The sequence below is a fragment of the Eretmochelys imbricata genome, chromosome 27, assembly GCF_965152235.1.
Source record: "Eretmochelys imbricata isolate rEreImb1 chromosome 27, rEreImb1.hap1, whole genome shotgun sequence".
Classification (NCBI taxonomy): Eukaryota; Metazoa; Chordata; order Testudines; family Cheloniidae; genus Eretmochelys; species Eretmochelys imbricata.
In genome coordinates this window covers 15332809-15467693 of record NC_135598.1, presented here as the reverse complement: position 1 = coordinate 15467693, position 134885 = coordinate 15332809, and the positions used below count along the sequence as shown (strand labels likewise).

The following is a 134885-nucleotide window of genomic DNA, read 5'->3' as shown; positions in this document are numbered from 1 at the left end:
CCTAGCAGCCTGCATTGCAGTCACCTCTTCCCACCTTCCCAGGCAGGCAGCGCCATCCCCACCCGCCCTGCAGAGGACCTGCCGAGGCATGCACCCCTGAGCTGGCTGCAGCCTTTCAGCAAATGTTGCTGAACTTCTCCCTGCGGTTAGAGGGGCTGGCTGGGCCCTGGGGGCCCTGGCTCCATTTCCTGGCTCAGCCCCAGGCTCCCAGTGCTACCCTGGATAAGTAGCTCCGGCTTTCCAGAGAGCCCTGGGCCAGATTTCCACAGGCTCAGCCCCAGCAGATGGGGACGGGTTTACAGCGGGCTGCTGAGTTCTCCTGAAAATTGTGGCCGGTCTCTCTGGGCCTTGGTTCCCATTCCTGTGCCTGCCTTGTTCCCTCAGAGAGCTCTTTGGGGGCAGGGCCTGTGTCTCGCTGTGTCTGTGCAGAGCCTAAAAGGGGAGAAGCCCCAGGCCTGCTTCCTTTGGGGAGTGTCCTCGTCCGCTGTCCACTGGTGCGCCCTTGGCCGCGGGTGAGCCGACCCCCTCGGGGAATTCTCACCAACTGGGGAGGTAAAGGGGCTGTGGCATGGGTCAGACTGTGTGCAGGGAGGCTGTGACGCCCACCGAGGACCACGCTGCCCTCCCGTGGTGGTGTGTGCAGGAGGGGCGCGGGATGCTGTCTGACTTGCTGCCACTCTTGCGGTTGGTGCACAGGGTGTGTATCTTCCCCCCTCGCCCCCGGGACCTGGCCCTCGCCCAGGCCCAACCCAGCAAGGTGATCTCAGCGGAGGTGCGTGTGGTGCTGGCAATGGGGAGGGGAGCCCCGAGCTGCCACCGCGTGTCTGAGGCTCCCCAGAGCCCTGGCTCATCCTGGGCCTTAAATAGAGGGTTCTGGGCTGTCAAAAGGGGCCAGAATCCTTCACATAACCCCAGAGCAAACAGTGTCTCTCCCTGCTAGCTGCCAACTCCCCAGTCCACACCATCGCCCCCTCCCCTGACTGGGGGCAGCGCTGGAGGACAGAGAGGGCTGGTCTCTGTACCCTGAGCTCTGTGTTCCAGGCCCCCCGACTGCTGCTCACCGGCTAAGGAGGCTGGGGTCTGTCCCAGGTGCAGGGGGAGTGGGAGCTGCTTCTTTTCTCCTGGAAGGACCCAGGTGATCCTGCCCCTTTAATGCCACTTGGTGCTGTAATTCAGAGCATGTGAGAGCTGGTGTGGGGGCCCCAGTGCCAGGCCCCTGGGGGCCGAACGTGTGAGCTGGGAGCTAATCCTGCACCCGGCGGTGCTGGGGAGCGGGCGGCCTCCTCTCAGCCCCAGGACAGCACCAGCCCCACAGGCTCAGATCTCCGGAGTTCTAGCTGCCCGATGGCGGGCCGGGGGGAGGAGAGGGGAAGGAGGGGTGCCTCTGTTGCCCCAGGGCTGCTGGTGGATGGAGCCAAGTGCCCCTGCAAATTCCTGGCTAACCAGAATGACGGGGGGGGCTGTGCATGTGAGCAGGGCGGTGCAGTGCTGTGCATGTGAGTGGGCCCGGGGTGGAGGTGGGGGCTCGGGGGTGTGAGCTGGGCAGGGGTGCTGGGTGTGTGAGCGGGCCCTGGGGTGGGCGGGGCATGCGAGTGGGACAGGGAGGTTCGGGGTGCGTGAGCGGGCCCCGTGGGGAGGGGCTCGGGAGTGGAGGGGGCACTAGCCATGTGAGTGGGCCCTGTGGGGAAGGGTTCGGCGGTTTGAGCAGGACCCGGGGGGGGTGGGGGGGTGCTGGCCGTGGGAGCAGACCCAGGCCGCTTCTTACACTGCAGCCTCCAGGCAGCGTCCGTGGGTTTGGTGTCACGGCTGCAGGGGGCTGAGGTGTGGGGAGGGCCCTGTGTCGGGGCAGTGGTCAGGCGCAGCCCCCATCTGGAGCGATGTGGGGGCAGGGATTGGGTAGCTCTGTCCCTCTTGACCCAGACATGGAGTGCCCAGTGGCTCGAGGGTGCTGGGGGTCCTGGGTACTGAGCCAGGGTCCCCCCCATTCCTCAGCCTGTCCTGGGATCTGAGCCCTGGTGCTGACCTCGGACGCTGGTGCAGCAGCCCCTGGGCTGGCCTGTCTCTCCCAGTGGAGCCTGCTGGGGAGCGGAGCTGCCCACCCCTCTGCGGGGCAGGGAGCAGCAGGGCCGGGGTGCTGAATCCCAGGCAGAGGCCCATGGTTGTGGGGGGGCTGCCCCCAGTGCAGCAGAGAGACCGGCCAGGCCAGTGAAATGCCAGCAGCGACCAAATGGCCTCGCAGGGCCCCAGTGGCTTTACGGTGCTCCTGGCCCTTGGGCTGCCCCAGGGCCTTTCATGGACCTGCCAGCTCCGGATGGTGCCCAGACTACGGGGCTGTTGTTCCTCGTTGCCATCAGAGCACCGCAGGGCGAGGCTTGGTGCCAGTGTGGGAGTGGCGGGGCCGTCCCAGGGGTGCGTGGAGACAGGTCATATTGCAGTGCAGGGTCTGGCAGCGCCTGCGGCCGCTTCCTCCAAGCCTGGGGAAGCTGCTGGTTTGCCCTCGGGCTGCCCTGTGTGGAGGAGGCTGATAACGCTGGGGACTCCCTGCTGTTTGATAAGGAGACTTCGTGCTTCCCCTTCCCCAAGGCCTGTGCAAAGGGGGGCCGGCTCGGGGGCCCATGGGCGCTGGTGGCTGCTCTGCCTCCGCGTCCTGCTGGGCTGGGCTGAGCAGCGCGCTGGGCCCTGCCCCCGCCGTGCGGTCTGTGGGGAAGACGTTATCAAACCATGACGGGTCATGTGCTGTGTGGGGCGTGGCTGCCCTGCCGGGGCCCCCGTGAGCACCTGTCTGTGCAGGCCGAGTTCCCAGCCCCTGCCTAAGCCCCAGGGCTGATACGTGTGGGGCTGGGGAGCTGGGGTCCCCGGCTCCGTGCCGTGCAGCTGGAGCGGGTGCTAAGGAAACCGGTGCCCCTCAGTTATACACACCTGGGCACCTGTCACCTTTCCGCTCCGCAGGACTTGCCATCAGCATGGGCCATGACGCCCCTCGTCGCCCCGGGGGCAGAGCCCGCACTGCCTTCCCGGTGCCCCGGCGCTCCCAGTGGCCGCTGCCCAGATGTGGCTTGTGGGGAGCTCGTGGGGTGGTTTTAGAGGGGGCTGTCTCTTTAAGGGGGGGGTCCCTTTCTCTGGGGCTGATCAGTGTTTCCCTGCCAGGGAGGCAGGCAGCAGAGCCAAAGGAGTGATTCCTCCCTGACCTCGGTGCCGGGGACCTGCCTGGGTCCCGGCTGTTGCCTGCCCCTGGGGAGCTGGGCTGGGTGCTGCGGCTAGGTCTGGGCAGCCGCCTCGCCAAGCACCCCACCGACCAGCCCCAGCTGTGCTGGGAGCACCCCCACCCCCCATCGTGGGAGCAGCCGCCCCAGCCCTGCACGCTGGGGCCTGGCTCCTGCCTGTTATTTATATCGCTGGGAAAGAGCCCGCGGCTCCCCCGCAGCTGGGAGGCAGCCAAGGCCCCGCGGCTCGGCTGAAGATCTTCCGGGAAGCTGTTCGGGGAGTGGGGAAAATCCTCCCCTGCTCTGTGGCTGGGTGCAAGGGGGCCCCAGCCAGACCCCCCCCCCGCCCCCAGTGCTTCTGGGACTGAGAGGAGCCAGGCTGTCAGTGCAGGGGCTATGGTTATATTGGGAACAGGTGCTGCTAATGCCACAGGTCAGCCGAGCCCTCGTCCCCCAGGGCCGCGTCTCAGTACCTGCTGGAGTCGCTCCCCCGGCCCCCACCCCGCCTCTCCGTGGCTCTATTTTTAGCTGCAGCCTCCTTTCCTTTGCATCCAGTCGCTAGCGTGCGCCCCCCACCCCCAAACTGTGAATGGCCCGTCAACTCGGACAGGGCATGGGGCTTCCTTGAGGGGGTTTGTTCTTACTGTGCCTATATCTGCCAGTGCCCCTCATTCCCGACTTGCAGCCCCCTGCTAGCCCAGCCCTGGGCTCCCCCGCCCCCGGCTCTTACTGGACCAGTGCCCCTCATTCACAGCCCCCTGCTAGCCCAGTACTGGGCTTCCCCCCCACCAGCTCTGCCATTGCCCCTCACTCCTGACCCACAGGCCATTGGTATCCGAGCCCTGGCCTTCCTCCATTCCTCCAGCTCTCCCTGTGCCCCTCAGTCCTGACTTTCAGCCCCCTGCTTTCTCTGCCCTGCTCTCCCCCTCCACTCTGGAACAGTGGGACTTTCTAGTCTGGGGGGTGCCCCCCCACCCACGTTCTGCTGATGCCCCTTGGTGCTGCCTGCAGTGTCGCTCCCCCCCCCCCCCCCCCCGGGCCCCATCTCGGTTGTCACAGGCCCAGAGCAGGGAGGGATGGGGCATCAGTAAAGCCAAGCCCTGCAGCTGGGGAGGATCCAGCATCTGTCCAGCTGCTGGGCTGGGGTCTCTGCCGGTGGATGCAGGCGGGAAGTCGGCAGCCCCAGTGACAATGGGACTTTGTGCTGTGAGCGTGTTACCCAGCAGCAATCTTGTGCAACGCTGCACAGGACAGAGCCTGGCGGGGTTGGCTGAGGATCCAGGGCCTGCTCACCTGGCCACGGCCCCCGAACGCAGCCGGGGGGTGGGGGGGAGGGGCGGATGGGTCCCAGGCCCTGGCCAGCTTGGGGGATGGGCTGGCTTTGTGGGTCACTCACTTCCTTCTTTCATGGGGAAGTGGCTTGGGATGGGGACGTCACCCGCTCCCATGGCAGCAGCGGGCACAAGCCCCCCTCCTGAGAGGGGCTGGGCCCGGGGCTGAGACCTCTGGCAGGTCCTTACGTGAGGCCTGCTGTGGGGGTGAGTGGGGCCGGGGTAGGTGTGGGGTGTTGGCGCGCGTGGCTGGGGGTCTGGGACTCTAACGGCACCTCTGCCTTTCCTCCCCAGGGGCCACTGCCACTGAGCCTGACCCAGCCTGTCCGCTCCGGCAGCGGCCCCGAACGGTGAGTGACCTGGGCCTGGCCGCCCTCGGGCACCCAGCCTGGGCCCAGCGTGGCACCTGCTCCCCTGGAATGGCCCGGCAGTGGCAGGAAACCCGGCCTGGGGCCCAGGGACGGCCCCTGGTTTGGCTCCTCGGCTCACGGGCTGCTTGAGCACCGGGCCCTGCTCCCATTGCCGGGCCCTGCCGATAACCAGCTGCCATGTGGCTGGCCCCTGGAATGGTGCCCCCTTCCCCAGGGGCCTCGCAGCCGGGCCAGGGGGCTGGTGGCGCAGAGCCCCTGCTGGGCCCCCTGCCCTCTTTGCCAATAGGAGGCGGAGGCCCTGCTCCTTGCCCCCGGCCCTGCCCCCTAGTGATGACACCCCCAGCCCCTGTCTGCCATCCCCTCTGGGCCCCTCTCCCCGTGGTGTAGGCTCGCTGTGGTACCCAGCCCTGATCCCCAGGTGCCCCCATCCCGGGCCGAGCTCCTGGCCCCTGACCACTCCCAGATGGTCTGAGCTCCCCCCAGGCTCTGCCCCGGCTGAGCCGGAGTGGGGGTCACAGGGTGCCCGGCAGGTTTTGGCTTTGCCGGAAGGGGAGACTATTGTGGGGCAGTGCCTAGGTGCCAGCCCATCGGCACTTGGCTCTGCCGGCAGCCCCGGCTCTCGGCAGCGGGTCCCGAAGTGACTCACGGCTCATCTGTTGCCCACCTGGGCCTTGGTCGTGAGTGGGATGGGGTTGGGCAGCAGCTCCTTATCCAGGTGGCAGGCTGGGGGAGGGGGAGAGACAGGGTTGGGGGCATGGCCTCGCTGGCTCCCTGCATCTGGGTCACGGCCCCCAGCCTTGCTCCTTGCCTGGCCCTGGCCTTTCTCATCCCCTCAGACAGCAAGGGCAGGTCTCAGCCATGGTGCCCCCGACCCCACGTATGGGGAGAGGAGAGGCAACAAAGTTCAGTGGGTAGAGCAGTGGGCTGGGAGCCAGGACTCCTGGGTCCTGGGTTCACTCCCTGGCTCTGGGATGGGAGTGGGCTCCAGTGGGTTAGATCAGGGGAGGTGGGAGCCAGGACTCCTGGGTTCTATCCAGGGGGAGCAGGATTGAGTGGGTTGGGGTGTGTGTGTGTGTGTGTTCGGGGATGGGGGGCTGAGAGTCAGATCTGACTCTTGGGGCAACCTTGGGCATGTCACTGCCCTTCTCTGCCTCAGTTTCCCCCCTGCGGAGTGGAGATCCGAGTGGCTGCCCCAGGAGCTGTTGGGAAACGCGAAGCCTGTAACGATGCCTGGGCGCTGTGAGGGAGCTGCCCTGGGTCTGCACCCACAGGGGGTCACGGGCAGGGCTCTTGGAGCAGAGCCGGGAGCTGGGATGCTCCTGCTGGGGTCTGGAGGGCTGTGTCAGAGCCCCGCAGTGGGGGGTAGCATGGTGGGGGGGGTCTGGAGGGCTGTGTCAGTGCCCCGTGGGGGGGAGCGCGGGGGGGGGGTGTCCAGTGGGCTGGGTCAGGGCCCTGTGGTGGGGAGCGTGGTGGTGGGGGGGTCCAGAGGGCTGTGTCAGCACCCCGTGGGGGGGGGGAGCATGGTGGGGGGGTCCGGAGGGCTGGGTCAGGGCCTTGTGTGGGGAGCGTGGGGGGAGGGGTCTGGTTTGGGCAGCAGGATCAGGGCCCCGCGGTGGGGGGAGAGGGGTGGGGGGGTCCCGAGGGCTGGGTCAGGTGCCGGCGACGCTGCCCCCTCAGCCCCTGCCACCAGGGTTTTTCTTGGTGGTTCATTTTCCGAATTCCTTGGCAGGCGTGCGGGCAAGCGGGATATTTTTAGCCGGGGTTATCTGCATCTGAGGGCTCGGCTGCTTTCCCACCACGGGCAGCGGGGGACGGGGACGTTTCTGTCCTGCTGGCTGGGGGGCCATTCCCCTCTGGATTGGACTGGGTCACCCCCTGCCACCGCCCCACTGCGTGCGAGCCTTGCACGCTCACTGGGGGGGACCGTCGGGGGCTGAGATGACCCCTCTTCTCGTCTCGGCAGAGGCCAAGTGCATGGGGCTAGACCCCCCCCAGGGGTGGGGCTGGCTTTGCAGCGGTTTGTTGCGGGGGGCTGGGATGATGTGAGGCATGAATCCCCCTCCCCTGCCAGACTCCTTGGTGAGAACTTGGGCGTTGGCAGGGTCTCCGAGGGTGCCCGTTGGGCCACGCTGGGGGTGCCCCCTGTCTCCGCTCAGGCCAAGGCAGGCGGGCTGCTGCCCCCTCTGGGGCCACCGTTGCCTCCTGCCTCCAGCCCCAGCCTGGCTGCGAGCCCCGCGGGCCAGGGGCTGAGTGGAGCTGCTGCCACGTGGTCTGTGCCCGCCTGGTGCCCCGGGCGAGGGAGCTGAGCCCTGCCTGTGCCAAGCTGGGTGCGCAGGGGCCTGGCGGGTCCTGGGGCCCCTTGCTCACCCCCTGTCTTGGTCCCAGGTCGCTGCCGGTCTCGGAGGAGATGCGCAGCCTCATCACGGAGAAGGGGCCGGGGCCAGTGGAGGATGATCCTGATGCCATCGTGAAAGGTGGGTGAGGGGCTGGGGGGGACCCAAGGGGCAGACGGATGTCTGGGCAGTTCCCTCCTTCCCACGGCAGGTCCCTGGGGACGGGGAGGGCTCCACGCTGGCCCGGCCCCGCTGGGATTTGAACTTGGGGCTCCAAGGAGCCTGGGGTCTTGAACTTGCTCCTCAGACGCTGCCCCAGCCCAGCTGGCTCCCACTGCTCTGGGCTGAGGCTGCAGGCAGTGGCTGGGGGCGGGGGAGCCCTGAAGGCCCCATGTCATGACCCAGGACCAGCCAGCTTCCTGTGGTTGCATAAGGCGCTGGCCAGACGTGAGTGGCGGCTCCCCGGCTGGAACCCCCCCTCCCCGAGCTGTATTGTCGGGGAGCCACAGCCAGGCCAGCTCCGTCTGCAGCCCTGCCCCTGCCCCCCAGCTGCCAAGGAGGCTCTGGAGCCGTGCAGGGGTCCCTCAGGGGCTGGACTGCGCAGCGGGTACGTGGAGGGTGGGTCCTGGCTGCCCATTGCTCAGCAGCGGCTCGCCCACCCCCCCCCAGGCCAGCTCAATCCCTTCCCCCGCTCCCTCTCCCTGGGGGGCCACCTCCTGGGGGGACCCAAGGGGCTGCAAACCAGAACTGCCCAGGTGGGGGAGAACCGGCTGGCGGGGACCTGGGGGGAGGCCCTGGGGGAGCTCAGCCCGTCTCTCCGTCCCCCCAGACTGGCTGCCGAGGGAGGTGTGGGGAGCGCAAGTGTGGGCAGGGTGGTGCTGGGCCCTGAGGGAGCTCACCCCGTCTCTCCGTCCCCCCAGGCTGGCTGCCGAGGGAGGTGTGGGGAGCACAAGTGTGGGCAGGGTGGTGCTGGGCCCTGAGGGAGCTCACCCCATCTCTCCGTCCCCCCAGGCTGGCTGCCGAGGGAGGTGTGGGGAGCACAAGTGTGGGCAAGGTGGTGCTGGGCCCTGGGGGAGCTCACCCCGTCTCTCCGTCCCCCCAGGCTGGCTGCTGAGGGAGGTGTGGGGAGCACAAGTGTAGGCAGGGTGGTGCTGGGCCCTGGGGGAGCTCACCCCATCTCTCCGTCCCCCCAGGCTGGCTGCAGAGGGAGGCACGGGGGGGCGTGAAGGGCCCATGGATCCGGCCCCGGAAGTACTGGTTTGTGCTGACCCAGGACTCCCTGGATTACTACAGCGGCAGCGAGGTGGGGGCCAGGCGCCTTGGCACCCTGGTGCTCACCAGCCTCTGCTCCGTGCTGTGGCCCGACAAGCAGACCTACAAGGAGACCGGTAGGGTCCCTGCCCCAGGCCAGTGGTGCAGATGCTGGGGAGGGGTCGGGGGGAGGGTTCACCCTTAGCAGGGGCCCGGGAGGACGTCAGTCTGGAACACAGACCTCACCAGCGTCTGGCTCGACGTCCAGCGCATCCCCCCGGCCTGCATGTGGCTCCCTGGAGGGGCCTGCTCTGGACACTAGCCCCTGCCCCCTGGGCCCAGCTCGGGCTGGCAAGGCCTGGGCCCAGCCGCCGGTGCAGGGGGCCAGGCCCCTGCTTTCTGAAGCTGGCTTCTGCCTGGAGCGCGGGAGGGGGCTGGGGCTGGTGGGGCTGGCGGCCCGGGGCCCGGCGGCCGGTGTGAGCGCTCTGCCCTTCGCAGGCTACTGGAGCGTGACGGTGTTTGGCCGGAAGCACTGTTACCGCCTGTTCACAGAGCACCTGAACGAGGCCGTGCACTGGGTGTGCGCCGTGCAGAAGGTGATCCACAGCAAGGCCCCCGTGCAGACGCCCACGCAGCTGCTCATGCACGACATCGAGGTAAGGCCGGGATGGGGGTGCGTTTGGCCGGCCCATGGCTCTCCCTGGGACCCTCCTCTCCCCTTGGCCGGAGGCCTTGCCACAGCCCTGGCCGACTCCCAGCCCTCGGGTGGGGAAGCTGCTGGGACCATCACTGGCTCCCCGTGAACCCCCCCCCCCCCAAAACCATGGCCTGCAGCGCACGGTGCCTGGGGGCAGAGAAGAGGCCCCCGGGACTGGAACCCGGAGCCCCAGCACCTGCCTTCGCCGCGCCCGTCTGTGCCTCGCCCCCTGCTCTGCAGCCCCGGCTGCTCCTTTGTCTCCCCAGGAGAACCGCGGGAGCCCGGAGATCCTGGAGCAGATCTACCGCTGCAACCCGGTCCTGCGCTACACCAGCAGCCCGCTCTATGCGCCCCTGCTGCCCTTCCCGTACGGCAGCTCCGACCACCGCGGTGAGCGGGCGGGGGAGAGCCGAGCTCTGCGGCTCCCTGTGTGGGGGGGGCTGGATGTGCTGCACGGGGCTCCATGGACAGGGGGAATGCCACCCCATGAATGGGGAGCTCAGGGAGTGGGGGGCGCTGCCCCGGGGGGCTGAAGAGGAGCCTCCCCCTTGCAGGCCCTGCTGCCGTACGTTTCCGGGCTTTCGGCTGGGCTGCTGCCCGGGCCCCTGCCTGTCCGTGTCTCGTGATTCTCATGCCCAGCAGTGGGGCAGGGTCCCAGCCCATGCTGCGCTGGGCTCCCTCTGTCGCCCGGGGCTGGGCACAGCGCTCCTGTGGGGCACGAAGAGGCTGGGGTTGCTGCCAGGAGCCGAGCTGGGCTCTGACCCACCCACCAGCCCAGCTCTTTCCTGGCCATCCCCTGCTGGGGGGTGGGCACTGCCCCGCTCCAAGCTGCCAGGGGAGCAGGCCCAGCGCCTGTGCCTGGAGGGTGCAGGGTGTTCCCTTCTGGGTCGCCATGGTGACACTCGTGCCTGGTGGGGTCTGGGTGGGTGTTTGGTGATGGGGGGGATCCCCATTGTGCCAGGTGCTGCCCTGTGTCTGTCCCTCGAGCTCAGTCGGGGCTGAGCTGAGGCTGAGCGAGATCCAGGGCCCGGCCCTGGGAGCACTTGGCCAAGCCAGGACCCACACCTGACCTGCCTGGTTCCTGCCCCGTTAACCGAGCCATCCTCCCCCAGCCCCCGGCCCCCACGGCTACATGACCCTGCGTGACGAGGCCGTGAAGCTCTTCAACTCCCTGCAGCAGCTGGAGTCGGAGCGAGACCCAGTGCCCCTGATCCAGGGCATCCTGCAGACCTGCCTGGATCTGCAGCCCCTGGTTGACGAGATCTACTGCCAGCTGGTCAAGCAGACCACGGAGCCGCCAGCCCCTGGCGGGCTGGGCAACCTGCACTGCTGGCAGCTGCTCACTTGCATGAGCTGCACCTTCCTGCCCTCCCCGCCGGTTCTGCGCTACCTGAACTTCCACCTGGGCAGGCGAGTGCAGGGGGTGCGGAGAACGCTGCGGATGGGGCGCGTGCCGGGCCCGGGGGAGGGGGGGCGTGCTGGGTCCTGGGGGAGCGGGAGCAGGGTGTGCTGGGCCCTGGGGGCCTTGGGAGGGGGGTGAGGCAGTGCGGGTTTGCCCAGAGGAGGTGCCGTGTACTTGAGGGGTGAAGGGCCTTGCTCTGCAGACCCCTCGCCCCATGGGGAGCTTGGAAGAAGGCCTGGAGCAGGGGGGTACATACCCCCTCCGCTGGAGCTCTGGCCCCTCGTTCCCTACGTCTGTGTCAGCCCCTGTCGGATCTTCTGAGCCCTCAGGCTCAGTGTGATCTTGTGGCAGTGAGTTCCGTGGGCTGACGGCGCCAGGTGCCATGTTTCCCAGCCCCACTGCCTTCCCCAGTTCACGGGGAGCCAGTGATGGTCCCAGCAGCTTCCCCACCCAAGGGCTGGTGTGGGAAACCTGACTCCTGTCAGCAGACAGCAAATACCCTGTGAGCTCCCAGCCAGGCCGGGGGGCGAGGGGGACTGTAGTGCGGGTGGGATCTGGGCACCCTGGTCCTACAGCCCCCGGGGGAGCTGCTGGAGGACTCGCTCTGGCTTGGGGGATGGAGCGGCCGTGAGGGCTGAGGGCCAGGTGCCCTTGGTGCAGAGCAAGGGGCAAGGTCCTGGCTGCAGGCTGCCCATATTACATCCCCTGTGGCCTGGCTCTGGGGGTCGGGAGTGATGGCAGCTGGACCCCAGGGGCTGGGTTCTGGGCAGCGTGGCTGGTGCTGCTGGTTCCCTGATGCCCCCGCGGCTTCTTCTGCAGGACAGAGAGCGAGTTCCCTGGCTCGGAGATGGCGGAGTATGGGCGCTTCATCAGGGCGGCCCTGGGCAAGACCCGGGTGCGGGAGTGCGTGCCCTCGCTGGACGAGATCGTGGTGCTGATCCAGCGGCAGGACATGCTCTGCACCGTGCACTGCCCTGGAACCTCCGCTTGCACCGTGGCCATCAGCTCCCACACCACGGCTGAGGAGGTGAGCGGGGGATGGGAGGTGGCCCCTCGCCCCCTTGCCTGGGGCAGGTGTCCGGGCGTGATGGGCTGTTGGGGGCCCAGCATGGAGGGGAGGCTCCCGATAGGCGGCCGGCTGGAACCCCAGTGCCCAGGCTGGGGCACCAGGGTTAAGCCATGAGGGGGCACCAGGCCCTGTGTGGGGAGCAGTTGGGCTCAGGGCTGTGGTAAGCAGCCTGGGGGCTCCTGTGCAGACCCTGGCTCTGGTGCCCCGGAGCATGGGGCAGCCCCTCTTGCGGAAGACGGGTGGGAGCCACTGGGGGAGCGTCCGGGATTCCCCGCTGTGACCTGTCTGTGTCCCTTTGCAGCCCTGAGCGCCGTGGCCCGGGGCACGTAGTCACCCCTTGGTTGCCTTTGTCTCGCCCCAGGTGGCCCAGGAGCTGGTGGCTCGGCTGGGCTTGTCTCAGAGCCCCAACGTCTTTGCACTCTACGAGCAGAACCGGCACCACGAGCGGCCCGTGGGCAGGGCCACGCTGGTGGCCGACGTCCTCACCAGGTTTGAAAAGTAAATGTCCCCCCGTGCAGCCATCATAGTGGGGCCTGGGAAGAGGGGGCTGGGGGGAACCATGCGGAGGTGAGCGGGCTGGAGGGGAGAGGGGAGGCTGAAGCCCTGAGCTGCGGGGAGCCAGTGGGAGGGGAAGGCAGGCGTGCCCATGCGGGCGGGAGGAACCAGAGTATGTGTTGGGGGGAATGTCAATTGCCTGGGCCCCATGGCGATACAGCAGTTCTGTCTGGGCCTGGGTGGTTCGTTTGCCCCAGGAGGAGCCGGGGGGCGGGGGTTGCATGGGTCCAGGTGTCCTGGTGCTAACGGGCACCGTCTGTTCTTCGGCCTCGCCCAGCCTGGCAGGGGAGGAGACGACGCAGGACTCAACCTGGAGACTCTGCTTCAAGCACTACGGCTTCCTGGACACAGAGAACGTGCCCCGGGACAGCGTGGAGTTCACCCTCCTGTTTGAGCAGGTAGGAGCCGGACACTGGCCTGGGCTGAGCAGGGCTGCTGCTTGTGACGGGGCTCCCAGAACCCTGCCCCAGGGCGCCAGGCGCGTGGGGCAATGCTGCAGCTCTGAGCTCCTGCCACTGCATCACCATGGGGGTGTCAGCCCTGCATCCTGGGCCAGGACCCCCAGTGCTTCCAGCCCCAACAGCTGCTGCACCCTACTCCCAGAGGGGGCTGCATTATGATGGTGGGTGAGATGGCCCGTGTGAACCTCCAGGGGGCTGAACAGGTTCATGCATGTGGGGTGTGGAGGGCAGGCTACTCACCTGTCTCTTCCTACCCCCCCACCTGCCCCCTGGGGCTGCTCCACGGCTGAATCCCCTGCTCAAGCCCTTGTTCCCTGCTGGGGCTGCTTCCTGGCTAAGCCACCCCCTCCCTACCCCCTGGACCACATCCTGGCTGACCCCCCGACCGCTCCCTGGCTGAGCCCCGCCCCTCCGCTGCAGGCCCACGAGATGGTGATCCGGGGCTACGTGCCCACGTCGGAGGACACGCTGCAGTCCCTGGCCGCCTTGCGCCTGCAGACCCTCAACAGCGACTTCTCCACGCACGCCCCCGTGCCCCGCCCGGAGGAGCTCTTCCCCGTCCACGCGCTGCACTCCCGCCTCCGGGCCTCCTGCCAGGGCCCGCCCCGGTGCTCCGGCACCCGCCTCCGCGCGGGGCTGCTGGCCGGCGCCCTGCCCTGGGGCCACTCACTGGCCAAGCAGCAGGCGGAGCAGGACCAGAAGCTGCGTGGCCGTCTGCGCGAGGAGGGGGCCAGCGTGATGGCTGCCATTGTGGACAGGTGGAAGCTGCTGCAGGGCATGCACCGGGCCGAGGCCATGGCCGCCTACCTGGCGCTGGTGCGGGAGTGGCCAGGGTTTGGCTCTACCCTCTTCGATGTCGACTTCCACACGGTGAGCCCCTTCCCTGGGCTGGGGTCCCAGGAGCAGGGTTGTGCCCCCCAGGCCCTGTCCCCTTTGCAAAGCCGGCAGCGAAGCACAGTGCATGCTTTCTGTAGGACCTACAGAAACAGGAGCTGCTCTGCTGGGGGGGGCAGCCATTTTAAATTCGCTCCCCTGGGGTTTTGCATGGAGGTGGGTCACAGCTAGGAGATGAACATTTCCTAGGGGAGATTTCTGGGGGCCCACCCCCCAAGCAGGCCCCGGCAGCCACCCCACAGGAGACTGAGCCCCACCTGGGGGAAGCCACAGCGTCCCCCCATCATTACTCTGAACTTCTCAGGGGGCACTGAGCAGCCTGACTGGGGTTGGGAGGGCAGGGGATGGAGCTGGGGCTGGTGGGGCCTGGGGGACGCAGGACTGGAAACGGGTCTGGGGGGAAGGGAGGGTCTGTGGGGTTGCCCCTTACTCTCCATCTGTCTGCAGAGCGCGGAGGGCAGCTGCCCCCAGCGCCTATGGCTGGGCATCGGGGCCAAGGCTGTGTCTCTGTACAAGCCGGGGGAGGCTGAGCCCTTCGACAGCTTCTGCTACGGCCGCATCTCGTCCTTCGGGGTGTCTGAGAGCAGCACCTTCCGCCTCTCCGTGGGGGACAGGGACCTGCTCTTCGAGTGCTCCCAGGTAAGGCCCTTGCACTCCCTCCCCTCCCCACGCAGGCGGAGCGAGGCCTCCCTGCAGCACCGGCTGGGTCGCCCCCCGCAAGAGCCCAGCGCTGGTGGCGGGGGCTGTGCAGGGACAGCGGGGGGCCGGGGAGCCAGGGCTGAGCCCGGGGCGCCGGGCCGACCCCAGGCTCCAAGATACCTCAAGTGCCCCTGACTGGCCTTTGCTCCCCTCCAGGTGGATGAGATTGCCCAGCTCCTGCACACGTACCTCACCAGCCTGGCCAGCGGGCAGACGCCCCCACGGGAGGAGCTGGCCAACGGCTGCCGCCCTGGGAACTCACCGGACTCGGGCCTCCGTCCCCCACAGCAGAGACTGTGCCCAGCAACCGAGCCCTGGCGGCACCAGTCCAGTGCAGGCTCCTTCCCCATCTAGCTTGCTGGCCCCATGTGCCAGCCCAGGTCACGTGCCCTTTGGTGGGCCCCTCCTGCACTAGCCGTGGCCCTGGCGTGTGCAGGGGGCTGGGGCTGCCCCGGGGCGGCTTGCGCCCTGCCAGCACTGTGAGAATCCTGCCCACTGGGCTGGGGAGCTGGGACATCGGCTGCTGGGGTCTGGTTGGGGCCCCAGGGTCAGAGCCCTGGAACTACGTGGTCCTGAGGAGTTGGACGCTCTCTTCCCAGTGTGGCATCTATAGGCCCTGGCTCTGAGCAGGGGGTCGGGGGTGAGGGGCAGAGACTCGCTCCCCCCACTCAGCTGTTGGGTTGCTAGTTTATTTCCTTAATTTATTTGTAGAAACGCCAGCTCCCCGCACTCTCCCTGGCACCCCCGGCTGGGTGCTGCAGGTGCCCGGCCTGGCGGGGGTGCGCCAGACGCTGCTTGGCACCTTATTCCTGGCTCTGTCTTGGGGTGCTGGTGTTGGTGCCTTGCCAGCTCGGGGGGACGTTGGTGTGGCACGACTGGTTTGTCATGCCCGTCCCTGCCCGGGCTGGGGATTCCCCCTTGCAAGTCCTGCTCGGCCGGTGGGAAAGGTGGGGACCTCCCATGCCGCCCCTGAGTTCTGGCGATGACTGTGGGCACCAGCACGGGTGGGCCAAGCTGGGTAGCTGCTTGGGGGCCCTGAGGCTGGCCAGTTGCTGCGGGGGTGGGGTTGGCAGTCTGTTTGCTAGGACCATGGGTGGGAGGCGCAGGGGCTGCTGTCAGCGCCGGTGCTGGCGAGGGGTGTCATCTCCAGGCATCCTGGGCCGGCGCCACCTGATCCCGCGGATAGTCACTGCGGTGACTTCTCCCAGCGCTTGAAGGGTTAAGGGGCCTCTCTCCCGTCTGCCTGCCTGGGGCCGAGCTCCCCTTGGGGAGGTCCCGGGTGGCGTTCCCAGGTGCCTTTACGCTGCTCGGTGCCATGGCACCGGGCCCCCTGCGGAGCAGAGCCCTGCCCTGGGCCCATTGGTAACTTGCAGCATCCTCCTGCCTTCCACCCCCGTCCGTCTGTCTGTCCTGTGCACCAAGCACCTTCCCCCTCTCTGCCCCAGAAAGCTGCAGGCGGCCTCTGAGTGGCGGCTTGTTCCCGCGTGGGCCTGTCTCCGTGCTGTGCCGGTCAGGCCCTAGAGATGCAGTAGCTCCATGTGGGGGTGCTGTGGGCCAGGCCCAGGTTGGGGGGGCCCTTCATGGGAGGGGGGGCTCAGACCTCTCTCTGTGTTGCCTCTGTAAAGTTCCTGTTCTTGTTTTTGTAATAAATGCCCAAGGAAAGTGCAGAGCCTGCTCCGTTCTGACCCGCCACAGCCCCTGGGGAGGCTGGGGGTGGGGCTCCCTCGGAGCAAGGGAGGGATGGCAGCCTGGCATCTCTGCTGAGCTGCCACTTGTGTCCAGAATCGGGGCCTGCTTTAGTGCCCTCCCGTCTCTGTGCCTGTGATGAAAACGGGGCCCGAGCGTAACCAGCGCAGGAGCTCCTGCCTGCGTCTGCGGGGAGCCTGCGGGGGAATTGCCCTGGGCTTCCCAGGCAACTGGCGACCTCAGGAGCCGAAAGCTTTAAACGTCCCATGTAGCGCCCTGGGTGCTCTCCCCAGCCAGAGGGGACAAGGGGCAGGCTCCCAGCATGACAGCGGCAGGATCTGCTGGAAGCATCTCCCCATGGGGCCATACGTGGGTAGCCCAGCTGGGCTCAGTTGTTTGCCCCCCACCCCCCCCATTGGTGAAGGAGTCCTGCCCGTGGTGGGAGGGACAGGCCTGGGGCACTGGCAGGGAGTGTACTGAGGGGCAGGGTTGATGTGCAGGCCCAGTGGCAGGGGGCTGACAGGCAGGTGGGGGGCGGCATTGGTGTGTTGCCCTCTCTGCCACCCTGCTCAGTACTGGGGGCTGGGGCCCTGGGTCAGCCTGCACCAGAGTTAAGCTGCCCACTCATCCTGAGACTTGCTGAGGAAACTGGGGTCTTGTCTTGGGTCCTCCTGGGGGCAGCTTCTTGCAGGGGAGGAGATGCAATTCCCCCAGCCTGCATGCCCCAAGGGCTCGGGCTGGCAGAGCCTGGGTTAACAAAACGGGCAATGGCCATGTCCCTGGCAGATTGGCTGGTCCCTCCCCCCCAGCCAGAGAGCCCTGGCATGGAGGCAGAGCGCTCGCTTTGCTCTGACCTTTGGCATTTAATCAACGCTGCAGCCACCTCCCCCCGGCCTCGGTCCCAGCTTCACCAGGCGCCTGCCCAGGGAGCTGGGGGAGGGGGCAGCCCCCAGCTTCCGCCTGTGCCCAGCAGGGCGTGGGAGCCAGGCTGGGCACATGGCAGGGGAGTATTTTTAGCTCCCGTCTCTGTGCTGCTGGCCCAGAGGAAAAGGCTAATTCTCACCTGGGCTGGAGCCAGTGACCCCCAGCCCGGCTCAGCTGCTCGCTCCCATGGGGGAGCCGGGCCGTGGGGTGAACCAAGCCCCTCCCTTTAACTGCAGCTAAGTCCAGCCCCAGCTGGGGGCCTTGCTGGGGTGCCCTGGTACTCTCTTCCTTCGCCTGGCAGGGAGGGGGCTCGTGTCATGGGGCCCAGGCAACGTCCTACTCCAGGATGAGCTAGGAGTCAAGTCCCTGGGCAAGGAGGGTGGAGCCAGGCCCCCAGCAGGGGCTCTGGGGAGAAGGGGTGGCAGAATCAGCCCCAAACAGCAGCGTGCACTCAGCCGGCCCCTGCTCGGGGGAAGGGGAATGCTGGCTGCCTGAGCCTTGGCATTTGTGGCTCTGCTGTGTTCATCCTAGGAGCCCCCCAAGCAGCGGGGAAGGTCCAGTGCCTGTGGCCCCCAGTGCCCCCAACAGCTCTGAGCTGGCTCCTCCTGCCCCTGGGCCTACCCCCCTCTCCTTACTGCTGGGCTGCTCCGCCACCGGGAAGGTGCAGGGGGGACGAAGCCTGGGGGAGGTCACGGGGGACGTGTGGGGCCTTCACCCACCCGTGGCTTTCTGGTGCCAGGCTGCTGCCAACCCAAGCACATTAACCCGCTGCAGAGGCTGGGAGCAGCCAGGCTGGGACCTTCCCGCCCAGGTCTGGGGCCACAATTCAAGATAGATGTTGATAAACTGGAGCCAGGGCAGAGAAGAGCCACGAGAATGAGAAATGATTAGAAACCTGTCCGAGGGCCAGACGCCAGGAGCTTAGTCTATTCAGCGCGGGTTCGGGGGGAAGCCGATCACAGCCTGTAAGTACCTCTCTGGGCTGACACGGGCCCATGGCTGGAACGCAGGGGAGCCTTTTTACACGAGTAACTAACCCCTGGACCCCAGACCAAGGGGTGGGGGGATTCACTCTTTACATCAAGGCTGAAGGGTTTGGAAAACTCAGCTCCAGCTGGGGCAGGTCACGGGAGGGGTCCAATCAGGTGGTCACTTTGGTACCTTCTGGCCTTGGACTCTGCCAGCCCCAGGCCCGAGAACAGTCCTGTGCGCTACCTGCAGGGAACAGCAGGCCTGCTCCCCTGGAGCTACCGGAGCCCATCCCGTCCTTAGCAATGAGCAGGTGCTGGGGTGCCCAGGTTGCCCTTCACCACACCCAGCCAGCTCTGGCCCTATGCCAGCCTCAGGACTGGGTTACACGCAGCCCTGAGCCCTGCCCACACTCCAGCTCGGTGAGCTCCAAGGAGTGAAGCAGTGCTGGGCTCCCCACTCCCGGGGTACTTTGGGGCCTCTGGTTGCTGCTGAAGGAAAAGCCCAGGGCTGGTCTCTGCTAGGCAGGTAGGGGGCAGCTGGCTCTGCAGGGACCCCCAGCACTGCGGGCCCAGGCAGCACTGGCAGGGGGATGGGGCAGTTGTCACCTTCTCCGTGCCCTCGGTCCCGGCTCTGTCGTGCCCCAGCAGTGCAGGAAGGGCTCAGTGCAGCAACAGCCTTTATTCAAGCAAAATAAGCTACAAAAATAGATACAGCCTCCGGCCCCAGCCCCCGGCGGTGCCCGCTGCTCTCTGCGCCCGCTGCCCAGGCACAGAAAGAACCAGACCCAGGACTGAGGGTAGCCTAGGGCCCAGCTTAGCTCAGCCAGGTCCTACACCCTCCCCCCCTTGAATGAGGTCTTAGCCCTGGACCGTTCCAGGCTGGTGCATGTGGCTTTTGCCCTCCCCGCGAAGGGGAGCACTTAGGGCAAGGATTCCTGCTCCCACACAACACCCCGCTTGCGGCGAGCCGCTGCCCGCAAACCCTGGCAGGGGAAAGGCCTCTGTACTAGGGAAGCCACCAGTGGTAGGGCCCTGCCGGGAGGGGGGGCCTACAGGCTCTGCCTCACAATGGGGTGACTCCCAAGGGTACAGTGCTGCTGGGCCAGTGCACCCCACTCTGTCCCGGCCCAGGGGGTGAGCAGAAGCCATGAGGACATGTACACGGGTGGCTCGTGGCACCTGAAGTTACATGGGAAGGGGCCGTACCCCCTGCACGCTCCCCAGCAGAGCCTGCGGGGGCTCACTGCTCCTGCGTGCCCCAGGAGATGTAGTCGGGGCGCGTGGCCGCGTGGTACTCGTCAATCAGCTGCTGCACGATCTCCCGGGAGTTGTCCAACTCGTCAAAGTTGTCCTTGAAGATATCCTCCTTGCGGAACTGCTCCAGGAAGGCCTCCCTCTTACGCAGCTTGTCGTACTGCCGGCAAGTCCGCTCAAACAGCTGTGACGGCCCCAAGTCACAGTCAATATGGGGCCGTCCCATCCCTCACCCCACAACCAGGGGAAAGTGCTGGATGGTCCCTGCGGGCTGGGGCGTCCCCCTGGCCATGGCTACCCCGGGAAGAGGGCGTGAGGGGGCGTCCCTGTGGCCACCCTGGCTCACCACCTGCAGGTGATACAGAGCAAGCCCATGCAAAGGGCTCTCAGAAAACCTCTGCTTTTGGGACTCCTTCGCAGCCAGGCTGTGACCTGGGGAACACCCTGCGCTCCCCGAGCTGCTTTCAGCAGAGGGCTTTCCAAGGGGCTAGGTGACTCTGCCAAGATCCTAGAGGATCTTTACTCACACAAGAAGGCTGTCCCTCCAATGGCAGCATGGCCCCGCAGGGCAGGGCAGGACAAGGGGAATCCACTACTGGGTTAATGGACAAGCCCAGCGGACAGCGTCTGTTCCTGCCAGTGGACTCAGCAGGCCAAGTTTCAGGGGTCGGAGGCTGGGGGAGGGGCTGGGAGCTGCGCCCGGAATGATTTTCTACTGAAGGAAACGCTGCAGGGCAATCAACCGGCTCCATCCCCCACTTCCAGTCACTGCCTTCTCTGGCCTGGCTGGGGCGGGAGGCAGCACACCGCCTTCCGCGCTCCCCGGCAGATGCGGCAGCAGCCAAGCCAAAGGGTACATGAGAGCAACCAAAGGTGACAGCCCCTGCCCGAGCAGCCTCCCGGCGAAGGGCACTCGGCAGCAGAGAGTGCAGGGCAGGCGGATGGGAGAGCGAGGGGCCGAGCCCAGCGGCCTTGCCCGTACTCACCGAGGAGATGTTGGTGTGGTTTGCCATCATCAGGCCGCTGACACGGTGTGCAGACGGCAGGTACGGGGACTTCCTGGACAGTGCCACCTGGATGCTGGCAGGGCCCCAGGGGATGAAGTTGGCCAGTTTCCTCTCCCGGATCCTCTGCAGGCTCTTGTGAACCTAGGGAGACACGAGCAAGGGCTCTCCCCAGGCGCCTGCCCTGGCGAGACTCACAGCAGCAGAGGGGCCAGGGGGCTGAACTCCCCAGCGCTGTCTAGCTGCTCAGCCAGGCGCTTTGTGCAGACCAACGGGCAGGACCCAGCGCGCCAAGGGGCACAGTCCCAGTGCTGCTCGTGGGGCAGGGTCTCAGCAAGTGCCTCCTATGACTGGCAAATGACGACGGGCGGCCTTTCCCAGGGCCGCCGCCTGGCAGCGAGGCCCCTGCCAGACCTGCAACATTAGCCTTTTGGCTGGCTCTGCCAGCAGCTGTTTCCTGCATGGACCCTGCAAGCCTGGCTGAGGTGGGTGGGTGTCCGAGCCTACTCCCCACTGCAACGCCTGGCCTGCTCCCACGCCCAGCCCTAGCGGCATCTGCCTGCACGGTGCCCAGGGACGCATGACTCAGCCAGCCCCGGCTTGGGGCCGGGTTGCAGCTTGCTCACCTGCGTCGGGTCCACCTCGCCCTGGATGATGTTCAGGATGGCGATGTAGCAGTGATTGGTCTGTCTGTCCCGCCCAGTGGAGACCATGACGTTCTTCGGCTGCAACAACCTTCTCATCACGTCCAGGACCGTGGTTTTCCGCACGCTGGCCACCTGCAAACGCCAGCACGGGGCACTCAGGGGGAGACTGCCCCTGCGCCCTGTCCCCGGGGGGGTGGAGCCACACAAACTGCACGCGCATGGAGTCGGAGCTCTGCTGCCCTCGGCTGAAGTTAGTGAGCAGAGGCCAACCCCGGCCAGCCAGCGAAGAGAGACACACGCCTTGTGGGAAAGGCCAGTCACATGCACGGGCACAGAGCTGCATGCAGGAGGTCACAGGACAGCGGAGGCCAAGCCTGGGGGCTTGTAGCGATGCCCTTCCCAGGGGGCGCTAGGGAGCCAGCCCCGTCTCCCCTGCCCCTGCCCCGGCACTGGAGGAGTTGAGTTAATTTGAGCTCAGAGAGCCAGCAAAGACCTGGGAAGCAGGGAGGCTCAGTTGTGTCCCAGACAGCATTGGCAGGGCTTCGTGGGGGAGCAGAACAGTCAGGCTCCCCCGCGGAGCCAAGGCCCTGCTCAGCCGGCCCCCAGGGCGCGTCACTCGGGCCTGTACTGTCCCCTCGAGCACAAAGGGACGGAGCAGGGTGGGGGGCTCGCGTGCTGGGAACACTGCCAGCCAACCCTCCCCCACTCCCACCCTTCTCCAGAGGGTGCCCAATTAACCCCTGTGCACAGCAGGCTTGGCCGTAGCACTCCCTAAATTCCCATAATGACCTAGCCTGGCTGCAGCTCACTGCAGCTGGGAACATGCCCCACGAGGCAGCGACTGAAGGGTTAATCGTCTGCTGCACGGTGTGTGAAGGGAAGCTGCACGCCAGGCCCTAGGCTCAAGAGTCCTGAGCCAGGGCCCACTTGCTGGCCTGAGTCTGGGGCAGAGCTGCAGTGTGGCTGCTATGGGTGACTGTGGGGAGTGCTGGCTGGGCTGTTGTTAAATGCCACAGCACCTGGGCATGAGGAAAGGCTGGCCCCCATGGTGGCAGGCAGGGGGAGAAGAGCCAGCCCCACAGCTGCTGCAGCATTCTGGGAAAGTAAACCCCCCTTCTCATCCCAGGCCCATCCCCTCCGCCCCAGGCTGGGCACGTCATGCTCCGCTGGCCAGGCTTCCAGGGACTTGCAGAGAGGTGGCCCCAGGCTGGAAGTGGGGAGGTTAAGTCAGACACCTATTAACTACCGCAGAGTCCCCCCCTGCACAGGAGAGGACAGAGCACACTGGGTACCCGTTTCAGAGCCAGCAGCCTTTCAGATTTGCGTCTCTGAGCAACGTCCTGGGGAATGCAGGTCAACGGGAAGAGAAAGGGCAGGGTTAGCGCAGCAGAACGGTGACGCAGAGCCCAGCAGCGTCTCCTGCAGACCCAGAACACTGGCCCAGCCTCCCTTCGCTTCGGCCCAGTGGAGTCCTGGCTCCGGCTGGGAACTGTGACCAGGGACAGCACAAGCGTGCTGCTCACCTAGCCCCAATGTAAAGACCATGAGCCCCTGCAGAGGGGGCTGGTGCCTGCATTCGCCGTGGGGGGGATCTCTGGGGCTGGTATCCAGTACTCCCACCATGGCGTCCTGCCCCAGCAGGCTGGATCTGAGCACCTGTACCCTGGGAATAGCCCCACTGCACTCCCTGGGACAGATGGGGCTGCTGGCAGAGCATGAGGACAACTCGGAGCCCCCAGCCTTACCATGCCTGGGAGAGGGACATCCGCGCCCTGAGGCATTCACAGCAGCTCGGGGTGGTGCCAGGCAGGGCGGGGACAGGGGTCCTGCCATGCCTGGGGCTAAGCGAGGAGAGCGGGGGTGCATGGTAGTGCATGCGAGCTGAGAGGCAGAGAGCAGCTAAGCTGCAGGGAGCCTCAGGGCCACAACAGAGGAGCTTGGCTGGGGTGCGGGAGGTGGCCAGGAGCCGGTGTAGGGAGGCCACAGGGCTGCCCATGTGCCTGGGGCACTGCAGCACATACCGACTGGTCTGTGGTGAGCGGCGTGTACCCCGTCATCAGGAAGTGGAGTCGGGGGGTGGGGATGAGCGAGGCGATCAGCCCAATCAGGTCGTTGTTCATGTAGCCGGGATACCTGAGTGTGGTGGTGCTGGCAGACATGATGGTGGAGACCTGGTGCGGAGAGGGGAGAGACAGTCAGAGTGCTGGCTCTGGATGGATTCCCTGGAGCCAGAGCTCAGCTGTGACTCCCCTTCTCTAGGGAGTAAAAGCACAAGTGCAGCAAGGGAAACGTCCCAGCTCCTCGCCCTGAGCCCCCCAACGGAGCTGCTCATCAGCAAGCACTGAGAGGAGCCCTGGCCTAGACACGTGTTTAAATGGCCAGAGCGAGCACTTCCCAGTAGGGGTCCTCACCAGCTGGTTGATCTGGGAGAAGGACGGGTTCTGGATGTGCAGCCGGTCTGTGGCAATCCGATTCAGGGCTGTGTTGTCCAGAACCACCTAAAAAAGAAAGCCAGCCCCATCAGAGCAGCTCTCGGAGGCCGCAGACAGGGCCCAGAGCAGGCCAAGTGACTGACTGAGGCCAGCTCCCCGGGCAAGAGCACTGAGATCTATCAGCTCAGTGAGCCTGGATACCACAGCACAACTGGGCCAGCAGACACTCGAAAGCATGAGCTGACTCATTCCTGGGGCCAGCTAGCCCGGGGTGTAACTGACACTGTCAGTAGAAAGCTCTCCTCCTCCCGCAGCCCTCCCAAAACGGCACTGGCGCCATACGCTGGCCCCCAGGCCCAGCGCATCCATCCTCTAGGCCCAAGCAAGCTTGACGCAGTTTAAAAAAAGGAGGGGAGGGAGAGAAGGTGCCATCCAACAGGGGCTGCCCTGCCAGCACAGCTGTGCCTGTTCCCCCCAGTGCCAGAGACTAGGAACCCGAGAGCAGGCGTCCTGGTCAGTAGGTGCCCAAAGGCTAAGTGAGGAGAGCGGGGCCTGCTGCTGGATCCTTGGGTTCAAACCCTGGGGCAGGTTACAAATGATGCTGCGGGAGCCCCATCCTCACCCATGTGTGTACACCAGAGCAGAGAGGCAGCTGTGCTGTTGAGGGGGGAAGCTGACCCCCCACCTCCCCAGCCAACGTTCCCCCTCGCTGTCGCAAGGAGTGTAGCCCCTCAGGCCCTGCAGGCCTGGCTCAGCCACCAGCCTTTCCAGGGCGAGAAGTGGAGCTCTGGGCAGTCTGCTGGGGCTCACCAGGTCCCTCTGCTCTGCTAGGGTGCACAGGCCCTTCAGTGCTCCGTGGGCTGCTGGCTCTCGCCTCAGAAGTGGCTGCATTTCAGGGCTGCCGTGTCATGGAAATGCGGAGGGTGACCTACTGCCTTACGTTGGTCTGTGCAGGTTACGGCTTTCAGGGTCCCCGTACTGAGTGATGGGGAGTTGGGGCTGGCTCCGCGGGCCCCGCTCCGGCTTACAGCAGGACTCTTACCACACAGTCAGCATTCTGAGTCAGCCTCTTGAGCGTCAACAGGGAGTTGTATGGCTGGACCACAACATCGCTCATCTCATCCTGGTTGGGGAAGACCGAGTAGGTCTGCACCAGCTTCTTGGGATACCTGAGTGAGGAGAGCGCCCGGACACCTAACTGGTTAACGTCCCAGAGCCACTGCCTAAGTGCTCCCCTCCCACAAGCTCCCCGGCAGTCTCCAGCATGCAGGGCGGCAGTGAGTCACCGCGCGGCATGCCAAAGTCTGCTCCCAGGGAGGAGAGGAATTTGTCCCAGCAACGCTGCATCTTACAGCACAGGAGGAAGCTGCCAGACAAAGCCACAGGCGAGGCTGAGCCATCCACCGGCTGATTAAACAGCTGCTCACAAGGCTCGAGGCTGCATGCTGGGACAGGCAGGGGCGGCTGCGCAGGGACCTTGGCTGCAGCCTCCTGCCTTGCCCAGCATGGGCAGAGCTTCAGAAGGCAGCCATCTGATCAGAGCAGCTTGAGAGGAGACAGAGAGGCTGCAGAGCAGAGTCCAATTCCAGAGCCTCCCCTGAACACAGCAGGAGCCGGCCCTTCCTCGGGGCACCCTGCCAGGGATTGCACAAGACAGTGTTTGGGTGGGGGCGGGGACCCCGGCTCTGAATCAGCACTCTCCAGCTTCATGCTTTGGCAGGACGCCCAGGGAGGGCCAGCCTCCCCCAGCTGGGGACTCACCTGTCATTCAGTCGCTCCAGCAGATAGGAGCCCAGCCCCGAGCCTGTTCCACCAGCAATGGAGTGGCACAGCACAAAGCCCTGGAACCAAAGGGAAGGCAGCTTAGGGGGCTTTACCCTCCCAGGAAGAACGGGGCTAGCCAGGCCACTGGCTAATGCCAGAGCCTAAGCCAGGGCAGATGGTGGCTGCCTCCCTCTGGATCTGTGCCAAGAACTGCTGGTGCGATCAGGCAGCCACCGAACACCCCGGGCGTCGCCCCATGAGGCACAGAGAGCTGCGCTTCCCTCGGAACTGCAGGAGCTCACGTCTCTGTGCCTACCGAGAACAGCGCTTGCTGCTCAGGAGCCTTGCCCAGCCCCCCGGAGCCAGAGTTCACAGCTTCCCAGGAGACAGGCAGAGGCTGGAAGGGGCTACCGCCCCCCCGGGACTATGCAGTTAAACAAAACGAGCTCAGCGGTGTCCCCATCTACCCCTGCGCCCAAGCCCCTCCCCCTCCTGCCCCCGAGTCCTCTTGCCAACTGTTATTTCCCAATCCCTTTTCCCTTCCCCTGTTGCCATGCAACCGCCAGATGTAAACAGCGGGGGGGGCTCTGTCTGTTCAGGGGCAAAGGTGAAGCTGACGGCAGCCCAGGTGAGATCTGACGCCCGAGTAAACGGCTCCAAGACCGAGATTCCCTCCTTCTCCAGGAATCTCAAGTGTCACTGGGAGCAAGAGAAGTTTCAAAGAGTCAGGCCTGCACCTCGTGTCTGACTTGCTGAATCCCTTTGAAACCAGCTGCCTTGGGCTTCCACAAACGCAACTGGCCCAAGCCCCCTCGAAAACATCTGCATGCTGCCCCCCCGTGGCACCACACTGAATACCCTGCAGACTGCAAGGCCCAGACAGAGCAGGCAGATGCCAATTCAGCAGAGCTTCTCCTAACTGGAGCAGGAGAGTCATTGGAAGCCAACCGGGAAAGACAGTTGCCAAGAGGTGCACACAGCACAGGGACGGGGCTAGCATGTTCTCCTTTCGGAAGCAGAGAGAGGAATTGTTCAGGCTGATACTAGGGGAGACAAGCAGCGGGACTGGGATGAAATGACGAGAAGGTAAATGGAGGCCAAATATCACAAACCCTTCCTAGTAGTGAGCTCTGGTAAGTGCCAACCATCTTCCCTGGGAAGAGTCCAGCACTGGAGTTCTTTTTAACTGGATTTGGAAAACGCTCAGTGGGGCACACAGAAGGGGCGACTCCTGCTTGCCTCAGGAGGGTCTGGGGTCGAGGGGAAGGTCGAGAGGACGTGAGCTGGGAAAGGCCTCCTGTCTAGGATTAACCCTTTCCACGTGCCTGTTGCCTAGCACCCTCACCCCCAGAGACCGTCACACCTGCCAGGCTTCCCTCGAGACTTCAACTCCATGCAAACACAACACAGACCTTAGAGTAGAAAACAATGGGCAAGGGAAGCCAATCTGAGGCCTCTTCATTTCTTTACCTCTAAGCTGTCGCTCCCATCAGCCTCTCTGTCTATGATGTCAAAGATATCTTCGTGGATTTTTTCACCCTGCAAGATAAAACCACAGCAAGCTTCGGTCCATTTACTTTCCGCAGAGGGAACCGCTTCCCACGCAGAACGCAAAGCCACGTCAGCGGGGAGACCAGGCTTGCAGCCATACCAGCCGATCCAGCGGGTGGCGAGCTGTCACCCGTGAGCCCCTGCCGAAAGGGACGACGCTTGCTCCAGCAATCACACACCAGTGCCCGCTGGGAGGCTAGGCGTCCCTGACCAGATCTCAAGCCCAGGGATCGGAACTACGGTTACACATGCCAGCTCCAGCCCTGTTACCTGGGAGAAGCCGCTGGCCCAGTTGTTCCCAGCCCCGCCGCCATGCTCGGACAGGTAGATGTTTTCCGGGTTGTACAGGTTGGCGTAGGGGGAGTTCAGAATGGAATGGATCACTCGAGGCTCGAGGTCCAGCAGCACAGCTCGGGGGATGTAATGTTCATCATCTGCCTGTAACAGGGAAGGACAAGAGGGCCTAGGAACATGCCAGGGGCACAATGCCAGACTGCGTGACAGAGGGTGCCACCCACTGGTCGGAGAGAGGTACAACACACCGCTATTGGATCCTGCCACAATGGACGAGATAAAGAAATTATTATGTATTGCCTGTGTTGTGGGAGCATGCTGGGCGTCATACCTCACAGAGCAAAGAGATGGGCCCTGACCCAAACAGCTCCCAATCGGAGTAATTATGTAACAAATATGGACTGCTTCTTGAGTCCCCAGCATTCTGCACCCACCACGGCACATCAGGCTCCAGGCCATAACAACACGCTGTTAAGAGTAGATCTTGGCAGAGATGCCCTTGAAGGAGATGAGCTAGGGGCTGGATTGAGCTTGTCAGCCCCTTTCACAATCTGAATTTGGGTTGCTGGCTAGACAGAGAGGGGGTGGCCAGAAACTCCCTTGTGTGTCCTCAGCAAGAGGAGTCGCTAGAAAGGGGGGTTTGTTCTCAACAGAGAAAATAGGATCCATCAACACGGAAGGGTCCAGACTTAGGGATGGACTTTGTGAATTGAAATAACAACGGCTGACCCCACAAGCCAGCCTGGGCTCCAGCCACAGAGAACAGAGCGGCACTGTGAACCAGAAACTCTCGACTCAGGTCCCACCTTGGCTCTGGGAGGCTTTTGGCGATGCCAGCGCCGAGGCTGGCAGTGCCAGGCCTCCAGGGCTTCATCCCCGTGGAGGAGGGATGCCTTCGGTTTGTTCGGGGCAGCCCTAGGGAAAGGAGCTGAGCGATGGGCTCCGGCTGCGGGACGGCACGGAGCGGTCACCCGCCGTACCTGGTAGAAGAAGACGTCTTTGCGGTCGGTGCCCTCGGTGGCGAACTCCTCGACGATGCCCTCGGGGCTGATGCCGTGCTCCGCACACAGCTGCTTCCAGAACTCGAACCCGACTGCAAGAGAGACCAGCCGGGGCTCAGCCACACTGGAGGGGAGAGACCCGCCCCCAGCCCCAGCCGGGCCAGGACGCCTGGGTTCCGCGGCCAGGCTGCGTGACAGGAAGGAGCCGGCCCCGCCCTGTGCCTCAGTTTCCCCACGAGAAGCTCCTCCCCCACTAGAAGCCCCTCCCCTCCCACGCCTCGCCCCAGCCGGGCCAGGACGCCTGGGTTCCGCGACCAGGCTGCGTGACAGCGGAAGGGGAGGGAGGAGCCGGCCCCGCCCTGTGCCTCAGTTTCCCCACTAGAAGCCCCTCCCCCACTAGAAGCCCCGCCCCCGGCCTCACTCTGGTTGCCGCACTGGCCCAGCTGCAGGGTGATGATCTCTCGCGGCATCGCGGCCGCTGCGCCCCGGCCCGGCTCCTCGCCGCGCCCGCCGCCCGCGCGCCCTCCCGCCCGCGTCCAGCGGCACTGAGCATGCGCGGGGTGCACTTCCGGGGAACCGCCGCGGCCCCCGCCGCCGAGCTTCGTCCTGGCAACGCGCACGCGAGAGACAAAAGAGGGCGCGCGCGCGCACGCGCGGCGCCTGCGCAGTAGGAAACCGCCGCCGCCGCCTTTCCGTATAGCAAGATGGCTGCGCTCTGCATTTCCCCAGTGGGGTCCGCCATGCCGCCGCGGCGGCTGCGCGCGGCGGGGGCGACGGGGCCGGGCTGACCCGGGCCGCCTGTGACGTGCCGGCGCGGGGCGGCGCCCGGCCCCCTGGCGGGGAAGCGATGGCGGCCGCGGCCGGAGGGAGCCGGGCGGGCGAGCGGGAGCGGCGCGTGCGGGCGCTGAGCGCCGCCCTGCGGGCCCGGCTCGGGCCCTACGAGCCGCTGCTGGGCGCGCTGCAGGCCGCGCTGGTCTGGGAGCGGCCGGGCCGCGGCGCGCTGGGCTGGGCGGGCGCGCACGGCGCCTTCTGGTGAGCGGGGCCCGCGGGAGCGCGGCCGGGGGGGCTCTCGGGGGGCGGGTCCCTCGCGCCCGGCGGGGAGCCAGCCGCCGGCTGGGCCCGCCGGGCGCCTGTTCCCGCGGGGGGGCCGGGGCCGGGGCTCTCGGCCGGGGGGGCTAGCGCCCGGGGGTGGCCCCCGCTCCCCGCCGGCCCGCGGCCCCGCCTCGCCCCCAGCGTTCGCCATGGTGTTAAACGTGCCCTCAGGGTCTTGCCGTGTGAGGGGGGAGGGGGGGTCACCGCGGCAAAAGTTTGCGGCCCCCCCCCCGGTCTGGGACACGAGTGCCCCGTACAGGCGGTTTTGTGACCCGGTTTCTGAGAAACAGGTGCCCGGATCCTTCTCCAGCAGGGGCCGGTCGCGGTGGAGCGGCCCTCGGGAAGGGGGGTGGGCGGCTGGTGTGGGTCGGGGGCCTATACGTAAAAGGTTTCCAGGACGGTGGAGTTTCAAGGTTACATTACTCACAACAGTGCAGTGGGTTTGGACCTCTGGTTTGAAGCCCAGGATGGGCTGGTAGGCTGGTTTTGACTTATCGGTCACAAGATATTTTCGTAGCTCTGGCTGTGGTCTTCCAATAGCCTCATGCAGCTGGGGGGGCTGACTTGGAACAAGAGAAAATCCTTTTGTGATGGTTGTAACACTGTTCTGTTCCTCCTTCCCCTCACCTCCCTGGGGATTTTCCACAGCCTACATCAGTCACCAACCTTCTGACTGCGAGAGAATGATGAGGTCCAAAGGGAGCCTGAGTCAATGCTATTAAGTTAACTAAAGAGGATTGCTGTCTGGGTAATTACAAGTGCAGATCCACCCTCCAGGGGCTGAGCATAAGAGCATAAGGAACCAGCCCTTCATAGTGAAATGGACTACACTTTAGGCCACTGGGTCTGGCCTTACAGCTTCTAAATAACAAAGAAATGAGAGCTAAAGTAACAGTTAATCTTAATAGGTGAAATCAAGCAAAGTCCATCTAGCTGTGTTCTCCTAGCAAAGCCTTGACCAGCTGGCAATTTCATGTAAGAAACAATTCTCAAGTTAGACTAAAAGCAGTAAAATTCAGCAGTGTAAGTGTGAGTATTGTTGATGGGGGTCCCACTCCTGAAGTGCCTGGAACCCAGGCTCCTACTGGCAAAAGTCACATGTTTAGGAAGAGGGAAGATTCAAAGTGGCTGACATTGGGAGCCCTTTCTAGCACATAATGTTCATGTTGAGGTCTCAACTGAGAAAAAGCATTCACAAAAAGTAGGAAATTTATAACAGGGTTTCCTGTTGATCAGCTTGGGCTTCCAGATGTTTAATTTGTTAATCAGAAGGCTGTCTCATCTGACAGTTTTCAGAGTCTGTTTAATCTCCAGGCAGTGTTACAAAAGCAATGCTGTTTGGACTTGTTTTCCACTCATGGCAGCAGGAGGAGGAGCACATAAAAACACGTTCAGAAGGCTTTACTATACAATCCTTTACCCAGTTATCACTCTGATAGTACTGGGTGGTGACTTGTTTCTGTCAGTGTGACTGTTCAAAATTGGGTACAGTTGCCCAAAGTAACTGTTGAAATCTGTTAACTTGCTTCTATGTTGACTAGTTATTGCAGAGGTCTCATAAGTTCAATCTCAATATCTGGGCCCCACAAAGGACTAACTGGGAGTCACAGGAATGGCAGGGAACAAAGTAGTGAGACAAAGTAATTATTCAAAGTTGCCACTGCCTGGAGGTACCGGTGTCATTCTCTGAACACTGACATTGACAAAGCAAGTAGTAGCTGTGGGTGGCTGTAATGGACAGACTGGTTGGGAGGGTAACAGGGAAGTAATTCCCAGTGCGTGTCTTGTGAAGAGGCTACTAAGCTTCATGTTTGTTTAAAGTTCTAATATAAAAATGCCTAAAAGAGAAGTTGTCTCCGTATGTAACCATAACTCTGCTGGAGTTCTTGGAACACGCTCTCGTTATGGTGTTTATACAGACAACGTGACTATGTTGAGGGCGCTTAAACGATCCCTGATATTTAAGCTGCAGGCAATTATCTTCATAGCTTCATGCACTGTGTCCCTCCGTGGTATCCAAATGCCTCATTAGTTTGGTTTTCCTCTTCCATCGTGATTTCCATCTGCATTTCCTCCAGGAGGAAATTGTGAAGTGCCCTGAGGGAGGGGAATCACTGTACAGCTGTGCCTCTCAGGAGGAACTGCTTTCATTGGACAATCCTTTATAACCATAAGTGGCTGGTCACATGCTCTTGTTTTGACAGCACTGAACTGTGGTGTTTGTCTAATACCCGGCCATGGTAGGAAGGCTTATGTGAAATTACCTCTTCTGTGCAGTATGTGTTTCTCTGGGTTTTCAACAAATAATCTCCAGATTTATACCACCATTTGGAAAGGGGATAAACTGTTAGCATGCGCTCCCAATCAAATGACTGCGTAGACCCACTTAGCTGTAGTTAATGATTGCTAGGCTATAATTGACCTCTGTGTGTTTTCTTACAAAAGCAAAAATACCCTACATGCATATCTATGTCTTGTGGCTGTATTTTTCCTCCTGTCCCAGTCTGATTCTTCTAGGCATGTAGCCAGTCTTCAGAATTCAACCATTTCTGTTGCTTTCCTTTGTGCATGTACTTCTTGCACTGTGTATTTGTCTGGATGGATTTCAATGCAGCTTATTCATGTTGCCTTATTGACTGCTGAATATTTGAACCTTGGGCTGGAGACTTTAAATGATCTGCTTTTCTTCCGAAACTGGATTCACATCTTACAAAATATCACACAGGGTGGGGAGAAATCTAGTGCAGAACTGAGCCAGAACACAACATAAGAATGGTCATACTGGTCAGATCAATGGTCTATCTAGCCCAGTATCCTGTCTTCCACCAGTGGTCAGTGTCAGATACTTCAGAGGGAATGACCAGAATGAGGGCAGTTATTGAGTGATCTATCTCATGTCCTGCAGTCCCAGCTGCTGGCAGTCAGAGGTTTAGGGGGACACAGGGCATCTGGTTGCATCCCTGACTTGGAGGACAATCCTCCACAAACGTATCTAATTTTTTGTTCAACCCAGTTATAGTTCTGGCCTTCACAACATCCCCTGGCAATGAGATACAAAGACTTATTGTGGGTTTTGTGAAGAAGTACTTTGTTATGTGTGTGGGTTTTTTTGTTTTGTTTTTTTAAACCTGCTGCCTATTCATTTCATTGGGTGACCCCCTGGTCCTTGAATCATGGGAAGGAGTAAATAAGACTTCCTGATTCCCGGTCTTCATCCTAGACATGATTTTATAGACCTCTGTCATATCCCTCTCCTTAGTTGTCACTTTTCTAACCTGAACAGTCCCAGTCTTTTTAACTTCTTTTGAATTTGTAGACGGTTTAATTCTTCAGTCTCTTAAGCTACTGGAATGTCTGCTTGTTTTGGTATGGATTATGGATTTTAAACTCTAACTGGCATTGTGCCATGGTGTGACCATGCTATTGGAGCACAAGTGGTGAAATAGCCGTATTGAGATGAGCTACACAGCATTTCTTCTGATTCCATAAGTTTTCTGTCCTTAATCAATCCACAGCAAGCTTTTTTTAATGCTAAATGCGACTTGTCTTTTTGCCTGATCTTTGCCCTGTGAATTCCCTCCATGGGACCTGTCACTTGCTTGGCCCTACCAGCTGGTGCTTTATGAGAGACAAACACATGTCCTGAACAGTCTGTATGATTAAAAATAGATAAGAGCTTTGGTACTGAACCTTACTATTGTCATAATTAAGCAATAATCGCTACAAAATCCGTTAGTTTTACCATTTGACTGATTTAGTTAATAGCTTGAGGGGAAGCTGAAAAGACTGGACAGACATTGAGCTTGTGAGCTATTTCAGGAGCTGAAGAAGATGGGAACTAGGGGTATTGGTATCAAACTGTTAATTACTCTTTTAGAGTCTCTTTAGCAGCGGATAATTCCAGATGAGCACCATTAAGTTCAGGATTCTGTGTAGGGAGTAGGAAACTCATAGGGAGGGACCTATCTGCAAGCAGAAAACCTCAATACTCAAAACTAACTACCTTTTAAACGAGAAAGTGGGGACGAAGGTGACAGTTTGTGCCTTGGGACCACTGATGGCCTCCACCAAACTAGCTGTAAACTGAGGCTGTGGGGCACAGAAACCCTGAACAAACATGAAACATGTCTTTAAGGTTCTAGAGGCAACTTGGTGTAAAAACAGCCACTCCTTCTACCCCGGCTAGGTGAGTGGAGGACTGGTTGACCTCCCTTTCTCCATCATACAACACTTTCCAGGGTGGCTGGTTAGTCTGAGGTATAATAGATACAAGACGAAGAACACTCATGAATAAAATGTTTTTGCATCTCCCAATTCCTGATTAATTCAAAAACCACTTTGACTCGGAATTGGAGGCATCTGCCAGATCCTGACTAGTGCACAAAGCCAAGCATCTTTAATGTCAGTGTGGCTTGTGGAAATGCTGATAGACTAACTAGAGTGATGCAAACATCACTCGTCTCATACTGCCTTGCTGCGATGGTTAGTTGCTGTGCTCCCTGCTCATTCAAGAGAGTAAGATAAAACTGGTGTCTTCAACGTAAATATAAAATTATTTTAGAAATAAATCAGGGTGAGCTCCAAACACCTGAGTAACAAGAATATCCAGTTCCATTAGATCGGATACCAGTCTTGATTTGAGATGTCTGCTGCCCCCGAAGATCAAACAAGCTATTTTCTTACTTCACCCAACCCAGTTGGTCAGTGCATTTAACTAGAGGTGCTAATTTGAGAGGCCTGGTACAACAGTAGAAACAGACCCATGTGCTCACTGCGGACTCTTTCTCTGCTTCTTTTTTTTTTTTTTTTTGCAGTTTTTTGGCACTGACTTCCCTTCGGCTGGTGTTCTTGGTTGCATTTGGCCTGATAATAATAGTTTGTTTAGATCAATGGAAGAATAAAATCTGGCCTGAAATTAAAGGTAAGATGCTGCCGTTAGAGCTGGCCCCTGAAAATGACACCTGTTTCTCAACTTCCCACCACACACTCTTGCTCTGCACCATTTGGCTTTAAATATGCCTCAGACAGAGTCACGAAGGGCTAGATTCACAATGGGACTTATGCGGGTGAATTCCAGAACCAGACCCCACGGGGATTCACAAAACCTCTGCAGAGCTGCTGCCAAACCTGCATGCGCCTAAACTCGCTCGGCACCTAAGCTTTTGCCGTAAAAGTTCACTAGATGCCTATGTTTTTGTCCCTGAGCACGTGCACTGCAGCCCCATGTGGACATGTGACCGCCTCAGCCCCAGTGCAATGCCCGAACTGGGGAAAGGTGGTCTGCTCCCTGCCTAGCTTGCCTATGGAGCCCGATCCGTTAAACTGCCTCAGAGTGGGCCACAGATGTGAACAGCTGGTAGGGGGGCTTCCCTCATAACTTTTAGCCCAGTGGTTAGGCTACTCACCTATCATGTGGGAGAGCCCCTGGTTCAAGTCCCCCCCCTTCCACCTGTGCGGGAGAGAATTTGAACAGGGATCTACTACCTTTCAGGTGAGTGCTCTTATATCTGGGCTATGTGATCCTGATGGGAGATGTGCGCGCTCTCTCTCTCCCCCTAATGAAGCTGTCCACAGTGAATAAATGTAAAAAGTTGTTGGAACAGGAGAACTGGATCCTGGGTCTTCCACGTCCTGGGTGAGTGCTCGACCCCCTAGGCTGCAAGTCATTCTCATGCCTGTGCGCTTGTGCGGGCAGTTGTGTTGCTTTCTGGCTCAATGACTTTTAAAAATTATTTTTGCATGGTGAGGTAGCCCCACATCAGAGTATCCTGTAGCCCAGTATTTATGGCCCTTACCTGAGAGGCTGCAGATCCCAGTTCAAATCCCTCCCTTCCCCCCTGAGGTGTACTGGGGGGCGGGGTTAACTGGGGTGTGGAAACCCCCCAGTTTGAGGGCCCTAACCACTTGGCTAAAAGTTCCGAGGGGGGTCTTCCTCCTTCTCCTCTTCCCTCCTTGCACAAGGTGCCTAGTGCCAAGAGCAGGTTTTCAGCTGAGAATCCCAAACAGAAGGAGGTGCCTATCTCAGGGGGGTGCGGCTTAGCACAGACACACAGACCCCACTTGGCTCCTCCCAGTAGTTAGCTTAGGTGAGGAGCCAGTCAGTGACATAATTTGATATTCTAGTAGTGCCCACGATAGATTGACTGCACAGAAGACACAAGTCTGCCCCAATGGGCTTCCAGTTTAAGAAATCAGAGCTTGCAGGATAGGACTGGATGGGTTTTCTCACTTGAACACACTGGAAATTGTTTCAGAGTGTTTGTAAGGTAATAAATGGTGGTTGTCAGAGACCCAGCCTCATTATGGAGATTCTGAGAGGGGCGGAATTGTCAAGAACTGTCAGTTACTTGAATACCAAAGTGTTCAGTAGATCACCAGCTCTAGTGTAGAACTCAGCCATCCTTGCCTTGAACACATGATAAGATTTGATGCACAGCGCACTCACTACCTACAAACAAATCGGTGTATGATCTGCAGGCTCCCCAGGGGTAACTCCCTGGCTAGCTAGTTGAGGTTAGGTAATAAGCATTAATATGGTCTTCCAAGAGCAACACAAGCTGAGGCATAGAAGCTGGCAGGGATTCCTGGCATCAACTTTCTTTGAAAGGTAGGCAGGCTTATGGTGGCTGTGTGCTGCTAATTGTTTCTACTTATCTTGAGGAATGTATATTCAAGTCCCTCAATAGTCCCAAGCTGTGTCAGTTCTCTAAGCTAGCCTGTCTCTGAGTCACTTATCAACCCCAGTCCAGGAAGTAAGGCTCTCCTGGATGTCTCTGAATTATGAGCAAATCGTCCATCCCTCAGCACACCCAGTATAGTAACAGGTATGTAGGCTGCATTTTGAAACAGGACTGGTAGTTCTTGCTTGTGGTTAAGACTAAAATGAGCTATTAGTGATTTGCAGAACAGAATAGCCATCCAGTCACTCTCTCTAATGGTACCTGTTGTGACATAGAGGGGGAGGGCTGTCTCAGGCTGTCCTATGAGAATATGATGCAGAACAACGGATTTTTGGTTAATTACCTTTATCAGTCACACTGGTTGTTTCCCAACCTCATACAAGTTTTAGTCAAATTCCCGTTAGCTAAGCATTCTTATTGAAAAATTCCTTGTAACTAATTCCGTGTCTGTTCTTAATATTTTAGTGGCAAGATCTGATGAATTGGACAATGAGAGGTATGGAACACTAATTAAATCCCTCTTTTTTTCCCTTCTGGTTTGCTGCTGTGTTGGTACTTTGTGTTATGATGACAGAACTTGCTCATTTTTTGCGCATGCTTGTCATACCTGCTCAGCTTCAGAAGAAGCATTGAAGGGGGGTTCTGTTCTGCCTCTGCCACAAGCTTTTGTTCTGACCTTGGGCCAGTCACTGAACCTCTCCCTGCCCACACAACCTCTTGTGTAAAATGGGGATAATGTTCACGTCGGCTTTGTAAAGACCCCACTACGTTAAAGTTTTCTGTGGTGCCTTTAAAGTTCATTGAGAGCTTCCTTGCAAGTGTGACAGAATAACCTTTTTTGAAACAAGAGAACTTGTCAAACTTCTCTGACCAGAGCTGGATTTACTGCAGGCTTCCCTGGTGGTTAGTGTGCCCCTGAGTGCAGCATTAACAACAAAACTAGAACTCTTGGGGTTTTGTCCTCCATAACAGTACTTTCCTCTCTCCAGGCACAGCTTACATAGAAATGGCCAGACTGGGTCAGACCAATGGTCCATCTAGCCCGGTATCCTGTCTTCCGACAGTGGCCAGTGCCTCAGGTCTCAGAGGGGATGAACAGAACAGGGCAATTTCTGTCCACCCCTGCAGTCCAGTCCCAGCTTCTGGCAGTCAGAGGTTTAGGGACACCCACAGCATAGATTGTGTCTCTGGCCATCTTGGCTAACAGCCATTGAGGAATCTATCCTTCATGAACATATCTAGTTCTTTTTTTAACCCAGTTACACTTTTGGCCTTCACAACATCACCTGGCAATGAATTCCACAGGTTGACTGTGCGAAGAAATACTTTGTTTTGTTCATTTTAAACCTGCTGCCTATTAATTTCATTGGATGATCCCTGGTTCTGGTGTTATATGAAGGGGTAAATAACACTTCCTTATTCACTTTCTCCACACAGTTCATGATTTTATAGACCTGTCGTATCTTCCCTTATTTGCCTGTTTTCTAAGCTAAACTATCCCACTCTTTTAAATCGCTCCTTGTATGGAGCTGTTCTACACCCCTAATAATTTTGGTGCCCTTTTCTGTACCGTTTCCAGTTCTAATGCCCTTTGTTTTAGATGGTGTGACCAAAACTGCACACAGTATTCAAGATGTGGGTGTACGATGGGTTTATACAGTGATATTATATTTTCTCTCTCCTTATTTATCCCTTTGCTAATGGTTCCTCACAGACTAGCTTTTTCTTGTCTGCTCTGTTGTTCACTTGCACTAAATAGCCAAACCAATCTTTCGAAAGTTTACATTGTAAAACCCCTTAAATGTTAGAAAACCACCTAATCAGGTGGTCACAAAAGCTCTTGTGAGTGACCTGGCACAGGAGGAAGCAGTCTTCCGAAGGCACAGATACCATGTGACCTAAGGTTAATGAGCATGAGCAGACGCTACCAAAAGTAGCCTTTCAGAAGTGACAACGAATTTCCACTAACTAGGTCACAGGGCTCCTTGGAAACTTGGCACTGAATTCTTGCAGGGGGTGGGGAGGTGTAAACACCAAGAAATAACTTGAATGTACTGGCTAAATCCCCCTGCCTCAGCCTTAGCTGAACTAAAAGATGAAGCTTCAAGCAGGGCTTTCCTCCATTTCACTGTAACTCAGTCTAAACTGTGTTAGTGATCGCCAAAATCCTTGTGTGCTTTAATCGGATGCACGTGATTGTTATGGGAGTTTGCACAACATGGGGCCTGCCAGCTGCTTTTAACATCCAACAACTCGCAAGTTCTTGCATTCTAATTGCCGTACTCAGCTAATTATTAGCTGTCTAATTTAAAGAAAACTGGGGTGTATATCAAATGGCAGATGGGTCTAGCTATTTGATTTTTTTCCAAGTGATAGGTCTGGTGTTCCAGACTTAGGGCAGCTGGTGGAGGGGGGAGAAAGTGCTTTTGAAACAATGCTTCTGTAATGAAGAGTGCCCTATATTAAGGTCAGTTTAGTAACACCATGTGGCTCAGTAGACACCTGCGCACTAATTATTCTGCCTTCTCTGTAGCTGGGGCTATGTTCACCCTCAGTTGCTGAGTGTGCCGGAGCTGTGTCACCATTTAGCTGATGGATGGGTTACTGGGGTCACCTTCTTAAGGAACCTCTTCGTTTTCAAAAAGCAAAATCCCGGCAAGGTAAGAGTACACGTACTTGGGCAAACTAAACCCCTGGCATCTAATCTTTGATGCAGACAGCCACTCTGTGTATTGCAGGAGCATCCAGAATGGGTACATGTGTTCCAAACATAAGATGTTCCCTGCCCCCGAAGAGCTCCCACTCTGAAAAAGGGAGGTGGAAAGGGATAGAACATACAAGCGAGCGGGGCGGGGAGGTGGCAACTTTGCTTGTTTTCATTTTGTTTTATTTAGCTGTAAATGTAGCTGTTCCTTCTGTGGGTATTGGTCTGAAGTGTCTGTTATTAACCTCACAGTTCTTTCCCTGAGTCTGGCTTTTAATAACTTAAAATCCAAACCAGGAAGTGGTTTGAGAATCTTTTTTTTTTCCCCCCCTCACTTCCTATAGAAAAGAGAACCAGTGTTAGCCTAGTGACAACTGTGATTGTATGATTAGTATGAAGAGGCTGAATAATTAGACGCTTATTACTGTGATGGCAGCCTCATGAAACATGCCCCTACTCCCTCCTTCGGAAGGGACCGTCTCCCATAACTTTACATTTGCTTGTCAGCACAGACACTGTAGAATCTTATCCTACCTACAGCAGCGAGCAGTAACTTAAGTTCCCTTTAAATTGCCACGGTGTCTTGGGATGATAGACAAAAACTCTTAAAATGAGACGTTTTGGTACCTATTCTAATGAAATACGATTGCCTAAGACGACCGGAGTATCCAAACAGTGTTGCTGATATTTGATCTGTTGCTTCTTGGCCTGGAACTGTCAAGAAAACAACCCAATTACACCAGCTGAAGTCACCTGATTTGGTTATTTTAATGCTATGGAAACTCATGCTTTCTACTATGCCTCCAGTTTTGCCTTTTAGTGTGTGGAGTCTTTACTTTCTTGGCTGTTCTGGGCCGGTACATTCCTGGACTCTTGCTCTCATACCTTATGCGTAAGTACAACATTCCTCAGTCAAACAAGGTATTGTAAACAGAGAGCTGGGGCAGTATCTCGAACGTAGACTCAGAGGTGCAGCGGATATGAGCGGCTAAAATTCTGACACATACAATATAAAATGCGGTTGCTCTTGTGCTAGGATGTTAGTGTTAGGAGAGATTGGCCAGCTAGTCCCCAATATGCTCTGTGTGCATGTCTGTGTAGGCAGTTATGTGCAGTAAATGCTCTAGTATGTTGCTATCTTAGTTCTAGTAAGTCAGCACAGATCTGTACTGCTCTCTACCTAGCTTCTGACGCATTGGATTGTGTGCATACAGGACAGCAAAACTGAGTTTTGTATCTGTATACTGCATCCCAAAACACTCGATTGACAGATCTGCCAAGTAGCACAGGCAAGTTTCTAACCAGCTTCCCCATTTACCTCAGTGCTCTTCATCCTGCTATGGCCTCTCGCGGTGTACCACAGACTGGGGCAACGCATGTACATGAAGCTGGAGCCAGCTCTGCAGCGGCTGGATTTCAGCGTTCGAGGCTACATGATGTCAAAGCAACGAGTGAAGCAATGTAAGATTCCAAGAGTTTCTGAAACTAACCAGACAAACAGCCAGCCCTTGAATTCTACAAACAGTTGCTGACATGAACCCCCAGTCATGGGGCGTGAAGGCAACTGATGTGTTGTACAGCATTCATTTTGAGTTCTGTTGTCAAATATTCGCAGCTCCTCCACGGAGATGAAGTTGTGCAACTACACAGGGTCCCTGCTTTCTACAAATTCCCAATGGCTCCTTTCCCCTTTCTCAGCTGTGGGAGCGCAAAAGCACTAAGTGTTGCTTGGTGAAAGCTGATTTTTGTTTGTAGCCTCTCTCTTCAGTGTGAGGTTGCTGCTGAGCTTTGTTCTATTTGGCACTAGATCTGCAGCAGCCCAAACCAGTAATTACAGAGCCCACGTTTAACACAACAGCTTTTCGATCTGTGATAGACTGACACCCTTTGGTCTACATTTGAAGTGACTTTCTGCCCAGCCTAACGTTATGCTTAAATGTTGCCTTGTCTGCCCTGACAATAATGGGAGATTTCTGCTCTGACTCATGGCAGTGCGCCAGCGAGCGCTGAACCAGGAGCCTGCTGATGCTGGGAGTGACAGTGAAGAAGAACTCGCTGCATTCTGTCCCAAGGTAACCAGGCATCTCTGCAAATTTCAAAGTCAAGCAAGAAAGCCTCCAGTGCATTGAAGGCTTTTGTGTGTCTGAATCAGATTTGTGATAAAACGGCAGCCTTGGAATGCTCTCTGGTCCCGAGCCTAGGGTATCAGGTGGAGAGGAACATCTGGGCAGAGTCTGGCTGCAGGCTTTCATACACTGTCAAGCCTTCCTGTGCTCCGAGATTAGTCTGGCTGCAGTGCTCTCAACCCACTCAGTTAAACCCACATCTTATCTGTGTATCTTTAAAAGCTTGAGCTTTCCAGTCCTTCAGTCTGAAGGACCTAACTCTCAAAGGTATCTCTGTTCCCTTTTCCACACCCCTGCTACCAATCCTGTCCCAAGCCAGAGGTTGCACCTGAATTGGCCATCAGGGTATTGGGGAGCAGTGTGGAGCCAGCACACCACACCCCTCCTCTTCCAACACCTTAGGGACTAATGCCCCTCCTTCACAGTGCTCCCCGCCCAGGGGTAGCAATGCAGCAAGCAAGTCTCATGTGGGAGCCTGTCATGCTGGGTCATGGGAATCTTTCTACCTTGGAGCACAGAAACAATCTTAGCCAGTAGGGCTGATGTTCTTCTAATTATATTTTCTTCTCTGCTTCAAAGCTGGATGATTCTGTAGTTGCTAAGGAACTGACTATCTCCGACTCTGAGCATTCAGATGCTGAAGTTTCCTACACTGAGAATGGGACGTTTAACCTGTCAAGGGGACAGACTCCACTGACTGAGGGATCTGAAGGTGAGAGAGAAGAAACAGTCTCCTAAAGGCAAAGGGACTCTACTCTTCAGGGTGGTGGATGCTGAGGAGGGAAATGAGGGAAATCGACCAGATGCATTTCCTGAGAATTGAGCTCTGGTGTATAATGTTCACCTGCTAGCTGCCACAGGATGAAGAGCTCCTTGTCCTGTCTGAATAGATCCTGTTTCCACATACGGTGCCTAGATAGTCTGTTTACAGCTACCAAAAGAGGGAATGTAAGCCTACGCCGTCAGGCCAGGCCTTCTGCAAAATGGTCTGACTAGAAAGTGTCTGCCAGGGCAGGCACACAGATGATCTAAGCCTTTTCAGTATGAAAATGTGGCACTGATATAACTGAAGGTGTCCTTTTAAACCAAGGCAGCTAAACTCATGCAAATTCCTGGGTAGATGCTTATTCTGGTTTACCTTAATCAGTTCCTAATTAACTTGAGAGAAACTGAAGTAAGCCTGGTTTAAACAGAGATGAGTGTCCACACAGCGGTTTGTACCAGTTTAGTTAAATCAGTTCAAAGTGTAACACCTATAGTAAAACCAGTCAATATACTCTCATAGCTGAGTCCTTAATCTCAGAGGGTTCAACATCTGAGTACCCTCTGCTGGCTGACTGAAAGAAGCCTGGGAGGACATGGTTTCTCTCCGCACTAGCTGTCCCCTGCAGTATCCTCACTCTCTTGGTTAAGAGAGCAACTTTTGTCAGTCATAGCTGCCAAAGGAAAGTGACACTAAGTATAGTTTGGTCAGAGGAGGCAAGTGGGTAGTTTATGTGGGGACCAGGATAATGGTTTCTTTCATCAAAGATGGCTGAACTCTGCAGAGGATCAGTATGACGCTGTCTGTCATGCTTGCCTGATGGATTTGGATAGCCCGTAAGCTTACAGCTGTTTCTTTTTCCCTTCTAGATCTTGATGGTCACAGTGACCCTGAAGAATCTTTTGCCAGGGATCTCCCTGACTTCCCTTCCATAAATCCAGAGGTGACTGGAATAGATGATGAAGATGACACCAGCATTGGGATTCCCAGCCTTGCTTACCGCTCGCAAGGCATGGAAGATCTGCGTCACCCATATGACCAAGAAGAAGCTGTCCCTGCGCTCCTACTAGGGGCACTGCCCTCTGCAAACAATCTTACAAATAACTTAGCTGGATTTGTCACCAGAGGCATGATACAATTAGCCTTGTCAGGAACCTCTCAGCCAGGCCCTTTATGCAGTGACAATCCCCAGAGAGGCACGAAAACCTATCTTAGAACCTCCAGCTCCGATTTGGACACCGATGCAGAAGGGGATGACTTTGAACTGTTGGATCAGTCAGAGCTGATCCAGCTGGATCCAGCTGGCTCCCGAGGCCAGTAAGCAATCATACTTCCTTCCCTTCTGATTTTTCTGTCCTGAGTAGCAGAGGGGAATCTTCAGCAGAAAAAGCGTTGTACAGTAATTGAAATTGTCTCCTGTGGGTACAAGTAGTAGGGCAACCAGTCGTGGCTGGATACATCACTGTGGTGTGAATTTGTAGGGCTAGCTTGGATTTCAAAATAAACCATGCTTTGGTAGTTCACAGGGCAGAGGCTTTTGCTGCAATAGCCCCAGTCGCACCCACACATCACTCTGCATTGTCTCCTGTGGCGCTCCTTGCCCTCGCCCAAACCTGCTCACTTGAAACGATAACTGCTGCGCGTGTCTGCCGCTGTAGTGCCCCTTGGCAGACCGACTTCGGTTTCAGTTAGGAATGTTCATGCACCAGCCCAGTCTCTCGCATGCAGACACTCAGCAGAAGGTGAACAGGACTGGTTTCCTCTTAAAAACCTGGATTATGCTATTTTAACTTAAAATTCCTTACTCCTAAGTCATTCACAAAAACAACTGACGTTTCTCCCTCCTCACTCAGTAGTATCCAGCTGTCTTGGGTAGAAAAAACAACCTTGGTATTGCTGACGTAATGGCAAAAGCAGTATCCTCACAAGTAATGACAGAATTCATATTGCTCCCATCAAAACTCAAGCTTTCCAGTGATACTAGTTTATAAAAGTCATAATGGCAATAACTCATGTACTGTGCTGGTTCCAGCCCTTCGGGGAGCGTCTCTGTGCAGCAGCTGCTATTGCATTGGATTGACACTCTGCAGAACTAAATTCTCCCACTTTACTCCAGAGCAGCTACTGCCTGGGCAATAGCAATACGACCTTCCACACCCTGCTCCGGCATGGAACTCCTTAGGTGCTGTGGTGGGACTTCCTGATGGGGGTGGAGGGGATTCGGTCTCCATGGCCCATTTCGTTCTTGGCCTCTGTGACATTGCCCTGTCTGAGGGAGTATTGTGCAGTGAGGACTCCTGTCCACTAGGCCACCAGCTCATGTCTCACACGCCACCAAACAACTGGGAGATGGTGGCTATTTTTGGTCACTTTTAGACTTGAGCCAGCAACCTGAAGGGGAGGCTCTGTAAAGTGACCGGCCTGAGCCATCCAGTCCCTAAATTTCCCAATGCTTTTCTAAGCCACAGAAATTGATACCGATTACACTTGTGCAGCAAGCAGCTTATCTCTTCAGGGAAATTTTCTTGTTCAGTTCGATTCTAGCTTTCATTTTATTTGTGCATTTTTAAGTCAAAGTTAGGCTGAATGCAGACTACTTGTCTGGAAATCGTGGCCATATAGAAATCTAAGCTATAAAATGGACATATGTTGGTATTGGATTTAAATTCAGGAATTAGGTGACCTTCCTAGGTTATGAATAAGAAAAAAACTATGGATGTTTTATCCATAATTAGTATCAAATCAACCTGGTAGGTTAAAAATCAACCTTAGCTATGGTGCAGCAAGGGCACCCCATAATAACCAAAATGGACATGGGCCTAAATTGGCATTGAAAACAAAATATAGAAATAGCTCCAACCCCAAATCCTTAATTGGGTTAATTTGGATACTGTATGTACTTGGCTTTTATACAGTCTTAAAATTACTCATTAAAAATACAAAGATCTTGTTCACTGAGCTTGGAAAGGAATCAGTGCCCTTTACCTACTGTCAGACCTTCTTCGAGCTGCCTCTGATGATACTCCTGCCTCAGTGCTGAGGTATCCAGTGTGGCTGGGATTATTCCAGTACCATGGATATGACTACAGAAAGTGCTCTTTGTAGGCTGCCTTCTCAGGAGTCTCTTGTCACTGCCTACAGCTTTCATGTCAGTAAATGGCGATTTCTCTTGGTTTGCAGGCTACATTAACACATGCAAAAGACTAGAATCTGCCTCATATCACTTGGGAGCAATAACTAAATGAGCCACTAACTAGCACTTTAAATTGAAACCATAAACCTGAGACTAGATGCTAAAATCTACTTAGTATAGTCATTCTGCTCACCTACAAGGCTCTGATGGGTGTCCTCCTCAGCTGATCTAGTGAAACTTTAATCCTTATTGGTAAGGGATTTTCTGGGAATAATTCTTGAACGTTAGAGGAGCATATTGCTGTAAACTACCACGTTGCTGGAACTGCCTTTCACCAAGGGCATGGAATGGGTTTGGAGAGCAGATCTCAACCTGTCACGCTTGACAGGTTGTCAGTCTCACTTTGGGAGTTGAGAGGTTCTCAAACTGGTGATGGGAGGCCTGTGTTATAGGGAAGAGTAGCTGCCTCTTACAGTGTCAGGCACTAGATTCTGGAACCAAGCACAGCAGCAGCCAAGGCATGCATACTCATGGTTTTGTTAAACAAAAGCCCTATGTGAGCACTTTGCAAACACTGAAATGAACCTTGTCATAAGACTTAATGTCTTGCAGGTCGTTTGAAGAAAATGGAATCTCACTGTGCCAAACTGTACTGCTATTGCATGAGTAACTTACAGCACCAGAGGCTCAAACTTCAGGTGCAACTTGACAAGTTGACTTTTTTTAAACCTGGAAAAAGTATTTAACTCTTATGTGATATCTTGCCTTTTTCCAACTGTTTCCTCTTCTCTGCTGTGAGGAAGAACAGACCATGTATGAAATCATCCTTTTACGCTCCATAGTGGTGTTAATACCATGCTGTAAAACTGTTCAGAAGTTCTGGTGACCCTAAGTACTTTAAAACAAGATTTGCAGCTCCCCAAGTCAATGGAAGCGCTCTAAACTCAGCTGGCTTTATTGGACAACTGGATAGATTAATTGTATCAGATCAGGATAAAACAAGTCAATATAAATCTGGTGTGGTGGTGTTCTCTGAAACATCCCTGTTTAAATGCATCTCTTTGTAAGCAATCAGCATAATCAAAACTAGAACTGAAAAAAACAATGCTAGGTGCTAATTTTAGCCTATTTTCAGATGCATCTACTAGGGATTTAAGAGTCTGTGAACACCCAGTTTATTCCCTGGAGTACTAACACTTCCTGTATCACAGACTCGTTTCTTCAGCCATCCCTTTGACCCCAACCCCCCCCCCCAAAAAAAAAAAAAAAAAGGCTGTGTCATGGGGGAGCAGAGCTAGGATGCTGGTGTTCTGAGCATGGATCTCCTACGGATTGCCTTCTCTGCCACCGGGCAAGTAACTTTGCTTCTCCATACTTCATTGTTGCTATTTAGAAGTTATTTGCCTCTTATGGGGGCTGTCAAGGAGGAGAAAACAAACCAATCCATGATGAGCAGTATAGGTTTCCCCCAGACTATTGCCACTGCTTTTGCTAGTGCAGGCTCCAAAACGAAGCTTCATACACACAGTTTTGTGAATTTTTGGCTCTATATTTTCATACTCATTACAGCCCTCCTTGTCCATTGTGTATTCACTACCATGCCTTTTAAAGCTGAAGAAGAATGCCGTACTCCACTTAAATCTCTGAAAATTCTTATGAGTTATGTCTTTACTAGTATACAGTGTTGTTGTAGCAGTGTTGATCCCAGGATATTTTGTCTTTACTAGTGGCAGTCGACCTGTCTTTTCTCTTGTAGGGCCAGATAGAAAACCAACACCTTCTGCTGACTAAGGGGGACGTTTTTTCTTTAATATTCTCTGCTGAAGAAAATGACTCTTGCAGCAGAACACCTCAAACGGTCTGTAACTATGGATGGGTGATGGGCACCTCTAGGTCAAAGTGCTTCCTTTGCTGGGGTGCAGGAGGGGAGAGCTAACACATTGTAACAAATGTTCTCGGCTGTGGCTCAAGTGATACTAGGGCCACTTAAATATAATTCTTTGGAATACGCCTGACCTCCCCCCCTCCCCCGGGGAGCAGGTTTTGTGAACAATGTGAGACTTTGGCGGGGGAGGAATCTTGTGATTTTACATTTTAATAGCTCTCTGGCAGTTTCCAAGATCTTTAGTAACTTGTGAAAATGTGTAAATTTGCTCAGCTGAAACTTTCTGTAGACCAGCATATTCACTGTGAAAGCATCTAATTCCAGCTGAAGTTGCACCATCTCTAGAATTCATTAGTTTAGGATTTTATGACTTTAAATCATAGCATTTTAAGACACATGATACCACCCTGCCCTTTTTGGCCAAATAATAATGTGAAGTCAGTCGTCACGAAGTCAGTGACGTTCCTAGTGAAACTATACACCCGAAGGCTTGCATAGGACAGCGTGCAGTGCTCTGTAACTTTTAAATGGGTTGGTTTTGATATCATTGGTGTGGCAATATCATCCTTTGTGTTTACAGTAGCCACCCTTGTGAACATTTGAGTCATTTGTCAGTTTGCAATTTTTTGAAGTGAGTAAAGTAAAATGTTGATAAGAACTTAGTTTTTGTCTTTATTTTTTTATATATTCTACTGGCTCGTAGTAGGTGGAATTAAACACCTGGTTCGTGCAAGGAGTGTCCCCCGATAGGGACAGCTCTGCCCGGGGGGCACAGAGTAACCCCTCCCTGGTGGGGGAGGGGATGGACAGCTCTGTCCTTAGGTGGGGGAGACAGACAACTTTTAAGAAGGGCTCTAGAGGTGATCCTGGCAATTACAGACCAGTAAGTCTAACATCAGTACTGGGCAAATTAGTTGAAACAATAGTAAAGAATAAAATTGTCAGACACATAGAAGAACATAAATTGTTGCGCAAAAGTCAACATGGTTTCTGTAAAAGGAGATCATGTCTTACTATTCTATTAGAGTTCTTTGAGGGGATCAACAAACGTGGACAAGGGGGATCTAGTGGATATAGTGTACTTAGATTTCCAGAAAGCCTTTGACAAGGTCCCTCACCAAAGGCTCTTACGTAAATTAAGTTGTCATGGGATAAAAGGGAAGACCCTTTCATCGATCGAGACTGGTTAAAAGACAGGGAACAAAGGGTAGGAATAAATGGTAAATTTTCAGACTGGAGAGGAGTAACTAGTGGTGTTCCCCAAGGGTCAGTCCTAGGACCAATCTTATTCAACTTATTCATAAATGATTTGGAGGAAGGGGTAAACAGTGAGGTGGCAAAGTTCACAAATGATACTAAACTGCTCAAGATAGTTAAGACCAAAGCAGACTGTGAAGAACTTCGAAAAGATCTCACAAAACTTAAGTCGTTGGGCAACAAAATGGCAAATGAAATTTAATGTGGATAAATGTAAAGTAATGCACATTGGAAAAAATAACCCCAACTATACATACAATCTGATGGGGGCTAATTTAGCTACAACTAATCGGGAGAAAGATCTTGGAGTCATCGTGGATAGTTCTCTGAAGACGTCCCCGCAGTGTGCAGCAGCATTCAAAACAAACGGGATGTTAGGAATCTTTAAAAAAGGGATAGAGAATAAGACGGAGAATATCTTATTGCCCTTATATAAATCCATGGTATGCCCACATCTTGAATACTGCATACAGATGTGGTCCCCTCATCTCAAAAAAGATACACTGGCGTTAGAAAAGGTTCAGAAAAGGGCAACTAAAATGATTAGGGGTTTGGAACGGGTCCCATATGAGGAGAGATTAAAGAGGCTACGACTTCTCAGCTTGGAAAAGAGGAGATGGGGCGGGGGGGAGATATGACAGAGGTCTAATAAAATCATGAGTGGTGTGGAGAAAGTGAATAAGGAAAAGTTATTTACTTGTTCCCATAATATAAGAACTAGGGGCCACTCAATGAAATTAGTGGGCAGCAGGTTTAGAATGAATAAAAGGAAGTTCTTCACTCAGCGCACAGTCAACCTGTGGAACTCCTTGCCAGAGGAGGTTGTTAAGACGAGGCCTATAACAGGGTTTAAAAGAGAACTGGATAAATTCAGGGAGGCTAGGTCCATCAATGGCTATTAGCCAGGGTGGGCAGGGATGGTGTCCCTAGCCTCTGTTTGCCAGAGCTGGGAACGGGCGACAGGGGATGGATCACTGGGTGATTCCCTGTTCTGTCCATTCCCTCTGGGGCACCTGGCGTTGGCCACGGTCAGCCGACCGGACACTGGGCTAGATGGACCCTTGGTCTGACCCCGTCTGGCCCTTCTGGGGGGGGTGGATTTGATGGGCAGCTCTGCCCGGGGCGGGGGGGGGGCAGCTCTGCCGGGGGGGCAGCTGGGGGGGTTGACGGGCAGCTCTGGCCCGGGGGGGGGGTTGATGGGCAGCTCTGGCCTGGGGGGGGGGCAGCTCTGGCCTGGGGGGGGCAGCTGGGGGGGTTGACGGGCAGCTCTGGCCCGGGGGGGGGGTTGATGGGCAGCTCTGGCCTGGGGGGGGGGCAGCTCTGGCCTGGGGGGGGCAGCTGGGGGGGTTGACGGGCAGCTCTGGCCCGGGGGGGGGTGAACAGCTCGGGGGGGGTTGACGGGCAGCTCTGCCCGGGGGGGTCCCCTCTCGCGGGGGGGGCCCGGCCCAGGCACCACCTGCACTAGCGCGTTGTGATTGGGGCCGGGGGCCGCGGCCGGACGCGGGGACGGTAACCATGGCAGCCGCCGAGCGGGCTGCGTTCCTTCCGCTTCCGCTTCCGCTCCCGCTCCGCCGCGGGCCCGCGCAGAGACTGAGGATGAGCAAGGCCCGAGAGAGCCCCGCGGCGACAGGTGAGCACGGGCCCCGCCCCCCCCCCCGGCCGCCTGGTGGGCTGCCCCCCCCCTTCCTCAGGCCCGACCCCTGGGCCGGGCCCCCCCCTTCCTCAGGCCCTCCCCCCCCGGGTCGGGCCCCCGCTTCCTCAGGCCCGACCCTCCCCCCCCCGGGCCGGGCCCCCCACTTCCTCAGGCCCGACCCTCCCCCCGCGCCCCCTGGGCCGGGCCCCCCCCCTTCCTCAGGCCCTCCCCCCCCCGCCCCCTGGGCTGGGCCCCCCCCCCCCTGGGCCGGGCCCCCCCCCCTTCCTCAGGCCCGACCCTCCCCCCCCCGCCCCCTGGGCCAGGCCCCCCCTTCCTCAGGCCTGACCCTCCACCCTCGCCCCCCCCCCCGGGCCGTGTCCCCCCCTCCTCAGGCCTGACCCCCCCGCCCCCTGGGCCGGGCCCCCCCCTTCCTCAGGCCCGACCCCCCCTCGCCCACTGGGCCAGCCCCCCCTTCTCACCGCCTGCTGGGCCACCCCCCCCTTCCTCAGGCCCGACCTTCCCCTCAACCCGCTGGGCCGGCCCCCTGCTTTCTCTGGCCCAACCCTCCCCCGGGCCAGGCCCCTCTTCTCTTCCACCCAACCCCCACCCCTTCCTCCTGCCTGAGTCCTCTCCCCCTCCCCGCAAGGACCAAGTCACCCTTCCTGACCACCCCCACCGGCGCTGGCCCCCTTCCTCCCACCTGACCTCCCTTCCCAAGGGCCAGGCAGCACTCCCTTGCCCCTGCTGTGGCCAAGCCCTGGCACTGAGCCCCTTGCCCCATCTCTTCCCCGTACTTATTATCGGAAAAACCTGGGAGGTGGGCAGGCGCAAGCCCACCCACTTCTAAAGGCCCCTCCCCCAGCCTAGCGGGAGGGACCACTGGAACCAGGAACCAAATGAATACGAGGGACAACTAATAAAAAACAGGGATCGGAGTGATGGTCACCGGTTCAAAACCAGGGTACCGGATGGGGACACCAAGCAGAGGACCCCGGACAGCGCCCACTGCTCCTCAGAGGTATCTAGGGAGCCAGCAGACGCTGCCCAGTGGAACTCTGCCCGGATGCGTGGGACGAGGGAGGAACGGAAATAGGCCCCACAGTTGCAGAGCACCCCCTCGTCCAACATCTTCTTCCTGATGTTTTAGATGGTGACTTTAGCTAGAGCCAGGAGGAGGTTGATGAGGAGGTCTTGTGATTTCGTGAGGCCTCAGATAGGGTGTGCGAAAAACATGTGTGGGGAAAAGTGCAGCCAGAACCTCAACAGGGGCTGCAACCTGGCGCATTCGAGGTAAGCGTGCGCCAGGTTCTCCCTCATGCTGCAGAAAGGGCAGGCCGCAGGTACGGGGATGAACCACGCCAGATACATGCCTGTGCTCACAGCTCCATGAAGGAGCCACCAACCGATGTCCCCGGAGGGCCTTGGGACCAAGGTGGAATAAAGGCTGGCCCACTGGGGCTCCTCACACAACCTCTCTTACCCATAGGAGGAGCTGCTGCAATCCTGCTTCGCTACCTCCAGGACCAGAATCGGCCGCACAGCGCCCAGGACGCCTTTGGGAACCTGCAGCGGGAGCATGGGCTGGGCAAGACGGTGAGAAGCAGGCAGAGCTAGGAGCCTGCACAGATGCACCCACCACAGAGGCCCCCCCCCCACTCTCCCCCCCATCCCTCGGCTGCTTGGAGCAAGGTGCCAAGGCAGGTCAGAGCCTTCCACCCAAGCAAGAAGCTGGTAGGGAGCATCTTAGTGACCCCGCCAGATGGGTGGGAGCTGCCACTGCCTCCCTTCCCCCCACAGCAGCGTGAGAACCCCCCAGCCTCTGGCTAACCCACACCACAGGCAGGTAGTGGGTGGCAGCAAGAACCCCCTGGATAGATGCACAGATGGCTGGCTGCATGGGCAGATACCATATCTGCAGCTGTAACAACACACACAGCCCTTCAGGCCTGTCTAGTTCATCTCTTCCCTCCCCAGCTTACTCCCCAGGGTAGCTTTCTGGTGCTCCGTCCAGTTCTCATGTGGACTCCTGTTCCTTTTTGCATCAGGCTGTGGTGAAAGCACTGGAGCAGCTGGCTCAACAAGGGAAAATAAGAGAGAAGGCTTATGGGAAACAAAAAATATACTTTCCAGACCAGGTGAGATGAATCTGTTCAATTTCCCTAGGAAACAAAAACAATCTTGAGTGAAAAACTTAAACAGATCAGCTCCAAGTAAAGCCTTTTGGCGAGGCACGGCCTTCCCTGTAGTGTTTGTTAGTGTGCTGACAGCTGCATCAGGCACAGAGGAGACACTGTCGAGAAGCTTTTATTTACATATCGGTTCAGCACAAAATGCGCGAGGAGACTCCAGTATGTATGTTTATATGGGCACCTGCAGCTTTCCTCATGCTTCAAAGCAATATACGCTGTCTTGCATTTATTCCATTCAAATGCTTTGGTTCTTCCTTTTACTTTGGATTATTTTGTTTGAAGGAACCCAGCAATCCACTGTTCACTAACGTAAAACCTGCTGTTTAGCTGTGTAACAGCCTAGACAATGTCTCCAGTTTAGACTATAATGTAACACATATGAACTTTTGTTAATATTAACAATGGCCAAAGCTATGCCATTCTAGGCCATTTATTAGCACTCTTCCCATCCCCTCATAACCAATGGAGATGATACCTTTAGGAGCACATTGTGTATGGCTGATCTCGAGAACTGCAGCAAGCTGTCATGGGAACAAATGTCTCATTGATCTCTGTCAAAAATGGGTGGTGGTGACTGTACAGGGAACATCTGTTTACTGTAATTCATAATGCATCATCTTTCTTCTCACTCAGGATCAGTTTCCCACAGTGAGTGATTCTGAGTTTAAAGCCTTGGACAATGAAATCTCGGAGCTTTCTTCAAAAGTACAAACCCTTCAACAGAGCTGCCGCCATATGGAATCAGGTGTGTTTGAATTTCCGCTTCTACTGCCAGGTTTATTTCAAAGTAGATTAGCTCGGAAGCTGAACCAGCATGGAGTGTGTGTGAGGCAGTGCAGTGTGGCACCAAGCATGGAGTGTGTGTTGTGAGGCAGCGCATTGCGGTGCCAGCATGGAGTGTGGTGTCATGCAGACATTAATGCTAGCTGTTGAGCTGTAGCTGTGGGCATCCCTGGGTAACGAGCGATTCCATTCCAGAACTGAAGGATCTGAATGGCTCAATGACAACCCCAGAGATGATTAAAGAGATTGAAGAGTTAAAAAAAGATTGTGCCAGTTACACAGAGAAACTGGAGCGAATTAAATCTGCAGCCAACCATGTGACTCCCGAAGAGAAAGAGAAGGTAAAGAGCTGGACGGGGCTGTGCCACCGAACGCAGCAGCCGAGAGCCCAGCTCAGCGCTACTTGTCTTAACAAAATACTCAATAAATGATCCTTAGATGTAGACAAGGAATAGCTTGTCCCTTCTGGATGGGTCCTCTATTTCTGTAAGCCAGGTGGTGTGTCTGAATGTGAGAATGAAAGGCACCTTAGAATGCTGACAGACGTTTCGAATCTGACATCAAACGCTGAAGAATTGGAGTGGTTGTGGGAGAGGTTTGAAACTCCAGCACAAACTGTCCTCTTCTCAATTAACTTCCCAATGTTCCTGTTTATAGGCGAAGGCTGTGCTTTAGTGGCCTCCTCTCTTAAGTCTGATCACACTACCTGGGCATTACCTACTGGGCGTGCTGAAGTGCTGGTCAGCTTTAAGTATGGCTAACTCCAGCATGGCGGAGCCAATCCCAGAGTCTGATGTCGCTGGAAATGTCCTGCTCCCTAATGTTCTCAGCAGACCCTTCGCTGTGTGCCTCATTAGATTGTGTGTGTATCTAGAGGGGGCAGCTATAAAGGCTGGTACCTGAGTGACTCTTGCCTGCAGCCCTTTGCTCTGGGTTGTCATTTTATTAATACAGATATTCATCATTTTAGCCTCTCAAATCATCCATTTTAAAAGGAGACCCACTTCCAAAGAGCTTATTTGTCAGATAGTTGCCTGCACTGTGTGATGGTCTTGAACACTAAATAAGCATCTTGCTCTGGCCTGGCCTCCCCTCCTAGCACTAGTTCCTTGCTTCACACTAGGGAGCGGCTGGGTTTAATGTTACTCATTCAGTCTTGTTGGTTGCAGGTTTACAACGAGAAAAAGCTGTACTGTAAAGAATGGAGAAGGAGGAAGAGAATGGTAGCAACCTTTATTATGAATACTGGGTAGATGGGCACTATTGGGTGGTGGCAATGATACCCAAGAGGCGACTGGGTGTTTCAATCAGGGGGAAAATGCTAGCGACGTAATGATTTATGGAGCAGCCCTGGGGGTCTGTGGTAGCTGATCATCTTGTTTCCACAACCTGCTGTCAAGCTAGCCAAGAACTAATTGACCTATGAACCTCTTCAGCACTCAGCTTATACTAGTCTTGAAGTGGTGATGCCTGGGCCCTTCTGGTGTCACCCAGGAGGAGGAACCACAAGGCCACTTCTCCCCACTCTAATGCTGCTGTTCTCCAGCTTCCATCCCATAGTTTCTAGTGCTGGAAGAGCAGCCATTCTGGCAGGGAGACCTCCTCCTGGGCTCTGATTTCAGCTTTCCAACGTATAGACATAGCAAGACAAGCTCCCAACCATCCTCTCTGGCTTTCCAGTGGCAGCTCCCTCTCCCACTCACCAGAGTCATCTTGTTTGGGGGGCTTCAGGTTTATAGTCTAATAGTGATGCCAAACTGCCACTTTAAATGGACCACTGGTCCATTTAAGCAAAGCAGATTATCATCACTTACAGCCCTGAAATATATGGGGTGAAAGGAACCCTACAGCTGTCTGCCAGGGACCATTGCACTTTCATTCATGTGTAATGGCTAACCGGGAGGAGACCTAATTTCAGCAGCCTGCGTAGTGGCCTCTGTTGGGGGGTGTGCAAGGCAGGCGTGCACCCTAGGAAGCCTCATTACTTGTGGCCATGGGGGCTAACGCTTTGGCCTTTGCTAAGCTGTGTATGTAAAGCTTCTCCTGCTGGTGAGTTTGCCCAGGTTTCACTTAACGTGTCTGTTTTCTGAAGAAATGGAGCTAAATATTCTTTCAAATTATTTTGTTTTACCAGGCAACTGAGCTACTTGATGCAATTCTGGAGGGCTACCCCAAAAGCAAGAAACAGTTCTTTGTAAGTACGACCAGATCCACCCACCTTTGATTAACATAAATCTGCAGGTATTCTGCTGCAAGTGGTGTAACCCTCAGTAAGTCCCACAGTGCTGGAAAGGGCCCTGTTTCTGAATTCTCTCTGTGCTGTACAGCCAGTGTAACTTTCCTTTGTGCTCTTGGTAACGAGGCTGCGTTGTTCTTGTGCAGGAGGAAGTTGGGATAGAGACGGATGAGGATTACAATGTCACTTTGCCGGTGGCTGTCTGAGTTGCTGATAGGAGCCACTGCTCCAGGGGAGAAAATTGGCCAGTGTGGAACCCAACAGAAGCCGCTTCTGAAACTTGCACTGTTTGTAGGGCTTGGTTTTGTCCTGCGTCTTTTATATATGTTTATGTTTTAAAATGCTTTGCAGTCAGGAGGGTGGCTAGAGGGGTTGAGGCAGCTCCAGGTCCCATCATATCCTCATTTGCAGTGGAGTTGTTTTATTATCCTTTGTTGCAATGGGCAGTTGGGATGGTGCCTCTCCACGGGGCTATGGGTGTGTTGGATTGCCAACAAGTAGGTGAGTTTGTTCTAGCAAAGGGAGGAAAGGAGCATTTAGGAGAGAAGAAAGAAACTAGTTGTTTAACTGTGTAGGGATGTACAGGCATCTCAATGTATTTAATAGAGAGGGTGGGAAACGCTTCCCGCAGCATCTACCATGTCGTAATGCTGTATATAGGAGTGTGATTCATTAAACACCCCTGTGTCTCATCTTAGGCCTGCTTCTTCCATAATTATTTCTCACCCTGCATGTCCTGGTGGTAGCAAGACTGGCCTCCCGACTGCTCTCTGGCCTCCTGGCCGCTTTGCTCACACAAAAGGGAGGCTGTCTGTATTCCAGTCTGGTTTAACTGTGGCTTTGAGAACCATCCGAGTCAGGCACCCGGATAACGGGGGATGACCGGGTGGGGAGGGCTGATCCAAAACGGCTGCCATAACACTGGCTAAGGGGTCAAGTTGGGCATCCTGAAATCACTAGTCACTTCTGAAAAATTGGCCCTTGCCTTATCACCTCTCATAGCAAACCCAGTGATTCTGTGTCAGAAATAAACAAACAGAGGGACAACCCTTAAAACGCTTAGCAAAAATTTATTATAATTACTTTTCATGATAGAAAAATATTTCATTTCCACCTGAGTGAGGTCTGTAAAAAGCAATGTCCTTTGAGAAATACACATGCCACTTATTAGTTAACAGCACAGGCTACTGCTTCTGCAAACAGGGTGCTTTCCTTACAGCAAAGCAACATCTTACAAGAGTTACCCATCTGTGCTTGAGTACGGCCATAGAGGTAGCTGCCCCTATTGTGTGCAATTCACTTCAGCAGTTAGGCATGTTGCTGCAAACAAACTCTTGAACTTCCTAGGGGCTGTATGCTGCATTTGGACCAACAGGGACACTCAATGCAGGCTTTGTAGAAGTGCTTTGTTTTATAAAATCCAAGACCAACAGGAATATTTCCTTGATTAAATGGAAACAGCAGTTTAAACATTATGCCCCTGCTTCAGTGTTTGAAAGGCAGGCAGCCAGCACCGAGAAACCACCATACCCAAACTGAAGAAAACGCACAACAGTCACTAACACGGGATTTTTAGAAGTGTGGTAGGAACATAATTGAAAATCGACAAATACTGTTGTAAGAGAGGTTTCAGAGTAGCAGCCGTGTTAGTTGTATTCGCAAAAAGAAAAGGAGTACTTGTGGCACCTTAGAGACTAACAAAATTATCTGAGCATAAGCTTTCGTGAGCTACAGCCGATGAAGTGAGCTGTAGCTCACAAAAGCTTATGCTCAAATAAATTTGTTAGTGTCTAAAATGCCACAAGTACTCCTTTTCTTGTTGTAAGAGAGTTACTCTGTTGGGGTAATTCCAATAGTGTCACCTTGTTTGAGTAGTAAAACACCATGGCTGCTTTAGCAGACAGCTGCCATCTGCTTTAAGAGACCTGAAGGGTTATAGTGAACGAAACAGGGTGTAACTGATTTAAATTGTCTCAGACAAGCAGCTGTCTGCAAAACGTAAACTGATAACATGTTAGTGTGATTTTTTTTTCAATGCATTACAAAAATCAAGGCTTTATTATATATAAAACTATGGTTCTAAACAAGAGTAGACGTCTACTTAGAATCCACAGCTGCTCTGTGCTAGACTATTCTACTTTCCCACACAGTGTGACTTCATCAGAAAGTGCCATGTCATATAAAGCCTGCCAGAGATCAGCCTCTGTACCGATAAAACTGGAGAAGGCTGTAGCGAAAGCTGCACGCATGTTTAATTGTTTAGGAAATGTGGCTAGAGTCGAAAAGGCCAAGTCAGCAGCTGGCTCAAGCAGAGGCTTGAGGCCATGGTCATCTGCACAAGAAGGGGAGTCCCTTCAGCACTGGGATTAAGTGACTGTCCTTGTGGCAGTGAGGGGCCAACCCACCCAGCTTCCTTTGTATGGCCTTTTGGAAACTCATTCTACACCAGTAAAGCAAGCAGCCTTCCATCCCTAGGCTGAACTAGACCATCGGGATTGAGGCCCATAGGAATTGCTAGTGCAGAACCCATCTCAACAGTAACTAGAACCAGCTGCTTCAGAGGAAGGTGCAAGAAAGCCTGCAGAGATGGGAGAACCTCTCCCAAGGGAAGCTTCTTCCTAACCCCCTTTAATAGAGATCGGTTTGCCTGGTGCAGGAGGGTTCATAACCCAGCTCAAGTCTTTAATCCTAATGTGGCAACTGGCTCTGGGGTGGGGGGAAGAGGTCTCCCTTACTATCGCCACTCTCTGCTTCCTTTCACAGCCCTGCATTGCCCTGTGGAAAGGTGCCTGGGTAGCTGCGATTTCAGCAAGTGCTCACCTGGAAACCGAACAGCCTGTGTTCCATCTGTTCTACAGCTCATGCCCAGGCTCTGTGGTTTTCAGGGTATGCATCCCAGCAGGCAGTAATGTGCACTGCTAAGATGACCAGGCAGTAGTTAAGACTCCAGGCCATTCCCCATCACAGGGAGCAGGACCATCTGCCTGCTACAAAGCAGATCCCTCCCACCGGCTGAGCTACTGCCACTCTTGCAAAGAGTCAGGGGCTCAGGCAAGGCCCGTTCACTGCCATGCCAGTTTGGGTGAGACAGCCTCTCCTGCCTTCCTTTGGGGCAATGAGAAGTATATTTAATCCACATCTAAACTCCCTTCTCTGCTGACTGAGTCCCTACAGACTGCGACAGGGTCTGTGGAGAGGTACATAAGCCCAGTTTTGGTTTTTGGTCAATACAATAAATAATCCAGAGAGAAGCTTTAACAATCACAAGGGAAACAGACCAGCCATTCCTGGAGTCTGTTTCCCAACTCCGTCCCTGCTGGCGATACCCAGTAGCAGTATGGATGAAGAACGCAGGCCCATGCTGCTGGGGCACTAGCAGGGAGAGCAGTCAGTAGAGCTGATTCTTCAGCTGATGCAGAACCCCAAGCACGATGTCCCGCAGAGTCTGGGGAGAACAAGGAGGAGGCAGGATCAGTCACTCTGCGGGACGAATAAACATTCACCTTGGCAATGCCTCTGTGGGTTCCAGAACAGACCAGGGAACTCCTTACAGAGGGGAATACATGTGTAGAAAGGCAGCTGGGTACCTGCTGCACCAGCCATGCACAGCGGTGTTTATGGGAACAAACCTGGGGGTCATGGGGTACATGGCTTCAGTGCCTCAGGATTACTGAGAGTACAGGACCTGCCAGCTTGGATCAGACCAAGGGCTCGTCCTGTCCATTTCCTGTCTGACAGTAGCAGAACCAGCTGCTTTAGAGAAAGGAAGTCTACTGCGAGAAGGTGTGGTATGACGACTTGCCCCTCAGGGAAGGTTCCCCCTGGCCCCTATGAGCTAGAGCCTCATTTATGCTCTGAAACAGGAGGGTTTCTATCCCTGTCAAAGCTTGTGTTTGCTGGGGCTCTTGTTCTCCAGCTAAGTGCCTACGGATATCTCTACGCTGAGAGAAGAACCCCACAGCAGCAAGTTTCAGAGCCTGGGTCAGGTAACTCGGGCTCGAAGAGCGTGTACTATGAGGCTCAAAATAGTAGAGTAGATATTCCTGCTCAGACTGGGGCCTGGGCTCTGAAACACCCCTCTCTGCCGGTCTGCAGAGCCTGGGCTCTGAGTCTCACTGCAGCAGGGGTTTTTGCAGTGTAGCTGAACCCTTGGGTTTGCCTGATCTCCTGTGGCAGGCAGCACTACCATGCCAGCTGCACAGTGGGGTAAAGTTTCTCTCTCTATTCATTTTGAATTTGCCACTTTCAGTTTCACACATGGTCCCTTTGCTCGTTAGGAGACCAGGAGAACAGGAGTTCTCCAGCTCCCTCCTCAGCCTCAGGCACGATTTTGCATCTCTTTATCATGTCCCCTGTTCTGCCTCTGGTAGACAGTCCCAGGCTTTCCATGCCCCTAGTCGTTCTCGTCACATCCCTGAATCGTCTGCTTGTGCTTTGTCCTTTCAGAGATTGGGTGACTGGAACTGCATTCGCTATCTCCATCCTGGCCTTTAAACCTCCTAACGTGCTTGGACTGCTGCCCGGTGTTGAACTGGCCCTGGCGCTAGTTAATTAGAGCCCAGTAAGGTGTAGGAATAGTTCAAGACGTTCCCTCCAATGTGCATTGCTTTGCATTTGTATCTACTGAAGCTGTCTGGCCCTATGCAAGAGCTTGCCCCATGTTACTTTGTGTGCGGCTCCTAGTCCTTACCTGTGGCTTACAGTGCTCTTCAATCCAGCTGAAGACACAGGCTGAAAGTTCCTGAAAACTTGCTACTGAGATGGAGGCATTAAAGGACTGGAACAGTGAATCCATGATGCCTTGGAAAACATTAAACTTGACTTGGTCAGAGACCTGGTCTTTCCCCTCATTTGGATTATCCTGATGAGCTTTCACAATCTGCTCATAGTTTCTGAAACAAACCAAAGAAACCCGGATAAAATGGCAGGCTTGGGAAGCCAGCTCTGGCCTCAGACACCTTCCAAAGCTCTGTTTGAGGTGCGAGAGAGACCAAAGATGTGCCGTAGTGATTCCTGAAGGCCCTTAACTTTGCTTGTTAGGACTATAAGCAACACTCATACTGGCTGTATGGTTAAGGTAGCAGGCTCTGTGCTTAAATTCCTTAAGGGGAATAAATGCAGGGAAATCACAGTCTCCCTTCCATGTTGGAGAGGAGACCCAGGAACAGGCTGGGGCTCCTTGCTCTGAGTTGGCACCCCTCTATGGACAGTCCCCTTGCTCAGCCCATGCCCCTCTCACGATATTGGGATCTGTGTCAAATCCAGCTTGACCAGCGAGTCAGATACTATCCAGCCCTGGGATGGAATTGAGAGGGGGAGAAAAAGGTGAGTATGGTGGGTGTCTGCTGCAGTATGTAACAAACAGGATGTCTATCTCCCTGGTCCCTTGGGGTGGGGGATGTGCAACAAGTTGCTCCTTACACTTTCATGATCTTCAAAGCTGTGACATCTTTCCTGAGTGTAGAAACTTCCTCCTCCTGCTTCTTCTTCTCCTTATGGAGGAACTGAATGTAGTCAATGGCTGAAAAGCAAAGGGAGGATGAGGATTTAGGATGCTCGAGACAGATCAGAGGTCACAGTGATGACGCTCAGCAGGGGACAGGAGGAGCAGACACTGGGGCACCTGCAGGATTGATGCATGGCCCTAGATTTCATCCCCACAGACCTCATGCATCCAAACTGACCAGGAGCCAGGCTCCGTGACTCCTCTCCTCAGAGGGTCCCAGTGCTTCACATCCCAGCTCCAGGGAGGGGGAGCAAGGTGCTCTAGATCATACACTAGCAGTGGCCAAGCTGAGAGGAGTCCCAGCCTCCTAAGCCCTAAACACAGTCTTCCACCCTCAACCTAAGTGATTTCGATGCCCATGAGCTGCAAGAAGGGGGTGACTGGGCTAGGCAGCTCGTGCTTCACCTTGTAACAGTGTGCCTCCCTTGCACTGGTAGGCTGATTGCATAAGTGTTACTCAGTCTCAGCAAGAGACCAGGACAGTGTTAACCTGCAGAGCCAGCCAGGAGCGGGTGGGGAGGGAGCAGACAACTCAGTGAGGCCTGGAACAAGGCACCTGCCATTTTAGTTTTGATTGTCTGCAGGGAGGGTTTTACAGCTCAGGTGGCTTTCCCCATGGAACCCCCATGAACAGAGGTGGGTCCAATTCTGGCTGGCCAGTACCCCACTCAGTGACCAGAGGAGTACAGCCGTCCAGCACAGAAGCTATTTGTCACAGCTGTTGGGAATGCCAGCACAGGCCCAGAAATCGCTCCCCACCACCCCCAGACTCACTTTTCTGCAGGACGATGGCTTTGCTTAGTTTCTGGGAGCCAATGGAGAAGTCCTGCTGCTGGCACGTGGGAACGATGGCCTGCAAGTCATCGTAGCCTTTCTGCAGGGGGGGCAGAGCGGAAGTGACAGCGTGTTTTAGATTCAACAGCATGGGATGATGGCAGCTGGCTGGGTAGATGGTTTAACAAGGTGGAAAGCTACAGCTCCCCCGAGTTGATACAAACCCCCTACAGCATCATGAACATTTGGTGGAACACTGAATTTAACAGCTAAATAACACAAGGTGCTGGTGCTGTAGAATAATGGGCCCTCCTGGGTCTGATGTGAAAGGAAGGTGCTGTCTGAATTCTCATGCAAAGAAACAGCCTGCTAGCTGCTCTGAGGTTACCTTGATGGCATCTCGTCTCTTCTGCTCGGCCTGGGTGTGGGCACGTCTGCGCCGGTCCTTGTATGACTCTTTGTAGGTTTCCTGGTGATAATCGCTGTCTTCATCATCTGCAGTGGAAGAATGGTCACCATCAGCTCTGGGGGCACGTGGCAACTCCCAGAGCCCAGGAAGCAGAGACAAAAACTGATACCTACAGTTACTGAGGTAACATGGAGACCACGCAGTGTCTGGACTGGGGATCATTTAGACACCTGTGCCTGAGAACAGCTCCCAGCAACACCACTTAGCTACCGATTGGATGGACTAGCTCCAAACAGTACTTTCAAAAGGATGGGGCCGAAACACAGTAAAGATCCACCTGTCCAAGGGCATCTCTGCTGACAACAGCCCACAGCGTGAGTGAGCAGCTGGGGAAATTCATTATAGGGAAGGCCAATAACAAAGATACTAGGTGCCAACTAGGCCACCTGCTTCTCCTGCAGACCCCTGGGGTTGGGTGCTGGCTTGTCTACACAGGATTCTCACTAGAAAGGCTCTGCAGCATTCTGGATTTCAAGAAGGACTGGGTGTCTAAGCTGAGATCCCTTCCACAGAGGGGCCAACTTTTCAGCACCTCCTAGAAATCAGGCCCCTTTAACATGTCTTAGAGCGGGCATCCATCACCACTCAGCACTTGAAAACGTCGGCCAAAAAGTTTCTTCAGACCTTCGCTCCAGCTCTCCTCTGTTCGCCATTACCAGGAGAGTCCCATCAAACTACCCTGCAGGAAGCCAGAACACCATCCTCCCTACCCAAGGGCAAGACTTCTGCTCTAGCTGGCAGAGGAAGCTCTTGCAATCACAGTCTCATAGAGAACATCTACCTAAGGAGAACAAGACTGAATAGGAGTGAGAGAGCAGGAAAAGCCCCTATTAACTGAAGTGCTGGAGAAGCTGGTGGAACATAGAGAAGGTACCATACCTGTATTGGGGACTGAGGAGGCACTGGTGGAGCCAATGCTGTTGGCTCGGGATACTATGCTTCCTTTCCTAGTGCTTTCCACAAAGAGCGCTGAAAGAGAAAATACCACAGCGTATTTCCCAACGTCATGCAGGAGGCGGTGAGTAAGTGTCACTAACCCCCAGAGACACTGCAAACTGGGACAGAGAAGGGATCAACTCTGGGAGGCAAGTCACAGGGCAACCAGCTCCAGGGATTAGCAGCTGTTGCAGTCCCGGTCAGTGTGCAGATAGGTGCGATGAATGCTGAAAAGCATTCATTGGGACCAGCTGTGAAAGCCAACTAAAGCACAGCAATGTAACTAATATCCTTTGCACCAGTTTCCCTATCTGTAAGATGGGGAAAATAAATTCTGGGAGACTTGCGAAGTGCTCCAAGAGCTTCTCATTAAAGGAGCAAAGAATACATTGATGATTGCATCTGTGCTGCTTTTCCGATGAAAAGATATTCATCTTGTTTTAAAAGGCCAAAGGGTCCGATAAGAGACTGTGGATTTGGACCAAATTTGACCAGGTTGTCCCTCTTCTAACAGCATAACCTAGAGCAAAGCACAAAAGTGACCACAGTTCCCTGGCACACTTAGTCAGCTGTGACCTGACAGAGTTTGGGAGGAGGAGGACACAAAGCTACTCACAGGGATCCAGTCCACTGTCACTGTATGCAGAATCCACCTGGTGCATTGTAGGATGAGCGAATTACAGCGTGAGAAAACAGGCGGAGAAGAGAGAAAAAGAAACAAACCAGTAAGTGAGGCTGTTTCCTCTTTAGTGAATTTGCTTTTTTGTGCAATAAACTATTTTGCCAACACGTGACAGCAAGTGGGAACAATGTGGGTGGTCCCATGAGCCCCCACACAACACACATGCTTTCCAATTCCCTTGCAGGCTGAAACACTGGTTTGTTCTTCAGTTTAACAAGGCTATGACTGCAGGATTGATCTGGTTTCAATTTTACTACACTTTATTCTAGAACTACATGGTCAGATTTTCAAAAGCATATACACATTGAGGACAATAGGAGAAGCTGGGTGTCGAGCAATTGTGAAAATCCAACTCTGGTTCCTGCACAGACTCTGGGCACTTATGGACACATAGTCAACACTTCCTCCCCCTTTTATGTTGTTATATTTATCTGAATGTTAAGACTGAATACAAGAAAAGACAAATGACCATGTAGCTCTGCTCCAGGTGTTCAGGAGAACAAAACATTCATAGAAAATTAAAGCTCAGCCTCTGGGAATGACTCTCAAAATACACTGCTCCCTGGATATGCCAAGCAGGAAACCTAAGTGCATTCAACAGGCAAGTCCTCTGCTTGGTTAGTGTCCCTCCATTGGCAGCAGTTATGTAAGGCCTCCCCCAAGGAACCAAGGATCAGATTTGTAAAGGTATTTAGCTACCTAAAGAAGCAGATGGGCACTTAGTGGCGTAGAAAAGTGCCTTAGCACCTAAATCCTGGGTCACACAAACTTCCACTGATTTGAAGATATGGGCCTTAGTTCCTTTGCAAAATCCCACTAGGCATCTAAACACCTTTACAACTCTGGCCCTAAGTGTATTTAACTCCTTGGAGCCACTTGAGAGATGTTTTCCCCAGATAGTCAAGATTTTGCGGTGACAGAAATGTAGAATTGTGGAATAATCCACCCATATTGGATGGTTCCTCCCCAATCCCAGCTGTCCAGAGTTGGCTCGTGTCCAGTGCAGGAGGGTTTCTGTCCCTTCCCAATGTCGCGGGGGGAGGGGGATGGGCAGGGAATAAGTCAGCAGTGGTATCTGATTCTCTTTATGCAGTAAAAGGCAAGACACCCCAGGAGAGCCACCAGCCAGCAGCTTTGCCTCCAGTCACATCCCCTCAGAAATCTGCCTCCTCTGGCACAGAGCTGGGAACCTGCGTGGTCACAGGGAGGTTGGACACATCTCTGACCTGACCCCAGTCCTGACATAACCCCTGACCCCTAGCCTGACGTGACCCCATCTCTGACCGAACCCCAGTCCTGACGTAATCCCTGACCCCTAGCCTGACATGACCCCATCTCTGACCTGACCCCAGTCCTGATGTAACCCCTGACCCCTAGCCTGACGTGACCCCATCTCTGACCTGACCCCAGTCCTGACGTAATCCCTGACCCCTAGCCTGACGTGACCCCATCTCTGACCTGACCCCAGTCCTGATGTAACCCCTGACCTCCTAGCCTGACGTGACCCCATCTCTGACCTGACCCCAGTCCTGATGTAACCCCTGACCCCTAGCCTGACGTGACCCCATCTCTGACGTAATCCCTGACCCCTAGCCTGACCTGACCCCAGTCCTGACGTAACCCCTGAACCCATCCCTGACCTGACCCCACCTGACTTCTGCCCCCCACAAAGCCCCGCCCTTGGATTCCCCAGGCCCCTGCGGCTTCGGGCCTGTGGGGCGGAGAGGGGTCTTGCCCTCTCCCGGGGAGACGGGCCCCGCGGTGTGTCCCGCGCCGGCCGCCATCCCGCTCCTGGGACTCACCTTCCCCCAGGGGTCCTCGGGCGAGGCGCCCGCCTGCTCCGCCATCTTCCCGGGGACTCCGGTCATGTGACCCCCAGCATCAACCAATCACAGCGCCCGACCGCTGCAGCGCTAGCGGCTTCCGGGAGACGCCCGCCGCGGGGGTTGATGGGAGATGCAGAGTCTTCGCAGGGGCTGACGGGAACTGTAGTTCCACCGCGGGGACTGATGGGAGCCGAAGTGTGTCCCGGGCCCTGGCCCGTCGGAGCCACGAGGGGGCGCCGTGACACAGGATCCTGCCGCGGGCCCGGACCCGCGTCCGGGCTGCGAACGGGGACACATGGGGGGGGGGGGGTAGGGGCCAGGAACCCCTGGGGGCGGGGGGGGGCTGGGCCTGTGACCTCAGATGACCCCATTACCTGGTCAGTGTCCTCGCATGACCCCATTCCCTGCCCTGGGTCTGGGTCTGTGACCTCAGATGACCCCATTACCTGGTCAGTGTCCTCGCATGACCCCATTCCCTGCCCTGGGTCTGGGTCTGTGACCTCAGATGACCCCATTACCTGGTCAGTGTCCTCTCATGACCCCATTTCCTACACTGAGTCTGAGTCTGTGACCTCAGATGACCCCATTACCTGGTCAGTGTCCTCGCATGACCCCATTCCCTGCCCTGGGTCTGAGTCTGTGACCTCAGATGACCCAATTACTTGGTCAGTGTCCTCGCATGACCCCATTCCCTGCCCTGGGTCTGGGTCTGTGACCTCAGATGACCCCATTACCTGGTTAGTTTCCGCGCATGACCCCATTTCCTGCCCTGGGTCTGGGCCTGTGACCTCAGAGGACCCCATTACCTGGTCAGTGTCCTCTCATGACCCCATTTCCTGCCCTGGGTCTGGGTCTGTGACCTCAGATGACCCCATTACCTGTTCAGTGTCCTCGCATGACCCCATTTCCTGCCCTGAGTCTGGGTCTGTGACCTCAGATGACCCCATTACCTGGTCAGTATCCTCGCATGACCCCATTTTCTGCCCTGGGTCTGAGTCTGTGACCTCAGATGACCCAATTACTTGGTCAGTGTCCTCGCATGACCTCATTCCCTGCCCTGGGTCTGGGTCTGTGACCTCAGATGACCCCATTACCTGGTCAGTTTCCGTGCATGACCCCATTTCCTTCCCTGGGTCTGGGTCTCTGACCTCAGATGACCCCATTACCTGGTCAGTATCCTCGCATGACCCCATTTTCTGCCCTGGGTCTGGGTCTGTGACCTCAGATGACCCAATTACTTGGTCAGTGTCCTCACATGACCTCATTCCCTGCCCTGGGTCTGGGTCTGTGACCTCAGATGACCCCATTACCTGTTCATTGTCCTCGCATGACCCCATTTCCTGCCCTGGGTCTGGGTCTGTGACCTCAGGTGACCCCATTACCTGGTCAGTGTCCTTGAATGAGCCCATTCCCTGCCCTGGGTCTGGGTCTGTGACCTTAGATGACCCCATTACCTGGTCAGTGTCCTCTCATGACCCCATTTCCTGCCCTAGGTCTGAGTCTGTGACCTCAGATGACCCCATTACCTGTTCAGTGTCCTCACATGACCCCATTTCCTGCCCTGGGTCTGTGTCTGTGACCTCAGATGACCCCATTACCTGTTCAGTGTCCTCGCATGACCCCATTTCCTGCGCTGGGTCTGGGTCTGTGATCTCAGATGACCCCATTACCTGTTCAGTGTCCTCGCGTGACCCCATTTCCTGCGCTGGGTCTGGGTCTGTGACCTCAGATGACCCCATTATCTGTTCAGTGTCCTCGCATGACCCCATTTCCTGCCCTGGGTCTGAGTCTGTGACCTCAGATGACCCCATTACCTGGTCAGTGTCCTCGCATGACCCCATTTCCTTCCCTGGGTCTGGGTCTGTGACCTCAGATGACCCCATTACCTGGTCAGTATCCTCGCATGACCCCATTTTCTGCCCTGGGTCTGGGTCTGTGACCTCAGATGACCCAATTACTTGGTCAGTGTCCTCACATGACCTCATTCCCTGCCCTGGGTCTGGGTCTGTGACCTCAGATGACCCCATTACCTGTTCATTGTCCTCGCATGACCCCATTTCCTGCCCTGGGTCTGAGTCTGTGACCTCAGGTGACCCCATTACCTGGTCAGTGTCCTTGCATGACCCCATTCCCTGCCCTGGGTCTGGGTCTGTGACCTCAGATGACCCCATTACCTGGTCAGTGTCCTCTCATGACCCCATTTCCTGCCCTGGGTCTGAGTCTGTGACCTCAGATGACCCCATTACCTGGTCAGTGTCCTCACATGACCCCATTCCCTGCCCTGGGTCTGGGTCTGTGACCTCAGATGACCCCATTACCTGGTCAGTGTCCTCGCATGACCCCATTTCCTGCCCTGGGACTGGATCTGTGACTTCAGATGACCCCATTACCTGTTCAGTGTCCTCGCATGACCCCATTTCCTGCCCTGGGTCTGGGTCTGTGACCTCAGATGACCCCATTACCTGTTCAGTGTCCTCGCATGACCCCATTTCCTTCCCTGGGTCTGGGTCTGTGACCTCAGATGACCCCATTATCTGTTCAGTGTCCTCGCATGACCCCATTTCCTGCCCTGGGTCTGAGTCTGTGACCTCAGATGACCCCATTACCTGGTCAGTGTCCTCGCATGACCCCATTTTCTGCCCTGGGTCTGAGTCTGTGACCTCAGATGACCCCATTACCTGGTCAGTGTCCTCGCATGACCCCATTTCCTGCCCTGGGTCTGGGTCTGTGACCTCAGATGACCCCATTACCTGGTCAGTGTCCTCTCATGACCCCATTTCCTGCCCTGGGTCTGAGTCTGTGACCTCAGATGACCCCATTACCTGGTCAGTGTCCTCACATGACCCCATTTCCTGCCCTGGGTCTGGGTCTGTGACCTCAGATGACCCCATTACCTGGTCAGTGTCCTCACATGACCCCATTTCCTTCCCTGGGTCTGGGTCTGTGACCTCAGATGGCCCCATTACCTGGTCAGTGTCCTCGCATGACCCCATTTCCTTCCCTTGGTCTGGGTCTGTGACCTCAGATGACCCCATTATCTGGTCAGTGTCCTCACATGACCCCATTCCCTGCCCTGGGTCTGGGTCTGTGACCTCAGATGACCCCATTGTCTGTTCAGTGTCCTCGCATGACCCCATTTCCTGCCCTGGGTCTGAGTCTGTGACCTCAGATGACCCCATTACCTGGTCAGTGTCCTCGCATGACCCCATTTTCTGCCCTGGGTCTGAGTCTGTGACCTCAGATGACCCCATTACCTGGTCAGTGTCCTCGCATGACCCCATTTCCTGCCCTGGGTCTGGGTCTGTGACCTCAGATGACCCCATTACCTGGTCAGTGTCCTCTCATGACCCCATTTCCTGCCCTGGGTCTGAGTCTGTGACCTCAGATGACCCCATTACCTGGTCAGTGTCCTCACATGACCCCATTTCCTGCCCTGGGTCTGGGTCTGTGACCTCAGATGACCCCATTACCTGGTCAGTGTCCTCGCATGACCCCATATTCTGCCCTGGGTCTGTGACCTCAGATGACCCCATTACCTGGTCAGTTTCCGCGCATGACCCCATTTACTTCCCTGGGTCTGGGTCTGTGACCTCAGATGACCCCATTATCTGGTCAGTGTCCTCGCATGACCCCATTTCCTGCCCTGGGTCTGAGTCTGTGACCTCAGGTGACCCCATTACCTGGTCAGTGTCCTCACATGACCCCATTCCCTGCCCTGGGTCTGGGTCTGTGACCTCAGATGACCCCATTACCTGGTCAGTGTCCTCACATGACCCCATTTCCTGCCCTGGGTCTGAGTCTGTGACCTCAGATGACCCCATTACCTGGTCAGTGTCCTCACATGACCCCATTTCCTTCCCTGGGTCTGGGTCTGTGACCTCAGATGACCCCATTATCTGGTCAGTATCCTCACATGACCCCATTTTCTGCCCTGGGTCTGGGTCTGTGACCTTAGATGACCCAATTACTTGGTCAGTGTCCTCACATGACCTCATTCCCTGCCCTGGGTCTGGGTCTGTGACCTCAGATGACCCCATTACCTGTTCATTGTCCTCTCATGACCCCATTTCCTGCCCTGGGTCTGAGTCTGTGACCTCAGATGACCCCATTACCTGGTCAGTGTCCTCGCATGACCCCATTCCCTGCCCTGGGTCTGGGTCTATGACCTCAGATGACCCCATTACCTGCTCAGTGTCCTTGCATGAACCCATTCCCTGCCCTGGATCTGGGTCTGTGACCTCAGATGACCCCATTACCTGGTCAGTGTCCTCGCATGACCCCATTTCCTGCCCTGGGTCTGGGTCTGTGACCTCAGATAACCCCATTACCTGTTCAGTGTCCTCAGATGACTCCCATTCCCTGCCCTAGGTCTGGGTCTGTGACCTCAGATGACCTCATTACCTGTTCAGTGTCCTCAGATGACCCCATTCCCTGCCTTGGATCTGGTTCTGTGACCTCTGGTGACCCTATTAACTGTCCAGTGACCTCAGAATACCCCATTCCCTGCCCTGGGTCTCCGTCTTGTCCTCAGATGACCCAATTACTTGTCCACTGACCTCAAATGACCCCATTCCCTGCTCTGGGTCTGTGACCTGAGATGAGCCCATTCCAGTTGAGTCTGTCCCTGTGACCTCAGATCACTTCATTGTCTGGCCCGTGACTTCAGATGACCCCATTCCCTGCTTTGAGGCCTGGCTTGTGACCTCAGATGACCTCATTCCCTGCCCTGAATCTAGTCCTATGATCTTAGATAATCCCCATTCCCTCTCCTTGGCCTGGCTTCTTGACCCCAGGTAACATCCCCTCCCTTTGCTGGCCCACCCCCATGACCCCTAATCTCTGCTGTGGGCCTGCCCTCCTTCCCGCCCCCCCGCCTCTCAAGGGTCTTCCCATACCTGGCCTGGACCTGTGATCTCCGTTGACTCAGATCCCTGCCCCGTGCCTGTGACTGCAGGTGATTCCCCCACATACACAGCCCCCACCAGGGTCTGGGTCCAGGCCCATAAGCCTAAGTGATGTCACTCCCTGCTCTGGGCCTGGGAGCCCCATCAACTCAGACCCACCCCTTCCGGCCCCTCAGATCATGAGATCTTCATGTAACACACAATAAACCGTTCAGGGTTTCAGTTTTTTTCTTTTCTTTGTCTCCTGTATTTGACCCTTAGGGTCATGTTTCCTACCTGTCTTCCCAACCAGGAGTGCTAGGCATGTATTGGTTTACATGGAAGCTGAGAGTGGCCTGTAATCACAGGACTTCAGGAGCTGAGCCTTTGATATGAGGCTCCTGATGAAACTGAGAGTTCGTCACACTGTGCAGTTTGCAGGAGCCAGACTTGGCCGGAGAGCTCTGAGCCCCAGGGCTGGTTATTGGCAGGGGCAGGACAGTCCCTGGTCTGGGCCTGTAGAAAATCCCCAGGGCCTGCATCCAGAGAAGTCAGAAAATCTAAAGTTCACTGGGGACAACCCTGCAAAATCACCCAGCCTCAGAGCAGGAAGTGGGGGTCACGGGGGGCAGTATCAGGCAGGCAGCAGAGTCACCTGGGTGATGGGGACCAGCACAGGAATTGGGGTCCCGGGGAGGTCAGAGGGGCCAGCACAGGAATCGGGGTCCCCGGGGGGGTCAGAGGGGCCAGCACAGGAATCGGGGTCCCTGGGGGGGTCACAGGGTACACGAGGGGTGTGGGCAGGTTGAGTTCAGTTCACTGCGCTACTTTCAGAGCAGCATTTGCCAGCTGGGATCTTTGTGGGACGTTTCCTCTGACGAAGCTGATGCCTCCAGCCCAGAGAAGGCAGCTGCTTCCTGCTCGACATGATACCGGCCCGAGTGGGACTTGCTGGAGGCGCTGGGAGATGGGGCCGGCATCTATGTCCCCCGCACCTCCCTCAGGGCTGGGGTGGGAGGTGGGCAGGGGCCACAGCCCATTGAAATGGCACAGGAACCGCGGTTGTTTCTGGGGCCCGCGGGCTCCCTGCCCCTCCAGTGCACCTCAGTCCAGCCAGGCCTGCTGGGCCCTTTGCACGCTGGTGGGAGGGGCGATGTCCCCCACCCCGGCTGCCCGCTGCTGGAAGAGCTCTGGGCACTGACCGAGCAGTCGGTGCTACAGCTGAGGGGCAGGCCCCCGGCCACTCTGCCAAGCACATGCCCTGGGGCCACCTTCTACCTGCTCCTTGCGGTGGCCCTGCCCCCAGAGCTACCCAGCCCCAGGGGGCCTCCTGCCTTGGCGGAGAACTGCCCCCGCCTGGGGCAATTCCAGAGCCCCCTGCAGCCAAGGCTGTGAGGCCCCAGCCCTTGGAGCAGAGCATGGGGCTGGGATTCTGGGGGCAGGGAGCTGAAGGGTTTCCAATGGCATGGGGAAATGTCCTGCCCTGCTGGGATGCGCACCCCCACCGGGGCTAGGCAGTGGCACCCACCAGAGGAGGGGCTTTGAGCCACCCGGGGTGACAGGGTGGGGGGAAGGTGCCAAGCAGGGACTGCAGCAGCCTGGCTCAGAGCCCCATGTGTCACGGAGTGTGGGGGAGTCCAGGCCCTGCCCCCCTCTTCCTGGGATCCACTGAGACTCTCAGCCAGCCAGTAAAACAGAAGGTTTATTGGACAACAGGAACACAGTCCAAAACAGAGCTTGTGGGTACACCCAGGACCCGTCAGTCAAGTCCTTCTGGGGGAGCAGGGAGCTTAGACCCCAGCCCTGGGGTTCCCTGCGTTCCTCCACCCAGCCCCAAACTGAAACTAAACCCTCCCAGCAGGGTCTCTCCTGCAGCCTGTCTTCACATTCCTGGGCAGAGGTGTTACCTCCCCCTCCCCCTCCTGGCTCAGGTGACAGGCTCTCAGGTCTCCCATCCCCAGGGCACATTCCCAGGTCAACACTCCCCCCTCCCTGCTGCGTCACATCTCTCCCCCCTTCGAGACTGAACGGAGCGGGGTCACTGTGACCAGTGACCTGGGGAAGTTCGGGGCCCCCTCTCCGGGACAGCGCGTCCGCTATCAGGTTGGCCCTTCCCTTCACGTGGACCACGTCCATGTCGTAATCCTGCAGGAGCAGGCTCCACCTCAGGAGTTGGGCGTTGGCTCCTTTCATCTGGTGCAGCCAGGTCAGGGGAGAGTGGTCGGTGTAGACGGTGAAGTGTCGCCCGAAGAGATAGGGCTCTAGTTTCTTGAGGGCCCACACCATGGCCAGGCACTCCTTCTCAATGGCCGCATAGTGTTGCTCCCGGGGTAGCAACTTCTTGCTCAGGTACACGATGGGGTGTCTCTCCCCCTTTTCATCCTCCTGCATTAACACCGCCCCCAGTTCCGTGTCGGAGGCGTCGGTGAACACCACAAAGGGCTTGTCAAAGTCTGGGTTTGCCAGAACTGGGCCACTGACCAGAGCCTCCTTCAGCGCCCAGAAAGCCTCCTGGCACTGCTCGGTCCAGACCACCTTGTCTGGCTTCCCCTTCTTGCATAGCTCCGTGATGGGGGTGGCTATGGCGCTAAAGTGGGGCACAAATCTTCGGTAGTATCCTGCCATCCCAATAAAGGCTTGGACCTGCTTTTTGGTGTGGGGAGCGGGCCAGTCTCTGATCACCTCCACCTTGGCTGGTTCCGGCTTTAGGCGGCCGCTCCCCACCCGATGGCCCAGGTAAGATACTTCTGCCATCCCCACCTTGCACTTCTCCCTTTTACAGTCAGCCCAGCCCCCTGGAGTCAGTCCAGCACTTGTCTAACCTGGGACACGTGGTCCTCCCAGGTCTGGCTAAAGACACAGATGTCATCAATATACGCCACGGCAAAACTCTCCATCCCCCTCAGGAGCTGGTCCACCAGGCACTGGAAGGTGGCCGGTGCTCCTTTGAGGCCGAAAGGCAGGGTCATGAACTCATAGAGCCCCAGAGGGGTGATAAAGGCCGATTTCATCTGCATCCAGCGGCACCTGCCTGTAGCCCTTTGTAAGGTCCATGGTGGTAAGGTACCGAGCTCCTCCCAGTTTGTCTAGGAGCTCGTCAGGCCTGGGCATGGGGTAGGCATCAGATACAGTGATGGCGTTGAGCTTCCGATAGTCCACACAGAACCGGACCGACCCATCCTTTTTGGGGACCAGCACCACCGGCGAGGCCCAAGGGCTGGCCGATGGCTGGATCACCCCCAAAGCCAGCATGTCCCGGACCTCTCTTTCCAGCTCCTGAGCAGTTTTCCCTGTGACTCGGAAGGGGGAGCATCTTATCGGCGGGTGCCACCCTGTCTGCACCCGGTGGACAGTCAGATTAGTGCATCCAGGCTGGTTGGAAAACAGCTGTCGGTATGGATGCAGCACCCCCCTGACCTCAGCTTGTTGGGCAGAGGTTAGCTGATCTGAGAAGGGAATTGTTTCCAGGGGGGAACCAGCTCTGGTCCCAGGGAATAGATCTACTAAAGGGTCATCTCCCTGCTCCTCCCAATGTCCACACATGGCCAACACCACTGTCACGGAATCCCTGGGCGATGCTCTGGAACTGCTCTCCATGAAGCCAGGCAGGACTCTGGGGAAGTCTCCTTTCTGGGAGCAGCCTGTCTGCAGGACACACAGCTCCCCCGGCTTCCCCCTTCCTGGGTCTGACCTCGGAGCATTCAGCATCCTCTGCCCCTCCGTGCGCTTCCCACAGCGAGTCCGCCCAGGCGGGGTCCTGGGGCAGCCAGAGGGTCCTGCCCCCCAATTCCGCAGTCAGACAGGACTCTCGGCCAGCCAGTAACACAGAAGGTTTATTAGACAACAGGAATGTGGTCTAAAACAGAGCTTGTAGGTGCAGAGAACAGGACCCCTCAGCTGGGTCCATTTTGGGGGGCAGTGAGCCAGACAACCACGTCTGCACTTCACTCCATGTCTCCAACCAGCCCCAAACTGAAACTCCCTCCAGCCCCTCCTCCTCTGGGCTTTGTCCCTTTCCCGGGCCAGGAGGGCACCTGATTCCTTTGTTCTCCAACCCTTTAGCTCTCACCTTGCAGGGGGGAAGGGCCCAGGCCATCAGTTGCCAGGAAACAGGGTGTTGGCCATTCTCTGTGTCCAGACCCCTGCACACACCTGCCCTCTAGGGCTCTGCAATGATCATACACCCTTACCCCACCCCCTAGATACTTAAGAACTGCATAGGGGAAACTGAGGCACCCCCACTCTATTCAGAGGAACCATTAAGAACAGTCCCACTTCGTCACATCTCTTCCCCCCTTTGAGATCGAACTGAGCGGGGTCACTTTAGCCAGTGACCTGGGGAAGTTCGAAGCCACCAACGTTCCCATGGATGCCCCAGCATCTCTCCCATTCCTTGGTAGGAGTTACACCAGGCCCTTCCACTTTCACACCCTCCCTTAGGTCGGGGGTGGTCGATAGCACTCGCAGGCCGCATGTGGGAAGGTTTATGCAGCCCGTGCCCTTTGGCCACCCCAAAACCCCAGGGAGTCAAACTGGGATTGGGTCTTCTCCCCAACAAGCTGGTCAAACACAGCCACTTGGTTACAGAACTGTTTAACTTTCTTAACAGCTTTCACTTCATCTGAGACCTTCTCAAAGCTCTCCACACTGGGTCTTTCAACAGGAAAGTCAGTGGAGACATTCACAACGAAAATTTCTGACTGTTAGGAACTGAAACTTTCTTGATTAAATCACTTTCACATCCTTCAGTTGCAGTAAACTGCTTGCAAAGACTCCATGAGGATTCCTTTCCCTAGGGCTTTTCTATGCAACAATTCACCCCGCACAGAAATTCTGCTCTTACCCTCTTTACCTAGGGCTTGCTCTAGAGGAACACTTTCCTGAGCAACAACAGACTCTTTCTGGGTCTCCCTTACATCCAGAATTACCTCTGGTCCTTCCGGCGGATTCCTACACAATCCCCTTTCAGGCAAACTTACAGACTTCCTAGACAAAAGGTCAGAAGCATTCTCCTTCCATTTGCCACACACAGGTTCACAAATCTTTTCCTTCTTGCTACAGGTTTCCACACTCTCAGTAGGTAACACAATCACATCACCTTCATGCTCCCCTTGTGCCCTGGCTAGGATCTCACCCTGATTAGACAGAGTTGCTCCACCCTTTCCCAACCACACACTAGCAACAGGCAAAATACAAGCACCAGAATTGTCTGGTCTCTGGGATTTTACATAGACACTAACTGGATGCGACCTAGTTACAGGGCCATTCTCCCGAGCAGACACAAACTTAGGACCCTTCCCTTCCTGGGCTTTAGCTGAATCCAAAACCAGCTCTGAGACAACTGCATGACCCTCAACCATCACAGGCTGAAAGGCCCCTTCTGTCTGCTCCACAGAGAAAGACAAACCGGACACACTTTCTCCTTTCCCAGACACACAGCTTGGGATCTCATTCCCCTGGTCCCAGCACACAAGGCTGGTCACAGACAACTGCTTGGAAACCAGGGTAGCTCCCTTCATAGGCAAGTCAATACCCCTGACAGACACAGACACATTTCCTTCACTGTCCCAATTCTCCACCCAGCTAACAGGTAAGGTCCAGGGACACTCCTCTTCCACTCTCCTCGCCTTCCCACCCTGCTGACTAGACACAGCCATCAGCTCACAAGGCTGCCTAGGCTCATCCAGACTTTTCTTACCATGCACCTTGCCACTCCCAACAGATCCCCTGCCCGGCCTGTGTCTCCCCCCACTCAGCTGGGGTCTCAGCTCCCACTGTGCTCAGCGCTGCCCTTGCTGTCCCAGTGGAGGTAGACAGCAAGCTCGCTGCTTTCCTCACTGCATCAGAGCCAGTGTGAGCCCCCTCTCCGGTGTGCAAGGGGGCGGGGAGCCCCAGGGGTCTGGTTACAGGCAGGCAGGTAGCCTGAGCCTAGAGGCTCCTCCCTGCTGCCAGCCAGGTCATCTGCATTTTCACTGACCATTTCCCTCTCCACGGATTAGTTCCCTGGATTCAAATTCAAACCCTTGGCAGTTACCGGAGCAGGGCCTGGATCCTGTCCCAAAGAGACACAGTCACCCCACAACAGAGTCTCGCAGCTGGTGTCCTGGAGAACCCCAACGACCAGCCAGCCTGACCCCTCCTGGGTCTGCACAGGGATCTGGGCCATAGGCAGGGCGGGGGGCTTCATCCCTGGGACCCTCACCCAGCTCACCCAGACCCTCAGCATCTGAGGCTGCACCACCCAGGGCCTGACAAGTTCTCTCTGTCCCAGGATCTCGCCACCCCAGGAATGTCTCCCCATTGACCATCACCTTCTGCTCCCACTGGGGGTCCGAGGGGCCTGAGCCCAGGAAACTCCACACAGACATAGGTCGGGGTCAGGAGTGGGAGCCTGTCCACCTCCCCACCCATCTGGCTGACGGAGTCTATGGCCTTGGGACCCAGCAAGGGAGCTAGACACCGGGGCTTTTCCGCAGGGTCCCCCTGGTTCAAATCGCCAGCCTGCTCAAAGGCAGTGAGGTGGGCATCCACATCCCCCCGTCCTTAACCACGGGCAGCAATTTAGCCTCGAGGTTCCCTGCCGAACTGGCCCCCTGGGATCTATCCCCACTCACCCCTGGGAGGTCCCCTAGGCCTCTCCACTCCCCCACCGCCAGTTCATGCTGGTGCTGCTTCTGCAGCTCTTTCTTGGGCTCTCGCTGTCTCTCACAGTCCTCTTGCTCTCTCAGACTCAGCTCCAATCCCGTCCGTCTCCGATCCCCTGATGGGGAACCCTATTGTGAAGACCCTCGTCTGGTCGGGGACAGGAGTCTTGGGGATGCCTGGCTACCACTCCAGCTGCTCCCAGATCCTGCTATAGCCCCATTTAGGGTCAGGAATCTGTTCCTTAGAGCAGTCATCCCCCTCCAGCCGCACGATGAACTGTGCTTTGGTGAACTTCCCAATGCGCAATCCTCTCTTTCTGCACAGGGTTACAATGTCCTTCTTCAGGAGACGGTGACAGGCCATCACTCCACCCTTCCCAAGTTGTTGTGGACTCACAGGCCCGTGTGCTCTCAGCTTCCCACGGTTTCCAAAGAGAACCCCTTGTGTGCCAGCCCTTCTCAAGGTCACCACCTCTTTGCCAGGGTCCAGCTGCAGACTCCTCCGCCCCTGGGACCGCTCGCTGCAATCCCCAGGGGACCCTGTTACTGAAAAAGTCCTTCTCTCTGGTCACACACTTCCAGGGGTTAACCGCCCCCTGAAATCATCTCTCTCTGAATCTTTAGCACGCCTGGTCCCTGTCGATCCCCCTTCATTTTTACTGCTCCCCAGTCACTTACTGCAGGAAGCGCAGTCCACGGGGTGCAGTAGATCCCACCACTCCCACCAGTTGTCACGGAGTCCCCGGGCGATGCTCTGGAACTGCTCCCCATGAAGCCAGGCAGGACTGTGGGGAAGTCTCCTTTCTGTGAGCAGCCTGTCTGCAGGACACACAGCTCACCCGGCTTCCCCCTTCCTGGGTCTGACCTCGGAGCATTCAGCATCCTCTGCCCCTCCGTGCGCTTCCCACAGCGAGTCCGCCCAGGCGGGGTCCTGGGGAAGCCAGAGGGTCCTGCCCCCCAACTCCGCAGTCAGACGGGACTCTCGGCCAGCCAGTAACATAGAAGGTTTATTAGACAACAGGAATGTGGTCTAAAACAGAGCTTGTAGGTGCAGAGAACAGGACCCCTCAGCTGGGTCCATTTTGGGGGGCAGTGAGCCAGACAACCACGTCTGCACTTCACTCCACGTCCCAGCCAGCCCCAGACTAAAACTCCCTCCAGCCCCTCCTCCTCTGGGCTTTGTCCCTTTCCGGGGCCAGGAGGTCACTGGATTCCTTTGTTCTCCAGCCCTTTAGCTCTCACCTTGCAGGGGGAAGGGCCCAGGCCATCAGTTGCCAGGAAACAGGGTGTCGGCCGTTCTCTGTGTCCAGACCTCTGCACACACCTGCCCTCTAGGGCTCTGCAATGATCATACACCCTTACCCCACCCCCTAGATACTTAAGAACTGCATAGGGGAAACTGAGGCACCCCCACACTATTCAGAGGAAACATTAAGAACAGTCCCACTTCATCACATCCCCTGAAATTATCTCTCTCTGAATCTTCAGCACGCCTGGTCCCTGTCAATCCCCCTTCGTTTTACTGTTCCCCAGTCACTTACAGCAGGAAGTGCCGTTCACGGGGTGCAGTACATCCCACCGCTACCACCAGTTGTCACGGAGTGTGGGGGAGTCCAGGCCCTGCATCCCTCTTCCTGGGATTCACTGAGACTCTCAGCCAGCCAGTAAAACGGAAGGTTTATTGGACAACAGGAACACAGTCCAAAACAGAGCTTGTGGGTACAACCAGGACCCCTCAGTCAAGTCCTTCTGGGGGAGCAGGGAGCTTAGACCCCAGCCCTGGGGTTCCCTGTGTTCCTCCACCCAGCCCCAACTGAAACTAAACCCACCCAGCAGGCTCCCTCCTGCAGCCTCTGTTCACATTCCCGGGTAGAGGTGTTACCTCCCCCTCCCCCTCCCTCTCCTGGCTCAGGTGACAGGCTCTCAGGTCTCCCATCCCCTGGGCACATTCCCAGGTCAACGCTCCCCCCTCCCTGCTGCGTCACATCCTCACATCATGGAAGTGGCTGGTGCTGCCCCTACGCAAATGCCCCTTGGTGCATTCCTGCCTGGCCCCTGCAATGGGGCCCTGCTCTGGGCAGCACTTGCTGCAGCAGGCTCGGTGTTTGGCCCAGGCTCTAAGCCTCTCCCGTGCCTCTGCCACCGTCCGCACCCGTCCGCTGGCTGCGCTGGCCTGAGTCCCTGGAGACCCGGCAGCCTGGGCTCCTGCTTCCTCCTAGGGGGAATGAGCTGATGCCACAGGGGCTGCGCTGCCGGTACCATCTCACTCCCAGCAGCAGCAGGAAGAGCCAGCTCTGGCTGGGACTCAGCAGTGCCTGGGGCTGGCCAGAGCCCTGCAGTGCAGGACCAAGAGTCATGCCGGTCGGGGGGGCTCTCCCAGGGCAACGCAGAGCAGAGAGGGGAGCAGGCTGGGCTGGAAAGGGGTGTCCCATGTGGCACTGCAGGGCACTCGCCTCCAGGCCATGAGCACTCCACAGCCCTCACTGCGGAAGCTGGCCTGGCCTCGGCACAGCGCGGCTCTACGCGTGCTGCGAGCACGTGGAAGTAACGGGGCAAACGCCACCTGAAGTCCCAGTGTCGGCGAGGCCCTGAGCTCAGCCCCGGCCTCGGGAGCCCAGCCAGGACCCCAGGCTGGCGCAGGCCACAGAGCCGGCCGTGCCACTTGGGGAGGTTCTGTCAGGGCACCGGGCTCGGCTCTCGCGCTGCCCTTGGGCCACAGGCCTCACCCGCCACCAGCTGCTCCCTGCTCCCAGCCAGCCTCAGCCCCCTGGAAAATCACCGCGATTCCTCCCCTGTGCGCACAGCCGCTGGGAGGCAGCTCAGCCTGGGCCTTCCTGCAAAGGGGCGTAGTCCTAGCAGGGCACCTGGCTGGCCCGCGGCTTCAGCAGCGGTGGGATTTACCCTCTCCTCACCAGGTGGGGACAGGCAGCACCTGGGGCGCAGGGCGGATTGGGAGACTTGCCCCAGGTCGTGGAGGCACGCTGTCTCAGAGCCAGGAATCAATGCCCAGGGCTGCTGACGCCCAGCCCCGCCAGAGATCAGGCCACCCTTCTCCCCGGCGGCCTGGCAGCCTGCCTCCAGCAGCACCGAAACCCCATAATGCACCCGGCCACTTGGGCAATTCTGCACCTGGGGTGACCAGCTGGCGCCCTACAGCAGGAGAGGGCACTGGCTGCCTTCGCCGGCTCCCTGGCTCCCCCCACCCCGCGTGCTGTCCAGCAAAGCCTGTGCAGAGCCCACTGGGTGTCCCCCCCCACCTCCCCGCACAGGGATCATGAGCTGCGATTGGGCAGCGGGACGCACCACCCCTGGGGCACTGGGGCAATGTTGATTCAGCCAGCAGGGGCTGCAGAACCCGCCTCCCTCCCATTGCATCAGTGGGAGTCTCTGCCAAAGGGGTCAGGCAAGTCCCCTCCCAACCCGCTGCCAAGCCAGCGCCAACGGCAGCCTCCACCAAGGAGCCCCCTGGACAGAGTCAGAAACTGGGCTAGTAAACCAGGGACCCCCAGCACACATGGAGCCCCTGCAGCCCCATCGCCCGCTACAGACCCTGGGGCCAAGAGCTCAGGGCATGGCACTGCCAGACAGGCTCCCTCCTCCCAGCAACAGCCTGGAGTAGGGGGAGGCTGCACCTGCTCCCAGCTTTGGGACCCACATGGCCACAGCCCTGGGCCCAACCTCAGTGCACTTCCTGCCTGCAGCCCCTGGCGCACTGCAGCCCCCCAGTCAGATGGCTGCGAGTACCACAGAGAGGAGACAGTTCCCCAGGGGCGACCCATTCCCCAGGGCACCTCATGGCTCCTCTCCCGGCCCCCTTGCCCCCGGGTCCTGACAGCGCGTCATGTTCTCCCACTTACGCCAGGGGCTGCAGTTGATTCCTGCTGCTGGCGTAACCGGCCCCGAGATAACAGCCACCTCCTGTTCCCGGTGCGCCCCTCCTGACGCCGGCGGCGGGGACAGCACAAAGTCCACTGCTGACATGCCACCTGCCCCCCGTTGGCCGTGGCCCCAGTGGAAGCAGAGGGCACAGGTGCAAAGGCCCTTTGCCTCACTCAGGCCGCGGTCCTGCTGGGGCTGCACCGTGAGACATGCCTGAGAGGTGACGGGTGGACAGCACAAGCCCTCGCTTCCCTTGCAGGCTGCAAAGGGAGCAGCCCGGAACCCTGACGGGCACCACTGACCCGTTCCTATGGGCTATTCTCTGTCCAGCAATCGCACCCAGGGCTCCCCTCTCACAGACCAGGCCCCGCTTGTGCTAGGTGTTGCACACACAGACCCTTCTCCAGCCACTGGCTCTCACCCCCAAAGGCCAGCGGCTCCAGCCATTGGCTCGTCTGCAGCAGACATTTGCTTCATGATGAAAAATCCAGCCTGTGTGAAGGGGCTGCTCCAGGCCCATGGGCTAATGGGGGTTCCTACAGTGGATACTAGCTACATCCAGGAGGGACCCCTGGAGCCACCTACTCTGACCCCCAGCCACTCACAGATCCTCACCTGCTAACACCAGACACCTGCAGAGAGTGTGTGTGTCCTGCCCCCCTCCCCGCTCAGAGCCTCCCACCAGAGGGGCCTGCCTGGCATTCAGGTATTTCGAGGCAGCCTCCCCCTCAGCACCCCAGTGGCAGGATCTGTGGGGGGCACGAGGAACATTCCTGGGCCACGCAGCCCCTGGCCCTGGCCCAGCGTCTCTCGAGCAGGGCCGTTCCAGCACAACACAGCGGGGCCGTGACGCAGACGGGGGCGCGAACCAGGAATCGGCGACCTTCCCTCCCCCTGCCTGCACCTCAGTGCGCAGAGAGAAAACATTCTGTGCTTTCCTCCTGACCCTGAACATGGAGCCTGGCTCCCCCCGCGCAGTGACCTGGGGCAGGGGTGGGGGCTGCTCCCCGCAGGTTCCTTTGCTGGGGGTCCAGTTCGCTTCTCCCACATGCGGGGACCTGGCTGCTAATAGGGAAGGAAGGAACAGGTGGCTCCCAGCTGGGCTGCAGCTAAGGGGACTCAGCTCTGTGGAGCAGGAGGGGGCAGCTGCTCATATCCCACCCTCCTGTGGGAAGAGCCAGCCCTGGCCCAGACAAGGCCTCTGAAACCTGAGCCCAAGCCCCAAGCTCAGGGGCAGGCTGTCAGCAGCGCCCTGGGCCCAGTGATTGGATTGCAGACCTGCTGGCATGCCGCTGGGATCACCTGCACAGAAACCCAATTAGCAAGTGGCAGGTGCAGGCCCATGGAGGGATTGGAGCTTAATCAATCTGAGAATCTGCCCCTGGGACTCGACCCCATCCCACTGGGCACTGCAGCCACCCTGCCCCAGCCCCAGCCCAGGGCCCGGGGCCCCTGCGATCAGCAGCACCTCCACTGTGCCACACTTCATATTCAGCAGAACACGCCGGGCCAGGGAGACAGACAAGGGGCACGGGCCATTCGCCTGGACACTGATGCGGTGGGATGCAGAGACCCCAGCAAGGGGCGCATAATTCAGTCAGCCAGGGCCGCTGCCCCAGCCCTCTCTTGCCCGGGGTTAAAGCCATTTGGGACACAACCCACCCATGGCAGCACCTCGGGTGAGCCGCACAGGGGCAAAGCCCGGGCTACTCCAGAGCAGCGCATCTAGCAGGGCCTGCCCTGGGGGAAAGTCCCAGTTCCCCACGGAGCGTGGGGGTGGGTTTAACTGTTCCACTGCTGGCTGCTGCCAGGGCCAGATCACAGGCGCCCTCCAAGCTGGTATCCACCCACGGCCCGGGGAGTTTCCGTGTGCGGCTGTGAAGTGGACAGGAAGCTGGGATCACACTGGATTCCGCAGCCCCTCCCTGTTCCCATGACAGTTTCCGTTTCCTGTTTGCCAGTCACTTAACTTCCCAGAAGCTGGGGAAGGAGGCTGCTGAGAAGCGATAAAGGCCCCAAGGCGGAAGTGAGGCTGGTGGGTGAAGAAATGTTCAGAACAAGGCTTCATTCCAAATTTTATTGAGGTCACATTAACAGCAGAACATTTAAAAACAGAACAGGACACTGGGTCTAGGAACATTTGATATTGCAACAGACACATAGATCAGGACAATGGACCTTTGGTCTCTGTGGCACCAACATTAAATAGAAACAAAAAAGGATTAAAAAAATAATTTATCCCCAGGGTGTGTGGGTTAAATAGACATAAATAGAGCAAGGGATCTGGGTGGCGTCCAGCCAAAAATCTGGACAGAATGAAATGAAGACAGAGTCTTCGGCTGAGCTCAGAGGGGTGTCCCATTCCAGCAGGAGATGCTGGTCCTGAGTCGTCATCACATGCAGCGGGCTGCCTGCAAACACTTCTGGGGATGCACGGCCGTCTGCGGGCCGTACATCTTCTCCGCCCACCGCTCAAAGGCCGTCACCATCTGCTTCACCACCTCGTTGAAGAACAGGTTGGCCAAGTGGGAATGCAGCATGGACTTGAACTCAAAGGAGACCTGGCAAGGAAACACAGATCTTAACGGGGGCTGCCCTGGGATCTCTGGCCAGGCAATTAACCGTACTCCTGAGAACCAGGGCAGGAGTTGCCATGCTTTGCCCAGCCAGCGGCTGCACGTGATCAGCACGAAGATGCAGCAGATTGCAGCTGCCCTCGACTTCCTGCAGAGTGGCAGCCTGCCAGAGCAGCAGGCTGCAGCATCACTGGGGTGGCCCGTCTAAAGCATTCGCTAGCCACACACAGCGACCCCCCGTGAAGGAAGGAATGCTCTGTGCAGGGCCAAGCTTGCCTCTTCCACCCCCAGCCCAGGCTGCCTCGGGGATTGGCACAGACAGGAATACTCACATAGAAGTCTAACGTGCAGGTGTCCGGCTGCCCCGGCAGCCCTGGGCTAAACCTCCACAGCGTCTCCAGGTGGCTGAAGATGCGGCTGTCGCTGCATACAGCCTGCAGGAGGAAAGGTGGCTCGGGTCAGCTTCGTCCGACAAGGCTCTCAGCTGAGCAGGATACATTTCAACCCACCCACACCCAGGAGCCAGGGCCACCCAGCCAGGGCCACATGAACGAGTCTGTGAATGTGGAACGGGGTTACACCCGCTGGGCAGTAACATGCGAGCCCCCATCCGTAGAGAGGCTAGGGCTGGCAGCTTGCTTGGGCAGAGGTTCCTCATCTGGCACCTGTCCCAAGCACTGACTTATTAGTGGGACGTCAGCATATCCTCAGCCCTGATCTGCCTGGAAATGGACCCACGCAGCTCAGAGCCAGATACAACCCTGGGGCTCCTCGGAGCCCAGCTGCTGCCTCAGCATGAGGGGTGGGGAATGAGGGGGTGATGAGAATGGGGCAGTCGGGGTCACAGCCACAAGAACACGAAGCCTGGGAACCACAGCAACCTCTTCCAAGACCGGTCTCTGAATTTAGGTGCCCCGGCTTGACATGCCTGGGGCCAATTATCAGAAGTGTCGAGCACCTGTAGCGAGCTGAGAGTGCTCAGCACCTCCCAGCTAAGCCCAGGGTGTCTGGCCCTGGGCATCCCCACAAACCCCAGTTCCCTGGTGGCCCCTTACCCGGATCTGGTGCTGGGGAGTCAGGGAGATTTCAGAGATGTAGCGCTCCACGACGGGCGCGAAGCCGACCTCCAGCTCTGCCCGCGTGAGCCCTTTGCGGCAGGACAGGATCTTGGAGCGGTTGCACCATGGCACGAAGAGCTGGTAGCTCTCCACGTTGGCCACCACATTGTACATCTGCTCCATCGAGTAGCTGGAAGAGAGGGGAGACGAGCCACCTGTCAGCAGGTGCCGGGGGGGGTGACATTTCACAGAGTAAGGTGCAGAGCACCTGGCGAGGGGGTCGTCAGGCTGGGAACTCAGCCACTGGCCTGCACCCTACCCCCGTCCCTGGGCAACAGGCCCCTGCCACTGCCCACCGGAGACAAGTCCCACTAGCAGCCCCTTGGGCCAAGCCCCCCTTGGGGCGCTGGGGGCTCACACGCTGAACACACACCGGCCCGACGGGAGCGGCTCACCCCAGCACTCGCGCTTCCGCGTACTCCATCCGCCGGGCGCCCAGCGGGGCCGCCAGGTTCAGGAAGGTCCGTGCCGGGGGCTGCGGCACCCACACCGGGGCGACGGGCGGCCGCTTGGGGGCCTGCGGCGTGGCCAGGATCCCACGGGAACTTAAATACCTGAAACGCAGAAGGTCGGGTACAGGGGGGTGAGCGTACAGCTCAGCCCCGGGGAATCACCGCCACAGCCCCCCCCAGCACCGGGCCCCCCTCCAGCGCAGGACTGGGCCCCCCCACCCCCAGGCCCCCCTCCAGCGCAGGACTGGGCCCCCCCACCCCCAGGCCCCCCTCCAGCCCAGGACTGGCCCCCCCCACCCCCAGGCCCCCCTCCAGCGCAGGACTGGCCCCCAGGCCCCCCTCCAGCCCAGGACTGGGGCTCTTCTGGCGCCGGCTGGGGGGCAGGACACCAGGGGACGGTCCCGGGGGTCCCACGTGGGGCGTCCGCTCCGAGGGGTCGGGCAGGGGCCGCCCCGTCCCCGGGGCCCGGGACCAGGCGGCGGCTCCTGGCGGCCCGGCCGGTGGAACCGGGAAGCCGGCAGCCCGGCCCGGCCCTTACCGAGTCCCGTCCCCGGGGCGCGGGCGGCCCCCAGCTCCCCGCAGCGCCCGCAGGAGCGCGGCTCCCCTGCAGCTGCTCCCGGCCATGGCTCTCGGCTCGTCTGGCCGCGCCGCGCCGGCCGGCCCCGGCCCCCGAGCGGTGGGTCCGCCCCGTGCCCCAGTGACGGGGGGGACTCGCACGGGGCGGGGCCGCGGCAGGGACAGCCCCGAGTCGGGCGCCCTGGGGCCGGGGGAGTCCTGGGCAGAGGGGCCGGAGCAAGGGGGGCCCTGGGCAGCTGTGTGGGGGGCAGGTCTCAGGATGGGTGTATGGGGGGTGGGGGTCTGGGTTCCAGTGAAGCTGTATGGGGGCAGCAGGGTGGGGGGCAGGTCTCAGGATGGGTGTACGGGGTCGGGGTCTGGGGCCCAGGGAAGCTGTATGGGGGAGCAGGGTGGGTGGCAGGTCTCAGGATGGGTGTGTGGGGTGGGGGTCTGGGGCCCAGGGAAGCTGTATGGGGGAGCAGGGTGGGTGGCAGGTCTCAGGATGGGTGTACGGGGGTTCTTGGGCCCAGTGTAGCTGTATGGGGGAGCAGGGTCGGTGGCAGGTCTCAGGATGGGTGTATGGGGTCGGGGTCTGGGGCCCAGGGAAGCTGTATGGGGGAGCAGGGTGGGTGGCAGGTCTCAGGATGGGTGTGTGGGGTGGGGGTCTGGGGCCCAGGGAAGCTGTATGGGGGAGCAGGGTGGGGGGTAGGTGTCAGGATGGGTGTGTGGGTCTGTGGCCCAGGGAAGCTGTATGGGGGAGCAGGGTGGGGGGCAGGTCTCAGGATGGGTGTACGGGGTAGGGGTCTGGGGCCCAGGGAAGCTGTACAGGGGGTCTGGGGCCCAGGGAAGCTGTATGGGGGAGTAGGGTGGGTGGCAGGTCTCAGGATGGGTGTATGCGGGGTGGGGGTCTGGGTCCCAGTGAAGCTGTATGGGGGCAGCAGGGTGGGGGGCAGGTCTCAGGATGGGTGTACGGGGGTTCTTGGGCCCAGTGAAGCTGTATGGGGGCAGCAGGGTGGGGGGCAGGTCTCAGGATGGGTGTATGGGGTCGGGGTCTGGGGCCCAGGGAAGCTGTACGGGGGGTCTGGGTCCCAGGGAAGCTGTATGGGGGAGCAGGGTGGGTGGCAGGTCTCAGGATGGGTGTGTGGGGTGGGGGTCTGGGGCCCAGGGAAGCTGGATGGGGGAAGCAGGGTGGGGGGTAGGTGTCAGGATGGGCATGTGGGTCTGCGGCCCAGGGAAGCTGTATGGGGGAGCAGGGTGGGGGGAAGGTGTCAGGATGGTTGTATGTGGGGGTCTGGGCCTAGGGCAAGTATTGGGCTCACTGAGGCAAGAAGTGGGGAGACTCTCCCTTTCCTGGTGCTGCCTGGGTCCAGCCCTAGGCCAGAGATGGAACTGTGTCATGGGTGCGAGTCCTGTGTTCGCTGAGTGGGGGTGGGGGTTAGTGTGTGAATACAGGGGGCGAATTAGAGAGGAAGCTGCCTGCAAACACCAGGGCTCGTTTTAGGGCTGCAGCGAGTCTGGACCCAGGGAAAATTTCCCACCCCAGCTCTCGCCCCGGGGGCAGGAATGAGACACAATTGCTGTCTTTACGGCCCTGGAACCTAGAGGCCTAGGCAAAACTCCAAGCTGATCTCCAGGGGCGCAGAGCTGGCCCCAGCCCCAGCTGGTTTTTCCCCGCTAAACCCTGCGTGAGGGTTGGTTGTGTAACAGACACTTTACAACCTGGCTTCCGCTGCAGATGACTCACACTCCACCTATGCAGGCCAGTCCAAGGGAGCAGGGATTGTGGACAAACAGCCTGGCCAGACCTCCCAGCCCAGTGTCCTTGGCTTCTCCCTCCGTGACGTAGCTGCAGCAGACTCGGGCCTGGGGAAGGAAAGAGCCTGCTCACTGCAGGCTGTCAGTGAAATTCCAGCTGAGGTTTTCATGAGGCGTCTACACAAGCTCCAAGGGCAGGAATCTCTCCAGGGAAGAGCAGCAGCAGCACCGGGAGCCAGTCTGAAACCCTCCACTGCTGCCACGCTGCAGCCAGCTTCAGGGAAACCATGTTCCCCTTGGCTGGAGACAGAAGGGACAGGCCCCGGCTGGGCCTGCTGGCTGGGCCGGGCTGAAGCTCAGTATCACTCAGCTCTGCTTCCCCTCTGGGCATCTTGTAAATCACCAAGGGCTCAGGGACAGTAGGGTGGGATGTTTCCTTCACTGACCCCTTGGTGATGGACCCACCCTATCCTCAGAGATGAAGCTTCTGTGACCAGAACACAGCTTGGGGGGAAGAGTAATAGGTTTGCTGGAGGAGAAACAGCCTGATCTACTGTAGGGCTGAAAGAAAAGGAGTACTTGTGGCACCTTAGAGACTAACCAATTTATTTGAGCATGAGCTTTCGTGAGCTACAGCTCACTTCATCGGATGCATACCGTGGAAACTGCAGCAGACTTTATATATACACAGAGAATATGAAACAATACCTCCTCCCACCCCACTGTCCTGCTGGAAATGGCCCAACTTGATGATCACTTTAGATAAGCTATTACCAGCAGGACAGTGGGGTGGGAGGAGGTATTGTTTCATATTCTCTGTGTGTACATAAAGTCTGCTGCAGTTTCCACGGTATGCATCCGATGAAGTGAGCTGTAGCTCACGAAAGCTCATGCTCAAATAAATTGGTTAGTCTCTAAGGTGCCACAAGTCCTCCTTTTCTTTTTGTGAATACAGACTAACACGGCTGTTACTCTGAAACCTGTAGGGCTGAAAAGAGTGTGAACAGCGAGCCCTGCTCCTGCCCAGTAAGGAGCAGTCAGCTCAGGGTTTGTCTACATGGGAAAGTTTGACCAGTTATACCAGTATAGCTAAACCAAGAGTTGTTCCAGTATAACTCCACATGGACCCTCACAGTCCACTATCCAAGTGACTTTTTCAGGTTAACTTAAAGCCCTGCCTAAATGTCATAAGCAACACTGAAAAAAGGCACTGGTACCCGGGACTCGAGGGGCCACAAGGATGGGGCATGGTGTCACTATACGGTTACAACTATGGATACCAAGCAGGAAGGGGCTGCCAGTGCTTTGGAGGACAGGATTAAAATTCAAAATGATCTGGACAAACTGGAGAAATGGCCCGGAAGTCAATAGGATGAAATTCAATAAGGACAAACGCAAAGTTCTCCACTTAGGAAGGAACATCAGTTGCACACACAGAAAAGGGGAAATGACTGCCTAGGAAGGAGTACTGCGGAAAGGGATCTGCGGGTCACAGTGGATCACAAGCTAAATATGAGTCAACAGTGTAACACTGTTGGAAAAAAGCAATCATCATTCTGGGATGTATTAGCAGGAGTGTTGTAAGCAAGACACAAGAAATAACTCTTCCGCTCTACTCTGCGCTGATTAGGCCTCAGCTGGAGTATTGAGTCCAGTTCTGGGCACCACATTTCAGGAAAGATGTGGGCAAACTGGAGAAAGTCCAGAGAAGAGCAACAAAAATGATCAAAGGTTTAGAAAACATGACCTATGAGGGAAGACTGAAAAAACGGGGTTTGTTTAGTCTGGAGAAGAGAAGACAGAGGGACATGATAACAGTTTTCAAGTACGTAAAAGGTTGTTACAAGGAGGAGGGAGAAGAATTGTTCTTCTTAACCTCTGAGTTCAGGACAAGAAGCAATGGGCTTAAATTGCAGCAAGGGCGGTTTAGGTTGGCCATTAGGAAAAACTTCCTGTCAGGGTGGTGAAGCACTGGGATAAATGGCCTAGGGAGGTTGTGGAATCTCCAGCACTGGAGATTTTTAAGAGCAGTTTGGACAAACACCTGTCAGGGATGGTCTAGATAATACTTAATCCTACCTTGAGTGCAGGGGACTGGACTAGATGACCTTTCGAGGTCCCTTCCAGTTCCATGATCCCTTTAAATTCACACCTTGGCTTAAACCAGTATAACTTTCCTTCCCATGTAGACAAACCCTCAGATGCTGAAGGGAGTGGGGGCACGTCTTCCCTCTATTGCTCTTTGGCCAGAGGAATTGTATCTACTCTGCGAGTGACTTACAAGTGGGGGGAAGGAGGAGGAGGATGGGCAGCTCTTCTGGGTTCTGTCTGGGCGGTGGAATGTTTGCCCCCATACCAAGGAACACACAAGGGGAGATTAGAGGTGCTGCTTCTTACGTGGCATCTTGATTATTTGCACCCCTTGCAGCCCATTCTGAACGACCCCCTGCTACTCTCTTGGGGGATGAATGGTCCTTTTGATCCACCCAGGAGACCTCTTCGTCCATCCAAGATCTTTTTCTGCCTTGTGTTCTTCTGCCATCAGCTTTGCCTTCAAGTGCCCATAAACATGCATCACCCGCTGGACCTATTAACACGTGCCTTGCACTAGAGGTGTTAGGGGGAGTAAAATGATTCTCAAATCATTAGCACCAGCAAGAGTGGCATGTAATTTAGGGCCCTCTGCTCAGTGGGGCAGTGCTGATCACCGGGTGAATGAGCAGCTCCCTCCGCTGGCCACCTGGCACAACTGCAAGGTCTATTTTTTGAAGTTATTTAAGCGCCTCGGTTACTGATAGCCACAGACAGCAGCCGGGGCCGGGGCCGGATCCTACAAGCTGCTTTGGTGCTGTCCGTTGGGTGTAATCAGCACTCTACTGCTAGGCACAGAAGGGCAGGTCCTGGGAGACTTTGGCTGGACTAATGCAGGATTCAGAGCTGGCTGGTTAGAGCACCGTACAGACTCGCCCCTCAAGCACCAAGCTGAGCACCTAAGCCATATCCAGGGCCGAGAGAGAGCCATGAGTACACGCTGGGCATGACACTGAACACAAACTCAGCCCCTGCAGATTCCAGCCCATTGGCAAAGCTCCTGCTGCAAGGACTGCTGATGGCAGCACCACATGCGAGGGGCTCCTACATCACCCCTTCCTCACTGCACCCAGGATCCAGGGAGGAGCGGAGGGGCATGGCTGCTTTGCGGCACTAGTGTTGTGCGATTTGGATCCGTTTCCCTGCTGCTCAAGAGCTCTGCATGGGGGTTTTGTATCATCCCCATGAACAGCCTTAAGCTAACTTCAGCTCAGGCTCTGACAGCACAAGGCTGGCACTGCTCAAAGAATGGGAAAAGCCCTCCGGGGTCCCCCTAGTTCAACAGGCCTCTGGTCTGGTGCTGGCCCAGCGCTCAGCACCTGTGGACACAGCTGTCCCGGCCACTAGCGCAGGAGCCTGCATGGTACGGAGCGACAGCTGAGGGCTAGTGAAGCTCCCATCGCAAGCCAACAGGACTCTCCCCCCCGGCGGGAAGAGCTGCTTTCCCTTAGACCACCGGCACAAACGCAGCCTGCCTGGGGACAGGCCCTTGGGCTCGAGGCGAACAGAAGAGGCCTGGCAGAACAATTACCACACGGAGACAGACTGCGCAAACCGGACCTTTAACTGGCACATGCCTGCAGGGTACACAGTACGCCCAGGTCTGGCAACCCATACCACGGCGGCCCATCCACTGAGACAGGGGGACAATCGAACAATACTGATCATACAAGGGGGGTGATTGCGCTCATGTCACCACTCCACACAGCGTAACCCAAAGATGATTAGGGTGGCAAATGGAGCTGGGCCTCCCCTTGGGACGTGCTGTGTGGCAGTGTTCTCTGGCTCCTCTGAGACTGCAGCCTCAGAGGGTGCAGGGGACACCGGTCACATCAGGCCAGTGCTGCTGGTTGCCTTCCTGGCTTGTGCCCATGCTGCCCCTCACTGCCCTTTGTTCCCGCAGCAGGGTACTGCCTCTTGGTCAGGGCCTTTGGCAGCAGTAAAGCAGGATGTCTCTGCCCCCAGCCCCTTCCCCTCCACACCAGACGAGCCATTTTAACCACCCAGCTGAGACCTGAACTGTGCCCTGCTGACTGACGACGTGGGATGCTAGAACACGGTGTGAGATACACAGCAGGGTCAAACGCATAGGCACTCAGCCCCGGCAGCAGGACCCAGCAGTGCTGTGATTCCCAGTCTGGCTGTGCATGAAGGTGAGACGGGAGCGACAGGAAAAACCACCAGGTCCCAAGACTAGTCTCGGCCGATGCGCTGCTGCAGGAGGGCCCAGGCCTTCTCCACCTGCCAGAACAAACATGGGACAGTAAGCCAGGGTCAGCAGCAAAAAAGGGCACCAAATGCAGCTGTGCCAGGGCAGAGATGGGCACAGCCTACTAGGGCACTGGCGCAGGGACAGGCGTGATCTCCACTTACAGCGCAGTATGCACAAAGGCCCAAAACCTTTCACTCCTTTCAGGCTGTTTAGGACTCATGACCCACCGGTGGGGCGGCTCTGCCAGGGGTGGCTGCAGCACAGACTAGGATTTGGGGGGGTCTCACTGGCCACTCCACTAACCCCTGATTCCGCTGAGCTAATGCTGCAATTGGGTATCTACCAGAATGCACGGCTTTTCAAGGAGACGACCCTCACCCCGGGAAGGAAAGAGACCCAGCAGCCATAGCTCTTCCATGGGGAGAGGGACACAGAAGATCCCTAGCTCCTTATCTGAGCCCGCTGTAGGAACCAGACACTCCTTAAGCCCCATTTACACTAGAGCAGAACAACGCTCCCACCCGACCTGATCATAATAGGGCGAGCCGTGGGAATGCAGCTTGTCCAAGGCTCTAGGGTCGCATAGGCAGGATTCTTACCTAACCACATGGTATCTAGGTCCCCGGCTGAAGCTGCAGTTTAGGTAGGGTTTGCATCTCTGCCACAGGGATGGACCCCAGCAGCTCCCCTCCATCCCTGCTGGCCTGTCCTAGGCAAGACAGCAAGCACTCCTGGATCCCCAGCCGGGCAGACCCTGGGCTCTCACCTGTTTCTGGGTTGCCTCCGGCTCCCAGAGGGTGTACAGCACGACATGGGACTGCTTCACCCTCTGGCTGCTGTTCAGCTGGCTCTGTAGCCTGTTCTGAGCAGCCTCTTCACTCAGCCCATCTCTGGCCATGATGCGGCGCAGGGCCTGAAAAGACCAAGCGGGGACGTTCACTTCCACGCGGGCACATGAGGAGCCAATCACTAACAGCAAACGGCTGGGGGAGGGAGTCGCCTACCTCCTTCTCCGGGACGCTGGCCATCCATACCTCATGGACCATGTCTGTCCAGCCAGCCTCCAGCAGCACTGCAGCATCCAGCACGCACACCGCTTTACCTGTGGAACAAGGCCCTTCCCCGTGAGTGCCTGGGAACCACAAGCACGCACTGTTCCCTGGGGCTGTTTATACAAGCCAATCCAAGCAAGCCTGAAATGGCACGAGTTCCTGCAAATTGGCAGCACAGACATCTTACCGCAGAGCAAGAGAACCCCGTGCAGAAGAGAAAGCAGCAGGCCCCAGACTGTTTCCTGCCTAGCATGTGCACACAGGCTGGGCCAGGCCACGGGAGCGTCTCCAGGAAAATGCCTGTCAGGCTAGCAATGCTCCAGGGGCGTTCCATTTCCCCAGGAAGCTAGAGGAATTCTCTTCTGGGGAAAACACATGCAACACCCTCGCTGCTGAGATATGGTATTACAAATGCACCCATGGCCTTCTCTGGAAAGGGATGGCGGCAGAGTATCCAACCATTTAATGCAAAGGCTCCCATCCAAGTCTGGCAGCAGTTTGGCCCCTGGCACTTACCCAACTGCAGGGAGCAAAGGCTCCGAGATGCAGTGGACGAGCTCCCAGTAAAGCACAGAAAGGTTTGAGCTGGGAAAACCTAAGAGCTCGAGGCTGATCAGGAAACAGATGCAGCTGCAGGCTGGGGCTTAGGACAGCAGGTACCCAGGGTCTCTGGACTGTACGGTGGTAATAGGATGATGTGTCCCAGTCCCCTTTGGGTTCAGAGGGGAAGATCACGCTCACCCTGCACTGCCGCTTCATTCAGCTGCCTCTTTGTCATCTCAGCGATCACAGGCCACACGATGTCTGTGAGACACTTTAACTGCTCCTAGCAAGGGCACATGGCTGGACTTCAGTTACTTGCTTTCAAATATGATCAAGTGACAAATTTCCTGGGTAACCCAGCAAGGGGAGTCGCCCACAAGCATCCCTATTGCCCCCTCCCCCCAGGGCCCCACGTTTCCAGCTGGCTAGGTTAGCCCCCAATGGAAGGTGGTGATGCTGCACTAGGAAGCAAGGTGCTCTCCTCCTCTTTCCTGCCCTGCAGGGAACAGATTCTCTGAGCTGCTCCATCAGCAGTAGCCTGATCTCAGTCACTGCAAGAGCTCAGCTGAGAGGCGCTTTGCAAGGATCTATCACGATGTAACAGAGGAAGCTGGGGAAGTGGGAGTTGCAGTCCAGGCCTCAGCAGAAAGGTGTCCACACAGGGCTCTGACTCAGACAAGCTAAGGAGCGACAAGGTCATGGAGACTGAACTCCCCTTCCACACCTCAGCTTCAGCTCAAAACCCAGGGTGGCTAATCTCCCACTGTTGGTCTGGCTAGTGAAAGGGGGAGCACAGGAGCGGACCAGTGGTCCATTCCCATCACCGTGTTGGCTAACTCTGCTCAGAGAAACCCCAGGACACAGAGGGTCAATCAGCCTGGGCCACATCTACACCAGCGCTTAGCCCAACACTGGGAGATGTTGCCCTGGAAGTGGGTCTCCCCCGGTAGGCGGCTTGTGCTGCAGAGGGGATCCAGGTCTCCAGCGCCGCCAACACCTTCACACTAGAGAAAAAACAGCCTGCGGGAGCCGAGGAAGGGAGCAGCAGAAGCACGGAGCGGAAGACACCAAAGCCTTGGCAGCAGCGGGGACAGGAGAGGGGAAATATTGACACTGAGCTGGGCGGGTTTTACCTGGTTTCCAAACACTTTGGCCCCAAGGATTTTCCTGTTAATTGTCCCATCTTCATTCAAAATGTCTGGAAGACAAAGAGCAAGAGGAAAAAAGGACTCAGAGCTCCAGCACTGGGGAAGCAGGGGCTGCTGAATGGTGTCTCTGCCTGGCATTCCCTTAAAGGGAACTGCAAACAAGGTTTCAAACCCTGGGCTTCTTTAAAGTGTAGAGAGGGCAGGAAAGGCCTTTTTCCTTCACCTTGAGAACATTAGGAATGTCAAGTCCAGTCTTCCCTGCTCTAGCTGGAGAGCTTGTCGGCGGTCACAGCTACGGAGTGGGAGGTCTCTCACTTTACGGGAAGTGTCCTTTCTCCCTATGTATGGTTCATTAGGCAGCAGAATTCAACAGCAGTTAAAAACAGCTCAATGATCTCCCTAAGAATCTCTCCCCCGCCTCCACTGCTCAGCTTCCACATAGCACGTCACCAGGCACCACCGAGACCTGAATTTCTTATGGAAAAGACAACAGATTTTTGGACAACCTTACAGGCCCGTCTCTAAGTCCCTTTCTCCTCACCTTCAGGTCACTTTTAAAGCAGCAGGTGGCCAACATGCTCATGGCACAGCATAGCTCTCATCTTTAATACAGAGGCAAGGCCTAAAAATGCTACAGACCAATATGCTAGGTTTCATTTTAAACGAAGCACACTCTGCTTGGCTCAAACTAGATCAGTGGTTCTCAACCATGGGTACACATACCCTGGGGGTACGCTGAGGTCTTCCGGGAGATCCATCAACTCACCTAGAGCCTAGTTTTATAACAGGCTACATAAAAAGCACTATTGAGGTCAGTACAAACTAAAATTTCATAGGCAACGATTTGTTTATACTGCTCTGTATACTATACACTGACATGTAAGTACAATATTTAAATTCCAATGGATTTATTTTATAATTATATGGTAAAAATGAGGAAGTCAGCCATGTGTCAGTAATAGCATGCTGTGAAACTGCTGCATTTGTATGTCTGATTTTGTGAGTTTTTAAGTGAGGGGAAACTATGGGGTCCACAAGACGAATCAGACTCTTGAAAGGGGTGCAGGAGTCTAGAAAGGTTGAGAGCTGCTGAGCAGGAGCACTGAATGCTGGGACCTCTGTACTAAGGAAGAGGGCACCTGCAGCTGGCACCATTTTCTGCCAGTCACCGGCAGCCTTTGTGCTCCCACAACTCTGCTTGCAACACAGTCCTTAGATCACTGAAGCTTGGGTGCCCTTGTCCTACAGGGTCCCTACCAAGCAGTTTAGGCTTCCAAATCAACCTATTACCAAAAGAGCTCTCTGCCAGGAGCATCCTCTGTATCCCAAAGAGCTGTTTGTTTGGTTCTGAGACACCACCTAGGGATGAGTCAGCCAAGAGACAAACTCTAGTTGGCCTGGTGTTTTCCTGCTTCAGTTGCAGTGAATACCCAGTACAGGGAAGCACAAGTCAGCGAGCACCCTGGGTCCAGGGCAAATAACCATGGGTGCTGTTTACAGCCAAAGGGGTCAGTGGATAAGAAAACTAGCTCCAGCACTTCACTTTCAGACATTAGCTCTCCACATCTGCTTTAGCTGGGGAAGTATAGGGTACGCTGACTGCTCCCAAACCAAAGGAGGGAGAGATCTGGAACTCAGATGCGTTCCCATAACCCTTGCCGCCCCGGCGTTCTATGCAGAATTTGCTGGCTGTACCTTTTCCGAACTCCTCCACCACCTGCTCATATGCAGGGCCACCAGGGGCATAGGCTTCGTGGCCAAGTTTGTCAACATCGATGTGGAAAGCTCCCAGGTGTTCCAAGTGTCTGGCAATGGAACTTTTCCCACTTCCAGTTCCCCCAGTCAGACCGATCACATAGGGGCGAGAAGGCCGGGCTGGGTCTTTCTACGCAAAGAAGAGTTACAGCATCAGAAGATTCCAAAGCTACTCAGCGCTGGGGGGGGGCAGGAAGGGTTGGGGGGAAGAGGCCCTGATAGTGACTCCCCACGAGCTCTGAGGATGGATGTGAAAGCTGATGCAAGCTGACAGCTCCTCCCTGGGACCATGAGTAGAGACATGGTCTGGTCTTCGTATGTTCCGTGGATGCCCCTGAAAGGGAGACCCCAGCACACCCCAGTGTCCAGCACACCAGGCTGCCACACCTCCTCCAAAACCCGCTCAACATCCGGCTGCATTTCTCCCTGTGTTTAGTTACAGTCACAGGATCCAAACTAAGCCCGGGAATGTCACCGTCAACCTCCTTCTGGCATCAGGTCAGTCCAGGAGGATGCAGTTACAGGGCCCTTTCCCCCAGAACTCATTCAGGCAGGCAGCTGGGCCGAGTTCTTTTGGACAGTGCCAGCTGACTCCAGCAAAGGGCCCTGTCCAGGCCCTCTGCTCGGTGCCCCCTTGTGTTGTCTCTAAGTCCCTACTCTCATCGCTGCCCTTGTTATTTGATCCAGGACATGCGGTTGAGCTCTGTTGCCTTTGTGTCACCCCTCTCCTGGGGGGGGAGCCATTGTTGTTTCTGGTCCCCACTCACTGGAGGTCAAGTAGACCAGCGCCTCTCCCCAGGGCTAGAAGCCACACAAAGCCCTACAAGCCAGAGGGCACTTGGCAAACAGACTGGAGTCACTGTTGCAGAGCCTCCAAGTTACTGTGCCATCCTACCTGTGGTGGCTGCAGCAGTGTTCCGAGCAGCCTCTGCCGGATGCTGGAGGAGCTGATCTTTTCCTCTTCATTCTCTCCATGCCTGGGATTTTTAACCAGCAGGATCTCATGGAGGGCCAGTTCGGAGAGCCCCTGCAAACAGAATGTGCAGCACAGCGCGGTCAGAAGGTGGAGAGCCACCAGCAGCCCTTCAGTTAGACCAGCCCCCAACCAGAGTCACAGTGAAGGCAGTGTCTTCACACCAAGCTCTGGAAGCCCTCTGCAGTCAGCCGGGATGTGGGCAGTTCTGCAAGGAGGCTGGAGGTTGCTGCCTCTCACTGATTAGTCCCCACCTGCCTGCAACTGGGCAGTGCTACAGGCCACTGCTGGGCATGGACTGGGATGACAGAAAGGGACTCTGGAGTCAGGCGTGAAAGCAGCAGCCAGAGAAGGGGAGGGTCTCTAGGAATCAGGAGCCACTTTCCACCAACAGGACACAGCTCCCCTACTATCCTTTGGGCCAGGCCAACCAGTAACTGCCTTGGCCCAGGAGAGAGCTCCCCTGGGGCAGGCTATTCCACAATTGTCCATTCAGGGGATTCATGCACTGGGCACCAGCTGCTGTTGGAGACAGAAATCCCCAGCTGGGCCCAGGGCCCATCTGATGGGGCTGGCAGTTCCTACACATGACAGTGGACAGAGAAAGAGAGCCTCAACGGGGACTGCTGAGCTCCCAGGTGCATAACTGGAGTGCTCCTGCTCAACCAGTGAGAAGAGATGATAGGAGGAGAGGGTCCCCCTTGAGTAGCTTACCGCACTGCTCCCGCGGGGGTATGGCTGGAGGGGCAGGGCTTTATACCTCATGGCATGAGCCACAGATTGGGGGAGGTTTCTGCAGAACGCCAACCCCAGTGAAGAGGTACAGCCACATCCTCCCCCAGACTGGGGCTGCCCCTTAAGGGGCAGGGTCCCCGCCATGGAGGGGCCATCTCTGTGGAGCTCAGAGGAGAACAGAACGCAATAAACTGTTTGGTCCCATCTATCCCTTGCACTCTCCGCTCACAGCTATCTGAGTTTTCACTCTTTTCCTCTGGAACAGCTGCACCCTCCCTTCGCAACTCAGTCAGGAAGGACAGCCAGCACATGAGGGGCATTGGCAGAGTTGAGTTGCGGGGGGGGGGGGGGAGAGGAAGCCCAGGCCCGGAACAGCAGGGGGAGTGCAGATCAGGACTAGTGTTCACAGGAACTGTCAAACTGGGGTGCTTGCACAGCACCTGCTGCCCATGCCTGGCTTTGTCAAGAACTCCCAGGCCCTCACTTTCAATGCCACCAGATTTCGCCACACAAGTAAGGAATGAATAGCAGGAGGGGGTGTATTCCGCTAGGTCAGCTTTAAAGGCATTACATTTTCAAGTCTCTTCTTGTTCACGGCCACCCCTCCCTTGCGGGTCTCCTCACTGACTACTATACACTCCAGGTCAGGGTCCGTTATCGATGGGCCATAGGGGTCTACCAGAGGCACAATGTCATAACGCAAAGAGGGCTTCACATCCACCAGGAACTCACAGAGCTTCTCCGCTCGTTGCTCATATGGTTGGATCAGCTCCTTCAGCATCTTATCTGGAAGGGAAGGGAAGAAACAGGGAGGAAGCAACAGTGTGCAGCTCCCCGCACCCAGAGCTAGCAGCAAATAGTGACAGTTAAAGGAGGGGCCAACAGAGGCTTTAGCAATCTCTAGAATGATCTGAGCCCTCACTTCCCTAGTGCCCAAAGGACATTGCGCGCCCCAGGTTTCTGTGCATTGGAGAAAGGAGCCACTCTGGCAAGATGCTGCTGCTGCAATTCCCTGGGTTTGCTATCAGAAGAGCATCATCTCTGCACAAAGCAGCAGTGAGCACAGACAAGTGACTCAGCCTTGTGCTGCTTGGCAGGGAATATTTAACTCAGAGGGCAGCACATCCATCATAAAAACACAGACAGCAAAACACGCTCAAGGGACACAAGCAAGATACCAATCACTATGACAACCCTCCCCCACAAGTGATGGCCCTGGGACATTCAGACATCTCATCTTTTCACCAGGGATGACATTCCACCTTGGCTCAGGCAGTGGGAGTAGTCTGGTGAGTCTCACTTATCAGCTTTGGCCAGTTTCCAATTCTCAGGCACAAACCCAGGGCTACTGCTTGTGCTCGCAGTACTGCCAGGGAAGGGTTAGCAATACAAACCACCAAACACTGCTAATTCTATTAGAAGGTTTACAAAATCTCTTCATAAAAGCCACCAAGCCTAACTGCTGGGCCTAAATGACTCTCCTGTCTCGTTAATAAATGATGCTTCCAAATTACCACTGTGCCCACATGGTTCAAATGTGCTTTACATCTCCTCTGATGTGAAACCTACTCTCCCCTTTCATCCTCTCATGCCATCTCCCCTTTCCCACAATTTACACACTCCACCTTTAAAGAAACTAGATGCTTAGACAGCACACCCATTTCAGAGTCCATGAAGGCTGGTCCTAAGCTGGCCCAAGGGAAATGCTACAGAGTGATACAAACAGCTCCCTTCCCTGCCATCAGGAGCAAAAGGACTGGAGCAGTGACGGCCCAAGGAGAACAAGCATAACTGGGGTTTTGCTTCCTGGTTTGGGAATAGGGTTCTCACTCACTCTCCAGAAGACCCTTGTCAGAGAGACCAACCAAAAGCCGGTTCTCAGCCAGCAGGCAGCATGCACTCAGAAGGATCTTGTGAGCATTATGGAGTCTGTCGAAAGTGCCCCCTACGACGACATCACTGTAACTCTGCAGGGCCCCGCCATCCAAGTCTGGCTCCCAAGGGGGCAGCTCGCTCTCGTCCATCATGGGCTCATACTCTGGGTACAGCAGCACAGAGATGAGATTGGGCCTGCAACTGTAAGAGCTGGTGGCATAACGCTCCAGGCGCTGCTTCACCGGGTTGTACTGGCCCCCATCACTGGTCTGGAAGTCGGTCAGGATCACCTCGGGCGGGTGAGAGAGGTTCTGCACGGAGGAAAGCGACTGTGGCGTCAGGCTCTGGTTGCGGATGTTCGTCAGCAGGACCCGCACGTCGAGGTGGCTGTGGGTATCAGCATCCACATACAGCTTGTTGATGAGGCTATAGACCTCGGGTGTGGCTGGCACGTACGTGGACCTGGGCTGGGAAGAGCCTGTCAAGCTGAGGCCCGGCTGTAAGTGAATGTAGAGCGTGTCCTCCACGATCCGGGAGGCCGAGGCCAGGATGGGCACAAGGCGCAGAGATAGGGCAGAGAGCGGGGCGGTGAGCACCAGCAGGCCGGAGCGGAAGACAGACATGGCACCTGGAACGGACATGCAGGAGCAAGGGAGGGGGTTACGCGGGTGACAGCAAAGCGTGAGCTCTAGTGACCTGGTCTCTGAGCGTCACTAACCCCCAGCCTCACCACCCAGAACCCACTGTCCCCAGCCCCCCGGCCCCCGCCACTCTGCTCCCAACCCCCCTGCCCCCGTCCCCCCCACCCTCTGCCACTCTGCCCCCAGCCCCCCGCCTCACTGCCCCCAGCCCCCCCACCCTCTGTCACTCTGCTCCCATCCCCCCTGCCCCCACCACACTGCTCCCAGCCCCCCGCCTCACTGCCCCCGTCCCCCCCACCCTCTGCCACTCTGCTCCCATCCCCCCTGCCCCCACCACACTGCTCCCAACCCCCAGCCCCCCTACCCCTGTCCCCCCACCCTCTGCCACTCTGCCCCCAGCCCCCCTGCCCCCGTCCCCCCACCCTCTGCCACTCTGCCCCCAGCCCCCGCCTCACTGCCCCCGTCCCCCCCACCCTGTCACTCTGCTCCCCGCCTCACTGCCCCCATCCCCCCACCCTCTGTCACTCTGCTCCCATCCCCCCTGCCCCCACCACACTGCTCCCAGCCCCCCGCCTCACTGCCCCCGTCCCCCCCACCCTCTGCCACTCTGCTCCCATCCCCCCTGCCCCCACCACACTGCTCCCAACCCCCAGCCCCCCTACCCCTGTCCCCCCACCCTCTGCCACTCTGCCCCCAGCCCCCCTGCCCCCGTCCCCCCACCCTCTGCCACTCTGCCCCCAGCCCCCGCCTCACTGCCCCCGTCCCCCCCACCCTCTGTCACTCTGCTCCCCGCCCCCCGCCTCACTGCCCCCGTCCCCCCCACCCTCTGTCACTCTGCTCCCATCCCCCCTGCCCCCACCACACTGCTCCCCGCCCCCCGCCTCACTGCCCCCGTCCCCCCCACCCTCTGCCACTCTGCCCCCAGCCCCCCGCCCCCGTCCCCCCACCCTCTGCCACTCTGCTCCCCGCCCCCCCGTCCCCCCCCACCACTCTGCTCCCGCCCCAACCGGCCCGGCCCGGGGGGGCGGCTCAGGCCCCGCTCGGGGTGCCCAGCCCGTAGGGGGGCGGCAGGCGGGGAGGCCGCGGGGGATGCTGGGTAACGCGCCCCCCCAGCGGGGACAGGGCCACGGGGGCGGGGCCGCGCTCACTCACCGAGCGGCCGGGCCAGGGTCCGCCTCTCGCCGCCGCCCCGCGCCTGACCCGGAAGCGCTACCCCAGCCCACCGGAAGTGTGTCGTCGCCATTTTTAAAATCTCCGTTTACAAGAGCAATTTTATCGACCTTCCGGGCGACCTCTGACCCCCGGGCTCTCGCGAGAGGGGGCGCGACTTCCGGGGGGCATGGAGGCGGGCTCACGAGGGAGAGGTGGGGCGGGGCTCCTGCAGGGGGCGGGGCTAAGGGGAGAGGTGGGGCGGGGCTCCTGCAGGGGGCGGGGCTAAGGGGAGAGGTGGGGAGGGGTTCCTGCAGGGGGCGGGGCTAAGGGGAGAGAGAGGTGGGGAGGGGTTGCTGCGGGGGGGGGCTAAGGGGAGAGAGAGGTGGGGAGGGGTTCCTGCAGGGGGCGGGGCTAAGGGGAGAGAGAGGTGGGGAGGGGTTGCTGCGGGGGTCAGGGCTAAGGGGAGAGGTGGGGAGGGGTTGCTGCGGGGGGGGCTAAGGGGAGAGAGAGGTGGGGAGGGGTTGCTGCGGGGGGGGCTAAGGGGAGAGAGAGGTGGGGAGGGGTTCCTGCAGGGGTCAGGGCTAAGGGGAGAGGTGGGGAGGGGTTGCTGCGGGGGGGGGGCTAAGGGGAGAGGTGGGGAGGGGTTCCTGCAGGGGGCGGGGCTAAGGGGAGAGAGAGGTGGGGAGGGGTTGCTGCGGGGGGGGCTAAGGGGAGAGAGAGGTGGGGAGGGGTTCCTGCAGGGGTCAGGGCTAAGGGGAGAGGTGGGGAGGGGTTGCTGCGGGGGGGGGCTAAGGGGAGAGGTGGGGCAGGGCTCCTGCAGGGGGCGGGGCTAAGGGGAGAGAGAGGTGGGGAGGGGTTCCTGCAGGGGTCAGGGCTAAGGGGAGAGGTGGGGAGGGGTTGCTGCGGGGGGGGCTAAGGGGAGAGAGAGGTGGGGAGGGGTTCCTGCAGGGGTCAGGGCTAAGGGGAGAGGTGGGGAGGGGTTCCTGCAGGGGTCAGGGCTAAGGGGAGAGAGAGGTGGGGAGGGGTTGCTGCGGGGGGGGGGCTAAGGGGAGAGGTGGGGCAGGGCTCCTGCAGGGGGCGGGGCTAAGGGGAGAGGTGGGGAGGGGCTCCTGCAGGGGGCGGGGCTAAGGGGAGAGAGAGGTGGGGAGGGGTTCCTGCAGGGGTCAGGGCTAAGGGGAGAGGTGGGGAGGGGTTGCTGCGGGGGGGGGGCTAAGGGGAGAGGTGGGGCAGGGCTCCTGCAGGGGGCGGGGCTAAGGGGAGAGGTGGGGAGGGGCTCCTGCAGGGGGCGGGGCTAAGGGGAGAGGCGGGGAGGGGTTTCTGCAGGGGGCGGGGCTAAGGGGAGAGAGAGGTGGGGAGGGGTTCCTGCAGGGGGCGGGGCTAAGGGGAGAGGCGGGGAGGGGTTTCTGCAGGGGGCGGGGCTAAGGGGAGAGAGAGGTGGGGAGGGGTTCCTGCAGGGGTCAGGGCTAAGGGGAGAGGTGGGGAGGGGTTGCTGCGGGGGGTGGGGCTAAGGGGAGAGGTGGGGCAGGGCTCCTGCAGGGGGCGGGGCTAAGGGGAGAGGTGGGGTGGGGTTCCTGCAGTGACCCCTCACCCCACTTATTTTAAGATGGACTGAGCTGTATTAAAACTGATAACAGCAGGGAGGGTTTTAAACAAGGGATTGAAGCAAATACTAGTTGCCTTGTGTAGGCGAGAGCAGCAGAAATGTACCTGGGGAGGACAACCCTTGCTGTGCTGTTGGAAGTCAGGGCTCCCTACAATGTCCCTTAAAATAAAACTTTGTCCCTTATGTTTCATGTGATATTTCCATCCAACAAAGGTGGTCACCCTACCTGGAGGGGGAGTAGCTAATGGTGGAAGTTAAGGGTGGGGCTCTTGACAGGGCAAGTGGTAGGGGAAAAGGGTGTCAAGATGCCCCCCATGTCACAAAGCATCACCAGGACTACCCTGCCAAGTGGGATGGGAGTCCTGGGACCCATTTAGGGATCTGAGGGCCTTACAGACCCTGGGCTTGGAGCTGGCGGTTGGGCTCAGTGGTCCCTGCTGATCCACTGCAGCTCACTGTTAAGGGAAAAAAACAATTAGCTCTTGCTCTCACCCCTCTAGGTGCTTGATTCGACTCTAGGATCCCACAGAGTTCTAGATTCAGAGTCCAATCTACATGGGCATCTTTTATTGGTGTACAGAAATACAGCTCGAGCTGGGTGCCTCCGGAGAGGGACCCCGCCCCACAGAAATTGCAAGCAATTATACCCTCTACGGTTGGTAACACCGCCCTCGCCCATGTCCAAAGTCCAATCCCCTAATTTGAGTAGGGGTCTCTGCTCTTTTCCATTGGACAGTTCTGTTGCTGAGTGGACAGTCCATTGCCGGGTGCTGGATTTGCTCCGGGAGACAGTCAGTCCTACTCCTTGCATTTTTTCTTATCTCCAGTGATAACGGGCAGTCTCAGCGGGTTTTGAAGCTGCTTCTTCAGCATTCCTCTCAGGTCAGCTTGACCTCAGCCTAAGGCTTCAACTACTTAAATCACTTATGCTAGGTTATAAGAACAAACTTATTGAACATTCATATAAAATAGCATATAAGCCCTTTTTTATAACACTCACCAACCTGCTTGTGCTTGGCTCAGACCGATCACAACTCACTGGAAACCCAGAAGGTGACACGGAGACTCTCAGCTACCTCTGTGACAATGGAAGAGCCGCCTTTCAGAGATCCACCCTCTAGCCACGGAAAAAGAGAGGAGGTCTTGAGCCCTGCTCTGGAACCCCAGTTTGCTTGGGAACCCATCCAACAGACCAGAAATAAACACCCTCTACAACAAGGAACCCTAAACCCACCCCAAGAGTCTGACCCCTGTTCTTCCCCCATTAAATGTGATTTTTTAGCCATTTAGATGTCACAGCATCGATGGTAACCTAGAGGCTCACCTGTTTCATTGCTTCTGGAGCCAAACTCATTGCACATACCAGGGGCTCCTTGCATTCCTCCATTCCCCCCCACACGCGCCTTCTGTGTCACCCTCCTCTCTTCAGGGACCCCCTGCACTTTCTCTCCACCCACTTCCTCATGCCAGGGACTCTGGGTGCCCTCCCTTCCCCCATTGCCCCTCTGACACATGGAAGGGGCTCTTCATGCCTCCCTGCTCCCATGCCCCTCATACCAGGGTTCCCTTTCCCACATGCCAGGGATGCTGTTGTGCACCCCCATTCCTCCCACTATTCTTATTTCTTTTTTTTCTGCTCTGCTGACCAGATGCCAGGGGCTCCATGACCCCCCCTCCCCATTCTCCCCTTTTGCTTTTTCCAGTTTTTCCCCAAATCAACAGGGGTCTGCCCATTGGTGCTTAGAACATTCCCTGAACCTTCGGAATTGATCAGACCCGGTATTCAAAAGTCATCGCATTACAGACAGGAAAAGGCCCTCGAGTCGCTTCGCCAGGCCGAGAAGCTTCTTGGGCAAGCGACTGTGTTGTCTGGGGCTTGCAGCTGACCTATACAGCACCTGCAGGAGCTTTTCAGCCACCTGGAGTTGGGCGCGTGAAGCTTCTCCGCAGAACAGGCCAGTAGTGCTGGAGAATGGGCTCCGGGATGGGACAGGATGTGTGGGTGACACTGAGGGAATGGGTCCTGTGAGTGCCGAGGCTTCTCCATCCCTAACTACTGTGTCCCTGCCTAGAGATGAGGCTCTGGGAACAGCCTTTCCCACCTGGCCTCAGCCCTTTCTGAAACCGCTTCTTTCCACACTTAGGGCAGCTTTCTTAATGCTTCAGAAGACATTTCTTCTCCCTGCGTGGCCCGGGCCAGGCCTTGGTACCAGTGGGCACACCTTACCTCCTTATCTCACTACAGAAACAAACCCAAATTACTCTGATAACCCTCTTGTGCAGCACCATGTCACATCCTTGCGATGCCAGGCTGCAGGACTGTGCCCTCTCCGGTGCATCGGCCTGGGGAATTCCTGACTGCAGGGGCCCGGGAGGGCTTGTCCAGGGCAGGGGGTGAGATCAAGGCAGCAGAAGCTGTCGGGCAGGGGGATGGAGAAGAAACCTGCCCCAGGGATGGTGCTCTCTGGGGCTTTGGGCAGAATCTGCTCTAAGTCCTTCCATGACAGCAGCAAAGACACGAAAGAAACCTACTTTTAAAAGGGCCAGACAAAATTTCTGAGTTCAAGCGCTGAAGCAGGAACTCCAGGTGTCCCCAAAAAAGACAGGGGAGGCGGGCAGTGACCAGATACTATGGTGATGGGTGCACTATAAACAGTAGGTAGATTAGATAATTGTGATGATGGAGTGGCGGCTACTCCATCCTTAAAGATGCAGCAGTGTTCTCATTGTATAATATTAATGCTTTCCTCACTCCCGGGAGGTAGCTCAGGGATGGTGGCTATTTCTTGCCTTGTCTTTTCAACACATAATTTTGAATTCTCCTGTTTGTATGACAGACAGTGTGAATCCTTCTTGCCGAATCCTGGAGTGGTCCGGGGGAGGGGGGAAGGAGCAGGTATCTCACGTGCGGAGACACAGCCAAATGGCAGCTATTCACAAAGAAGGTGACATGACAGGCGTTAGAGAGGAGAATTTATTGAATCCAAAACCTATGGCGCAGCATTGCAGGCAGAGCCCAGCAAATATAAAAAGGTCACTCGTGTGCGTGTGTTTGTGTGCACAGCAGCACAGCGGCAGGAGAGAGTCAGTGAATCACTGTGACGTACTCAGAGGCCGACGAGATCGTATTGCCAAGACTCCACCTGAACAGGAAAGGACCAAGGTGGAATCAGTCGGTGCTAGACTCCGGAAGGCCGGGTAACAGAGAGTTACCATACACACTGGGACAGAGCATTGTCCCATCGAGCCTGGTATCCCGCTCCCTCCGCACCGGCTCTGCCCCCCAGGCCCATAGAGCCTGTTATTCTCATCGTCTCCAGTATCCTGCCTCCTGGTGTGCGGACCAGAACGTAGACTCCTCTCGTCCAGGCTCCGCTTCCAGCAATGGCTTAGGCCTGTTAGCTCACAGAGGCATAAACCCCCCACAATGCACCTGGTCGATCATGAAAATGTCTGGAAATTTGCATGTTTCGTTTCAGCAGGGCAAGGTGGGTGTGGCACCTGGGCCTGCCCTCCCTTGCACGGGCTCCCTTCCAGTCGATCTCGAGGGCTCCCAGGGTAACACTTTGGTACCTGTTCTACTGCAGGTTCTTGGGAAGCAATGCAGAGCGGAGGCCGACGCTTGGGGCAGAGCAGGGCTCGAACAGTCACCATGTGATGGCTGGGAAGCAAACAGTGGACCAACTCTGCCTAGTCCTTGCTTGGGGTTTTCACCCTGAGTGCTCTTTTCAGACATTGCTGAATGAAGCCCCACCCGAATCATCATCCCCGTCAGAAGCGCAAGGCCACACTGCTGACAATAAACCTGCTGGCTCCTGGGTCCCAGTCCCACTTCCACTCCACTAGCCCTCGCTGCCTCTGTGGATGTTCGGGTAACTCGGGCTAATGCACGACAGAGAGGACAAAACTAACTGCCCACGCGATGCTCACAGGGGCCCCGCGTCGTCTGTCTTAACGGTGCCAAGCCAGCCGGTCCTGAGCAAAGACAAGGAAAGGGAGCAATTACCTGCCATCAGCTCTTCCTAGTCATCTACCCCCCTCTCGGGGGCCACCAGCTCTCGTTCTCCCTGGTCCCCCAGGTTGCGATTCCTCGTGGACAGCACAAAGGCCGGCCCAGTTTTCTCTATGTGGATCCCTCTGCTGCTGAAGTAGCTCTGCAGGGCACTTAGGAACTGTGGGGGAAACCAGGCCTGAGTCAGCTGGTGCATTAACAACCTGGGTCCTGCTCACTGCTAGCGCCTGCTCCACAGGGCCCGCGGGGAGCTGCTCCCAGTCCCGGGGAGGAGGGGCTGGACTCCAAGCTCACCACATGGTGCGCCAGGTGGAACAGGGAGCAGCCTGCAGCTCCTGGCTTTGCAAGGTTGCTGGAAGTGAGCAGCTCAGGCCCACAAACCCACTTCCCAGGCCCCTTGCCTCGCTGGAGCTCACCTCCCCTGGGACAGCCAGCCCCAGGGCTCCGATACCGCTCCACCTCGCTGTGTTTGGGGCTGCGCTGCCCTTAGGTTTAGCTTGCTCCTTCTGTTAATGGTTTTCTCTGTCCAGCAGTGGCCGCCGGGGAGAACGTCCCAAGGGGTAACAGCTCTGGGCTTGAGGTGCCATCTGGGTCTGTTCTCATTGAGTCTGAAGGGGCTTGGCCCGTTCCGATCCCGGGGGCACCCCCCTCACCCGCTTTGTCTGGACGGGACGCTCAGAGTGCTCTCACCGCAGGGCATGGGCCCCCAGCCGCCTCCCAGGGGGACCCTGCGGGGAGCAGCAGAGGGCTCCTTGCACAGTCAGGCTGAGGAGTGGTATCCGCTCCCAGCGGGAGGGCGACAGGCCACGTCCTTGCCCTTCGGTCTCGTACAGACACACAGGTTAGCACGTGACCCTTTGCTTTTAGGCCCCCATTGAGCCTGGACTCCCCGGGCGGGGGCTTTACCTGCGCTCCCCCAGACAATGCCTCCTGCAGCCCGGGAGCCGGGCGGCCCTGCAGGGCCTGCCGTGGCATGAGACATTGCGGCAAGAGCGAATTCATCTGGCACCGGTATTGTGGCTCATTAGTGAGGCCCTAATGGGCACTTGAAATGAAACTTCCTGAGCTCCAGAGACGGCAGAGAAAGGCCGAGGCCCCTCTCAAGGGCTTGGCTAATGTAACCTCACCCCAGAGGTATCTCGCTGCCTTCGATCCCAGCCGCCGCCTCCCCAAGCCTGTGTTATGGAAAAGAAAGAGACGCTCCCCCCCCCCCCCCGCTCCTCCGTATAACAGCTACAAGGGAGACGTGATCAGTTATTCATCAAAAGCCTTTCCACGCCCCCCCCCCCGGTGGTAGTGAGAGCCGCTTCCAGCCCAGCTCAGCTCCGGCATCGTGGGAATGCCATGTGCAAACAGCCTCAGCCCCCTGATCTAGGAGCGAGACCAGCCCCCCAGCTCACCAGTTCTCTGTTCTGCGGCAGGTCCAGCATGCTCCATCTCTCACTCTGCAGGGATCGGTTCTGAACCCAGCCCTGCACCAGCAGGGACAGGAGACCAAGGAAGGTGACTTGAAGCATCAGGTTCATCTCTGGAAATAGCCTTTGCTGGCTGTAACAGAAGAGAACTTGCCATGCTACACCCTGGGGGGTTCTCAACCGAAGGCTGGCCTGGAGCAGCAGCATCACTCTCCTGGGGGTGCCTGGGCAGTGTGGAACTTGCCCCAGGGGTAGAGAAAAGCCTTGGCACTGAAATCCTCGCACTGCCAGGGAGAGGCAGTGCTACTAAGCCGGACTGAGCCGGAGGAACAGCAGCAGCCCTTTGCCCTGCTGGAATGTCTCCCAGCCAGGAATGAACAGCTCCCTGCGAGGCCCACGGTCACACAGCCGGATGGTGACAGCTCTGGGAGTGGACTCCAAGTCCCTGCTCTGGCCACTACTCCAGACAGACAGGACAGAGTGAACCAAACCTAGGGCAGAATGAGCCCCAGGCCCTCTCCAGGCCACCCACGGGCCTGCTAGGGGCTTTCACCAGGCTCTTCACAGGCACTGTCCACACATGGGACTCAGCCCTGACGTGGGGGAGATTTGTTCACCCCACAGGCAGCGCGGGGGCTGGGACCGAAACGCGGCAAGGCCAGATGCTGCTGGGAGAGGTGGGGCAGCGCGTTTCCAGCTTGGTGACCTGGGCGGTTACTGGAGTGAACCTCAGGGCATGTCAGCACAACCCACAGATCTGGGCAGCAGGGCTCACCCCAGCACGCTAAAAAGAGCTGTGCGACTCGACATTGCGGCTCGGGCTGCAGCCTGGGCTTTGAAGCCTGGGGGGAGCATTAAGGGCCGGTCGTTTTCTGCCAAGCAGGAATTCCATCCTCAGCGGCAGCAGCTTTGCAGCGAGCGGGCGATTCTGAGCAGCTCTGCATGGACAGGGGGTGGACAGTGGCTATCCCTGTGGCCAGTCCCCTGCCTAACAGGGGTGTGTGTTAGCTCTCTGTTTTTTCATTATTATCCTCCCGTGGCTGCTTGTGGGACCTGCCTGCTTCCGCCTTTCCTGGCTGTGGGCTTTGCTCTCAGCATGGCAGCTCGCCCCAGCACTGCCCCGGAAGACCCTGCATGAAGGTCAGCCGAGCGATGTGATTTGTGTGAGGGGCTGCCGAGTTCTCAGCATCTCCTCCTGGAGCCTTTTAGTGGGAAAAAGTCCTAAAGTTTCCTAAGCACAGAGTCTTTGCTAAACCCTGCAGCCAGCAGGCAGATTCAGCTCAGGGGAAAAAGCAGGGGGGCCCTGCATGTCAAGCAGCTTGCTTTGATTGGAACAGTGGTGAGAAGGACGGGGCCATGAGACAGCAATGAGGTAGCCCCAAAAAGCAGCCAGGCGACCCAGCCCCCCTGTAATTTGAGCACTGCCGCGGGGTTGATAGAGCCGGTTCCAGGAGTCCCCCACCCTGCCGTCCTTTCCTAGGGGAGCGTGGTACTCGGGTGCGCTCTGTCCCCATTACAAATTGGACACACAAAGAGGGCACTTACCTCTGCTCTTTCCTGGCGCTTGCTGTCCTGGCTGCTGAGTGAAGTGTCAGGCAGGCAGCGCGTCCCCTCCTTATATACAGCCCCGCGTTCCCAGTGGGTACGTCAGAAAAGAGGGAGCCATCACCCCGCCAAGCTTCCTCCTCCTTCTCAGTAGGTGGTGGGTGGACAGGTATTGTTCGCCAGGCAAGTGGTGTTGGCCTTTGGGAGGACAGCGATGGGGAGGTCTTGCAGTTAATCTTCCACGCTCAGGCTGAATAGGAGCTGGTCACAGGCTCCTTCACTGAGCAGGCAGAAAACGTGAGCGCCCAGTCCCCTGGCATGGGGAAATCAGCCTCCCAGGCCAGAGCAGGGAAGCCTGGGCTCTGGGGACAGTGTCACCGCGACACGCTTGCCCAGGTAGGTGCAGGTAGCCATTGCCCTGCCAGACTGGCAGCAGAGGGGCACAGCCCTGAGCCCAGGTGGGGCTGGGGGTCTGCCCTCTTCTCCACGCCCCGCGTGACTTGGTTTATTGCAACGCCTGGATTTGGTGCTTGTGAAAGTGAGGGGCCCACAGCGCAAGCAGGTGCCAGGCAAAGCTGGGCAGGGACTGTGCAAGCTACCCATCCCCGGCTCTGCTAGTGCCCCTCAATCCCGACCCGCAGACCCCTGTTATCCCAGCCCTGGGCTCCCCCTTCCCCACAGCTCTGCCAATGGACTGAGACCACTTTCTCGTGGCTTCAGTCCCAACGTTCCAGTCCCAAGGGGAGGGGGCTGGTTACATCTGTATTGCTCTAGGGAGCCGGAGCCTTTTAATGGCCATGGCTCCAGGGTGCGGCGGGAGCAGGGGCGGAGGCAGGCGTGGGCACTTGCCACCCCCGAGAAGGCTGTTCTGCGGGAGAAACGCACTGGGCCCAGGCTCGGGCCCCAGAACAGACAAACAATAAGAAAAGCAGGAGAGCGCCCATGGGCCAGGTCCTGCCCCTGCTGGGGGTGGGGCTGAGAGCACTGGAACAGCCTCTTCTGCCAACCCCCCAGACCCTGGTCTCTGTTTATGGGAACCTAGCCCCCACCTGACCCCTGGAACTGGCGGGGACTCGCTGGCCTGGGGGACACAGGAGCTCAGACTGGCCCCTGTGGCCTGCCAGTCCCTAGCCTTTGTTGCTGCCCTTGGAGGCTCTGAAGCATCCTGGCTCAGCTCTGCCCAGCTGGTCGAGTGCCCGGCCATCCTGGAGCAGCTGTTTGTGTTTCCATTTCCCCCTCCCATGGGCTGAATCACGCAGCCCTAGCTGCCCGGCTGCTCACCTGCATCAGCCTCTCGTGGAAGAGACAAACAAGTGGGCCTGGGACACTCTGGCTCTTTGTGGGTCTGCACGGGGAGTCCTGGCTGAGCCCACCCCACGCCCGAGCCCAGCAGCGGGATTAGCACAGCTTCACCCAGTCCTGCCACTCTGTGATCCCTGGAGAGCCCTGGCTGCCAGGCCAGGGCCATGATCGGGCCGGGCATTAACAAGGCACCAGGCAGGACTTTCAGTGCTCGGAGGTGAATGAGGGACTGGTGAATATCCCTCCCTGCCCCCGCCTTCCCACACCTTCCTCCCATACCTCGCTGCTTCAAGGACCCAGGTGACTCCGGCCCCTCCAGCCCCAGCAGGCAGGGGGAAAGATGAAAGTGCCAGGGCAGGAGGCCGGAGACGGGGTGAGCCACTAGGGCTGCAGCCGGGCGCCAGGTGGCTAGAGCCTCACTGCAGAGGCTGAAGCTGACGTGGAAAGGGGCCCAGACCGTGCTCGGTTAGCGCCAGCCCCAGCCTGCGGTGCCTGGCTCACCGGAGTGTAATGCAACTGCCTGGCTGGCTTTAGTAGAGAGCACCTGCCCGTCTGCTGCATGTGCCAGCCTGGGGCTGGTATAACTCGCCTGCCTGGCAGCAGAACATGCCAACAGTGCCCAGCCATCACACCGCTGCCTTGCAGCGGCAGGTGCCGGGGGGATGCCCCCACCCCGCTCCCCCAGCCCGCTGATGTGTTTGCTCTGCCGCCTGTGACAGGCTGGTGCCATGCAACAATTGCTCGGCTTCCGGGCAGAGGGACCCACTGGGGTAAATTCTGAGTCATCCCAGAGCATGACCCCTGGGCCCTTGCACTGCCTGCCCTGAGCCAAGTCTGACCCCGCAGCCACACAGCGAGGAGCAACAGCCCCAGCCCCGTGGAGCGGCCAGGCCAGAGGGACCCGCTCAGAGCCAGCTCAGGCTCATCTCCGAACCAGGGGCTCACGAGTCTGCTTCTCACATGCCCAGTAATAAGCAGCCCGTCTATTGCCCGAGCACCTGCCATGCGGCGGGAGCCCCGCGTGCTTTACTGACTCTGGAGATGCAGCTACTCCTGGGGTGGGGCAGAGCACCCATTCTCCACCCAGGGCACAGCACCAGATTCCTCAGGCGGGGAAGCCCATAGAGACAGCTCCAGCCTTGGTGCGAGAGGAGCTGATGCCACTGGGCTGGGCTGGGCTGTGGCTCCCACATGATGAACCTTCCTTACAGGAAGCACGACAGGATCTTCAGGGCCCAGGAGTGGTGAGGACCCAGGTGTAACAGCTCCTCGGACAGAAGGCAGCTCCAGCATCATCCCCTGCGGGGCTGCCAGTCAAGCCGCCCACAGGCTGCATCTCGCCCGCTTGGTGCCGTGATGTGGCCCGGGCCCATATTCAGAATCTGAGCATCTAGCCCTTCTGGTGGCGAAGAAACCCTTCAAAGGTGATTATGACATCTGCCTGTGTCTGCAGAGAGCCTGAAACAAGAGCTCGGCCAGGGGTGCGCTCCCCCATGGCCCTCAGTGGGGTGCGTCACACTGAAGTTCAGCCATGACACACCAGTGGAAGCATCACTCTAGCATTGCTGAGCCCAGGCCTAGAGGGGGCGGTTGTGGGGGGAACTGAAGCCCATGTGGGGGCAGATGGGAGCTGCCATGGGGGAGGAAGGGCAGAGGGAAGAGAGGAGGAATGACGTACAGGACATGGGTTGGGGGGCTGGAGAAGGGAGAGAAGCCGCGAGAGCGGGAGCTTAATGGGGGGAGATTGATACTGCATGGGACAGTCTGGTTCTGGGGCATCAGAAAGGGCAGTTCTCCCCTCGAACGTGCCATGGGCACCAGCCCCGCTCTGCGGGAGGAGGGGGGCTAGGAGTGTTTAGTCCCCTACGTATGGCCCAGCCCTCAGGAGAAATGAAATACAGCCCTCTGCACCTCCCCGTTCCACTCCTGTGCCCTGCGGCACGCTGGGGAAACGAGCCCAGCGGAGAGACCGGTTGTGTGACGAAGTGGGACTGTTTAACTTTCTTAACAGCTTTCACTTCATCTGAGACCTTCTCAAAGCTATCCACACTGGATCTTTCAACAGGAAAGTCAGTGGAGCCATTCACAACAGAAAATTTCTGGCTGTTAGGAACTGAAACTTTCTTGATTAAATCACTTTCACACCCTTCAGTTGCAGTAAACTGCTTGGAAAGACTCCATGAGGATTCCTTTCCCTAGGGCTTTTCTATGCAACAAATCACCCTTCACAGAAATTCTGCTCTTACCCTCTTCACCGAGGGCTTGCTCTAGAGGAACACTTTCCTGAGCAACAACAGACTCTTTCTGGGTTTCCCTTACATCCAGAATTACCTCTGGCCCATCCGGTGGATTCCTACACAATCCCCTTTCAGGCAAACTCACAGACTTCCTAGATAAAAGGTCAGAAGCATTCTCCTTCTCTTTGCCACACACAAGTTCAGGAATCTTTTCCTTCTTGCTACAGGTTTCCACACCCTCAGTAGGTAACACGATCAAATCACCTTTCTGCTCTCCTTGTGCCCTGGCTAGGATCTCACCCTGATCAGACAGAGTTGCTCCACCCTTTCCCAGCCACACATTAGCAACAGGCAAAATACAAGCACCAGAATTGTCTGGTCTCTGGGATTTTGCATAGGCACCAACTGGATGCGACCTAGTTACAGGGCCATTCTCCTGAGCAGACACAAACTTAGGACCCTTCCCTTCCTGGGCTTTAGCTGAATCCAGAACCAGCTCTGGGACAACTGCACGACCCTCACCCATCACGGGCTGAAAGGCCCCTTCTGTCTGCTCCACAGAGAAAGACAAGCCGGACACACTTTCTCCTTTCCCAGACACACAGCTTGGGATCTCTTTCCCCTTGTCCCAGCACACAAGGCTGGTCACAGACAACTGCTTGGAGATCAGGGTAGCTCCCTCCATTTGCAAGTCAATACCCCTGACAGACATGGGCACATTTCCTTCCCTGTCACAATTCTCCACCCAGCTAACAGGTAAGGTCCAGGGACACTCCTCTTCCACTCTCCTCGCCTTCCCACCCTGCTGACTAGACAAAGCCATCAGCTCACAAGGTTGCCTAGGTTCATCCAGACTTTCCTTACCAAGCACCTTGCCACTCCCAACAGATCCCCTGCCCGGTCTGTGTCTCCCCCTACTCAGCTGGGGTCTCAGCTCCCACTGTGCTCAGCGCTGCCCTTGCTGTCCCAGTGGGGGTAGGCAGCGAGCTCGCTGCTTTCCTCACAGCATCAGAGCCAGCGTGAGCCCCCTCTCCCGTGTGCAAGGGGGGCGGGGAGCCCCAGGGGTCTGGTTACAGGCAGGCAGGTAGCCTGAGCCCAGCAGCTCCTCCCTGCTGCCAGCCAGGTCATCTGCATTTTCACTGACCATTTCCCTCTCCACCAAATGGTTCCCTGGATCCAAATTCAAACCCTTGGCAGTTACTAGAGCAGGGCCTGGATCCTGTCCCAAAGAGATACAGTCACCCCACAACAGGATCTCGCAGCTGGTATCCTGGAGAACCCCAACGACCAGCCAGCCCCACCCCTCCTGGGTCTGCACAGGGATCTGGGCCATAGGCAGGGCGAGGGGCTTTGTCCCTGGGACCCTCACCCAGCTCACCTTGCCCCTCAGCATCTGAGGCTGCACCACCCTGGGCCTGACACCAGTTCTCTCCGTCCCAGGATCTCGCCACCCCAGGAATGTCTCCCCATTGACCGTCACCTTCCGCTCCCACTGGAGGTCCGAGGGGCCTGGCCCAAGGAAACTCCACACAGACATATAGGTTGGGGTCAGGAGTAGGAGCTTGTCCACCTCCCCACCCATCTGGCTGATGGAGTCTATGGCCTTGGGACCCAGCAAGGGAGCTAGACACTGGGGCTTTTCCGCAGGGTCCCCCTGATTCAAATCGCCAGCCTGCTCAAAGGCAGTGAGGTGGGCATCCACATCCCCCCCCTCCCCAACCAGGGGCAGCAATTTAGTCTCGAGGTTCCCTGCAGAACTGGCCCCCCCGGGTCTATCCCCACTCACCCCTGGGAGGTCCCCTATGCCTCTCCGCTCCCCCACCGCCAGTTCATGCTGCTGCTGCTTCTACCCCCTGGGGTTTTGGGGTGGCCAAAGGGCACGGGCCGCATAAACCTTCCCACATGTGGCCTGCGAGTGCTATCGACCACCCCCGACCTAAGGGAGGGCGTGAAACTGGAAGGGCCTGGTGTAACTCCCCACCAAGGAATGGGAGAGATGCTGGGGCATCCATGGGAACGTTGGTGGCTTCAAACTTCCCCAGGTCACTGGCTAAAGTGACCCCACTCAGTTCGATCTCGAAGGAGGGAGAGATGTGACAAAGTGGGACTGTTCTTAATGTTTCCTCTGAATAGTGTGGGGGTGCCTCAGTTTCCCCTAAGCAGTTCTTAAGTATCTAGATGGTGGGGTAAGGGTGTATGATTATTGCAGGGCCCTAGAGGGCAGGTGTGTGCAGGGGTCTGGACACAGACAATGGCCAACACCCTGCTTCCTGGCAACTGATGGCCTGGGCCCTTCCCCCCTGCAAGGTGAGAGCTAAAGGGTTGGAGAACAAAGGAATCAGGTGACCTCCTGGCCCGGGAAAGGAACAAAGCCCAGAGGAGGAGGGGGGGCTGGAGAGAGTTTCAGTTTGGGGCTGGCTGGGACATGGAGTGAAGGGCAGACGGGGTTGTCTGGCTCTCTGCCCCCCAAAATGGACCCAGCTGAGGGGTCCTGTTCTCTGCACCTACAAGCTCTGTTTTAGACAATGTTCCTGTCGTCTAACAAACTTTCTGTTTTACTGGCTGGCTGAGAGTCCCGTCTGACTGTGGAGTTGGGGGGCAGGACCCTCTGCGTTCCCCAGGAGCCCGCCTGGGCGGACTCGCTGTGGGAAGCGCAGGGAGGGGCAGAGGAGGCTGAAGGCTCCGAGGTCAGACCCAGGAAGGTGGAGCCGGGGGAGCTGTGTGTCCTGCAGACAGGCTGCTCCCCGAGAGGAGACTTCCCCAGAGTCCTGCCTGGCTTCATGGGGAGCAGTCCCAGAGCATCGCCCGGGGACCCCGGGACACCGGTGCCTGCAGCACCAGCCCTTGCTGCAACCTGGGGGGTCTCCCGTAGGGGGGCACAGAGAGAGCAGGGGTTCAGGGGGAGCAGAGGAGACAGGAGCTAATGCTGAGGCCCCTCCGGCAGCATGGTTCACACCAGTGAGCTGCTGCTCCAAGCTGACTGGCGCATGAAGGTGGCTGTGCCCACTGGGCTCAGTGCCACATGTAAGGGCCACGTGTCACGGAGTGGGGGGGAGTCCAGGCCCTGCCCCCCTCTTCCTGGGATCCACTGAGACTCTCAGCCAGCCAGTAAAACAGAAGGTTTATTGGACAACAGGAACACAGTCCAAAACAGAGCTTGTGGGTACACCCAGGACCCGTCAGTCAAGTCCTTCTGGGGGAGCAGGGAGCTTAGACCCCAGCCCTGGGGTTCCCTGTGTTCCTCCACCCAGCCCCAAACTGAAACTAAACCTCCCCCCCCCACAGCAGGCTCCCTGCTACAGCCTCTGATCACATTCCCGGGCAGAGGTGTCACCTCCCCGTCCCCCTCCTGGCTCAGGGGACAGGCTCTCAGGTCTCCCCTCCCCAGGGCACATTCCCAGGTCAACACTCCCCCTCCCTGCTGCGTCACACCAGGATTCCTCACACACCAGGCTGGGCATCGGGTATTGCCCAGCGGCTGCTGACACAGGGAAGATCGAGCAGCATTGGCAGGTTGAAATGCCTGAGGGGGGCTACAGCTCGAGCTTTAAATGCCCTAGCTTGGCCTCGTCTTCACGCCCTACTCCAGAAGGCAGATGGCAGGACTTCGGCCCAACAGGGGAGACTTTGTGACCTGCCTTTGGGGGACCAGGTTTGACATAGAGACCAGTGAACTACAGCTCGCACTGGGAGAGCGGCAAGGGGTGGGGGTGGCAGACCTCCCCATGCCCAGGCAGGGCCCAGCACTGCCCCAGGCTGCCACGGGGGCTAGACTGGCTGGTGGGATTTGCATCCCCCAACTGTCAGCATGATCCTCTCACGCCGGCTGGGGAGGTGCATGGGGATGGCTGGGAGTCCCTGACACTTCACCACAGTGATTGTGGCACCTGGCAAGGTGTCCCAGGGTCCCAGCCCCATCCACCCCCAAGGCAGACACAACCTGAGCAGGGCTCGCTGCCCTAGCTCCTTCCCACATACCCCCCCAGCCTGCCCCCCCTTGCAGCAGCCACCCAGGGCAGTGCAAACTACAGGGCGCAGCGGTGGGGTGGACGGAGCCAGGAGCCGTGCAGGGAGCAGACAAGTTTATTGTGGCCCCGTGGCAGGGTCACGTCCCCACTGGGGGGGGAGCACAGCCCACCTGTACAAACGCAGGGCAATGTGAGGGCTGCTTCACTCCGAACCCCTCCTCGCTCTGGGACGGCCATGCTGCTCCCCCTCACACCCGGTCGCCCTGGGCCTCGCCCGCAGAGAACACGAACTTGTGCATGGCACGGACGTACTCTGAGCCGTCAGGGCTTGTCAGCTTGAGCCGGGTGAGCGGCATGAAGAACTGGGTGGTGAAAGAGCGCAGAGGGGGGCAGGGGGTGCAGATGGCTTCCAGGAACACCTGGGAAAAGCAGAGAGGGGGCACATGAGGGACAGCTCCAAGCTGGCGGTAGGCAGAGGACCTCTTGGGGGCTGGGGATCCCCTCGCTGACGGGCAGGAGGCTCAGCTGACAGGAAGAGCAGGGCCATGTCAGCATAACAGGGCCAGAGCCCTGCCTGGGACTGTACAGACCCTTCCCCTGTCCAGGGAGCAGCCCCACCTTAGGCCCCTGTGGGCAGAGAGGGCTGCGCCAGGCTCCCCGCCCTCATGCTCCCCGGGAAAGGGGGCAGGGACAGGTCCCAGCCAGTCCCCCTTGCCCCAGCGGGCAGTGTGAAGTCAGGGGGTGGCTGCACCCTGTCACGGCCGACTCATGGCTCTTCTCCCCAGGGCTAGATTGCTCTGCGGGGACCCCTCCTTGGCACTCTGGCTGCTCTGGGGCTCAGGGCTTGCCTCAGCCCCTGGCCCTGGCCCTGCCCCCTCCCCTGGGCAGAGAAACGGGGGGCTGGGAGCGACCTGCAGGACCTCCTCAGTGTCTTGGGCCACGTCGCGGAAGAGGCTCTGGCTGTGCTGGAGGTACTGGCTGTACAGGGCACAGGTCTGCGGGTCCAGGCCTTGCAGCACGCAGCCCTCGGTGTCCATGCGCTGCAGGTTGGCCAGGAAGCTCGTATTGACTGGGCCGCACTCAATCAGCGTGATGCTGCGGGAGGAGAGAGCAGAGACGGGGACAGCTGTCTGTGCAGGCAGAGCCAGCACGCCCCACCCTGCCCAGGGGCAGAGCCCCCAGTGACACCCTACAAGCACACACAGAGGGGCTTTCACCCTCAGGCCCTGGGCACTCGGCCTCTTGAGCCAGTTCTGCAATATGGCCCCCAGGAGCTGGAGGGGTGTGTGTGACGGGGACAGGCCCAGAGGCGGGGAGAGCACAGCCGTTACATGCTAGGGCCGAGGATGGTGGCGTGTTGGACATGCTGGCGCACAGACGTCTCCAAGCCACCCAGATTTCCCCTCCGTAGCCGGCCGCAGTGCGAGCGGTGCTGGAACTGGAATGCTGCGTGCAGGTCTGGGGCGAGCGTTGTGTGGAGACCTTGGGGAGGTGGCAGGAAAGAGCCACAAAAGCGATTCCAGGGCTGGAGACGATGCTGCACAGAGCGAGGGACCGAGCCCAGGCTGGTCAGCTTCCCAGAACGGTGACTGAGCGGGGACTAGGACAGCGCGGCAGGACCTTCCCGGGGAGAAAATGTGGGCTCCCTAAGCTAGCTGAGAAAGGCAGAACAGGAACCAGCAGCTGGAAGCTGAAGCCAGATGAATTCCAGTTAGAATTAAGGCAGCGGTTTGTAACCGGGCGGGTGACTGACCACTGGAACAAGCTCCCCAGGGCACTGGTGGGTTCTGTCTCCTGGGGTCTGCAGAACCAGACTGGTGCCTTTCTGGGCAATGCTTTAGTCAGACCCCAGCTCTTGAGCTCAGGACAGGGGAATCGGGGGATTCTCTGGCCTGTGCCATGCAGGAGGCCAGACCAAACAATCTAACGGTCCCTCCTGGCCTTAAACTCCAGGAATGGATGAACGCCAGCAATTCGGGTGTTTCCATCCTCTTGCCTGGAAGTGCCCCTGCACTGTCAATTGGCTGCAGGATTATTCTTCCCTTTGTCACGGAGTCCCCGGGCAGTGCTCTGGGACTGCTCCCTACGAAGCCAGGCAAGACTCTGGGGAAGTCTCCTCTCTGGGAGCAGCCTGTCTGCAGGACACACAGCTTACCCAGCTTCCACCTTCCTGGGTCTGACCTCGGAGCATTCAGCATCCTGTGCCCCTCCGTGCGCTTCCCACAGCGAGTCCGCCCAGGCAGGTGTGACGATGAGACGCAGCAGGGAGGGGGGCGTGTTGACCTGGGAATGTGCCCAGGGGGTGGGAGACCTGAGACCCTGTCACCTGAGCCAGGAGGGGGAGGGGGAGGTGACACCTCTGCCCAGGAATGTGAACAGAGGCTGCAGGAGGGAGCCTGCTTGGGGGGGTTAGTTTCAGTTTGGAGCAGGGTGGAGGAACGCAGGGAACCCCAGGGCTGGGGTCTAAGCTTCCTGCTCCCCCAGAAGGACTTGACTGAGGGGTCCTGCTTGTACCCACAAGCTCTGTTTTGGATTGTGTTCCTGTTAATAAACCTAATAAACCTTCTGTTTTACTGGCTGGCTGAGAGTCTCAGTGAATCCCAGGAAGAGGGGTGCAGGGCCTGGACTCCCCCACACTCCGTGACAGCAGGGTCCTGGGGAAGCCGGAGGGTTCTGCCCCCCAACTTCGCAGTCAGACGGGACTCTCAGACAGCCAGTAAAACAGAAGGTTTATTAGACGACAGGAACATGGTCTAAACCAGAGCTTGTAGGTGCAGAGAACAGGACCCCTCAGCTGGGTCCTGCTCTGGGCAGGGGGTTGGACTAGATGACCTCCAGAGGTCCCTTCCAACTCTGATATTCTATGATTCACACCATGTCCCCAGCCAGCCTCAAACTGAAACTCTCTCCAGCCCCCCCTCCTCTGGGCTTTGTCCCTTTCCCGGGCCAGGAGGGCACCTGATTCCTTTGTTCTCCAACCCTTTAGCTCTCACCTTGCAGGGGGAAGGGCCCAGGCCATCAGTTGCCAGGAAACAGGGTGTTGGCCATTCTCTGTGTCCAGACCCCTGCACACACCTGCCCTCTAGGGCTCTGCAAGGACCATACAACCTTATCCCACCCCCTAGATACTTAAGAACTGCCTAGGGGAAACTGAGGCACCCCCACACGATTCAGAGGAACTGTTAAGAACAGTCCCGCTTCGTCATACTCTTTCCGTCCCAAACTACTGAGCAATAGCACGAGGCTATAGCTGCCTTGTTCCACCCCAGAGGTGGCTGCAGGGCAGTGAGTGCTAGCGACAGGTATAAAGTCCTTTGCATGGCCTCAGGCCTGTTCACTGTGAGCTCCCCGCGGTACTCACTGCACATTGAACTGCTGCAGGATCACAGCCAGGCTCTCACACAGACCTTCCACGGCAAACTTGCTGGCGCAGTACACGGCGTTGAAGGGGATCCCTTGGGCACAGCAGGAGGGACGGGTGAGAACCAGCAGGGAGACCCAGGCCAGCTCCTCCCAGACAGACCCCAGGAGCTCAGATGTTATACTGGGCCCCACTTTTCACCCCTAGGAGGAGGGATTTGCAAGGCTACGTAGGTACCCACAGGCCATGGGGTGCGGGCAGCATCACAGAACACATGCATGGCTGTCCTGGTGCGTGCACACGTCAGGGGAGCTGCTCTCCAATCCCCGCCTCGCCACAGCAGCTGCTCGAGCTCTTTGTGAGAGGCCCAGTCTCCCCAGGGTCCTTGGTGGACGGTGAGGCCATGCATGGCCGGAATCTCCCCAAGAAAGGTGGGGCCGGGACCCCACAGGCTGCAGTGAGGGGCAGATGAGTGCAGTGAGCAGGCACCTGGGGAGAGGGTTGCTGGGTTCCACAGGGACAGAGCTTCTGACCAAGCCTGGCTTGGGAGGTACCTCCCCCATGGGGCAGGGGGGTCTCTCACCTTGCAGCGCCCCCACACTGCTGGAAATGATGATCTTGCCGGCCTTGCGGCGCTTCATGCCGGGCAGAAAGGCCTGGATGGTGCCAATGGTCCCAAACACGTTCACATCGAAGATGGTCTTCATGGCCTGGTAGGAGCAGGTCTCCAGGGGGCCCATCAGCCCCACCCCGGCATTGCACACTGGGGGTGGGGCACAGCAAGGAGCCACTGTTAGTGGGGTGCAGGGAAGGGAGCTCCCTGGGGCCCACGTCCCCCTCAGCGCCAGCCCCATGTATTCAAAAACAAGTCAGCCCCCAAAACATCATGAAATTGGCTTAGAAATCTGAAGCATGGGGCTCTGGTCACGGGCTTTTGTGGGCTGAGCCCTTAGATCTTACCTGTCCCAGTGGCCACCCCTACACCAGGGCTGGACACTTCGGTCTCTTTCGCAGTGAGAAGCGTGATTCTCTCCCAGTCACGGGACAAACCCCAGGGACGGCAGGAGCAGCAGGACTGGACATTATCCCCTTCTGTGTGGTGGGGGGTGAGGGGGGCCTAGGGCCTCACTGGCCCTCCCCACATTGCTCTGGGGGCCTCCCTTTCCCTCAGAGGCTCTGCAGGGCCCATGGGCAGATCCCAGGGGCAGCCCCTCGAGGAGCTGGCTAGTGGGGTCTCAGCTGTGCAACCCCCCGGACCTGTCACACATGGCAAACCTGGCAGCTGGAGGGGAACCTGGCAGATCTCCCTTGGTGCCCAGCAGGTGGGGAGAGGCAGTGGGCTGGCTGGGTAACTAGGCCCCTTTCCCGGGGCGGGACGGAGGCTGGGGCAGGGTCGAGGGGCATGGGGCTTGCAGAGATGCCTGGCCAGACTGGCTCACCCAGCACGTCGACACGCTGCTCCTGTACCTGCTGCGGGGCTGCAGCGAGCGAGAGCGGGTCGGTGACATCCAGCTGCAGGATCTCCAGGGTGCTGGCGTGGCAGCCCCTCACGCACTCCAGCAGCCGCTCCTTCTTGGCCAGGTTGCGCATGGTGGCGTAGACTAGGAGAGAACAAGTGCCCGGCTTTGGGGTGGGGGCTGCTTGCAATCCCCCCCAGCCACTGGGCAGTTGGCAGCGGATCTTCTCTGCCTCCAGGGGAGGCCCCCCACTCTGGTGAGTACAAAGACCCTCCTGATATGGGCGGCTCCAGCAACTCCAGAGGACAAAGCCTCTGCTGTGGATTGCACCATGCAAGTGTCTTCTGCACGTCCCCCCCCCGCCCAGGAGATACCTTGGGCCCATGCTCCCCTCAGACCGAAGGCTCATCCTGGCCAGTTCAGCCCATCTGCTGGCCCCAAGGGGCTAACTCCCTCCAGGGCCACGCAGGAGCAGAGCGAGTGACTCGGTTCCCCCACCTCCTGGGATGCAGCAGATCTCTAGGGAGCCCCATCTGCATGGACCAGGAGCAGCTGCTGCCCCACAAGTGCTCAGGACCCCAGCCAGCTCACCACCAGGCATGTGCTGGGACTAGACACCCCTTGTGCTGCCTGACACTACATGGCTCCAAGTCACCTCTCCTCCCCCAGGCTGCGACCTGCCCAGGACCATTTCCTCTTCTCCTCCCCTCTGGCCCCAGGGAGTTTATTCTGCTGAGACTGCTTGGAAGGGAGTAGCCTGGCTGCCCCATTGATTTCTCTCTTAGGGGGCCTGTACGCCATTACCTTTAAAGGCGTGTGTATCCCGTCGGCCCCACCATGCCCGGCCCCACAGCATCCCCCATCTCCAGCCCACAGCTAGTACTCCCATCCCCTGGGGCTGAGGAGCCCACCTCCTTCCCAGCTGAGGAACATGTATCTGCCGGCCCCTCATCCGCCCATTGCACTGGAGCACACCAGCCACGGGGTCAGGACTGGCTCCAGCTCACGGCTCTATGAGCCCCGGGAGTACCTTTAAACCGGCAGGAGGCGTCCGAGGCCAGGCGCACAGCCAGCCCCAGGCCGATCCCCGAGGAGCAGCCTGTAATGAGCACCACGGTTTTCTCCATCGCTGGCTCTGGCTTGGAGACTGAGCATCCAATGCAGCTGCGACGCCTGCTTCCTGCAGACAGCCCATGGGCTGTGGGCTCTGCTATTTTGTCTACTTTCTTATCTCAAGGCTGGGCTCTCTCCCATCCCTCCTCCACCCCCAGCAGAGCTTCCCTTTTGCCTTCACTCTCAGCAAGCTGAGAGATAAGATTTCAGCAGAGAGGACACGGCTGAGGCCCCAAGCAGGGGAGGGGCGTGGCGGGGCAGGGGCAGGCTGTTTGCAGGAGGCGACAAATGGCCTCACCCCGGCCCAGGACACGGACTTAGGACTGTAACAGCCTCAGGCAGCCATGGTTAGCAGTGGGGTGGGGGGTTGACAGGTAGGAATTGGGGCCAGCAGAGACCCCTGGGCTCGGCCTGATCCTTCCCCCTGGGACAGGACCAGAGCAGGATCGCTCCATGTGCTCTCCACCATTTCATCCAAACCCCTATTAACACCAGTGCCCCAGCCAAGGAGCTTCCACTCCTCCCCTTGGAGCCACCAAAGCCTGGCGAAAATGGAGAGATGGCCCAGCTGCTGCTTCCCCCATCCACTCGGCCAGTGACCCTGCCAAAGAAGGAAATTCAGCTGGTTTGGCAAATCCATGCTGGCTAGTCCTTGTTATCCACCAGGTGCTTACACATGCATTGTTTAGTCATTTGTTCCAGTCCCTTTCCAGGGATCGAAGTTGGGCTGACTGGCCTGTATCACAGAATATCAGGGTTGGAAGGGACCTCAGGAGATCATCTAGTCCAACCCCCTGCTCAAAGCAGGACAAATCCCCAATTTTTGGCCCAGATCCCTAAATGGCACCCTCGAGGATTGAACTCACAACCCTGGGTTTAGCAGGCCAGTGCTCAAACCACTGAGCTGTCCCTCCCCCCTGTAGTGCCCTGGCACTTCATTGGTCCCCTTCCTAAAGATGGCAAACGTCAAAGCCTTCTCCAGTCCTCTGGGACCGAACTGGAGGGAAGAAGCGACTGGTCCAGGGGCATCCAAAGCCAGGCCCCTGCAGTTGCTCATTTAAGACCCACAAAAGGGTATCTTGGCCATGAACCTCAAGCCAAACTCCACCGGCATGGAGCCCCCAGAGCTCCGAGGGCAGAGCTGAGTCCCGCAGTGCCGGAACAGCTGGCTGGCTGCAGACAGCCTGTCCGGGATGCGGCGTGTTGTGACTGCCTGCAGCTGTGAACTCCAGCCTCTGGCTGTTCTCAGAGACCTGCTCCGATTCACAGCTGCCACCCTCCTCGCCCCGCTGGGCACAGCGCCAAGAGCCACATCGCCCTCTGTCAATAATGCCGGGAGGGGATGGGGAAGAGACACCCCCAGACGCGGAACGAACGGCTGCCAGGGCTTTAATTGGCAGGCACAGTACGGGCATCAGAGCCTCCGAAAAGTGCTTCCAGTTCAAACCAACTTACGCAATCATATGAAAATCATTCAGCTAGAAGAGAGAGAGTCCACGGCAGCCCAGCCCCCGCGCTCCGGCTGCACCTCTCGTGCCCCGAGACTGCAAGTAGGTGCAAGGAGGAATTCAGACACGTGCCAGCTCTCCTTAGGAGCCTCACAGGCCGGTGTGGGAAGGGGGCAAGGCACAGAGCAGCACTCTGGGTGGAGGGGGGCGAGTGGGGGGGGGGTCTCTGGTGTAAAAATATACTGTCCTCATAAAAATATATTCCCAAAGTCTGTTTTTCCTTTAGTACAAAGGCACAGAGGGGGTTCAGAGTGGGGAGCCGGCCCCCATCCGGACAGGTCCTGGCACTAGGAATAACCCCACGTGGGTGAGCTGCTGTTCTGGGGCAGATCTGCCCCCATTTGAGACCAACAGAGAGGGCACGTGGGGAGAAGAGTGGAGACAGCCCTTAGAACTGCTCTGACACCCAGGGGCTGGGAGGAGGCTTCTGGGGGGGGCAAAGGGGAGACAGGAGTTGAGGCAGCACGCCCTAGCCAGGGACAGATGGGAGCTGTGGGCGATGCAGTGCCTCCTCCTAGCCCTGGGCAGGGGGCGAGATTCGCAGGGACCCGGCTGCAGTGCGCACTTTGCAACGGCATCAAAGCAGCAGGATTGGGGCTTTCCGGCCTCCCTGGTTTTTGTTCTTTAGACCCCTGAATAGCAGCGTGTTCACACTCCCCTCCCCGGACAGAGAGACTCTTCCCCTGGGCTTGCGAGGGTCCTGCTGCATTTCCCGCCCCGGGTCTGTTCAGAAGCGATTCCCTCCTCTGAGAGCCTCCCCAAACCTTGCAGCTGCCAGTGGTGGGGAAATGGGACTTGGGGGTTTTTCAGCCTACAGCAGCGAGGGCATCACCTACAAGGCGGGCACTGCCCACATGTGCCCATTCCAGATCTGCACCCAGCACCATGGTATCCCAGCGTCTATCCCTACCCCCTTCTGCAAATCCCATGCCCCCAGGGGATCAGCACTCTCACCCTCCGTCCTCCCTGCCCCTGCAACAGGCCCCGTCCACCCTCCGCCCCACAATCCAGCGGCCTCCCCCAGACACTGGGATCAGCCTCCAAGCCGCAAGGCTGGGCCGATGGAGACGCTGGTCAGGTCAGAGCATCCCAGCTCCCCGAGGGTCAGTGCAGGATCGGTCCCTCCAGCCCTCTCCCCAGGAGCTCATTCCCCAGCTCGCCGTGCTGCACTGGTGGGTCCAGCCCAGTCCCGCTCCTGCCCACACACAGCGCAAGGCTCCTGCTTGGTTTCCCTTTGGCTCCACGGCCTTGGTTCAGGCTCCGGCAGAGGCTTGGGGGGGGAGGACGGGGAACCAGCCTCTCCGGCGTGGGAGAGGCCGGGCCAGCCGCAGAGACGCCGTTCCCACCCCCACAGAGCCACCAGCCACCCTCACGCGGCCCCCACCCGGCCGCGCCGCATGGCACGGGGGTAATACTTGAGGAAGATCTTCCTGACGATCTCCAGCGTGTCGCCGGCCGGCTGGGAGGGGTAGCGCTTGCCGTTGTAGACGAAACCCCGCTCCAGCTGGAAGACGGCCTGGTTGAACTGCTCCTGGCGGAAGGGGGTGCCGGTGGTCAGGCTCTCCACCAGCGCCGAGACGAAGAGGCTCCAGCGCACCCGGTAATAGTCCAGCACCAGCCCCCCGAGCTGCTTGTTGGCGTAGTCCAAGATGTTGCCGTTGGGCCCCCACAGCGTCACCTGGTTGCGGGCGTTCAGGTCGTACAGCTCGGCTTCCTCGTCGCTGGCGGCTGCGGCGCGAGCCTGCTCCAGCCAGCGGCCCAGCAGGAAGTGGGGGTCACTGGCCAGGAGGCCGTCCAGCGCCGGGAGCAGGTCGTACAGCAGCACCCCGCCGGCCGTCAGCAGCTCCGGCAGCGAGCGGCTCTCGAAGGCCCGCGTGATCTCCAGGTAGTACTCGCTCACCAGCTGCTGCGCGGCCTGCCGGGTCACGTCCACCAGGTCGTAGCGGAAGGCGGGGCTGGCGCCCAGCTCGGCAGCAGCACCCAGCAGCAGGCGCCAGGCCTCGTAGACGTCGCTCGTGTTGTACCACAGCCCCGTGGCCATGCGCAGGGACGGCCGGCGCACCAGCGGGCTGCGGTTGTGGTTGGCGCAGAGCCCCGAGCAGTTGTAGACGCTGCGGAGCAGCAGCTGCCAGGCGCCGGCCGCCTCCGCGTTCCTGGTGCCGTAGCGCCGCTCGGCGTAGTTGGCGACCCACTGCTGGAGGTCCAGTGGCTCCTGGCGCCAGCCCAGCTCGCTCATCAGCTCGTAGACCATGTCGTTCTGCTCAATGCCCTCCGGGGCCAGGCCGGTGCCCACCAGGGTGGAGTTGGGGAAGCGCCGGGCGTCGAAGGGGCCCCGGTTGATGCTCTCCACCGTGCCGAAGAGGCCGTGGTTGCCGCCGAAGTTGTGCAGCATGCACCAGATGAAGGGCTGCCCATAGAAGGACTCCGTCCACTGGTACACGGGCTTGGACTCCGCAAAGAGATCCAGCACGATCATCCTGCCGCTTGGCACGCCACGCAGCAGGGCCTGCACCTGGGCCGGCTGCCAGAAGTCGGGCTGGTGCTGGAAGAGCCAGCCCTGCATCAGCCACAGCGCGTCGGGGTCGGCTGGGGACAGACACACAGAGCCGTTAGTGACCTCAGGACACGCTGTCCCCCCACGACAGAGCTGCCCCCCCACGACAGAGCTGCCCCACACCTGTCGCTCCCTATAAAGGGCTCAGCGCATCAGCTGCCCTTGGGCTCTGAGCGGTGCCAGCCCCCCTCTCGTCCCAGGGCATCCGCCTGCCTGCCGGCCCCGAGAGCTCACTCCCCAGCTCACTCCCCAAGCCTCATGTAAGGGCCTGGCCTGCTGGCTGCAGTCCCCAGAGCCGGTTCAGCCCAGGCAGGCTCTCTCGTGCACTGCCCTCCCAGTCTCGCTAATGCCCCTGCCCTGCGGAGCCCTCTCCATGCCCCTCCTCTGCGGAGACTGCTCACGACTGGCCACCCATCCACTGCCCTGAAATGACCAACTCATTCCAGCTGGGCCACCAAGCCAGCGCAGCCTGGGGACAGTCTGAGCTGCAGCCCCGGCCGGCAGGAATCTAGACCAGCCTTGACCCAAAGCCCTGGGATGAAAGGTTCCCAGCTCCCCACCCCTGAGCCATCCAAGCCCTTTAGGAGGAGCCTGGTTTCCTGCTCGGGTCCTACCTCCGGTCATGGATCTGAAGACGGCAGCGCTGACCCCTGAGAGGTAGGCAGGGTCGGAGGACAGGGGGCTCATCTCATTGAAGGTGTCTGCGTTGTAGATGTGATCCGTGCCGAACTCTCGGATCAGCTCCTTCAGGAAGAGGGTCCCGATCACTTGGAACATGGGATCGCCGGGGTCCAGCAGGTAGGCACACGAGTAGGTGCAGTCGAAGTTGCTCCAGCTCCCGAGCCGAGTGACGTTTATCCGAGGGAAAACCCTACGGCACAGAGCAGCAGCCAGGAGTCAGAGCAGGGGGCAGGGCTCTCCCAACCCACCCAGCAATGTAGAGCTCTGCACGTGGGTGCAAGGAGCCATCTGGGGAGCCTGGCCTAGATGGGTGTGCACAGCTACTAGGGACGGAAATATCGGTTAAAAAAGGAAACCGGTTAAATGATTAAAATTATCTAGTTTAACCGGTTAACTGTTAACTGAGGTGGCTCTGGAGGACCAGCGCGGGGCGGCAGGGGCTGGGCTCCCACTGGCCCAGCTTGAGCTGGGATCCCAGTGGGGCTGTGGGCCTGGGTCCGCTCCAGCCGCCTACCCGCCGGGGTCCTGCCAGCCTACCACAGCCAGGGATGGGGTCCCGCCTGCCTGCCCAGCCTGGCACAGCTGGGGCTGCTCCAGCCGGCCACCGGGGTAAACGGTTACGGTTCGGTTAACAGTAAGCCTAATGCTTACCAGTTAACTGGTTAATCGGTTAACCATTTACATCCCTAACAGCTCTGTCAGTCCCATGGGTCTCTGCTGCTCTCAGGCACATGCGGCTGAGTTGTATTCGGTGGGGACAGACGCCCATCTGGGAGAACTGGTCTTGCCCAAGCCCCAACCCTGACGCACTCACACATCTGTATCTACCTCAAGACACCCCTGGGGACATGTCCCGCGAACGCCGGCAGCACCGGGATCATTCCCAACGACCGCATCCTCTCCAGGATCCTGTACTGGGAGAAAGGAGGAAAAGCCGGATAAAGGGGGAGAAGGGGCCGGGAGACGGAGGCACGTTGCTCTGGGCTGCACCACCCAGCTCAGGGACAGACACGCGCCATATGAGCATATCCGTACTGGAGTCTCCCGCCCCCAATCGTAGCCCTGAACAAAGCTCCGAGCCCACAGGTACCAGACGGGGGGGGGGGGGGGGGGAAGACAGCCTGGCTTGGAGCTCAGCTCAGGGGCTGCTCTCAGTCCAGAGGGACTAGGACGATGGAGACAATACCCAGGTCAGTTCAGTGTCCCAGCTCTTTGGGGGCCAGGGCAAGATAGTCCCTAGAGCACGTTTCCTAGGGCCTTCCCCCAGGCACTTATTCCACAGCCCCTGCATCCCATGGGCGGCACCATACCCCTGGCTCCCACATGCTTGTCTGGCAGTGCACGCTGAGGGAGGAAGAAAGCAGGGAGAGCTGTTGCGGGGCCATCTCCACAACATGCAGGCTGGGTGCTCACAGACCTGGCCCCAACAGTGAGCCAAGCGCCGGTACCTGCAGGTACAGCTGCTTTAGGTTCCAGGAGAGAGGCAGGGGCCCCGCCCAGGTGTGCAGGTTCCCCATGCGGTTCCAGGCGAGGAAGGCGGGCCCGGTGAAGTACTCGTCTATTTCAGACTGGTTCAGGCCCAAGGACAGATACACCTGGAGCGAAGGAGGGGAAGAACACAAGGAGCGACGTCAGCTGCTCAAAGCAGAGGGCCAGATTCAGCTGAAGCCCTTTGCTGCTCCCTCCTGCAGCTCCCAGCGGTTGCTGACGGGAAGATGCTGCCCTGCTGAGCACAGCGCTCGCTCAGCCCCACAGGGAGCATTCGGCCTGGACGTGCCCAATGCTGGGAACGCTCCCCTCTGGCCAATCCCAGCATCCGCAGCCCCAGCTCGGCCAACGCAGCAGATCTACCTGGCCACGCTGACCAGAGATGGCTGGGCTGCTGGTCAGCTGCTGCCCCACATCAAGGGGCTGGGTCGCTCCCCGGACGGCAGCCCTCCCCACAGAGCGACCTGTTCTGTGCTGTCCACAGGACAATACATTTAACGTGTCCCCCCAGCCAGGCCCTGCATGCAACACGGCTTCACTAGAGACCAATCAAATACTCAACCCGCTGCCAAACAGCCTCCTGCCCGGTAAACGCCAGCGCTAGGTTGATGCCGTTGAGCGCCATCCAGTCGATCTCTCTCTCCCAGCGAGGCCAGTCCCACCACACGTAGGAGTAACTCTGGGTGCAGACATTCTGGTAGTAGCGGAACCTGGGAGCGGAGAGAACAGACGCGTCCGAGAACATGCCAGACTCCGGACCCCACCCCAGGAGACGACCTCGGGCTGGCACGGGTGAAAGAAGCCGGGATGGAGGCAGCTCCTCGCAACGGAGCTTAATGTGCATCCAGACATCTTGTCCGCTCCCGGCCAGCACTGGCCCCACGGATGCTGGAGAACTAACTCAGACAGCCTCTTCCCCTGAGCGCAAACGTTACACCCCCGATGCTACACACGGGGACTTTGTTTTTTCAATGGAGACACTTTTTTTGTGTCGATTTCAACATCCCCCTGCGTGGTTTGCAGCTCAAACACCTACAGCTCATGCAAAGCCTAGCAGGGAAACTGATCCAGCTGTTTGCAACAAACCAAAGGGCCCATTCTCTACGTTAGACAGAGAGGAACGGTCATTGTCCAAGACTAATGAAGCACAAGCAGCGAACAGGACAGCGAGGACCAGGCGCTGAGACCCCCTGCCGCGCTCTCCGGTAAGGCAATATCTTTGCCCGTGAAGAATTGTAAACGGACAGGTCCCCTTTCTCCTCCAAGCAGCAAGAACAGCAGGAGGCTGTTTCCAGATGATCTCGAGTGAGAGCCACAAGATTTCACGAGCGGCTTGACTGTATGGCAACGAACCAAGCCAAGACCCTTCCCACTCCCTTGGATCCAGCAGCAGCTAGTGGGAAACGCTGCAGGGCTTTGCCTTCCGGCTGAAGGAGCACTAAGCAAAGCTTCCTGACGAGCCGCACCAGACCACAGGCCGAGGGCCAGGGCAGCCTTGGGGGAAGAGGACTGGTTTCCAAGGACCAGCATGTGCAACCCCGCTGCTCCAGGATTCTTCCTTCGCTTTCACGTAGCAAAACCGATCAAGCCACGCAGCCCCCATGCACCTGCCAGGAGCTTTGTCAGCTTTCACAGGCCAAGGGAAGGCTCCCCTCAGGCGCCCCAGTGGCTGAGCTAATTGGGTCGATCTTTGCTAGCCTGAGCATCAGGACCCAGCCAAGAGCACCCGTACACACGACCAGCACAGCCAGGATCCAAGCGGCTCTCAGTCAGCGTGGGGGCCGCTCCAGGACAGGGAGACACTTCCTCTTGCCGGGAAGGCTGCGGGCAGCTGACTGAAGCTCCCTGTTAAATGGGGAAGTGCCCTTTCCGCCCCAGAGCCCCCCGGTCCCGCCACGGGCCCACCCAGAGCGGCTGCACAGCGAGCAGAACAGGCGCTAGAGGCAGACACCATCCCTCTCACCCCCGTGGGTCAGAGACACAGGACCACGGACACCCCGGGGTAAGCGCCATTAACTCCACGCCCTCCACCAGCCACAAACCTGGCCCACGGCATCTAAATTCCAGGACAGGAGCGCGGGGGGGGGGGGTGAGAGAAGCCGGGGGGGAGGGCAGCGGCCGGGGGGGCAGCGGCCGGGGGGGGGCGGGGGCAGCGGCCGGCCCGGGGGGGGGACAGCCGGGGGCGGCGGAGGCAGCGGCCGGGGGCGGACAGCCGGGGGGGGGGCGGGGGCGGGCAGCGGCCGGGGGGGGGGACAGCCGGGGGGGGGGGCGGGGGCGGGCAGCGGCCGGGCCGGGGGGGGACAGCCGGGGGGGGGGGGCGGGTACCTGTTGGGGCTGGCGGCGCGGATCACCCCGGGCACGGCGGGCAGCGGGTCCGGCAGCCGCAGCTGCACCCCGGACCAGGACACGTGGCAGCCGCAGAGCTCCCGCAGGTAGCGGTAGACGCCGGCGGCGGCGGCCACCCCGCTGGAGCCGGCCACCCGCACCCGCTCCGCGGCGCCGGGCGGGGAGCTGAGCCTGTAGGTGTCCGGGCCGCCGGCCGCCAGCGAGCGGTTCACCGCCACGGCGAAGCCCGCGGCCGCCCGCGGCCCCAGCAGCCGCTGCAGCAGCTCCCGCACCGCCGCCTCCTGCCGCGCGTCGGCCGCCTGCGGGGCGGGGGCGGGGGCCGGGGCCGGGGCCGGGGCGGCCGCCAGGAGCAGGACCAGCAGCGCGGCGAGCGCCATGGCCGGGTCCAGGCTCCCGCCCCGGGCGCGGCCAGCTGGGGGGGGGCGGCCCTCCCGGGAGCCAATCAGCGGCCGGCCACGCCCCCCCGATGTATCCATGCGCCCGAGCGAAACAGTGTCCGGGGCTCGGGGGCGTGGAGCCGACCCCGGGGATCGAGCCCTCCCTCAGCCGGCCTTGGGGACCCCTCCCGCCCCCCCTCCAGCCCAGCCTACGGATCCCTCCCACCCGACCCAGGGGATCCCTCCCAGGCCCCCCCCCCGAGTCTGGGGAGCAATCCCTCCCTCCCCCCCCAACCAACCCTTGGGCTCCCCCCCAGCCCCCCAAACCGACCCAGGGGATCCCTCCCAGGCCCCCCGCCCCAGTCTGGGGAGCAATCCCTCCCTCCCCCCCACCAACCCTTGGGCTCCCCCACAGCCCCCCAAACCGACCCAGGGGATCCCTCCCAGCCCCCCCGCCCCAGTCTGGGGAGCAATCCCTCGCTCCCCCCCAACCAACCCTTGGGCTCCCCCCCAGCCCCCCAAACCGACCCAGGGGATCCCTCCCAGCCCCCCTGCCCCAGTCTGGGGAGCAATCCCTCGCTCCCCCCCCCCCAGCCCCCCAAACCGACCCAGGGGATCCCTCCCAGCCCCCCTGCCCCAGTCTGGGGAGCAATCCCTCGCTCCCCCCCCCCCAGCCCCCCAAACCGATCCAGAGGATCCCTCCCAGACCTCCTACACCATCCTCAGAGCCACCCCTGACCCTCAGAAACTCTCTCTGGCCTTGTCCAAGTTAAGGATTTCTTATCGCTGACTGTATCACTCTGACTGTTCTTCACTGATGTGTTTATTTATTCTCCGCGCCGTGGGTAGGGCCTGGGGACCTCATCACAGATCAGGCCCCTGTTGTGCTGGGGGTTGCACACACACACAAAGAGGTGGCCCCCGCCCCGAAGAGCTGGGAGCCTCAGCATCAGGCCTGGTCTGCCCTTAGAGATTAGCTCGACCTCCCTTCCTCTCTCAGAGCTGTGACAAAGGTCACGCCCTGAGGTCGAGCCAACCCCCAGTCCTGACAGCTGAGTTGGCAGAAGAATTCTTGCAGCGTCCACCTAGGCTACGTCTCCACTGCAGACCGCACAGCGAAGCCTGTCACTGCAGCTGTGCTGCTGGAAGGTCTCCCGTGTAGCCGCCCTAGGCTGGCGGGAACGGGCGCTCCCGATGGCATGATTAAACCACCCCCGGCGAGCGGCGGTCCTTACGGCACTGTCCACTTATGTCAGTGAAACATAGCGGGCAGGGGGGTGCTTTTTCACACCCCCGACAAAAGCGTTAGTGTAGACGTAGCCCTAGCTACTGCCTCTGGGAGAGGACAATTAACTACGCAGATAGAAAAAGCCCTTGTGTTAATGTGGGAAGTGTCTACACCACAGCAGCAGGGCTGTACCCGCGCGGCTGTACCCGCATGGCTGTACCCGTGCGACTGTACCCGCGCGGCTGTACCCGCATGGCTGTACCCGTGCGGCTGTACCCGCGCGACTGTACCCGTAGGGCTGAACCTGCGCGGCTGTACCCGCATGGCTGTACCCGTGCGACTGTACCCGCGCGGCTGTACCCGCATGGCTGTACCCGTGCGGCTGTACCCGTAGGGCTGTACCTGTGCGGCTGTACCCACAGGGCTGTACCCGCGCGGCTGTACCCGCATGGCTGTACCCGCGCGGCTGTACCCGCATGGCTGTACCCGTGCGGCTGTACCCGCGCGACTGTACCCGTGCGGCTGTACCCGTAGGGCTGTACCCGTGCGGCTGTACCCACAGGGCTGTACCCGTGCGGCTGTACCCGCATGGCTGTACCCGTGCGGCTGTACCCGCGCGACTGTACCCGTGCGGCTGTACCCGTAGGGCTGTACCTGTGCGGCTGTACCCACAGGGCTGAACCTGCGCGGCTGTACCCGTGCGGCTGTACCCGCAGGGCTGTACCTGCGCGGCTGTACCCGCATGGCTGTACCCACATGGCTGTACCCGCGCGACTGTACCCGCGCGACTGTACCCGTGCGGCTGTACCCGTAGGGCTGTACCTGTGCGGCTGTACCCGCATGGCTGTACCTGCGCGGCTGTACCCATGCGACTGTACCCGCGCGGCTGTACCCGTGCGACTGTACCCATGCGGCTGTACCCGCAGGGCTGTACCCGCGTGGCTGTACCCGTGCGGCTGTACCCGCGCGACTGTACCCGCATGGCTGTACCCGCGCGGCTGTACCCGCATGGCTGTACCCGTGCGGCTGTACCCCCGCGACTGTACCCGTGCGGCTGTACCCGTAGGGCTGTACCTGTGCGGCTGTACCCACAGGGCTGAACCTGCGCGGCTGTACCTGTGCGGCTGTACCCGCAGGGCTGTACCTGCGCGGCTGTACCCGCATGGCTGTACCTGCGCGGCTGTACCTGCGCGGCTGTACCCGCGCGACTGTACCCGTGCGGCTGTACCCGTAGGGCTGTACCTGTGCGGCTGTACCCACAGGGCTGTACCTGCGCGGCTGTACCCGCATGGCTGTACCTGCGCGGCTGTACCCATGTGACTGTACCCGCGCGGCTGTACCCGTGCGACTGTACCCATGCGGCTGTACCCGCAGGGCTGTACCTGCGTGGCTGTACCCGCATGGCTGTACCCGCATGGCTGTACCTCCGCGGCTGTACCCGCGCGACTGTACCCGTGCGGCTGTACCCGTAGGGCTGAACCTGCGCGGCTGTACCCGCATGGCTGTACCTGCGCGGCTGTACCCATGCGACTGTACCCGTGCGGCTGTACCCGCATGGCTGTACCTGCGCGGTTGTAGTGTAGACCTGCCCTAAATGTAAAAGCGTGATTTAAAAGTGCATCGTTAGTATGTGGAACTTGTGTTAACCAACGCCAGCTGCTCTGCTGGCCAGAGGTCAGACACTACAAGTAGCAAATATGGCTCACACTTTGGCTACTCCAAGATTAGTGGCAGTGTATCTCTCCCTGCTCTGGGCCAGATTCTCATCCCCCGGAGATCCTGGGAGCAGGCTGGGGGTCTTGGCTGAGAGCACCAGGAAGTAGCAGCAGGATAGTAACACAGATCCCTGAGCAAAAGGAGAGTGGGGCCCAGTCTGCACACGGAACCACAAGCCCTGCAGCTCCCAGTGCAAGCTCATGTGTGGGCGAGTGTGGGGGTGCCCCTGTGTGTGTTTGAACCGTTTTCTGTGTGTGGCTGATGTAAATGCAGAGCAACAGCTGTAATGTGACACTTGGAAGGTTAAGCCAGAGAATTGCATCTGGAGTAGTGGAGTGTGTTGCTGTGAACCCTCCTTCCTATTTGTGAATTGGGCACTGAGCTGTTCTGTGGGCCATGCTCTGTTCTGGGGGTCCACAGCCACACACACGAGTCTTTAATTTTCCATTTGTGCAGCAAGTATCCGC

At 58.2% G+C, this 134885-nt stretch overlaps 9 protein-coding genes across 12 annotated transcripts in view; 3 read left to right on the top strand and 6 right to left on the bottom strand.

The window, feature by feature from the left end:
* Nucleotides 1-15829, top strand: part of PLEKHH3 (pleckstrin homology, MyTH4 and FERM domain containing H3) — a 17074-nt gene extending 1245 nt beyond the window's left edge. The window contains exons 2-13 of one of the 2 annotated variants that reach the window (XM_077806227.1): nucleotides 4829-4884; nucleotides 7291-7379; nucleotides 8432-8626; nucleotides 8988-9145; nucleotides 9453-9576; nucleotides 10299-10596; nucleotides 11408-11615; nucleotides 12019-12146; nucleotides 12490-12610; nucleotides 13094-13543; nucleotides 14015-14206; nucleotides 14423-15829. In XM_077806227.1, the coding sequence (XP_077662353.1) occupies nucleotides 4829-4884; nucleotides 7291-7379; nucleotides 8432-8626; nucleotides 8988-9145; nucleotides 9453-9576; nucleotides 10299-10596; nucleotides 11408-11615; nucleotides 12019-12146; nucleotides 12490-12610; nucleotides 13094-13543; nucleotides 14015-14206; nucleotides 14423-14620 (2217 nt within the window). In that variant the 3' untranslated portion in view covers nucleotides 14621-15829. Of the gene's footprint in view, nucleotides 1-4828; nucleotides 4885-7290; nucleotides 7380-8431; nucleotides 8627-8987; nucleotides 9146-9452; nucleotides 9577-10298; nucleotides 10597-11407; nucleotides 11616-12018; nucleotides 12156-12489; nucleotides 12611-13093; nucleotides 13544-14014; nucleotides 14207-14422 lie in introns of both variants that reach the window. The other variant, XM_077806226.1, reaches the window with a different exon arrangement.
* Nucleotides 15830-18507: 2678 nt separating this feature from the next.
* On the bottom strand, nucleotides 18508-28368 carry TUBG1 (tubulin gamma 1). Its single transcript, XM_077806432.1, has 11 exons — nucleotides 28216-28368; nucleotides 27774-27886; nucleotides 26770-26937; nucleotides 26419-26487; nucleotides 24946-25025; nucleotides 24227-24353; nucleotides 23164-23250; nucleotides 22774-22923; nucleotides 20732-20884; nucleotides 20088-20249; nucleotides 18508-19285 (listed from the first exon to the last, which is right to left on the bottom strand). Exons 1-11 carry the CDS (start codon nucleotides 28262-28264, stop codon nucleotides 19088-19090), a joined length of 1356 nt encoding a protein of 451 aa, XP_077662558.1. The 5' UTR covers nucleotides 28265-28368; the 3' UTR covers nucleotides 18508-19087.
* Nucleotides 28369-28625: 257 nt separating this feature from the next.
* RETREG3 (reticulophagy regulator family member 3) lies at nucleotides 28626-46835 on the top strand. Of its 2 annotated transcripts, XM_077806548.1 has the most exons (10): nucleotides 28626-28826; nucleotides 33701-33807; nucleotides 36032-36062; nucleotides 38100-38226; nucleotides 39078-39162; nucleotides 39594-39731; nucleotides 40263-40342; nucleotides 40976-41108; nucleotides 42029-42476; nucleotides 44905-46835. In XM_077806548.1, exons 1-10 carry the CDS (start codon nucleotides 28642-28644, stop codon nucleotides 44960-44962), a joined length of 1392 nt encoding a protein of 463 aa, XP_077662674.1. In that variant the 5' UTR covers nucleotides 28626-28641; the 3' UTR covers nucleotides 44963-46835. The 2 variants fall into 2 exon arrangements, with proteins under 2 accessions (XP_077662674.1, XP_077662673.1); XM_077806547.1 differs by having other exon boundaries at nucleotides 42029-46835.
* Nucleotides 46836-48964: 2129 nt separating this feature from the next.
* Nucleotides 48965-54972, top strand: PSMC3IP (PSMC3 interacting protein). The gene is made up of 8 exons (XM_077806147.1): nucleotides 48965-49064; nucleotides 50554-50660; nucleotides 51113-51202; nucleotides 51890-52001; nucleotides 52235-52380; nucleotides 53209-53262; nucleotides 54174-54233; nucleotides 54422-54972. The coding sequence occupies exons 1-8, from the start codon at nucleotides 49031-49033 to the stop codon at nucleotides 54479-54481; spliced, it is 663 nt and encodes a 220-aa protein (XP_077662273.1). The 5' UTR covers nucleotides 48965-49030; the 3' UTR covers nucleotides 54482-54972.
* Nucleotides 54973-55325: 353 nt separating this feature from the next.
* Nucleotides 55326-64513, bottom strand: MLX (MAX dimerization protein MLX). Its single transcript, XM_077806149.1, has 8 exons — nucleotides 64445-64513; nucleotides 62577-62613; nucleotides 61904-61993; nucleotides 60944-61050; nucleotides 60556-60655; nucleotides 59697-59796; nucleotides 58966-59167; nucleotides 55326-57720 (listed from the first exon to the last, which is right to left on the bottom strand). Exons 1-8 carry the CDS (start codon nucleotides 64508-64510, stop codon nucleotides 57664-57666), a joined length of 759 nt encoding a protein of 252 aa, XP_077662275.1. The 5' UTR covers nucleotides 64511-64513; the 3' UTR covers nucleotides 55326-57663.
* Nucleotides 64514-81932: 17419 nt separating this feature from the next.
* Nucleotides 81933-84700, bottom strand: LOC144257977 (coenzyme Q-binding protein COQ10 homolog B, mitochondrial-like). Its single transcript, XM_077806258.1, has 5 exons — nucleotides 84559-84700; nucleotides 83964-84122; nucleotides 83506-83698; nucleotides 82783-82884; nucleotides 81933-82435 (listed from the first exon to the last, which is right to left on the bottom strand). The coding sequence occupies exons 1-5, from the start codon at nucleotides 84642-84644 to the stop codon at nucleotides 82268-82270; spliced, it is 708 nt and encodes a 235-aa protein (XP_077662384.1). The 5' UTR covers nucleotides 84645-84700; the 3' UTR covers nucleotides 81933-82267.
* A 5267-nt stretch (nucleotides 84701-89967) lies between these two features.
* Nucleotides 89968-100647, bottom strand: COASY (Coenzyme A synthase). Of its 2 annotated transcripts, XM_077806319.1 has the most exons (10): nucleotides 100508-100641; nucleotides 98674-99342; nucleotides 97411-97625; nucleotides 96027-96158; nucleotides 95072-95261; nucleotides 93362-93426; nucleotides 92427-92511; nucleotides 91638-91735; nucleotides 91400-91546; nucleotides 89968-90662 (listed from the first exon to the last, which is right to left on the bottom strand). In XM_077806319.1, the coding sequence occupies exons 1-10, from the start codon at nucleotides 100596-100598 to the stop codon at nucleotides 90615-90617; spliced, it is 1740 nt and encodes a 579-aa protein (XP_077662445.1). In that variant the 5' UTR covers nucleotides 100599-100641; the 3' UTR covers nucleotides 89968-90614. The 2 variants fall into 2 exon arrangements, 1 of the variants encoding a protein (XP_077662445.1); XR_013344626.1 differs by lacking the exon at nucleotides 92427-92511 and having other exon boundaries at nucleotides 100508-100647.
* A 16190-nt stretch (nucleotides 100648-116837) lies between these two features.
* On the bottom strand, nucleotides 116838-122534 carry HSD17B1 (hydroxysteroid 17-beta dehydrogenase 1). The gene is made up of 6 exons (XM_077806018.1): nucleotides 122438-122534; nucleotides 121390-121551; nucleotides 120534-120713; nucleotides 119951-120044; nucleotides 117501-117684; nucleotides 116838-117008 (listed from the first exon to the last, which is right to left on the bottom strand). The coding sequence occupies exons 1-6, from the start codon at nucleotides 122532-122534 to the stop codon at nucleotides 116838-116840; spliced, it is 888 nt and encodes a 295-aa protein (XP_077662144.1).
* A 1358-nt stretch (nucleotides 122535-123892) lies between these two features.
* Nucleotides 123893-131474, bottom strand: NAGLU (N-acetyl-alpha-glucosaminidase). The gene is made up of 6 exons (XM_077806485.1): nucleotides 131077-131474; nucleotides 129314-129461; nucleotides 128712-128858; nucleotides 128092-128177; nucleotides 127197-127453; nucleotides 123893-126614 (listed from the first exon to the last, which is right to left on the bottom strand). Exons 1-6 carry the CDS (start codon nucleotides 131472-131474, stop codon nucleotides 125398-125400), a joined length of 2253 nt encoding a protein of 750 aa, XP_077662611.1. The 3' UTR covers nucleotides 123893-125397.
* Between the last annotated feature and the right edge of the window lie 3411 nt (nucleotides 131475-134885).

Bases quoted from the DNA above. Each gene is read 5' to 3' on its own strand.
- TUBG1 (XM_077806432.1), bottom strand. From the start codon at position 28,264: ATGCCGCGAGAGATCATCACCCTGCAGCTGGGCCAGTGCGGCAACCAG. The intron at 25,026-26,418 runs GTAAAGAAATGA...CTTTGGTTCCAG, and splicing joins ATGGGAGCGACAGCTTAGAG to GGCTTTGTGCTGTGCCACTC. The intron at 24,354-24,945 runs GTGAGTCCCCAG...CTCCTCACTCAG, and splicing joins CTGGAGCGACTGAATGACAG to GTATCCCAAGAAGCTGGTGC.
- RETREG3 (XM_077806548.1), top strand. From the start codon at position 28,642: ATGGCGGCCGCGGCCGGAGGGAGCCGGGCGGGCGAGCGGGAGCGGCGC. The intron at 33,808-36,031 runs GTAAGATGCTGC...TTAATATTTTAG, and splicing joins AATCTGGCCTGAAATTAAAG to TGGCAAGATCTGATGAATTG. The intron at 38,227-39,077 runs GTAAGAGTACAC...CTATGCCTCCAG, and splicing joins AAAAGCAAAATCCCGGCAAG to TTTTGCCTTTTAGTGTGTGG.
- PSMC3IP (XM_077806147.1), top strand. From the start codon at position 49,031: ATGAGCAAGGCCCGAGAGAGCCCCGCGGCGACAG. The intron at 50,661-51,112 runs GTGAGAAGCAGG...TTTTTGCATCAG, and splicing joins AGCATGGGCTGGGCAAGACG to GCTGTGGTGAAAGCACTGGA. The intron at 54,234-54,421 runs GTAAGTACGACC...GTTCTTGTGCAG, and splicing joins AAAGCAAGAAACAGTTCTTT to GAGGAAGTTGGGATAGAGAC.
- MLX (XM_077806149.1), bottom strand. From the start codon at position 64,510: ATGACCGGAGTCCCCGGGAAGATGGCGGAGCAGGCGGGCGCCTCGCCC. The intron at 60,656-60,943 runs GTAACCTCAGAG...CCCCCCCTGCAG, and splicing joins AGAGACGAGATGCCATCAAG to AAAGGCTACGATGACTTGCA. The intron at 59,168-59,696 runs GTAAGGAGCAAC...GGTTTGTTTCAG, and splicing joins GCTTTGAAGATCATGAAAGT to AAACTATGAGCAGATTGTGA.
- LOC144257977 (XM_077806258.1), bottom strand. From the start codon at position 84,644: ATGGCCGGGAGCAGCTGCAGGGGAGCCGCGCTCCTGCGGGCGCTGCGG. The intron at 83,699-83,963 runs GTGAGCCGCTCC...CCTCTCTTCCAG, and splicing joins GCGGAAGCGCGAGTGCTGGG to CTACTCGATGGAGCAGATGT. The intron at 82,885-83,505 runs GTAAGGGGCCAC...TTCCTCCTGCAG, and splicing joins CTCCCCAGCACCAGATCCGG to GCTGTATGCAGCGACAGCCG.
- COASY (XM_077806319.1), bottom strand. From the start codon at position 100,598: ATGGCGACGACACACTTCCGGTGGGCTGGGGTAGCGCTTCCGGGTCAG. The intron at 99,343-100,507 runs GTGAGTGAGCGC...TGTCCGTTCCAG, and splicing joins GACCCTGGCCCGGCCGCTCG to GTGCCATGTCTGTCTTCCGC. The intron at 92,512-93,361 runs GTAAAACCCGCC...TGCCCTTGCTAG, and splicing joins CCAAAGTGTTTGGAAACCAG to GAGCAGTTAAAGTGTCTCAC.
- HSD17B1 (XM_077806018.1), bottom strand. From the start codon at position 122,534: ATGGAGAAAACCGTGGTGCTCATTACAGGCTGCTCCTCGGGGATCGGC. The intron at 120,714-121,389 runs GTGAGCCAGTCT...CCCCACCCCCAG, and splicing joins GCAGCGTGTCGACGTGCTGG to TGTGCAATGCCGGGGTGGGG. The intron at 117,685-119,950 runs GTGAGTACCGCG...CTCCTCCCGCAG, and splicing joins CTGCAGCAGTTCAATGTGCA to CATCACGCTGATTGAGTGCG.
- NAGLU (XM_077806485.1), bottom strand. From the start codon at position 131,474: ATGGCGCTCGCCGCGCTGCTGGTCCTGCTCCTGGCGGCCGCCCCGGCC. The intron at 128,178-128,711 runs GTACCGGCGCTT...CCTTTCTCCCAG, and splicing joins TAAAGCAGCTGTACCTGCAG to TACAGGATCCTGGAGAGGAT. The intron at 127,454-128,091 runs GTAGATACAGAT...TCTGTGCCGTAG, and splicing joins GTCCCCAGGGGTGTCTTGAG to GGTTTTCCCTCGGATAAACG.